Source organism: Varanus komodoensis, unplaced genomic scaffold (assembly GCF_004798865.1).
Source record: "Varanus komodoensis strain SLA01 unplaced genomic scaffold, ASM479886v1 scaffold18_1, whole genome shotgun sequence".
In the NCBI taxonomy this organism is placed as follows: domain Eukaryota; kingdom Metazoa; phylum Chordata; class Lepidosauria; order Squamata; family Varanidae; genus Varanus; species Varanus komodoensis.
Window position 1 is genome coordinate 5004175 of NW_025335548.1, and position 144179 is coordinate 5148353.

Consider the following 144179-nt stretch of genomic DNA (forward strand, 5'->3'; position numbering starts at 1 on the left):
CTGAGAAAAAAACAAACATGACTACAGAAGAACTATGCAACTTTAATGTCAAAATGAAGAATGAAATTGTGAAAGGTTTTGCATACATTGGCTCAGTCATTAATTCAGTGGGACACTGCAACCAAGAAATCAGCATTAGAAGGGCAGTAATGAAGGTACTAGAGAAGATGATCAAGCGTAAGGACATTTCACTGGAGGCCAAGATCATCCACACGACTTTATTCCAGATGTGAAAGCTGGACAGTGAAGGAAGCTGACAGGAAGAAAATAGATGCATTCAAATCACGGGGCTAGGGGAGAGTTTTGTGAATACTGGGACTAACAGAAAGAGAAGCGAGTGGGCTCCAAAACTTGTTCTGGAAGCAAAATGACAAAACTGAGGCTTTTGTGCTTTGGGCACATCATGAGAAGGCAAGATTCACTGGAGAAGACAATAAAGCCAAGGAAAGTTGAAGGCACAAGATAAGGAAAATCATCTATGAGATGGATCAGTTGCATAATGGATGGATCAGTTGCAGATGGATCACACCCCCGCCTTGAGTTCATGAGAGCTGAGCAGGGCTGTTTTAGAGGGCATCCATTCATACAGCTGTCATAAGTCAGAGATGACTTGCCTGTGCATAACAATAACCACAACCTGTTTAGTGGACTGCAACCCGCTCATCAGAGACATGGAATGTTTGTTACGTGCAGTTGGCAGCAATATAGGCACATGACAATAGATGGGTGTGTTGAATTTGCAGCTTCCAATCTGACCTCCATTTAACCCAAATGCAATCTTGTACATACATACCTTGCAAATTTAGGATAACACTTCCTGTATCTCATGAAAAGGAAAGCTTATGTCACGATAAGCATGTTGTCTTCAATGGGCCACAAGGCTCTTTGTTTTGGAAATAAACTTTTCCTATGAAAATAAGGGTGGCCCTATAAATACTTACAAAGGTATTATGATACAAACATTTATGGGCAAGAGTTTATTTGCATATTTCCTTTATGGAGGTAACTTGGTAGCACAGGGACATGGCATCAGGGAGATCAAGAAAGGTATCTTTTGCCACACCTGTTTTTCCTGTTTGCATCCAAAGCCAGCAGACAGTTCACCTTTCACTGTGAAATAATATGGCCTTTCTGCTGACAATAAAAGCACTCAGGTAGCAAAAAAGCACAGTGCTCAGATTATACCAGTGTCAGAGAAGTTACTGCCAGTGCACAAATTTCCCCTCCATTTACTTCCCAGACATAAACTTTGCATAGATTTCCCAGTCCAAAAGAACAGCGGTGGCAGAACAAGACACAGCAGATGAGGCATGAGCATAGGGCATCATTCAGTTAGGCCCATGCAGTCTCCTCTGGGTTCTCAAAGAACTGCCAGGGAACCCCAGTAACCACAGCAGTAAATTCTCCAAAAGATGCTGTGAAAAATGGGGCAGAGAGTTAATATTTCCCTTTTCTGGCCTTCTGGCCTACCTGCAGATTCAGAGGAGTGTTGCTAAGGGAGAGATAATCTTCCTACAAGATTTGAGGCATCTACTTCTCCAACTGCTTCCAAATGTTCAGTGCTTTTCTGTGGTGCAAGGGGGTTCCTTTAACCCCCGCCCCCCGCAATCCTTGTCAGTATTGCAAAAATAGCCAATATGCAAACTTATCTTGTCAGTGTCTTTGTATAATCCCTGCTCTGCACCTGAGCTCCCTTTGATGCGCAGAACACACAAGGAAATTGACCAGGAAAGACTACATATCAGACAGCTGCAAGCTACTCACATGGGGTTGTTGTGTTGTGTGAACAGTTACCAATGAACTTATGAAATGGAAAATCTCCCACAGTAAAAGAAAGCCTTGAGGACTAATTCACCCTACACCACTGCTTAAGTAGACAGTTTGAAGTCCACTGGTTTGGCGAGGTCGTGCATTCTATTCCTGCTTCCCAGGAATGCCATCATGGCATGAGGAAGACCAGCCTGGCCCATCCGTCAGCCAGGGACAAAGCAGCTGCTTGTTTTCCATTCCCTGCCAAAAGAACACTTTGGCTCCATCCATTGGCCAGAGAAGCAAGAGCCTCATTCCAGCAAAAACACCAGCAAGGAAGGGACAGCCTGCCTCACAGTACATTTAAAGAGTTGGTTACTGGCTTGTTCTGGCCTTGGAAAACTAATCTGCCTCCTCTTCCATTTTTCTCAGCTCCCCTTCCCTGCTGCATCTTGACATGTCACTTTGTAAGCCTGGGCCTCTCCCTTTGTATGGATGTGAACTACTTTGGGAGGCAGTGATTGTCTAGAATGTGGGATAAAGCTGCAGTGAATAAATGGGAAGAGCCATATTTGTGTTGCACTGGACATCTCTAAAGTGGGAGCAACGTCAGCTCTTCCTGCACGAGGTTGTTCTGAGACTAGCGGGAGACAGAGATAGCAGCAGTCGTGAGTGTTACAGGCAGCTTGAAAGGAACCGGGTTGGAGGGGGCAGATTCACCATCAGTTCTGTAGTTGCCAAAAGAAAGAGAAAAAACAGCTGGAATGTTCTAATGAGTCAGGATCTGACTCACATCACGAAGCTGTCTACTTTCCACTTTACAGGAGATGCTGGGGTCAAGGAAGGGGGCCGATCCACAAACATGAAATGTCACCACGGGTGGTTCAGGCTTGCGTTGGAGGGAGCTGGATCCAAATGACTTTGTCCTTTGTAAGACATTTATAAATCCTTATCAGAAGATGATAGATTAGGCACATGCATAAATGGCTTTAAAAAGGGATTCTAGACAGAGGGACTGGATCCAGATGTACGCAGGATTATCTGTGCTGAAGGAGGTGGACTTCCCCACCTGCTCCTTCCAGCAGCAGTCTGTCCAACCCCCGAAAATCTTCCCCAAAGAGCTAAATGAGGTGACTCCCCAAAACTGAGCAGAGGACGTTTCCGTGAGCAGAGCCTTTCCTCTTATGGAAGGCAGAACCCCAATTCATGGAGGGTTCATGGTAGGAATTATGACAAAATAGTCATAATAGTATCTCCAATACTATTGTTCAGAGGCTAGAATGTCTCTGATTTCTAGACTCTGGAAGCAACCAGGAGACAGCTGTCTCCATCATGCCTTCCTTGTGCTTTCCCTTGAGGTATCCAGATGGCTGCTTTGGGAAGACTGATTGCTAAATTACTTGGGGTTTCCCGCCATTTTCAACAGACCTTTTGGCACTTTAAAACTAGCCATAATCTATTTGCATGGGACTTCACTGCTTCCAGCCCTGGATCTCTACTCCTTCCCAAAGGAACCAGATGTAAATTTGGCAGCAGATTACAAGCATATACTTACTGTGCTCTTCCTTGGAGCCTCTGCATGCAAAGGTAAAATGAGCAAATAAGAGAAAGCAGTGTATTAACTCCTCCATGCATCGCATAGAAATAATAGACCAGCTAAGGGGGAGAAACAGTCCTCCTTATAAGCCTCTGAAAGGAGTGTAGATGGAGGTTTGCCTTCCAACTTTTTGGGTGTTCTCTTGCATGACTAACAAAGCAAACCCATGCTTGTGCACTCAGAAGCACATCCTGCTATAAGTAATCGTGTTTATTCCCAGGTATGTTTGCACAGGGTTGTCATGTTAGTGGGACAAGGAGATACTTAGTTCTTGTGTATGGGGTAAGTGAAGCTAGGAGGATCTGGTGCAGAGGATAACAGATTCTTCCACTTTCCGTTCTATAGTTCTATAGGCTGATGTTCATGTTGCTCAGCGGCAGTAAAAACACTCAACAGTTGGGTTTGGAAACTCCACAATTCCTGTTGAACTGTGAGGTGTCACTGAACAGTGGATTGTTGATGGGTAAACCCAGCTGCACAAATAACCCATGGTCTTCAACAGAACAACCCATGAAGAGAACCCAGGGTTTGTTGCTGGGTTGTGAACCCTGCATAGTTCATCATGGTTTGTTATCTCAGCTGGCTTCAGGCACAATAGCCCACATTTTAACAACAGCCTGGGGCTCAATAACATCTCACACTCAACCCTGGAGTGTCAGTTATTGTGTTGTCTGAATGTAGTCAATGTCTGTTAGTCCTTTCTAGAGCTCAGGCATTTCCCTAAAGCAACATTCCTGAACCTGAAAACATAAAACAAGGATAACCACAATGACAGTAAGGGAAAAAATCAAAATCTGCATTAATGAAATATTTTTGTTTAGAGCCAACTAAAAGATCAGAAACACTGCAAGCTTTTGAGATCTTTTACAGACAGTTGTCTTCCTTCTCCACATTAATTTGTCTTGGGATGCTTCTCCCCTCTCCTACACTATCCTGCTTTTTATAATATCTTGCCTATCAACGAGATCTTGAAAGTTTGCACATTTTCCATTACCTGCTGCTTGAGAGGTATTACATTAGCAAGATTCTCGGGAATTCCAAAACCTGGTGCCTTCCAGATCATGGAACCTGGAGGTTGCAGTCCAAACTATCAGCTGGAGCATCGGGCTGGAGAAGCTGCCATCAAGAAGGTAACAGAATGACCTAGCAGCTGCAGATGAGCCTAGGAGCTGGCCAGGGAGGGGAGAGAGCTATGGGGTACGGGAAAGTGGTGCTCACATTGCTTATGTGCAAAGCTTCTTGTCCCCCCGCTCCACCATTTCCGCGCGGGGGCAGCCCCAATCGCCCCAAACGAGCGACGGCGTTCATTCAGAAGCGAGACTCGCAGTCCAAAATCCCCATGGACGCACTCCCAGCACAGCTCCCAGCACTGCCTTCCCTCCCGTTTGGTGGGAGGAGCCGGTGGGTACACCGATCTCCTCCTCCTCTTCCTCCTCCTCCAGTCCCAGCTAGCCGATCCCGCATCGCCGCAGCTCTCTCCTCCCACCGAGCCCTCCTCACGACGCCCCCAGGCTAAGAAAAGGCGGGCATGGCGGCGCATGCATCGAGCCTCGGCTAGCCGCCCTTTCCTTTGCAAAGGCGCCGCTTTGTTCAAAGAGGCGCGGGCGGCGCGCCGTGCAAAATGCAGCCGCGCCTGGGCTGCAGCGCCTCCCAGCCGTGTTTGCCCCGCCGGTCATCTCTGGCGCGGCTGTTCGGGCAGCTGCTCGTCCTCGCGTGGGTCCCGGCGGTCACAGGAGAGGCAGGGCTGACTTTATTAGCAGGTAACCGGCTTCAGGCTGCGTGCGATCCTCAACCCAGTTGTCAGGGTGGACAGCCGAAGTTCCGTTGAAGACGGTAGGGCTTCTTTCCGAGGATGCATGCATCCCGAGGGTTCATTTATACTCACACTTTTACCCGCCTTTGCTTCTCCACGTGAAGAACTCGAGGCGGCCTGCATACTCCTGCTCTCATGTTATCTTCAGAACAACTCCGTGAGAAGCAGATTAAAGGAAGGCCTTCGAACAGCGCCGATATAAATCGCAGTATTTACTTCCGGAAGAGAGATGGCCGCCACTGTGGATGACTTTAGTAGAGTATTAGGCAAATTCATGGAAGAGGAGGTGGTCTGGTCCTGTATATGCTACCTATTCATGCTATATAGGCTATATGCTACCGCCAGGATCACAGGCAGTGCCCCTGCGTACACCGGCTGCTGGGCAACAGCTCTTGCACTGGTGGTGCTCTTGCACTCTCTTCTGGGTTTTCCACAGACAGCTGTTGGCCACTGTGTGAACAGCATGTTGCACTCCATGGGCCCCTGCCTCACGTTCTTAGAAGAGTCAGTAACTCGCCCAAAGTCCCCCAGTGAACTGCAAGGCTGAGTGGCGGCTAGAACCAGGACCTTGCACAATAGCTACTACGCTTCATTGCTTCTTGTCTGAAATGCATTCTAGTAGTGCAGAAACCTGATTGCTTCCCAGGAAGGAATGGGTTCAGCAAGATCAATACATCACCCCATGCTTTGGTCTGAAGCATTATTCTCCCTTTCTTCCCTGCATTTTTCTCCAGATCTGTGGAATGGTTTGATCTGGCTATAAGAAACCAGAATTAGGAATATATTAATATTGTATTAAGTCAAGCCATTGAGTCATTTACCCAGTATTGTTGATACCAACTGACAGAGGCTCTCCAAGGTTTCAGGCAGGAAGTTTTGGGACCATCTGTATGCAAAGCAGGTGCTCTGTACTGGGAATTAAGTTAATCTTGTTATGTTATGTTCATAGAATATTGATATGTACACAGTTGCAGTGATTTCCTCATCTGCATTTCAGACCCAGTCTGCACATCAGGTCCTCCAAGATCATTCTCTCAATATAATCAAATTGTCCCGGTGCCCTTTCCTAAATCTGTAAGATGTAAGATGCACATCCTTGACCATATCTCGGTCTCCCCACAAAAGATCTTGATTTAAAACAGCCTTCCCTAATCTAGAAGCCCTCCATTTGTTTTGGACTTCCAACTCCCATCAACCCCAGCCAGCATAAGCAATGATCAGGCATGCTGAAAGTTGTACTCTAAAACATCTGGAGGCTGTGACCAAGAATTGTGGGGTGCTAGAGGTGCCAAGTGAGCGAGCCCCAACGATTGTATTCTTGTGAGCAGTGTTAATTATTTAAAGCTACAGGCCCCAACAAGATTGTGAATATTAGCATTTATTAAGGTAAACATTCAGTTGTGTAATTGTTTGTTTACAGAACCTAGTATTTTGACAGGCAAGTAGAGGAAAAGGCAGGTATGAGCTTGCTTATATTTTTGGGGGGCTGCCAGCCAGAGAATGATGCCAGTACAGCTCATTGTTGTCCCTTGCCCACAGTTTAACTTAGTAAACTAACATGAATATGGTTTGAGGGAAAAAGCCATAGAGGATAAATAGCTAGACAGCAGCAGCCAGCACAAATTTTCCCAATAGCTTCTGCTTAGGGAATTGCATTGCAGACCTGTCAAAAGCTGTCATAGATGAAGGCACAGGGAGCACACCTTTTGTCCGGAATTTGGCTTGGGTTGATTTGAAATTGGAAAGATCAGGGTGACAGCCTAAAATAGACCTCTAGTGCAGTGGGGAAATGACTCAACAACTTGCATACATCTCCAAACCTTGTGATGGATACATCTTTTCTTTTTTTGTCTGTCTAGATAATGATTGCAAGTACTTGAAGGCAACGGATGTCATGCGTAGTTCAGAGTCGAGTTGTTTCTGCTATGTTCCAAATGGAGCAATACACTTAAAAAATATTTGGTCAACTATTCAGGTACAATCACACCGTACATTCATACAAAGGTAATATCGTGACCTCCCCCGCCCCCACAGCTATAATTAACATAATCAAGGTAGAGTACAATCCTATGCATGCTTAGATGGAAAAAAATGGCCTTCAAGTCTCAGCCTGCCCTAGCCAGCCTGGGCATGTGCACCAGGCAATACTGGGAGTTGTAGGTCTTTTTACTGTCTTCAGTGTTTATAGGATTGCACTTGTATCAGTGCAGCAGAGGGCCACTAGGATGGTGACTGGTTTGCAGGATAAGCCATATGAGGAGAGACTGAGGGAGCTGGGTCTTTTCAGCCTTGAGAGGCGGGGACTCAGAGGGGACCTGTTAGCGACTTACAGGTATGTGAGGGGGAGCCACATATAGGTGGGTCATGACCTTTTTTCCCCTGCAGTGGAGGGCAGGATGTGTTCCAGTGGAGCAAATCTTAGGGAACCAAGATTTAGGGGGGATGCCAGGAAGTACTTCCTGACAGTTAGGACCCCGAGGGTATGGAATGGGCTTCCACAGGAGGTGGTTGAAGGCCCAACGGTGAGAGTGTTTAAGGATAGACTGGACATGCACATGGTAGGAATGTCGTGAGCAGAGCCGGCTGGAGCCAGGGGTCAGACTAGATGGCCCAGGAGACCCCTTCTGACTCACTTTGTTTCTATGTTTGTAGAAAATAAATGCATGGGAGGGCCACAACCACATGTCAGTGCTAGAAAATGTCACACTGAGTATTGTATAGGAGGTGTCTCAAGATTGAGATTTGCTGTGATGGGCTTCCATTCAATGACATGCTTCCCTATAAAGGATGGATTGGAACCTCCAGTGGAATTCTGGTGTATGTTTACTCAGAAGTAAGTTCCATGAACAAGGACTAGGGGACATGAGAGAATGTTTCCAGTTTGCATTTTGATATGAATTTAAATTCGTACTTCCTGAATCAGGCTGGGAGTCAAAACATAGTTATCCCTTAGTATTTGTTGTCACATAAATTTTGTGAGGCTGCTGCCTGAGAAAAAGGTGGATACAAAATTGGGGAAGACATATACTGTTGAAAAATACATATAAAAATGCATACATATGCATTTGCTTAGCTGTCAATTGCTCTGATATCACCTCCCATATTGTGAATGAAGATGAGCCAGGATTACTGTTAAAGATTTCTTCTTTTCAGGTGAAAATAAATTGCACCGAAGTGTTTGAGGTGGTGTCTATCACGGAGGAGCTTAATTGTCAAGATTCAGAACATTTGTTTGCCTTTTTGAAGTGCTTGATTAACAATGTTTGGCAAATGGGTGCGTCTAAGGAGATCATCATGACAGTGAACCTGTATGGAAGCAAAACATGCTTCCAAGTCCAACCCCTCAAAAAAGTACTCTACACAGTGAATACGCAACAAAAGAGTAAGAGGGTGTTCGTTTGTTTTTTAATCATTTATAAAGAATGCTTGTGTCATTGAAAGGATGTATTCTAAGTAGTGAGCTGCTACAATAAAACAACTTGGACTTTTCTAGTGTATTTTTGTTTGGCTTTTTTTCAGTGTTGGATCTGAGACTCTTTTTGCTGTTCATTGCTGGTGGCCTTCTCTTTCATTTTGCACGTAACTTGAGTCGGTAAGTGCTGGCTTTATTTTGTGGGTATTTGTTATTGCTTTAATTTGTGGGTCTTGGGGAATCTGAACTGCAGCTCTGCATTATGTATGAAAGTCATGCTTATTTCCACAGGACCTCTGGAAGTAGCATGGCTGGCTGGAGCATGCTAGGAGTTGTAGGCCCCTGTTCTGTCTAAGCATGCATGGGACTGGGTCCTTAGTATTTTTACCCATATTATTGGTCAGAAAGGTTCCCAGTCTTCAGCCAGTGGACACAAGCTGTATGACAATTCCGTCCTCAGACCTACCATCTGAAATATATGTCACACAATATATGTCACACGAGGAAAAAGGGAGAAGGAGGGAGGACAAGGTACCAGTTCTTAAATCCCTGGCTTGTGACATTTTCAAGTGATATGGCCCATAACCCCAGCAGCTCTGTGCACACTGTGTCGCTTTGGCATTCATATCCAAGAGCATCTTTATAGCTGGGGAGAGCTGTGAAGAAAAGATGAGGAGAGGCTGTAGCTCAGTGGTAGAGCACCTGCCTTGCATGCAGAAGGCTCCTGGTTCAATCTCCAGCATCCTCAGGTGGGCCTTGGAAAGGTCCTGCCTGAAATCCTGGTGAGCTGCTGCTGCCAGTCAGTGTTGACAATGCCAGTCTAGAGGGATCCGGATAAGACAGTTCTTCTGTTCCCATGCAGAAGGCAAATAGACTCCTCCTTTGATATTGCCCTAATTAAAATATATACATCTGCATTTAGATGAGGCTGTAGGCATTCTGGTCTTCCTCAGCCAACTGTAGGAAATGATACTAGTTCTTCAGAATAGGAAAACAGACCACGACAAAACTCCAGGAAAAAAAAAAACCTTTCAAGAATGCTGGCTTATGGGATGGCTTGAGTAGGGTTTTCTACAGCAAAGGTTTTGCAAATAGTTGTATATTGCACTGTTGGCTTTTTAGCCATTATGGCAATATATAATTGTCAATAATAAATAATAATGAATGTGTCAATTGGGGTAGCAGATAGTTGATTTGTGTGTGTTTGTATGTAGGTATCAATGACAACAGGCCATTAGAAGTAAAGCAAAAGTTGAAGATTTTGCACATCTGTGTGCTTGAAATCATTTTTCCATATGCAAAAGATTTAACAGAATTTCTCTGCTCTTCCCAAACAGAAGTATTGTATTCTATTATTCTGCTGGAACAGCATTTGGTATTCTTGTCACTCTAGCTTTTCTGCTTTTGATGCTTAAAAGGTTTATTCCCAAGGTAGGTGCCATTGGTAAAGTAATATTAGACATCTGAGTTTGACAATAACTGGGTTTTCAAATGTTAATCGAGCTTTTAGATAGTCTCTGGACTGCAAAAATAAAACAGCAATGCCAAAATCCCTTTTAACTGGTCATATCTGAGTATTGATAACTTGTTTGTTTATATGATCCGTTTTACTATTCTGAGATATGTTCCTCTAGAATAAATGCCTTCATTCTAATCATTATTTGTTGAAGTGTTCAGTGGATGAATCTGAGGCAGGAGCAGAACTGGTATAATTAGGGGCTCAAGACAGACCTCTGTTTTATCTTAAGATAAATGATTCTGCAAGAATAGCTTGGTCACTCTTTTCTGAAAAAATGGGATGAAAACCCAAACTCACAATAAGTGCTTAAGCACCTGAGGTTAATAGTTCTAGAAAGGATTAAAGGGATAAAACCTGGCCAGAAGAAATACTTCTTGCTGATACTAATTACAAAAGGCTTCTGTGGAGAGATTTATCATGCAGCTAGCTATGGTATTTTAGTGCCCATCTGCTCCTATATTTGAGCATGACCCACAATAATAACCTTTCATGTACATACACATTGGCAAAACATCCTGCAATTCCTTGTGGGTATCAGCAACACCAATTGATTGAAGAATGGATTGTACCTTTTCCACCAGTGGGGGCACCATATGAAGGCACCCATGCCCCCCCCCCGTGTGTTTCAAAGAAATACACTGAGGGACTGTCCCAGGCAGCGACTCCCGGTGGTTTCTGCACCAGTGGAACAGGAGTTTCCTGCCTGTCTGAATGTGCATGTAGAGAACCCCTGCTCCATGCCCAGTCAAGTGTCCTCTTCCTTGTACCTATATGTAAGCCCGGGTGGAGAGCTCATTCTCACACTTTTGCACCAGATTATCCTCAGGGAAGAGGGAAAAGATGCACAGTTCTGGTGTCGGCTAGAGCTGGCTTCTTTTATGTTCTTTCATGGCAGGGTGTAGGCACATCTCATGTATTGAAATGTTTGCTCACGCAATTGTGGAAGGCATCCTATTTGTACAGCCTTTAGGAAATGCGAGAAGGCATCCTTGTTGACTTGAAATAGTAGTCATTAAGCCTTCCATCCTAAGCTCTTCCAATTGGATATTGTGTCTTGGGAGATATTTCTGGGCTCCCATTTGCTGAATGAATAAACTCACAAATGCCTGCATTGCTCAACTGCTTCTCTTTTTTCCTCCCCTTGCCCCACCCCACAAGCTAAGCACCTTCTGGATTTTAATGAGTGGATGTTGGTTTTCTACTTTGTATATTTTTTACACTTGGAAAGACGATTTGAAATGGCTCTGGTATAATTCTACACACTACGTACTGGGTAAGATAATGAGTTGAAATATAGCAGACCATTCAGTTGAAAGTGTGCATAAATCTAAAAGGGAATATTACTTTTTTCTGATGTAGGCTATTTTCATTCATAAAATGGAGAGTTTCTAACATAATTTTCTGAGAGAATTAATTAATCTGAGGTTAATTAATCCCCCCCTTTTGGTACTCATGGTAGCATTTGCTCCAAAACGTTCCATTTAGTTTTTAAAATAATGTTCTAAAATATGTTTGCTCTCTAATATAAATGGTGCCACAGAATAATTAAAATGTGAGCATGCCCTTGGAATCTCTCATTCTATAACTTGTGCTAAAAAGAATTTGGCTTTGCAGATAAGTTTGCAAAAAGTGCTGTATTAGCCTTCACACAGCCATGTATTCCCAGAAGGGAGGAAAAATCCAAAAAGGAACTCCCAGTTAGTTAAAGTGTCTGTGCCTGACCTCTTGTAGCTAATTCTTACCACACATCACAAGAGGACAGCTGTTCACAAGGCTCAAAGAAACAAATGTAGTACCGCTTCTGTCTATGCATCTTTACATTGCTTTCTGTTGCTTTTCTTTTTCTAGGATATATTCTGATCCTTGGATCTGTTAGTTTTGCTCTTTGCTACATGTACGGTCCACTGAACAGCGAGACAAGCAGGAACCTCCTGATGTGGACACTACAGCTTCTAGGGTTAATCTTCATTTATTTTGGTATGGCCATCCCACAGGTCGCATATGCAGTAATCGCTGCCATGGTTGGTTCAAAATTCCTGCATTATCCTCTTAAAGTATTCCGTTATACTGTCAGGTTGGTATTTTTTATGCTTAAGGAACTGTATAGTGACTATCTTCCTCGCAACGCTCCAAAATTAGTTAATCCACCAAATTTGTTCATCCTGTCGTGTAGCTTTGCAGGCCCTGACTGCTGCATCCCCATTTTACATGTAGTCTAGTTTGGACAAAGGCATCCAGTCAGAGCTGAGTGTGGTTCAGTCCCAGCCAACAATAGCCAGCCACAGATGAGTGGAGAAGCATCACCATTCAAACTGATCATCTTGTGGGGGAAAACTTGGCGTGGGATGCAGGCTTTGATGACAGCTCCACTTTTCTGAAAGAAATAGTTGCACATGCTGTTCCTAAGAGCAGGTGACTGTGATGCTTGGTGCGAAATAGCTGCTCAATCACATTATCACACAATTTTTAGTACAGCCCTAAAAAGAGAGGGGGGCAGACCCCAAGCTTAGGGATCAGGTTTTTTTTCCTGCAACCCAGAAATCCACAGGCCAGCGTCAGGTGCAAAAAGTGGCTTGGGAGGAGAGAGGTTTATGATAAATGTGAAGGAGCAGTGTGCCTTGGAGCATGTGCCCAGCCCAGGATTGTGTGTTGTTCCCCAGAATCAAACCCATCAGTCCGCTCCTTGTTCCCCACCCCAACCCAGCAATTTTTCCCAAGCAGCCGAAGCCTAATTTAGCAGGGAAAGGCATTCTGCCTGCTGCTATTATGATACAGTTGCAGAGACAGAATATCCTTCCTGACTTTCTGCAGATTTCCCAGAGATCACCAGTAGATTCTGATCTACTTTCTGTCTACCCCTGCCTAAGAAGGGACAGGGATTAGCATGTTTTTCAATTAACTGAGGCCAGACGTGCAATCAGGAAGCCGCATGGCCATTCCCACGATCTAGCTTGGTGGTTCCTTTGCATGCTGAAGGCCTCCGTTTCAAGCTCTGATGCTTCCTAGTTAAAAGGATTGGATGGCAGGTGATAGGGAAGACTTCAGAAACTCTGGAGAGCTACTGCCAGTCAGAGTAAACTGTACTGGGCTGGATAGACCAGCAGGTTGACCTGGTTTCAGGCAGGCCTAACCTTTCCTAGGCCCAATATAAAGAATTGCATGGAAACGTGCATGCAGTTTGTGTTCACTCCAGTGACTTCCTGCAAGCACTGTGACTGCTACTGCATGCAAAGAAACTGCTGAGTGTGATGGTAATGATGCCTCACCTGCTGTAAATAGGTCGATCCCTTCCATATTGCAGGTAGCAACCACTGACGCAGAGTCACGCCTATTGCAAGGCCAGCTGGAAGTGTTAACAGAGGTGAGGTGTGAACTACTGCACCACTGGGCCTCTTGGTGTGTCCAGTCAGCTGGCTGCACAGTACATTTCTTTGTGCAGTCCTTTCTGTGGGGATGCACACAAGTAACGAAGGGTATGCTCAGCAGATTGGTGAGATCTGTGGGCTGCTGTCAGAAGTTGGCCCATGTGGGGAAAGGCACCATGCACTATGATAGTAGCCACTGGGTCTCTCCAGGTTGGCTGTCAAAATCTGGAGGTAGGTTAGAGTCATAGAAACACAGAAACAGAGCGAGGCTGTGGTGACACGAAGCCGCGGCAGCCGCATCCCGCCCTCCCCACGCCCCTCACCCAGCGCTCCAGGAGCCGCCGTGTTCCCCGCCCGAGCACGAGTCCATTTTGTTCTCCAAATACGCTTTGGTGGATGGCTGCCTCTGGTGTGAGCTTCCAATTTCTAATCAGTAGCTCAGAGAGTTGACACCTTCTCACACTTTTGAACAAGAGGAATGAGCCATTTCAGCAAATGTTAAATCCACCCTTGAGCTTATGGTGATTTACTTCCAGGATGGGCAACTTGTGGCCCCCCCAGATGTTGGACTGCAATTCCCATCTTTCACCAGTGGCTATGCTGGGTAGCTCTGATGTGACTTGCAATCCAACATCATGTGGAAGGCCACAAGTTGTCCACCCATAGTTCACTACAATAGCTCCTTCCAGGGAATGAATATACTCCCTGCTGAACATGGGGTGAATCGTACTGACTTGTTATGGATGGGTTTATCAATGGGACATAAAGTTTGTCTGCATGGAACTGTTGCCGTGGATCATACAATTTTAAAAACATCTCTCTTGGGTCTGGAGAAAACATGGGTTCAGTAATGTGTGGGGCTCCCAGTTTGTTCTTGGCTCTTTAATACAGGCTTGCGTCTGGTACATTCTCTAGTCCTTTGGCAGTGATGTTTCCCTTGCTGATCTGCACAGTTACACAAATGTGGATTCTAAAATAAGTCCCAAGTGTGTCTTTCAGTACGCCTTCTCTTTGACAGTGTCCCTGTTAAATCAAAGTACAGCTGGTTTCACAACTTGTAAGAAGGGTTGTTTGTTTTCCACTCTGCCTTTTTAAGAAGGCACATGTCAACCAAGGATGATGTGGGTGGTTCAAAGACAGACACTGTTTTTTTAGAGCATGCTTTTTAAAAAATGAAATGTTAAATGTTTTAATATTATTAATTTGTAAATGATACCTCTTGCAGGACAAAGTATCAATAGCACTTCGGAAGATTTAGAAATTTTGTTGTTTGAAAGGAGTTATTTTCCCCACTCTCATATCCTCTCTATTTTCTTTTCCTTTGCTTGTTCAACCTCCACCCCAGGTTTTATGTTTGGAGGCTTTAGGCAGCATTGGTCAGGATTGATTTGAATGTGAATATAAGCAAGTTTCAGCTCATATTAAAAGCCAATTGGAGCTGCATCTCCTTGGGGTCATTTTTCCATCTTATGCTGCCGTCTTTAGTAAGATGTAGCCATTCTGAAAATATTTCACCAAAATGGCTAATACGTATATCAAGCTTGGAGGGGGAGAGAGAATAACCATGAAGTTGGTAGTAGCACATAAATCTGTATCAGTCATCTTAAAAACATTGATTCCCAGTTTTCCATGGCTAGAACAAATAAAGAACAATCCTATGCATGTCTACTTGGAAATAAGTCCCATTGTATTAGGTATAATTGAGATTGCAGCCAAAATCATGCAAACGAAGCCAATATAAGTAAATTATCATAAACTACATAATTGTGTGACGTTAGCCAGCTTTTCAGAGCATGAGGTTTCCCCCTCAATGCACCCTATTCCAGAGGCAATGCTTTAACTGCCAGTGCTAATATATATATTTATTGGTTTCACACATTTCTGTATATCAGAGTCATGGTACAACTTTCAAAATGCTAATGTTCTTCTTCTTAAGGAAAGGGACTTGCTTATTCAGATCAAAAAAAGCAGAATTTCGTTATCTGACAGAAGATGAGTATCAGGAACAAGGTGAAACAGAGACCATCAAAGCCTTGGAGGAACTTCGTACATTTTGTAGAAGTCCCAATTTCCCCACGTGGATGGCAGTGGTCAGGCTGCGGTCCCCACAAAAGTAGGAACACTTCTTTGCATGTTTTACATGTCAAAACTGTATGTATTTAAATTGGGCTGGCCTAACGTAAAAGGTCAGAGTGCTATTTTGGCCCCTGGGCCAAACCCCCCTGAATTATTTCCACCCAAAACCCACTGGGTTATCCTCCCAGTTCTGATTTTGAAAGCAGCAAGGGAAACAGAAACAAAAAAAAAAGTGTTCATAGTGCTACGGAGTTCTACAAAGGTCAATTTTAGCTTGTTTGTACATCGATCCTTCTAACAGCTGCTCAACAATCAAATTTACCCTTGTTGTGCTTCAGCATTCTAAGAACATCATTTTCCCTAAAGGAAACTTCAGTTACCTCCTGTTGCCACCAAATTCAGCAGAGGCAGTTCCAAGGGACACATGTTCCCATCCTGACTCAGGCACAATTTATGCAAGTTTAGATGGAAAAAGAGCTCCGATTTCCACTGTAGCTGGCCCCTTTTCTGTTGAAACTTGCATACGGTTGTGACCCGAATGTGTTCATGCATACCTTTCTCAAAGAAAATGATAACTCCTGTGTAGAGTAAGTCTACACAGGAGCTGAAAAACATGCCTTCGGTTGAGGCAGAAATAGAAGCCAGCTGCTGTGCCGTGATAGTTTTCAAAACGGTCTTCTGTTCAGGGCAGCATGAAGAGCCAGCATGGCATGCCTGTTACAGAAATGAGCCGTGAGTGCTACTGAATTTTCACCTCCAATAAGAACTCATTTAGTGGCCCTGGGAAAGCGGAGCATTTCTCTACTCCAGCTCCCACATGCCACAGACAATAGTAATGCTTGACCAGTCTGTCAATCGTTTTGAATGTCCAAAAGCTGACGAAATTGTATGGAAATTAATGGAAAAGAGCAAACATAATACAAGAGGGCAAGAATTATCTAGCAGCGCTGGTTGTTCGCACTTGCCTGCCATCTTTGTCATCTTGACATGCATTCTAGACTAAAATAGTCCAAGAGTGATAATGAATTGTTTCCATACCAAGAATACGGCTGACTTAGTGTTTCCTGTGCTCCTTTCCTTTGAACATCCAAAAGCTGACAAAATTGTGTGGAAATTAATACAATACAATTAATACAAAATTGTATGGCGTTTCCTGTGCTCCTTTCCTACTGATGTTGAGATGGTTTTCTGCCTGGTAATTCACTGCCCTGGTTTTTTTCCCTCAGGTTTGCAAACTTTGTGCTAGGATGTCCTCACGTGTCTCCTGAAGAAATGACCAACCATGCCCAAGAGTATGGCATTGGAGGAACCCACCTAGAAGAGCAGCTTTTTAATGCAGAGACTGAGGTGGAACCAGATGAACAAAGTGTTTCCATTCAGGAGGAGGAGAGAAATGACGAGGAAGAGGTTCAAAGGCAGCAAAGACAAAACAGTTTCCACTTTCACAGTACAGAGTTTCTTTGAACCACACTGCCAAGATAAGGTGGGGAAAATTCCCCACAGTTGCAAGTACGGAGATAGGGAACACAGTTGGAATATTCTGCTTTGTGAACTGAAGGGGGCAGCCAAGACTTTCTGAAGACTTAAGTGCTAGGGATGTTGGAGGAACAAGTGAATTTGGATCTAACCTGCACATTCTGCCCAGGCCTGGCTTTTTCTGAGGCATGTGGATCTTGTTTTTAACTATTGAGGGAATTGTGCAAAATCATGCTTGTGCTAATATGCATGACTACTTGCACAACTGGGACTAAGTTTTTGTACAGCAGAGAAGAAAATCATTTTTATCAGTAAGCAGGCAATCCATAAAACAGATTTAAGAGAGCTAACGAAATCCATACACTCCTACTTCATATTGCACTAGAAGTGTCGATTCTTTTAATGATAACAGAGATCTTGAGGGACTGTATGCATTCCCAAAAGGAAATGGATCTAGCCAACTTATCTACAAAGTGAAGGTTTTTAATTCTAAATTGGACACCTGCAGGTAAAGCCTCCAGACTTTACATGGACTTTAAGGTTAAAGCTATTTGCAGTTCATCATTTTAACTAAATCAGTTGCCCTAAAGGATAGGACAAACTAAAGTTATTGCCTTGGTTTTAAGGTACTTTGTGTGGAGTTAGGAGGTTCATGTAGAAGCTCTGTAGGGTTCGGTGATAATCTGCCCTGTATCATATCCTGTCTCTTTCTGAATGAGTATGTAAGCAATGATTTCTACAGCACTGCAGGGTTTGCTATTGAGCACAAAAATCGGCATCTTCATCCCAGGTATTTTTCTCTCAGGTCTCTACTCCTCAAGTCTGAAAAGATAAATTTCCAACTTTATTTACAAGCAATGCCTAGCAACTTCTCAGAAGCAGAGTGGGCCTTCTGTGAACTCCATAGTATCTTTCCTCTTGGTTAGCAATAGGAATATTACTTATGTAAACATAAGCACTTTTGTATACATTTTACAGGTTGCAAAACAGCACCTCCTGACACACACACTTTATTTTTTAAAACAAATCTTGCTTTGCATGGAAACGCCATACATTTTTTGAGAGTAGCCATACAGGCTGCATTCTGTGTTCTAAAGCAGTTCAGGCTGTGTCACTTCAGAGTAATTTTTAACCTTATGCCATTTTTCTAAGAGCATACAGTTTACTGGCTCAGATTCTATCGCACAATCCCAGTGTCACTTTTGTAACATTGCCCTGTTCCGGAGTGGGAAATGAGGCACTGAAAACAGTGCAATCTCTCTGAAACAGAAATGCTTTAATGGTTCTGGTTGCTTCTCATTGGTGCTGAATGATGTTGCCTTCAGTACAATTAAACCACATTAATGGTGGAACCCCATACAGGTTTAATCAGAGTAGCCCCATTAATTTCAGTGGGACTTATTCCTGTGTTAATTAAGCACAGAATTACATTTTGAGTCAGCCCCTCCTCCCTTGCAAACCGTCTTTGGGCTAGTGGACACATACTTCTTACTTTTGAGAAAACGCCATGCATGATGTCACAGACTCACTGTGCTGTGGAGCGACCATCCCAGAAAGGCTGCCATGCTACTGCTGCAACTCCCCACACACTCATGGCAAAGCCTTTGGGCTCATGTGAATCCCAACAGCCTTGTGGTAGAAGGTTGCTGGATGGTTGTAAGCCAGCTGCTTCACTGTATGACTGCCCATAAGTATCAAAATAGGGAATGGGCATAGAGAGAACCTTTGCTGGCACCAAGAAAAGTGTGTGTAGATGCCCACAAGCACCACACTGGGGACCCCACGTTTTAGGGGTTCAGAGCTTGCTTCCTATGAGACATAACCAGGGCTGCACATCCATGAAGGCAAGGAGCCCTGGTACTTTGCCCAGGACCTTAAGCTGGGATGTCCACAGAGTTGGGCCAAAGTATAAGCCGGGAGAGGTATCAGTTTGCACTGCTAAAATGTCAAACATGGCATGATCAACCTTGGGTCCAAATGGACACCAATACAGTGTCAGTTCCAGTCCCAGCTCAAGGTGCTGAGTACCCAAGACTAGGCAAATAATTTAACCACCTAAAGCAGAAAATCCCACTGGTGCCTCTCTCTGGAAATGTTATTTCATACTCATTACAAAATGATTTGTTACCCTTTCATGTTCCCACAGATCAGCTGCTTGAGTCAGCCCCTGCCTCAAACAGCAGTAGAGGGAGAGAATTAGAATTGGGATGGGGGAAACCTGAGCTTCTCACAGAGGTTATTCCATCCAGCTACCTCTGAGCAACAGAAAAATTCATCTTTACAATCAAGCAGTTTAAAACACAATTTATAGGTACGCATATCTCTGCCCCCTTCCTTATTTCTCTAGTATTTTTATTTGATTTATATCCTGCCTTTTTAAGAACTCAGAGGCTTGTATCATTCTCTTCCTCCTCCCCTCAATCTTATCCCCACAACAACCCTGTGAGGCAGGCTGGGCTGAGTGTCTGTGATGGCCCAAAGTCACCCAGTTGGCTCCATGGCCAAGTGGGGACTAGAACTCAGATTACTCGAGTCCCAGTTCCATGCTTTTAACCACTATATCACCCTGGCTCTGTATTATGTGTTGTCTAGTAGATAGTAAGGTAAGGCCAAGGGCAGAGACTGCCAAAAAGTCTCCCTGAAGTTGCCTGACAAAGAGGCAGGGAATAATGGCAAAGGGTAAGATGGGTAAATAACAATAGATGGATAATTCTGTAAATAGAAAGATGGTAAATAACAATAGATGGATAATTCTGTCAGTGAGCACACATGAGCAAAAGGGTTGTTCAACTCTGATGGCCTGGTTCAGATGACACCATATTCAGAGGTATGCCTAGTGTGTCACAGTGTGTTAAATAACCCACAGTGAGCCTGACATGTGTAAACTAGGCCAGAGCACACTGGCATCATTTCTCATGAAAGCTTCTGGGCCACACCTGGAGCTCAGCAACTTTGCTGGGGAACAGCAGTGCGTCGCCACAGGCCGATGCTCTCCTCTGCAGCACCCCCAGATTCAGAAGGTAAACCAAAAAAAGGACTCTGAACCATGGGGTCTAAAGAGTGATGTATATTGGGGCTCAACCCCCACCTTTGCCTTGTGCTCAATCTTTTGGACAGTCTATTCAGTGTTTGTGATTAGCCATGCCTTCCAGGGCAGCCATGTTGTCGTGGCATCCAGGATAATTTTATGAGGTGCTCACAAGTCCAAAATGGCTGCCCAAACCTAGTTGAGCCCATAGGTCCCTGCTGCTCAGCACTCTGATTCTGGTTGTGGGAAGACAAGCTCCTGGGAGGCACAGAGGCCCTGTGCTGCTCCTGCTTGGAGAGGCAGGCATCCAAGCTTGGAAGAGAGGACATGGCCGTGGAGCTGCCCTTGGAGAGCAGCCTTGCAAACAGCAGCTGTGTCTAAGATGGGCTGGCACTGATGAGGTGCTGTGGTCTGCAATGGCAAGCGAAGGCCATTTTATCAGTTTTTCACTTGCTTTAAAAGCAAACAGTCTTAAACCAGTACATAAATGAGCAATGGCAAAGTTCTTTGCATACATATGCAGTGAAGTTTTATTTCTCTCATTACATTTTAACAGTTTCACAACTATGAAAGCCAGTGTTACAGTCCCATTGCCCCTGTATAATAATGGAGCAAGTTCAACAGGCAAGACAGGAGTGTAAACATGACATATATGCTTGATGCCTTACAAGTCAGGTGCTGAACATTAAAAGGTATTATCACAACTTTTGCCATGTGGACACTACAGATTATTAACCTGAAGAGGGTTTGAATATTTCCTTGAATTTTTTTAAATAACCATTTTGAGCCAGCTACCTGCTTGGTTCTTTTATTTCTTACCCTCTCTTCTAGATATAAACATATAATAAATACCTACATTTCTGATTTGTTTTTAAAAGGACACTTAAACAAGTCATGAGAAATTTACAGTACAGTACATTTAAGTTGAAGTGCAAAAAAATAGCTAGTGAGTACTTTCTGCTGTTTGGTCCCAGGTGTCTACAGACTGATCCTGTTATGGTCCCTTAGGGCATATGTAATGAGAATAACCCTCAGGGACACGGGCCCTCTTTCCAGCAGTTTCCCTCTTTTCCGTCTTCACAGCCTGTCTCGGGTGTTCTGTCACATGCACTGCATTCAAAACGAGGCAGACTCCCTCTGCTGCCTCCTGCCCTGACTGCATGGGATGAGTCAGTTGCTTTTTTCCCCAGCAGCCAGTCTGGGCGGCAATGTACCAAAATGGGGCCTAGTCCACCCAGCAGCTTTCCTGATGGACAGAAGTGCTGGAGCGAAACCCAGCCACTTGTCTGCTAGTTTGGTTCCACATCAGCTTCCATTAAAAAGGCCACATGCCCTTTAATAAGAAACAGCTAATGAGAAGACAGTTTTAGACACTCTCTGGCCCTGAGAACTTTACATATGGAGCTTAAGGTGGTCTCTCTCAGCTATAAAGACAGAGGTGTAGGAGAGTTGGGTTCTAATTTTGGAAAAATATGAAAAGACCAAAAATAAAAAAATCCAAATTGCCACTCTTCTGACAAACAACCTAAGTGTAAAGCATGACCCCAGACACAGTGTATCCATGTTTCATTACATGTGACAGCTGTCTCATTCCAGCTGCTTTTACATTGACAAGATTCTTCTTTCCTAACCTAGAGTTATGATTTATATCCATCTGCTTTCTAGCCCCCAGGCACTTTAAATGGAAAGATAGTAACAGCTCCACCCTCTTGTTTTTTTAAACACAATTTTATGCTTTCATGAAATACTGGCCCTGATCCAGAGAGGTTCTTGAGCAGCAGCTGGTCCACACATCTGCCACTGAATAGTCCAAGGGTCCCTTCTCCCCCACCACAAAAGGTCAGCACTCACTGGTTTGGGCTGCATGCATCCCTTTATGGGTGGTGTAGCACCCATCACAAGATCCACAAGGAAGATCTCCATACATCTATTATTTTAGTGGGTGAACCCTAATTGTTGCATTAGGGCAACTGCCCCGCATAAAACCATAGGTGCTCTTGAACTGAACAACTGCAGTTCAGGTCTTGAAGCACAACACCAAGCTAACCCCCACCTGTCCCCCTACACCTTCATAAACGAAAGGCTACAGGCAGCTGAATTTAGTGATAGTCTGATTCTTTCTAAAATGCCCTTATTGATTCCATGCAGCCTGGGCACAGAGGAGTTGACAGCAACTGCATCAGTGAGAAAGTTTCTAGCAGATGTTTAACCTGGAACTCTACTGGCCAAAAGCTATTCAAAGTGTCTAAAAGGTCTTTACAAAAGACAGAATTCTACGCTCTTCCTTCATTCTAACTATTTCACTAATATATTTTCTCAGATATTTCAGTAGTTTATCCAACTTGGGGAGCCAATATGCCCCCTAATAAATTAATACAGATGAAGAAAAATAGTTATGAGCTCTCCCCTCCTCTTCCCTTCCCCCAATAATTAATTAAAATGTTTAACTAGATCACGCAGGAGGAAATGCAACATTTCTCTTCAGAAACTGAAGGAAGCATTTCCTTTTTGTGAAAACAATTTCAAAACCAATTAAGACCACCAAGGTGGGTGTGTTTGTTTACACACACACAGACCCCAACCTTCCTTTCCACGCAGGTTGAAAAAGCGTTCATGTTGAGCTGCTTTGCAAGTTACTGTTAACCCAGCCTTTTCTGCCCAGCCTTCCTGAAGTCTTCAAGTCCTTCTTGTGACAGGCCTGCTGGATGGGTTTCACCACAGACATGGCCCTAAATATTTTAACAGCACGTGCTGCATCAGGTTACTGTTGCCTCAGGTGAAGTGAGCTGCAGCTTCAAGCTTCCATTTCAGCGTTCTATAACCGCAAGAGTAGAATCCAATGCAGCAAGGTGGATGCAGCAAAGTCCTATTCACGCCCTGCCTCAGGAGGCTGAACGCTACTATCTGAAGGAATGGGGTCACCTGGGGTTGGGTGGGTTTCAAGGGTTGATGTAGGTAGCGACGGTTCCCGAGGCTCATCGCTCTTTCTTTGATCCAGAGGGCTGCCTAGTGCAGAGCCAGGGCTACTGTCTGCTTTCTAGGAAAGAGAAAAATGTTGCACGTCAAAAAATTGTATGCTTACCGACTGACTGTCCAGCAAAATGTAGCCATTCCGTCATTGCAGGTAAGCCAGGCAGCTTCCTCATTAATGACAGCAACAAAAATCATATACACAGCACAGCACACAAGCAGAGAAGCCATAAGTGAGCCATCATATGCTGGACAACAAGATGACGAAACTTACCTTCCTTATCTTTTCCTAACTGCTCTTCCCCAAGAAGCATGTAGGAAAAAAGCTTATTGTATTTTAAATATTTTTTAAAATAAATTTACATGTGTAAGGAACAGAATATTCCTATGGTTTGTTAACACAGATCATGCCCCTTTTTAATGGAGCTGCCCCTATTTTCCTTGACATACTTTCTACATAATACTTTGCATCAGTCACACAGAGATGTCAGCAGTTAGCTTTTTCTGGAGAAGAGCTATGAATATTTTAGCAGACTGACTAAGCAGCCGGCCTTTCTTCCTTAATAACCATAAAGAGGGTGCAGCTGGCACACTTAGAACCACCAAGGGAATATTTTTAAAACAATCTTCTCCAGAATATGCAAATACACATTTAAAAAACAAAGTTAACTGTGCTCCTAAAATCCAAACACTAAACAAACCCCACAGACTATGACAACTTCATTGCAGCCTAATTTGGACATACATATGCTATGAATATGACAAGCTGCAAAAGAAAGCAGGTTTGTTTGTGCAGATCTTCTTGTTAAATTAGGCTCTATGGCTGCAAAAAGACCATATCCCTTCCTAGCTTTTGCAGTGGCATCGCCTGCTAAAGCAAAGTATTGGAGGACATTCTAATTCCCAGGAAGAGTTTGAAAGGAATGGATCAGTTGCACTCATGCAAAAGTATTAATATAGTGAGATAATTATCAGTAGCATTATTTTCAAGACTACTGTCCAGTGTTTGCCTAGCTTGTTTCACAGCATACCAATTCCTCTAAGCACATACCAATTCAACCAAACAGCAGTATCAACCAGATGATTCCAAAAAGATGGGTAATTTGGGGTGGGGTGGGGTGGGGTGGGGATTCTAGCTGATAAACAGTGGGTCATGCAAATGTCGCTTAATGTCAAAGTCACATTAAAGAACTACAGTTAGCAGAACGAACACTTCCAAACATATGCTGACCAAGAGCACAACCTCAATTACACACATTCCCCAGGTGTTAACAGCCTCCCACCATCTTACCAAAATATAAACCATCCCTTTTGTTGTTGATGCTGAACCACCATATAAAATCACATGGGAATCTGGCTACTCTTTGTGTCCAAAGAAGGGCTACAAAACTCTCAACAATCCAGTTGGATGAGCTCATTAGTAGGATGCCCCTGATAATATGGGAAAGAGATTGGGGGGGGGGAACAAGCGACACACAGCGTACCCCAAACTATTTTTAAAATACAAGCACATCAACAATTGCAAGTGGTAGGTGGTATCTTACAAAGAGAAGCTTCTTTGAGAAGAAACAATGCCTTGATTAAGATGGAATCTGCTGCGAAAGATGAATGTGTTGCCAAAGAACAAGAGTTCAGATGTACTTGCATGTGCATTTATGCTACTTAACTCACTGGTCAATTAAGCCTCATGATCCGTCGACAACGAGGATATCATCAAGATATCCTAAGCCTAGACTATAGTATAGGGCATCCTTAATTTTTACCTGCTAGGACTTTCTCACTAAATGCAGCCTGAGTTCTGTTAACTGTTACTTTGGTTCTCTTCTGGCTCTGTATCAGGAACGGCTCAGGAAACAAAGAACCCAAGTGGGATTAAAACCTGACACAAGGAGCTGTTGTATACCATCCGGGCAGATCTCAGGACTGCTTCCAGCATGTGCAGCAAGTACGTGCCTGCCACTGTATACATATAGTGGATGCCAAGACCAATCCTGGATACATGTTCAGAGAGCAACATTTTTATGTGGTGATCCACACATAATGTAGGGTGTGTTTCTTCCCACCCTCTGCCTAAAGAATGCAGTTTGTGAATGACTTCCCAAGTCAACAGCAGATGGACAAACCCATTTTGTATTCTTGTAACCCCTTAAAGCATGGTAACTGGGTCTCTCAACAGAGTCGGTAAATATATCCATATATAAACAGCTTAAGCCACACTAATTAGCAAGATGTGCAGTTAATTGCTTGTGTTCAGCATATGGGCCACATGCAGCACTCCATGGCTGGACTCCCACTTGAGATGCAGAACCCTGAGCTCCTCACAACCGCTCTGCTCTCCCATCCTGCCCTGAAGGGTCCCCAAACCATGACCACAGATTGTGAAAGTGTGGCAGGGCTGCAGAGGGGGAAAGAGAATCTTACATTCATGTGCCATTCTGCTGACGGAAACGGCTTTTTAACGAAATAACTTCCTCTGTTAAAATACGTGAACAATTTTATATCAGAACACAATTCAGTACATACTGAACACATCAAACTTGAAGCAAATTCACTAGAATTAATGCATGATGTGGATATTGGAAATCAGTCTAGTTTTGACCTATTCCTCATTAAGCAGCCATCCTTAGTAAGCATGTTCAGCATTATTGGAAAGATGCAGTGAAGGAAGAAGACATGTATGTGAAAGACGACATGTGAGCCATCTAAGAAACGTGGGAAAATGGCTGTGATAGAGCAGACCAAGGACCCATCCACACGAGCATCCTAACACTGGCTATCAGCTATTTCTGGGAAGCCCCAAAACAGCAAGATGGAGATGGTCCTCTCCTGTGGCTTGTCCCCAGCATCTCGTCACCAGAGACAGAATAGCCCCAAGTATGGAAGCTAAATACAGCAGTCAGGGCTAACTCCCTGTGACTGATCTCTTAACCTCCATGAATTTGTCTATCACTTTCAGAAAATCTTCAGAAGTAAAGACCACCATTTTTGTGGTAAACACATTTGGTACACTATGCACTTTAGGACTGTGTAAAGCCGAGCTCTCTCTTGCCAGTCCTTAAGCAACACACTAAGAAATAAATTCCATATATTTACACACTTCTGATTGCAATTGCAATTGGATACGTTCACAACTGTTGTGGGCTGTAGCCTAGAGAGATACTTTTGTGGGTCATGAGCTCATATTCAAGCCCCTCAAGTTCTCTCCAGATCAGATCAAAGTCTGAGTTGGGAAAGAATGTCCTGTGTCCATGCGTCAGATAAGGGTGACCGGCTTGGAAATGATTTGAGCCACCCGTGGTTTTGGGAAATGTGGTTTGCCTTATTTCTGTGACATTCAAATGCAAACCACCAATGGTTGAACCCATCTCCAACAGCGTAACATGTACATACAACTAAACTTGTTCTACCTTTGGTTGTTGCTACTGGTATAACAGCACTTGCACTGAGTGTTCAGATGGAAAAAGGGATGCCAGGTACTAAAATTATGTTCTGGATTTATTGTAGAAATGGAACCCTAAAACTTTCTGTAACAAGTGCTTATCCACTTCTCTCCTAGAAATACCTTTTAGGCACCAAAGACTGTGTTACCTGCAAAGGCTGGTTCTCCAGTGTCTGATTACTTTTGGAGAGGTGAATCATCTCCTTTATTTGATAGAGTGCGTAGGCCAGAGTAACCCATGGAGAAGAACTGACTCCCCAGGCAGGTTTGTTCACATCTTCTTGCTCCTCTTGGTGCTTTGTTTTCTTGGGAGGAAGCCTGGGCTCGGGTCGAGGCATGATGTCTTCTGTCTGTTGCTGGACAAGGTCGATTGTGGCTATGGGCACAGGACTAGAAGGCACGGGAATCCTTTCTGCCAGCATCGTCTTTTCTGAAGTTTGAAACAACAGCGATAGTCATTTTCAGAAAATTTACCGCTGGGGAATTCAGAACGGAGCCATCTATTTTATGCATCCTCTGGTGCAGCGGTTCCAGAGCAGCACTGGATGCTGAGAACAAGCCCAGCCTCCTGGTACAGCATGGTGCTAGCACTTGGGGAGAATCCCTGTCTCACTGCTGCAATTCTGGTAACCCATTGTAGCAATGGTAGGCCTCAGGGAGCAAGAGCGAGACAGAGACAGAAAGCTATTTCTGCTGTCTTCTCTCAACTGATGTCATCCCTTTGTCATGTTTGTTTGTTTATTTAAAATATTTATATGCTGTCCTGTTGCGAAATGTTTATACCCTGCTTTTCCTTCCAAAAGGAAGTCCAAAGTGTCTAACAACATACAAAACAAATGCAGGAATCAAAATTATGCCCAATCCAATTCTCTAAGAAGAGGATAGCAAGAGATGGCAACAAATCAAATCAGAACAAAAACTCATAATACTCCACAAGACAGAAGATAAAAAGATTATGAATCTCAATGGCTCAGAATAATTAATCAGAGAAAGAGCTTTCTGCAGCTCAGTTAATCAGGAACCTAATTGTCTTTTTTAAAGTTTCTTTGAAATATGCATAAAACAAGAAAAAAATAATTATCAATCAACACTTATTTTAAAGGAAGTCTTTGGTTACAACGGCTCCTTGGCATCAAAATCTTGCCTCAGGGCCAGGTGGCCAATGCTTCTTTCCACAATCAGTTTATCTCCAACACAGAAGAAATAGGTTTCCTATCAACAATACCTTATTTCAAGATTATTAAAGAATACCCTGTGTGCTGAAGGAGCAAATTATGCTCTAAGCAAAATAATATACAAGAATGAGCGGAGTCTTTAAAAGCATTAAACTTACTAGTCTGGTGAATGATCACTGAAGCCAAATTAACACAAATGGGCAAGTTAAGAGCTTCTCACGAGCAGTGCAACTAGGAGTGGATCACAGGGCCCCACAGTCTCTCCCTCTTCAAATGAGTAGCCACGGAACGGAAAGCACAGGGCCAGTGACACCCAGGCTGGCATGGACCTTTCAGTGCTGATACTGCTGCTGCAGCATCTTTTCCATCATCTCTTAAAAGCATGGTAATGGTCAAGATACAGCCAGCTGGGCCCATACATAGTTCTCGATACTAATGATGGTGTTTTTGCTTTAAAAAATGGATCCCTTTCCACCACAAACGGGTGCTTTACTCCAATCAGGACAGCAGAGGCCAACTCCCAGTCATGGTGGTACTTAATTTAAGTGAGTTTGAACTGCAGCACTGTACATGTTCGGGGGATTTCTTCTCAAAAATCAGGACTGGCCACAGATTTCTTTCCTCTAACATACCAGGAACATAGAAGCTGTTGGAAAGCATGGGATGGTGACTGGGGGCTGGGAAAGAAGAGAAATGTCAGTTCCATGTTTCAGAACTGAAGTTAACAGAAGTGGCCATCTAAAGTCCCCACCTGGTACGATCATTACGTCCAGAGATTAAAATTACCTAGGAATGTAGGTAGCTGCCTTATACTCAGACCATGGGTCTGTCTAGCCCAGAACTGTTGGCACTGACTTTCCAAGATTCTGGGCAGGAGTTTGGACAGCCCTACCTGGAAAGATCAGGGATTAAATTATGCAGGTACCTCCTGCATACAGAGCAGGTGCTCTGCATCCCTTTCACTGCACCACTGGCAATAAGGCAAGAAGAAAAGAGTTGCCAGGTGAGACTGAATACATGGGAATAATCTATTTATTATTAAATAGATTGAGGTGGGTGGATCCTTGTTTTATTGTGATTTCATGACTGTCTTATATTAATTACCTTTTGATTTGGTGAACTGCCCAGGGAGCCTTTTGACTGATGGGTGGTGCAGAAATGTAATAAATAAATAACTTTACCCTCCTTCTCATCAGGAACTGCCAACCACTGGATTAAAGCGAAGAGCAAGAGAATCACGAGACACGCCATTCCTATCCCCCGGAATGTTGAAGCAGCCCCTGTCAAGAGAAGCAGGAAGGGTGAGCTGCAGTTCCACTGCACAAAGAGTGGCGCACAATGCAATCCCAGGCATGTTTATTCGGAGAAGAAGCTGCACTGCCATCAATGGCATCTGTGCGCAGGAAAGCATGTGCACAAGGTTGCAGCCTGAATGGTCCAAAAATGAGACACAGCCGCGTGGAAATAGCTCTGCCTGCTGATCCAGGTACATGCACCGGCTTTTGATGTAGTCTGGGTGGTTTCCACCCAAGGAGAAGAACTGCAGTGCATGATGACAATTGCCGGAACCACAGGGAGAGGCAGCATTGCAAGCCTGCACTGTGCCACCCAGTTGGTTCAAAAGGCATGGGAATGTTGTAAGCATCCAAACAAATCTGGTTTCCTTGTTCAATAATGTTTTCAAATATAAATACCGAATAGCTAGCATAATCTTGTGGAACATGGTACGTTTATGAGTGGGATTGTAATTGGCTTAATACAGGCGTGACTTTTTAATACTTCTTGATACATCCTTAAGGACAGGTGTAATGCAATTTGCACACTATGTCTATTTTTGCATATAAATGGAATTATAATGAAAAGTTTAAGAGGGGAAAAATACTCCCCATAGAACAATGCGTGCATGAATCACTTTAATGCCAAGTGTTCAGTCCCCCTTGGATTTTATGGCTAGAACAGATTTCCCTTTTCCTTCTGACAAAAATACCCGACATCTTATGTAGACTCAAGAGCAAGAATATAAAATTAGCTTTTTGATCTTTGAATCTACAAACATTCCCTCTGTCTCCAAGAAAATTCATGCTATTGGGGTGAGCAGAAAGGAGATTTCATTTACCCAGACAGTCTAAATACACAGGTGGGTTCAGATGATACAATAACCCACACTGCACAACAAGCACGCAGTGTGTGGTTGACCATCCAGGAGCCCACAATGTGCCTGAGAGACCACCGGGCACATGGTGGATCCTTGCTCACTTCCTCTTCATCCTTTCCCCCTTGAGTCCTCCCACAGGTACTGCTGGAGCACTGAAGCTGCTCCCCCTCCCCAGCACTGCCAGAAGCTGTTTTCAGTGCACTGTGGCTTGACCTTTCCCTTAAAACTGACTTTGCAATCCCCACGTAGCATGGAGAAGGTGCCCTTCCAAGCAGCTACTGCAGGATCCTGAAGGGGCTGTTCATCTTCACCGCTTTAAAATAACAATATAATACTGTGCGCAACACTATGCTGATTTTTAACCCATCCTACTAAATTGGCATGAACAAAAAAAGCGGGCAACCATGGGCAGCCCCTCCAAGGTACTGCAGGAGGTCCTGGGAGGGGCGCCTCTTGGCAGCGGTTTTCATGATCTCCCCTGGATGATTTAAAAATAGCTCTGAAAGGGATGGTGAGCCCACAAAAGCTCACAACAGTGTGAGGAAGGGGCCTTTATCGGCCGCCCTTAAGGGCCACTTGAGCACTTTTGGCAAAGGCAGCTGCCCATTAGCTGCTTGGCAAGAAAGGCAAGTAGCGGCTGAGCTTGACCGATCAACAACCTATCTCTATTGTGACAACCCCAAGGACAGGTTGGAACTCGCCAGGTTGGCTTACGACCCCAGAATCAGCCAACCTGCAAAACCCACTCCAGGTCTGCACAGCATGACAACCCACCATTGAAGCACTAAGGGAAGTGGGGCACCAGCAGGTGCATGGGGCAGGGAAGACAGAGTTGTGGGGTGGGGGCACAGGCTGCCTAATGCTAGGCTTGCAAGGGGCTCGAGCTGAGCCAAGCCCAGCCGAGTGATGCCGTGGTGGCCACGAGGGCAGGTGGGCAGGCCACAGAGAAGGCGCTTCCTCTCCCACCACCCGCCATCACATTCTCCATGAGAGCTGGTGGGAGCCACTTCCCTCCAGCCTCCTCCCAGGGAGACTGAGGAGGGGAAGTGCCTTCCCCTCGTGGTTCACAGCCATTGTTCAGGTGAGCACCGGTTGCGTAACTGCCCCCCTCCCCCTTGGCAGAGGGAGGGCAGTCAGAGCCAACGGGGACAGGCGCCAGCTTCAGCAAGCAGGCTCCTGTTCCTTGCTGGCTGGCTGCCATGTGGGGCTGGCATGGAAGGGGAGCCCGCTTCAGCCAACTGAAGCTTACTCTATCATCCCTCCATGAATCTTTCCCCCCGTGTGCTTTTTGGCTGTGGCAGCAGAGGTGATTTAAAGGAGCCCACCCAGCTAGTCTTAGCATAAGCGTCACAGATCAGGTGCCTCTGCATTACTGCCACTGGTGCAGTCCCTTTGGCTGTGGCTTTGAGAAGGATCCAGGTGCTCAGCCTCACGCCTCCTAAGAGAGCAAAGCGGAGCACCCCTTCCCCAGTCCCGAACCTGAACAGGGCTTGGACAGGTGGCATGAGACCAAAAGCACTTCTGTGCACCCCTACCAATGTCAAAGAAGTTGAGTTGCTCACAAATGATACCTCCCTCCCGGCACTGGCAGGAGGGCAGGCAGAAACCAATGACGGCTTGGGCACTTTGCTGGCTGGCACTGGCTACAGACCCTTAGCCAGAGTGGCAGGCCTGTCTCGCTGCTCTCGCCAAGTGGTTCTATAGCTGTTTGACTTGAGCATGGTTTAGCATATTGGATTAGATGACCCACTAACTGCTCCAGTTAATAAACACCCGCCACACACATGCACACAAAGCATGAGGAATTCAAGTGACAAATGTAGCCCCTTTCCTGGTGGCTTAATGTACTGTACAAACCCAGTCACTTTTGCAAGAGGCTCCAGTTGGTGGATCTTGGGGTTCTAGTAAAAAAAGTAGTTTCTGCAAGTCTGAAGTCTGTCCCACCCTGTAATAAACTACCATCTCACTAATAATTCCTACAGCCACAGGATGTCCCAGGACCAGGCATGGTTTTAAAATAAAATTGAAAACTTTATGCACTACAATTTTAGCAAGGAACATTAAACATACACATGCATAGAAGAAATGTACTTCCTTCATTTTTATGGGATTACAGCGTTCTTGGACTTTGGAGAGCCAGTTTCTTGTCGTTATCTAGTGGATAGGTAATGGATTAGCAATGGACTTGTGGTCTCTCTCAGTATAAGATGTTAAAGGGGGGGTTTTTTAAGGCCTATTTTTTTTAATGGTGTAAAGCTAGATTCACTTACTGGAGGGTTCTGAGCCAGTGAAAAACGCTTTGGACTATGTACCATGATAAAAGTAGTAGAAGTAAGTGTCTAAAGGATGGATGGTTCCAGAGAATGTTACTGACACTTTAGCCTCACTAAAGCATTGTTGTTAGTCATGAAGTCGTGTCCGACCCATTGCGACCCCATGGACAACATTCCTCCAGGCCTCCCTGTCCTCTACCATTCCCCGGAGTCCACTTAAGCTCACACCAACTGCCTCAGTGACTCCATCTAGCCACCTCATCCTCTGCCGTCCCCTTCTTCTTTTGCCATCTATTGTTCCCAGCATTAGGCTCTTCTCCAGAGAGTCCTTCCTTCTTGGGTGGCCATTTTCCTTCTCACTAAAGCGAATGGGACTTAAATGAGTGACAATTCACTTGTATCATTAATTTCAGTGGGACTAGATTTATAATAAAACTGTGCCCATTCACATTGTTCTTAGAATCAAATCACAGAATTTATGCTCACATAAAATACTTAATCATATAGGCTGACACTTCCCAAAGCTGACACAGTATGTAACTTTTACAAATGTACATGCTGCAACAGCCATTCCACATCTAACTACAAATGTGGCTTTCCTAGAGATGATGGGCAAAGGGATGCTAAAAAAGATACAGGCTCTCCTTCTTTGCTCTGTCCAGGATATGTACAAGCGCACAGGTTCTACAACAAAAGTGACAGTAAGACGTGGGTGACAAAACTGAACTGCAGAAAGGCGGGGAGGCATTTAAAGCACACCCTAAAAGGATGGAATGGCATGGAACCTCGGAGGAGGGCTTTCTCTGCGGTGGCACCCCATCTATGGAATGTGCTCCCCAGAGAGGTCTGCCTGGCGCCGTCGTTGTTTGTTTTTCAGCGCCAAGCGAAGACCTTTTTATTCAAACGTCATTTTAATTGCTAATATTATTTCCTTATTTTATTCTTTGGCCAGGGCGACTTATTTTATATTGTAATTCGTTTTATATTTTTAATGTATTATATTTTAATGTTTTGTGAGCTGCCCCGAGGCTTTGGCGAATGGGGCGGCATAGAAATTTTCTGAATAAATAAATGAATAAAACCTGCTAAATTTCTCTTACCAAAGTAATTGACCAGCACTCCACCAATCATTGCTCCACATCCTCTTCCCAGGCCGAGGTGCAGGCCCTGCAGGATTCCTTGAGCTGAAGTTCTTAACTCTGGAGGGACGGCAGCACTTAGATAGGAAATGCAAGCTGCCCATATGGCTGCGTGAGTCACACCTACAGAGAAGGAACACATTATGAGATCCAGAGTCTTGAAGATGTCCTTTCAGGAATGTCATGGCTGACAGAGGAGATGTGTGTCTATGTACGTTTACTGTTTTATCCACATGAGGAATCCGGTACATGGATAAACATTTTATAAGCTCATGTGCTTAATTTATTCCACTATTAAAAAAAAACCCTTTAAATGAAGATATTCATCTTGCTAATCAGCTGGCTTATATTTGTGTAATTTAATCTAAATTGTATTGGAATCCCTCCAAAGGCTCAGTTCAGATGCTTTAACTAAGGTGTGATAATCAGAACATTGTTTCTGTTAAGCATAGCACACCTTACAGCTAACACAGCCACCATTTTCTTGCTACAAGGAATAACCATTTTATCATCATCATCATCACCATCCTTTCTAAAAATTGCTTTGGGAAAATACAGCGTTTTCTAATTTAGAAACAGAAAATCCAAAATTTCTCCAGAAATGTTCAAATTGGGCTAGCCCCTCCATCTTGGTCTGCATATCATGTCCCAAACCTCCAACCAGCTGTTTACATAAACCATAAGCAGCTAGCAAGTAACTAGCATGATTCTCCATGAACCATGGGTTGTTTGGGGTCAGAACAAATAAGCCAAATATTGCAGAAGATCCTTTTCACTGGTGGATAGCTATTAATTTCAGCTGAGCAGTGTTAGCTTCAGTTGTATATGATTTATAGTGCTAAAAAGAAAAACACAGTGATTTCACACAGAAATGCAAAATATCTCCTAGCATTTTTTTATTTTTATTTATTTATTAAAACATTTTAACACAAGTTAGCCATGTAGCAACATTAGGTGAGGGTGCTTATACAGCAACATTAGGTGAGGGTAAATCAGCAGTTAAATTACACAAATATGCACGCTGCACAAACCTGCTGATAAAGCTTTGGCTGATTCATCCACCATTAAACCACAGTCGCTAAGGAGGTCCTCTCCCCTTCCCCCATATACGACTGCAGTCCACACTGCCCACTCCTGCCCTTAGCATTACAGTGGTGTAATTTCACGCAGGTTCCAAGGGGCAGGGAGACCTGAACACAGGAGCTTCCGCACACAAAGAACATACTCCGCCACCGAGCTGCGGCCATCACTCAGCAAGGGCCTAAGTACAGCACTTCAAGTGGTCCCTGCTCAAGGGCACCTGCAAATTGTACAGACGGCTTCATTCGGATTTCATGTGCACTGAATTATGCTGCCTTATCTAATCGCTTCTGACTGAACAGACTGCACCTAGGAATAAAAGGAGGAAATGTTGAAAGGAAACTGCTGGCTCTTAGACAGCGACTGATCTCATTCCATGGGCACAAGTGAGGAAAATCTGCACTGGTTTTAAAAGGAGAGGAACAGCACACCACAGGGACACAAAGAACACCGGGAGCACTTAGACCTTGCAAAGCAAACTTGGGACCAGATGTTTATTTTGGCTTCTGTCAGAACTTACACTTTTAAAGCAAGTCATGAACCTAGAAAATTGTACATAATACATTCAAGTTATAAGTATTACTTATTACCAGACTAATATTCCCAATTGAAGGCTCCGAGTGCTAACTGCTAAGTGCACACATGCAAGACAAAGACAGTAACACCATGAATCGAGGGAGAAACAACGCACTACAAGGTGCACAGGGCTGTTACACTGGATACTATGGGATGGGGAACATGTGACAGGGGCTGCCCTTTTCAGCAGCAGTCTTCCGTTTGCTGAAAAACTTAGTTCTGCCCTCACAGTTTAGCATCAGTCAAGGAAAGACACAACTGAGGGGTGAAGCACATCATGAGTTAATGAATGGTTTTCAATGAGTAAAGCTGCTGAATAAAGCAAGACTTACATATTTGTTTCTGATGTGCCATCATTGCCGACTCTATATGATTAAGGGCACATCTATGCACAGTCTTGTAACTCCCAACATACTTCAGTCAACATGTTAGGCTGAGACTTGGCGGAACTTGTAGGACTATTTTCTGTCTCAGCAAACGAAGATGGCCCCCTTAGAATGTTAACTTGCACATACTTCTGTGCAAGTTTCAGCCTGTCTGCTCTTTAATCTAAAGAGAAAAGGCAGTGTCTTTGTCCATTAATTCCCTCATCTTAACTACTGCTTGTTGTTATGAGTGCATTGATGGTAATTATGGTTAATGCTCACCAAAGTTTGCTCCTAGAAGGCTTTAACATGAAAGTCTGGTTTCAGTTTTTTTTAAAAGTCAGGTCTGGTTAAAGTTCATGCAAAGCTAAGGACTAACAGTTAATAGGAAGGACAGGGAGTATCTGCACATTCTCTTAACTATGGTTACAGGACATGGAATATTACTTCCCTACACTACGCTGCCTCTCTAAGAAGTGCAATTGTACAAAGAGCAAATTAATTTTGCTTGATTTGAAGCTCTGGTTTATTTTCTTACAACTTGTTTCCAGTTTATGGGACTATTCACTTACTCCTTTGAGATGCCACTGACCTCTTTGATTTTTTTTTAAATAGTCAGTCTTACACAGTCCTCCCTTCCACCCACCCCCATAAAGATAAAAAGCCCAAATCACTAACCCCCACCCCTTCTCCAGCTCTGGACATCTCCCTTCCAGAAGTCTCTGTTTACACAGCATACTAAATAAGGGGAACAAGAAGTTTCATCTGAAACTCTTCTGTTTCTAACCTCAAAAATGCCCCTGAAGCATTCATTGATCTCAGACTGTACAAGGCCTGCAATTTGTCACAGCATTTTCCTACAAAGGCTTGCATAACCTTCTAAGCTGAATCTACAGATATGTCAGGTAACTGAACTGTTTTGTGTATTTATATTACACATAACACAACTGTGCTAAAAACTCATCTGCACTGGCTGTCTAATCAAATAACTATCCAGGAAAATACATACATAAATGAATTATAAGTATTATTAAATTTATTTTTGCCAAAGCCAAATAATCAAGCTGCAGTTTCTGAACTGTCTTCAAATGTACAACTGATTAAATACAATATAAATAACAATAACATCACTGTAACATTTCACTTAAATGTAAATCTGAAGTTTAACAAGTTCAACAGTTAAGCAGGGTCATATATGAAGCTTGGCCTGCTAAAAACAGCTGAAAATATCCAACCCGCTCCCCATGCTATTTAGAGCTGTTAAAAGTTTAAGCATTAGAGGGCAGTGTTTGCCTGGCACTGAGCTTAAAGTTGGTGACAGGCAAGCTTCAGTAGGGAGATCACTCCATAATTTGGGGGCTACCAGTGAGAAGGCCCCCTTGTTGCCACCAACCAAGCCTCCCTTGGAGGTGGTATTTGGAGGAAGGCCTCACCAACTGACAGTAGTATCTGAATATTGTATTGTACTGGGATAGGTGCTTCATCAACTATTGTGCCCCCAAATCATTTAGGGCTTTATAGGTTAAAACTAGCACCTTGAATCATCCTTGGAAGCAGTTAGGCAGCCCATGAAAGTGGGCCAGAATTGGAGTTATAAGTGTCTGGTCCTGGTTACTAGATCTGGCTGCCACATTTTATACAAGCTGCAGTTTCCAAACTGTCTTCACGGACAGCGCTGCACAAAGGGCTTTACAGTAGTCTAGCCTAGATGAGGAACTAAGCTATTCCTGCCCAGACAGGAGTGTAGACGAGTCAAGAGAGCTAGGAAAAGGCACTCTATGCAATTTAGGACACCTGAACTTTATGTGACAAAGATGGCCAAAGAAATTGGCAGAGTTCCTCGCCCACTCCTCTGGTTCCACCTTTCTCAGTCCCATTTTTCCCTTTTAAACTTGAGGGCAAATATCAAGAAGGTGACAGCTGGGAGAGGTTTAAACGTCACTTCCTCATGCACACTGGCTCTGTTCCAGATCAGGGCACCACACACTTGTAAGTAAAAAGTAGGGGAGTAGTTGCAAAATGCAAATTTAACACCACACTTGACGACAGTGTAGACTACATTTCTATCAAGCCTTTTTTCCTCATGCAAAGAATCAAAGAGACTTACAGGACCCCTTCCTCTCCATTTTAGTCTCACAACCAACCTGTGAGGTAGGTTAGAATGAGAGCCAGTGATGGGTGCGAAGTCATCCAGCAAGTGTCACAGCCAAGTGGCTATGAATCCATAGCCAAACACTTGCTCTAGTTTGATCCAGCATTCTCCTTTTCTTCTTGACTACTTCAATCTCCTAAACCAGGAAAACTCCAGACATTTTGGACTTCACTATTCAGAATTCCTGACCAGTGGCCATGCTGTCATGGGCTTCTGGGAGCTGATGTCCCAAATGTCTGGAAATCTACCTTCTGTTTACCCATGTCCTAAATTGTATGCACTTCTTTCCACTCCTTGATGACCTTTCCCTTAGTAGCATTCCACCCAACATTATCAATATTGTAAGTGTATCTCATGCACAGCAGTTCAGAATACACATACCCTTCCAAGTAAGCTTAGGCTCCACACTCACCCTTTGCCTTCCACAGGTAGAATTACTCCTGGCCCACTTAAAAGGCATCATTCAATTTGCAATGGCACAGTATGTACAGCTATGTATATTCAGTGCGACTGTGCCCATGAGCAAGGTTTGAGCCTCTTGTGCAAAATCAGGCTAAGACTCTTAGCTCTCATTTGCTAATATAGCAGCATACTTCACGGTTTCACAGTGACAAAGTAAAGTTGGAAAGTGCAATGCCTTTTGGAAACTCAGAACCAAGGGTGATTCAGAGCCCACTGAAACCATTCACAGGCTACACTCCACATTAACCTCCACATTAACAACTTAACAATGCATCTGCTAGCGTTCACGTGACTGGCAAAGCTACTCCTCTGAAAACGGCTGCCCTCTGGTTCATAGCTCTCCTCAAGGATATGGAGAAGCGAGAAACAAAAGGGAGCAAAACAAAGGGGAGATGCCGCAGCAAGAAGTACAAGAGCAATACAGCAGGGCAGTCGAAATAGGCTTTCTATCTCTGATCGCTAAAACCGGGTTTGGTGTGGACTCATAGGCTTGAGTTCACCATTTTCAGTAAACAAAGACTACAGCATTTCCTTCAGTAAGATGTTTAAAAACCTGCATTAGCCATAATCAATGCTAAATGGCATTACCTTTTCTCTTCCACATAAACCACGTTAACAGAAATTGGGGGAGAGAGTAGATGAAAAGCAATTTATGCTACGTGTGTGAAAAATGCCCCAAGATCTTAAAAACACAGATATCCTCTCCTCATTCAGTTCAGTCCATCACTCCATTTTCTATTTGCAAGTGAACATTTCCTATTCACAGTAATTCCTCCTTCTCAATTCTCAAGGCTTCTGTTGATACTTTTTCATCCTTAATTAATCAGCATTAATCAGGAGGCTGCAGGCACACCTCAACATGGCTTACCGATAAGGCATGCCTGGATTTCAGAGTCATTTTTTCCTGTAGCGTATTTGGTACTTGACCTTCGTTTTAAAACACTGACAATTAAGGAACAGTGAAGAAAACCAGTTATTCCTGAAAGTTTAGCTACCTGTTTATGTTTTTAGACCCAGTGTTAACAGGCATTTGGGAAAGTAAGGAATCAACAGGTTTAAGAGATTAAAGCTTTACAGACAGAAGTATCCTGCTGTTTGCTAACAGCCAAGCTGTATTTGCGGTAGGCACAAACCTCTCCGTCCCTTTATTTGGTTATGGGGCGTTATTTCATCCATCTGTTGTTTGCTTAGAATCTCAGGTCAAATGCAGAAACTGCCTCTAGTCATACAAGTTTTTCTCCAACAGCCATAATATAATTGCATGAAAAGAAAGGGATCCCTTGTTTTGTTTTAAACCAGGAGACACAATGGCTTGATTAGAGCAGGCAATAGTAATAATGGCTACCAAAGCAGAAGCACTTTGTCTTCCTACCTTGAAGTACTTCCATGGGCAAAACTGTCCAAGCATTTTCCAGATAGGAGATGTAAATATAACGAGCTGTATTGCAGGCAAGGCCAATATACAGGACTCTGTAGGAAGAAAAGAAGAAAGGTATTTAGTTACTTTAATGTCTAGCATGCTCTGCCCACAGTAATAAACTAACTTTACTATGCTAGCTGTTCTACTTGCCGTTTTATTTAGGATGGGATTTTCAGTAGCACTCAATGAGCACGAGTTTTGATTTAAAGCTTTTCCACTAAGACAATGAACAGAGAAACTTGATACTACCCATGTAAGGTAGCTGTTAACTGGGTATTTCATTGCTTCATATAGAGCCAATCCTTTCAGTGTTGGATACATGTTTGGGCTGGATGGTAGATTCTTCTGGTTTTAACAAAACTGAAAATTCCGTGATAGTGCAATTTTCTGATAAACAGCTTTCAGTGTCTCCCAAACAGTCCCAGATGTTATCTACAAAATGTCATCTAATCACACCCTCCTTCAATACCCCACATGTCAAGTGGGTACAAAAGCTCTTGTTATATTTGTTAAGAATTTTGGACACAGTTGTTGGTATTCCCAGAAGCCAGCCTAGCTTCTGTCCAAATATTCAGAGGATGACTCCTCACGGTAGCACAATATTCTTTTCTAGTATCGTCTGTCTGTCTGTCCTTCTCAAATGGATCCTACTGTGGAACCCACACGTTGAGAACATTAACAGTTGCTGTTGGTGATAAAGCACCAGTCCTCAAGAACATATTACACCTCTTCTTCATCAGTTGCACTCATTGCCTGTTCCAGTCCAGGCTGAATTCAAGGTTTGGAGTATGACATATAAAGCCCTAAATGGCTTGGGGTCACATTGTTTTAGGGAGCTCCTTACTTCATATAGTCTATTCCTGCCTGTCATTTAAGCTCATCTATACAGGCCCTCCTATGGGTTCCTCCTGCTAAGGAGGTGAGGGGAAGGTTGTGAGGAGGAGGGCTTTTTCTGTGGTGGCACCCCAAGCGTGGAATGCATTACTATCAGAGATCTGTCAGGTGCCTACTCTACTGCATTTTAGGTGCCTGACTAAAACTTTTCTTTTCTGGTGCACCTACAGCACCACTTAGATTATTTTTGCATCCGTTTGCACCAGTTTTAATTTACCAATTTAAGTTTTATTTTGTTGATTATTTACATGTTATTTTATCTTTTGTATTTTAATTGTATTATTTTATTTATATTACCTATTGGTGATTTACTGTAATGGCTGCCCGAGAGCATGATGGTAATTTAATAAATACATAAATATGATGGAAAAATGCAAAGTGATGGAGAGATATCTATTATCCTCCAGCTGCAGAACATATACAGGCCAATCCATAAGTAATTATTACATCACTTTCAAACAGCTAAAATTACAACATATACCAGTTTCACATGAAAAACTATGTTACAAATGCTTAATTTGTAAGAAACTTAATAGAAGGGTCTCTCTCTCAGGTGTGGTACCACCTAAGCATAGTAAGTCAAATGCAGCTCATTTGCAGCCCCCTGTGGATCCTGCTGTTTACCCAGCACTGTTGAATTTGCTATGGCTACCAAGATGTTACAGGGAAACAACACACAGGGAACTTACATTGATCTGAAAGCAGAATTCTGTGTTTGATATTTCAGATTGCTACCTTCAAGAGGAAGTTAAAGATATAAAGATATATCTCTTCCCACAGGCCTTCCCAGATTAGTTCTCATATCAGTTTTATTTAATATGTTGCTTCTAGTTAAATTTTAAACATTGTTGGTTTTAATTCCTTGTAAAGAGTCCAGAGTCTATGGTGATGGGGCAGGATATAAAAATGAAAATAAATAAAAGAATGCATAACAATAAAATCTGCATAATAATGCTCGGCCTATTGACTCTTATATAACTATAAATTGGTTCATAGATCAGCATAAAAACTCTTTCCCCTCTATATGCTAGAGGCTTTAGCTCTTCAAAAGAGATGGCCTCTAGTTAAACTCCTTGTGTGCTTTTGATCAGAGTATAAAAGTACCCACAGATTTATTCTTATGCTATGTTTGCCACATCATTTCATAGGCACCTTTTGGTTTACAGAAAGAAAACAGTAAAGGGCAGGAGACTCAAATTCTGTGACATATTGATGACCCTGATTTTGACAATGTCCTAAAAGAACAAGATTGTAGGTCTACTTATGTGTACATCCCAAAACAGAATATGAACCTGTAGTATGCCAGTCACCTCAGTATGTAGAATGACACATCAGAATACCAAGACTGATGCTGTTACAATTCTTTTGTAGTGGTGAAGCCATCATGGATAACTGGCTAACCTTGCAGGGTTTCTCTTCTTTTTTTCCTCACAATTTCTAGAATATGCAGAAGTCAGAAAAATACAAGCTACCTAAAGCAAATCAGGGCCATGTTAAAGGAAATGGACAGGTTACAATGACCCCATGCTGATCATGGGCCTCTGATGATGACATCCTGCAGAAGGTCAAAGACTTCACCTGCTGTTTCTTGCAACTCAATTGCAGGTGGTGCTTTGTGAAAAAGAAAAAGCCGGTCCTGTTTTTCAACTTTCAGACAGGTCTAGTGCTAAAAGTTTCAAATGTTATCTGCACAGTCAGAAACACCGGGGGCGGGGGGGGGAGGGACTAAGAATTTTTAAGAAAAAAGACTGGCAACCAGTTTGTGTATCAGTTATTTAGTCACTGTAGAGATGATATTCATAGAATCATAGTAGAGCTGGAAAGGGCCATCAGGTTCAATGCCCTGCTGTGGCAGGACACCAAGTCACACCATCCCACTCAGATGGCTGTCCAGTTTCTTTCTTTCGTTATTGTTGTTGCTTCTACAGCACCCCACAGCCAAAGGCCTCTGAACAAAAGTGGCATGAAGAATGAAGTGACATTATTTGGAGGCTGAGACATGGAATTGTAAGACAAGGAAGAAGTCTCAGCAAATAACGGAGCAAGGTGATATTGCCTGTGCGGTCTGCGTTTGTTTTCGGCAAACGAGAGGCCCTCTAGTTGTAGCTGCTAACACAGGCAAGCATATTGGTAGAAACAGCCATGACATGTCACTGCAAGCACATAACTTTGTGAACCCAGAGTTCACAACCTTGTATGTGTTTTAAATTTTGCACAGCAACTTTTTTATCAATGTTTTAAAATGTGGTTATTTCAGATTGTATTTTAATGGATCATTGTAAACTGCCCAGAGAGCTTCTGCTATTAGGCAGTATGGAAGTTTAATGAATAAAGAAACTACCTAACAGCAAACCATGGCTTCTTTTCCAGGATTATTTGTGCTTAAATTTTAAATAGTCTGCATCCTTTGGACATTCTACTACAATTCTATTAACTTTCCTTTTCAAGAAACTAGAAAAGCAAAGAACCCAACAGAGATACGTAGATCGCCATTCTCTGTCTGCCCTTTAGGAACAGGTCCAGCCCTGCCATTATATGAAAGGAAGGTGCCTGCCTCAGACAGGTGAATTTGGATGTCATGCATGGGCAAAACGGTTGTTAGCAACTTCATTTATTATTGCATTTGTACTGTCAGGGAAGGAGACAGGCACATGTGAAATGTTTTGCTTTGGGTGCCAAGATAATCTGACTGGCCTTCTGTGCTGTGCCTCTTGGCTTGCCGTCAGAGGGGGGAGTGCAATCTTCGCTGCTCTGGCTGAAGCATGAAGCTGGGCTGGCCAACTTCCCTAGGGAAGGTGGCATACATCAGATTAGACCACCGATTCACCTACATCAGTACTAACTGGCAGAGATTTGCCACGGCTTTAGACAGGAGTATCCCCTGGCCCCACCAGGACATGCCTGGGATTGAACCTCAAATGCAAACCAGGTGGCTCTGCATCATTTCTGAACTTCTTTCCCAAAGCAGCATGGGGCAAGCTGCAACTCCACCATTTGGCTGGGATCTGTCAGGAGTGACCACACAGTCATGGAGAGGCTACGTGTCTTCCCTTCCTTTATTTGGAGGGCTGTCACAGAAGCGTATCTGAAGGGAACCTCTGTTTGAAGGGCCATGCAGCTGAAGTCTGATTTAAAGATAAAGAACCATCAAAAGGGAGAACCTTGAAGGATGCATGAAATTTCCAATCAAGAGTTAGATTCTGGACAGCAAATTCATGATTCACTAGGCAAAGTCTTCACTGTGGCATAAGGTACAGGTGCATAAAACTGCAAACAAACTATGGTAGCATAAAATGCATTGTAGAAATTAATACCAAGTTTTTTCTATTTAAATTTTACTAATTATTTCTAAATTGGCATCTACACATATACATTAGTATATCCAAATGTTACACAAGTCTGTGTCCTCATTCATCTTTTCTTTGGCAAAGTATAAACAGCCTCTCTAAATTACTTCCTGGTGGCTTACCTCCATCAATCACCTCCTCAGCTGTTAAACACACCCAGACCATAAGATTATTGTGTATTATGCAGCTGCTAACTTAAACAATCAGAATAGTTAGTAAGACTCTGAGGAAGCCCAGGCATAAATCCAGTTGTGGTAATAAGGTAATACTGTCAGGGTCCAGTTCTATGAAGATGGGAAGCCCAGAATGCTTCCCCAATGCAGAGCAGGAGCAGCACTCAACCAATCCCTCTCTACATTTTTGTTAGACGGCCACTTCAAAAGAGGAAGGGGAAGGTGGGAGCCGCTTCAGAATACCTCCCTGCCTCTCAAAATGCCCTGTTTAACCCTCTCCAAGGTTGCTTTCAGAGAGCAGTTGGCATGATACTCTCTATGCGGGGTAAGGAAGCAGGATCAGCGCTCTGCTTCCCAACTCCGAGGCCAGAAAACTCAATCTGAACTACCCTAAGACTTCTCAAACAACATCTAAGGCTTATAGGCCCATTCCCTAAAAAATGACAGGGTGGTAAGATGAACCAGGGGGTAGCAATAATGCTACCAATATTGCTCTTAGATATTTTTAAAGCTTGTTATTTGAGTTGGATATCTGGAAAAAGCATATTTTTAGATCTTATAACACTTTCTTACCATTAGACACTTTTAACAGTATGCACTGCAATTGCTTTAGTAGTCTTATATATAAAGAATACTAACTGTAAAATTAACTGTACAACCCACACGTGCTTTATAAATCATAAAACCATAAAAACAATAACATGTTATGGTTTTATTTTTATAAACTACCCAGGGGGCTTCAGTTCTGGACAGTAACAAAATGTGATAAATAAATTATTTGGTGCATGTGATAATATCACACAAATGTACTTTGCCACTTTCACAAAATGTGCATGCAGCAAAATTCACATATGGCAATACCAGACATGATAATCTATATAGATATTGCAGTTTCACTTCTACACATTAATTTTTCCCGGGCAGGGGACTTCTATTTTAATCTGTCCTTAACTGTATTCCTTTCTTGGTAGCCAAACAGTGTGTATAAAATAACTGAAGGAAGAAAGCCTAAGTTCATAAGCATCTTTCGCATGGCATTGGGAAAATTTGAGCTGTTCAGAGGACATTTACCCCATTTTATACCAAAGATTTTTTTAAAAAAGGTTAATGAACCTCAAAAGACGGATGACTTTTTGACAGTTGCATTCTTTCAAATACAGGTATGCATTCAAGAGGTATTTGTAAGAAATTCAGCACCTTCTCTTAGAAGGTGTTCTTATTTCTTTGACAGCTCACGACAGAGAGACGTTGAGTGGACGAGAGATGCTGAGTGGACGTGGCATCACTCAGTGTTGTAGCATTGTGCCAGGCAAATACTTTCCCCATGACAGCTATTAAAAGAGCATCTTCCATGGTCAATCACTGGCAACCCAGTTTGATTCTAGGAGCTGTTAGTATCCAAGCACTGAAAGAGTAAATTGTGCCAGCAAGTGCTCACATGCTGCAGCATACTCCTAAACAGGCCTACTCAGGAGTAAGTCCCACTGACTTCAATTGGACTTACTCTCAGGTGAGCAGATACAAAGGTGCAGCCTTAGGCACTCCTGCTCATCTACTTCAAGCCTCTCTCTCAAGGAGTAGTCACTGTCCGCAACAGCTTACCCCAGTTTGGTGCCCTTTAGATGTTTTGAACTTCAGCTTCCATCTGTTGCAGCCAGTACAGCCAATCATCAGGAATCCTGGGAGTTGTCACCCAAAATATCTGGAGGCCATTTGGCTGGGAAAGGCTGGTATGTGTCTTCCATGTAGTCCAGGTCAAAGCATTTGTAAATAGGGCTCATTTTCCCTATTTATGCCAGCTAACAGCTATCCCCAAATAATTTTCTGTTCATTTATCTTTTCCTGAACTGGCTTCAAAGTGACGCATTTACATAGAAAGTGATCATAGACAGCTATATATTTTCATAGTGACAGGTGCCAAACCTTATGGGGACTGGAGGTAGAAACCATCAACAGTTCAAAATGTTTATTTGAAAATGTAAGAAAGACAATGAATAGTGCAGGCCTCCTTAAATATTATAATTTGAAAAATACCTAATTTGTAATACTTAATAACCTCAATGTGTATATATTCCACATGTCCAAAGTTCCTGAGCTGCATTTTCTAATCGTACTCCTTATAGCACCAGCATCACCCCCAACCCTCCATATTTTTCATAGGATCTTGAGGCTTAAACAGAGCAGCATAACAAATGAGTTCATGAAAAAAGAGAGATTCAGACCATGGATTTCCTAATTCATAGTAGAGTTGGAAAGGCCTATAAGTCCATTGAGTCCAATCCACTTCTTACTTCAGGATTTGGCCCAGCACAATTTGAGGCCTAACCATTTTCTGTATGCTATTTGTTCAGTGTACTATTCTGTTCAGAGTTCATGTTATTTGTTTACACTAATATGTGTTTCTTGGTGGGGACTGACTACAGGTATTCAAACACTGTTACACACCATGCGCTTACCTGATATGGCCAATCAGCTCAATCAACTTGTGGCTGAAGAAATACGCTGTCAGCTCAGACACGTGACTCAGGACGGAACAGACTCCAAAAAGCGTGGTGGTGCCATTCAGATCCTCCAGGTGCCAATAAAGGAAGGTGAACACAAAGCCATATCCAAATCCCATGAACCAGGCTACGAACAGTACAGAGCCATACTGGATGCTGCACAGCAACTTTATCAAGTCCCAAAAATGAAAGGACTGCAGCTGGCTCGTGCTGCTATGGGTCTCATTGGAGGAGTCTGTGGTGGAGCTTCGATCCACCTGAGAGATATCTGCATCTTTGTTCTGGTTGTCCTCCTGCTTATAGTGATTGTAATGGAATCGGAACTGGGTTGCCACAATCAAAGACAGGGTCATCAGCACCCCAAAGACTATGAAAACAATCCTGTAGTTCTTGTACTCTGGAGCTTTGCAGCCTTGGCCTTCAATGAGCACATCGATACGGGTAGAGTCGATGCCAATTCCCACGGACAGCATGGCCACTCCCCAGCCCAGGGATCCCCACATTCGCTGCAGGCCGTATCGGTCCCGGTGCTTGCCAAGGTACTGCAGAGTCACAGTGTCCACAATAGTCACTGACGAGGCACTGAAAAATTCCCCGATAATAACAACCAAAAGGATGAGCAGGAAAATGGCTTCTACCTCTTGATGATCATAGACAAGAGTGACCTGATCAGAGAGTGCCACCTTTGTGGTGACGGCAGGCAATGCTGTTGCATTTCCGGATAGTTTCAGGGTAACAATATTTGGGAAGGCAGGAACTGTGCCCGCTTCTTCTGTCAAAGCAGGCTTCTCTTCTCCATTCGGAGTCGGCAGAGAGAACATGGTTTCAGAATGCACAGGCAGCACCGAGCTCCAAGTTGGCAAGCTGTCAGTGGGCAGGTCTCTTTTCCCTCGGCCCTCTGGTAAAGTGGTTCTGACTGAAGGCAGTGCAGAAGACATGGAAATATTTTGTGGAGTTGCTGTTGAAAGGTGGCTGGCATTGGTAGGATGTGCTGGCACTGGGAACTTTGGTACACATCTTAAGGTAGCTGGTTTAACAAACCCGATTCCCAAATTAAACAACACCCAACACAAAAGTGAGAAGAGGAGGACAACTTTTCCCTTCTTAAAGCGATCTGCGACCACTCCCCAGAAAGGAGCACTGCAGAACTCAATGAAGTACCTAATTCCCACCAGGAGCCCACTTTGACTAGGGGTCATGCCCAGCTGTTTATAATACACGGGCAACAGTGGGTAGAGGGAACCATAAGCAGCATAAAAAAAGAAATAAAAGACTTTTGAGACCAGAAGATCATTGTTCACTTTGACACAGTGCCTTTCGAGCCAGTCTAGCTCCTCATCTGGAATGGTAGTGGTAGTCTCTGTGGAAGGTGTGTCACTTCGGGCCTGAAGGTCTTGTTCCTTGGAAATTCCATTGAAGGGATCGGCAAGCACATATTTCCTCTTTTGCTCCTCTTCATCATCAGTTAAAATGGCTACTTTATCATCGGTTGCCATGACTCACTGCGTGCATGAGATGCACATCCAGCTCTCCAGTCTTTAATTCATGCAACCTGTAAAGATATACAAGAGCCACCACAGTTAAAGCTTCAGAGTAAAATATACAGTACATTTCAACTACCACAGAAGAAAAATTTTATCCTATTGCATAAAGGCAGAGCGCAGATCTTAAGCAGTCCTTTAGCACTGAACTCTCATTTACTATTCCATTAACAGACTGAACAGCAATGAAGAATAGCTTTATTACCAACAATGTCCCTCTACTACAGTGATTTCAACACCTGAGCCATATGCAAATACAGAATTAGTTATCCTTTATATGTGATTGGCAACAAATAATCTTTCCTTGAATTTTTATTGCAGTAATTATGCTCACAGGTTATTAATGAGTATAGTTACCCGAGGTATATCTACCAGAAATTGTCATCAAAGATGAAAGATGATTTCTTAGTCAGGAGAAATATTATAGACAAACCTCAAAGAGGCTCATGTGCATACACAATGCACTTCTCTTGTTTTGAATGCCTTGAGTGCTCCAAAGCCATGCTTCAGGCTCTCCCAATATTCAGTAGGAGCCTTTATGAGGTACAAAGGGCTGCATTTGGAAAGAGTGAGCTGAAAAGCCCTAGAGCAGGTCTGTTGGGTTCTGACATATATCTACACCAAAGAATCAGACCCAGTTCACACCACCAGGGACAATAACCACTAGCTGAGAATAGGAAAAAGTCACATGAAGAAGTCTCAGATTGGGCCATGATTTTTCACTGATATTTAACACTACAGATTCTGGTATTAGGAGAAATATGGTGTTTGGAAAGCCAATAAGAACAGGACAGAGAATTTTCACTGTGAGGAGGGCCAATCTAAAGCAGAAATTTATTGCAAGTGAAGCAGCAGTGATGACTGGAGGGTCCTTGCCTCAGGAAAAGGGTAAGGGGATGAGCCAGAAGATACGCATATTTCAGAAATGTTTTCAACAGTTAAAAGTTAGGGATGATTCAGGAATTTGATCTTTGCAAAATCCTATACAAAGTGACTTAATCTACAGTTCTCGAATGAACACACAGATCTGAACTTCACTATAGGATTCTGCAGTTTTCTGAATATTCAAGGCTGTTTAAATATGTCAAAACACCATTTAAGTAATACTTTGGGAAGAAAAGGCACATTGAAGTATGACTAGCATACATGTTTAAGTAGCTATTTGAGTGTTTTTTGAAATCATAGATTAATGCAGAAACAAAACAGAATTATGGGTAAAACCCACAAAAGAAAGTCTCACCCACATCAGAAAGCATTAGTCTTCTCAGCAGTTTTTCAGTGATTTCTTATGAAGGTTTTCAGAAATGTTCAAATACACAAACTGGCTACTTTTCCTCTCACAGGCATATTTACTTTTAAACGGGCACAGATTCACCCACTGAGTTAATAACTTGACACTTCACATCTAGAAGCTATTTAATGAGGTCTGAAAATGACACATGTATTTTTTTTATTCAAGCTGCAGTGCAGCATATAGATTTCTTTCACATTCTGAAGGAAACTACTAATGGAAACATTTAGCCTTGTAGAAGGGCTGCATTAAGCAGAATTCTGAGCAGCACTTTAGAATGATCATGGTTTTTCTGCCCCTTGAAATCCTGTGGAGCTTATAGTGGTGAGTTGTAACAGCTGGCAAACTTATGCTGGGCATGCTTAGCTTTATTCTGAAGCCAGAATGTTCTTTTGAAGTCCACTGTTTCTGTCAGCATCTGACAGTGAGGAAGGGATAGCATGATAAGGATGGGATAATATTTGAAGCTGAAGGAATCACTCTCACTAATTGACCAATCACTGATGAAAAAGGCAGGACAAACTATGCTGGAATCCTTTGCAGGATTACACAGCATTAAGCTATTCTGAGTCTATAGAGATGCATCTATTTGTACAAATCTGCTCAGTAGATGGCTTGTGTTTTGTTTTGTTAACGCACTATAATTATAAATGCCCTTTTTAAAAAGCAGGGAAATTCAGTGACTGAAAAACTTACAAGCTGAAGGCTAATTTATGTTGGCTCAAGCTCCACAAAGCAAGCAAATTGGAAGCTTAAGCTGACACCTTAACAAACACGTCCCATAATCAGTAATCAGACGTCACAAACAGAGCTTCATATAAGCAAGAAACAAGCACCAGTCAATCCCCAGGAGAATTCCTCTTGCAAAACAGTAAAGCTCAGATGCTTCATACGGCAATAGAAAACCAGGAAAACATGCAGCATCTTTTCTGGTCCCCAGCACTCCATCCTCCCCAAATAGATTTGGGCCTGAAAGGGCAAGAATAATTGTGGGTGCAGGGAAGGGACTTTGTAAGCAAAGAGTTTGTGACATTACACAACCTACTGCTGAACATCAGCCTTAGCTTCCAATTTCTAACCTCTGCAGAGTTTGAGTCTCAGCTCTGATCTTAAACTGGCAAGTTTTTTGATCACCATTTTTTAAAATTGTTGACATTTGCTTACCACCTTATATTATAACAAAGTTCTCTAGGCAACATATAGTAAACAAAGATAAAGCAATATAAACAAAAAATAAAACATATAACCATAAAACCAAATGCAACATTAAAAAGACCTGTTATTAAACATAACATTAAACACGCAGATTTAAAAATGCAGAAGCCCAGACAATATAAATTGTTTCATATAGTAACATAAAATAGAAGTTTCTAAAAGGTTTTTTGCACTGGGGATAGGCAACCTCTGGCCTACCAGAAGTTTTGGTCTACCACTCCCATCAGCCCCAGCCAACTTGATCAAAGATGACAGACGACGAGAGTTGTTGCCCTCCAGATACTGTGGTCTACAAGCTGCCTGCCCCAGTATTTTTGACAGTTGCTGTTTCTTACAATACCTTGCTGAACCACTGGAAATTGCTGATTGGCCCATTTACCAGAAGGACAACCCTACAAGCTACAATATCTGTTAGGAAGACCAAAAATAAATCCCCCAACTATTCTTCTTAGTTATTCATGGCTCCTGGAAATCCCACTGTTTCTATTTTTCTACATTCATACTGATGACAGCGTGGTTTTCTAGTGGTGCTGTGATACTCCACATGCTTCAGAAGAAGATTATGATTTCTAAGAAGCTTTTTTGTTAAGAGATAAAACTAGGCTCAAAATAATGATGGATGCTGCTGTTAAAGAAGAAAATGGCACTTAGCTAAAAAGCATCCAATGGCTTGTGTAGAGTCTCCATATTGTTCCGCTAAACCCATTCAAGTTTAGTGAAAGAGCCCTTGCTGCTGAACCATGTAAATAGCTGCCGAGTAAGCACAGAACTTGAAACCAAAGCAACTACTTATCTAAAGTGTATACAGTAAAAAACATGAGCCCTGAAATAGATTCATTGTAAGTGCCCTGAGGTATATATTCAGTTAGATGTATGTTATAATGGTGCAGTGTTATCCAGGCTCTCCGCTCTAACAGTTCTGGTGCTTGATTCCTCCACAGGAAAATAATCCTGTTTGCATCAAACCCTATTTATGCAGAAGGCCCGGTTCCTCCTGAAAGCTTTCTGCATGGGGAAGAGGTGGGGTGGGAACGGCACTTCTGCCATTCTTCTGAATGTGCACGTATGTATACATTCACATTTCTTCTGAATGTGCATGTATGCATAGAATCTAGCATTCTACCCTAGTGCTGCTTCTGGCATTTCCAGGGGAGGTGTTTATCATGACTAATTATAATTTCAAATACTTATTGGCTACCTTCCAGGAAAGAGGCCCTCCAAAGGCAGCATATGATATCACTATATGTAAAATCTACGATATTGAAAATAATAAAAGCACTATGCAGCAGTGAGAACAAAATAAAAACAGCAAACAACAAAACCAGTAACAACAGTAATCAGATCAGGAAAAGGCCAAAGCAAGCTATTATGTTTTCAAGGCCTTCCTAAAAGCCTGCAATAACAAAGAATGGTGACTCCCCTAATGGCAACTTCTCGCAGAGGCACGGAGCCAGAGTATTCACGGGGGTCCAGATGATGTCAACTCCATGTGCAACCCTGCCGTATTTAGCCACTGATTCTTCCATCTTTTACTTTAACATGGAAAATGTGTTAAGGAGAAGAAAATGGAACAGCTGCACATTGGTTTCTGGTTACCAGTATTAGGAGTCTATTTCAAAAAATATACCTAAGGGAATACTTCCCACTGGAATATTTAATTCCACTTATCACATTTAAGGTCCATTTTAGAAGTAAACTAGCATACAGGAAGAATAATATTAGGACTGAAAGGCAGTACATGAGCAGAGAGAGAGAGAGAGCGGTTGCAGATACTGATTGTTCTTAATTATGCAAAATATTGTGCCTATGAATGGCACTACCATTTATATCAGGGTGGAACAGCTTATGCCCCCCCCCCCAAGATATTTTAGCTTACAAATCCCATCATCCCTCGCCACTGGCTATATTGACTAAGGATGATGAAAATTATAAACCAAAGCACCTGAAGGATTAGGGAATGGGGTGGGATGAAAAGGGATGGCTATTCCTATTAATTAAAGTTATGGAAATATTTAAACTTTTTATTTTCTATGCAATCCGATGGTGTCTTTCCTTGCATTTAAACACAAAACACCAATTTTGCGGTTACTTTCATCACTGACCCTGGCTATTTTTCTCTGCTTTGTCCTTTGGTTCTAGAACAGTAATAGCTTTATCTAGCCCAGTCATCCTGAAATTTACAGCATATTAAAGCCCTGCTGTATAAGAACTATGCCCCTCAGAATAATGCGCACCTAAAAAGCAGAGACCTCACCCTGCCTATAAAAGTGTGTATAGTCAAGGCTATGGTTTTCCCAGTTGCAGTGTATGAGCTGGACCATAAGGAAGGCTGAGTCCTGAAGAATTGAGGCCTTTGAATTGTGGTGCTGGAGGAGACTCCTGCGAGTCCCTTGGACTGCAAGGCGATCAAACCGGTCAGTCCTGGAGGAGATCAACCCTGACTGCTCTTTAGCAGGCCAGATACTGAAGATGAAACTCAACTACTTTGGCCACCTAATGAGAAGGAAGGACTCCCTGGAGAAGAGCCTAATGCTGGGAACAATAGATGGCAAAAGAAGAAGGGGATGGCAGAGGTTGAGGTGGCTAGATGGAGTCATTGAAGCAGTCGATGTGAGTTTAAGTGAAATCCGGGGGATGGTGGAGGACAGGAAGGCCTGGAGGAATGTTGTCCATGGGGTTGCGATGGGTCGGACACAACTTCACAACTAACAACAACATCAAATCCATCCCCCATATATTATCTATTTCAAGGCAAAAAGATATGTGCAAACAGGTTCCCACGAAGAAGAGTGTTCTGGAAAGCAAAACCTGACAGTGGATGAGTCCAGACTACTTCATTAATCAAGTGATAGTATAGATTGGGAAGAAGTACGCATCTACTTTCAGAAAACTTAGACTGGAGATAATACAAGATTTGAAAGGCTGATGCCACTATTTTTAATTCCGCGCAAAATAACTTTTAAGAGGTCAGATCTCTTAAAAACTGATCTGAAAGATAATCTCATAATGAAGGTTAAACATATCAAGTGCAGAAAGGGTGATAACTTCATCAACATTATGTAAGTACTTTTGTGAGGGGCTTAAAGACCGGTCCAAGCAAAAATTGTGATTGTGTACCACTGCACAATTAGAGTGCTTAAAGCACCTTTGGTGCAAAGCATTGCTCAATCCCTGTGCTTCAGCCAGAAGAGAGTGCGATCAGCCATCTAACTGCATTTTGCTGACTAATAAAAACAGCCACATTCACTTTTTTTTTGTTTTTTTTACAAAGAAAGGAGGGCAAGGAATGTCATCTTCAAAAAGCCAATTCCATGCTAAAATGTTCAAAGCAAATCCAAAGCTACATATCAAAGTAACAATAATAAACACAGCTGTAAGAAGATTCCAACCTGCTCACCAGCCTTCCTGCTCATTCCTAGCTGTTTAGTCTTTCTGAGTCTCATAAGTGATCTCCTTTGCTTCATAACCTGTCACAGCCTTCCCCAGTCTGACGCCCTACAAATGTTTTAGACTACTACTCCCAGGTTCCTGATCACTAACTGATCACTGATCACTAGCTAGGGCTGACAGAAGTCCAAAATATCTAGAGGACTCAAGTCAGGAGCAGCACTCCTACAATTAATAGATTTCTCTCATCAAGGCCATTCACTTGAATTTACATCTGGAGGGGCAGAAGAACCCAAAAGCAGCACTTAAAAGGGTATGCACATGTACATGCTCCTGATATTTCTGGGTGCCACTATGGGCCACAGAGCAATCCAGGCATATTAGCGGCAACTTGGTTCTAGCACACAAGAATGCTGCAGTCTTGGATCAGACTGGCACTACCCCAGCAATTCTGCCCCTCATGCTTTTTGCGGCTCCTGCTCACACAGAACCTGAGGAAGCCTCATATACAGGCACCCTCATTCACACAATCAGTGCTGCTGGCCAGCACACCAGCTGGCACTGAAGCAAGCATGACCTAAACCGAACGAAATTGGTGCCTCTTGCTACTATCAACTCAGTGCTGCTATTCACTTAATAAGATGTGATAAAGTGAAAAGGCAGCATGCAGTATTTTTAATTGTGCTTTTCAGGAAGCAAATGGGACCATCATCACCAGATAGCTGGGCAGGGTCATGAGAAGAGGAGACTATCAGTGGCTACTAACCTTGCTGGCTATGTGCTCCCTCCCTCACCAGAGGTGGTGTGCCTGCAGGCATCACTTGCGGGGGAGCTTGGACAAGCGAAGACCTTGCACCCATCCTGCTTGGAGATCCTGTGGGCAGCTGGTTTGACACCACGTGCACGGAGTGCTGGCCTAGATGGACCTTTGCTCTGATCTGGCATGGATTTTCTTCTGTTCTTAGCCCTGATACTTCTGACAGCAGAATCGTGCCCTATTCATCACCTGTCTAGCTACTACTGATTTCAGAAAGTGCCTTAAAGAATATGAGAAACAATCCTAGGTGTGTTTACTTGGGAAAAAACTACTGCAACTTGTTTCCTAATATGTATGCTTCAGTGTACAGTCATACTCATTGGAAAGAATCACATGCAGGGACCCACAGTGATCTAGTCTCACAAAAGTCACTGGGATCACACTGGTGCAAACAAGTTCTACGTATAAAGTACTGAATAGTGCAATCCTATGCTTATCTGTGTAGAAGTAAACCCCACAGGGTTCAGGGAGGACAGAATTGCAGCCTGCAAGACTAGTTTATTGGCTTTTGCTTTTATCCTCTGACAAAATAAATTCCCAGTTTGAATGACTGTATCAATGGCTTGCATTACAAAAGCCCAGCTATTAATTACCACAGTAATGCAATACACTCTAGCAGCATGTATTAATCCGCATTTTAAGTGCTTCGTGAAAGCCTACCTTAGCTTTGACTTCTTCAAGCTACCACTGTCTGAAATTAATGATTTGCCAATCCACTACTGTGACACCTATGCAATCCTTCCTCTATTATTACCTCACAGCACAGGACCTCGCTCCACTTGCCTCTGATCAGGGGACCTGAGGCTTGCCGGTGGGCTGACAACTTGCTGCCATGGCAGAGTTATACATTGGACAAACTAGGAGTGGTGACCTAGACTACCTCGACAAGGCTTTCATGATGCCACTGCCTTGCCGGTTCACAGAATTTTTACAAGGGGTCCGGACAGCAATAACCCTTTCCTGTTTCCTCAGATCTACTGCTTCCCTAATCTTTTTCCATAACACCGAAACTCTGTTTAAGAAAGAAAGGCAGGACAGCTGCAAAATGCCTTCTGGTCAGTACTAGGTGTTCTCCACTGGAAGCACCCCAGACAGTCCTTTACCCTCAGAATAATGGTATATTTGCAATCTCACAAGCAGGGGAAATCCTCGACCACCAGCTCCAAGGACAGTGAGAGGTCTCCTGTAAAAGCGTGCCACCAATGATGCATGTTAAATATTTGCATACCCCATTCTGAAAATGTATGAGTTTCAGAAAGTCTGAGAAAAGAATTTTGAGTTTTCCGTATGGAGGAAATTGGGGCTACTCAACCACTGAGTATTTGGCAATTTCTTCAAGGCCTGAGGCTTTGGACCACCCCAGATGAACCATTAGAAAAGTGCAAAGCCCCAGATGAACCATTGACCTGATTTGGTATTACGCAGCTGTCTCTCTTCTTCGTTTGGGTTTACCATGCTATATTTATTTATCATATTGCTATCCTGCCTTTTCTCCTTCTGAGGAACTTAAGGCAACTTACATAGTTTTCCATCTCTTCTCAATCTTATCCTCAAAACAACAACCCTGTCAGGTAGGATAGCCAAAAGACCCAGTGGCCCAAAGTCAGCCAGTGAGCTCCACAGCTGAGCTACAACCAAGCTGCCTTCTTGGTTATCCAGATCCACCATCTCAATTAGTGTGAGGCTTGACTGATGAATCAGCTGATTAAGATGGGATTATTTATTTATTATCATTTATATCCCTCTTTTTCCTGCAAGCAACTCAAGGCAGCTTACATAATCCTCCTCACTTTTTCCACCCTGTCTTCAAAACAACCCTGTGAGGCAGGTTAGTAAGATTTATGAATTTACTGCTTTAAGTTTGCATATGTCAAAGAATACTTCTGAAAGGAAAGCAGTATGTTTGCCTTGTTTTTACATACATGCATATATTTAAGTAAGCAAAACTACAACAACAGGAGGGAAGGAGGGAGAACGCACCAAATCCAGAAATATTTTTTTAAAAAACTAGTTCCTAAAGATGCTAACAGCCCATGTAAGCACCTTCTTCAAGGGCATTGCTACATATCCAAATTCTTTTTAAAAAAACAAAACAAAAAAAAACCTAGAACAGCATGCAGGAATGGCGATTGTCCTTCTTATATCATCAGAAATGTTGCCATCTTAGAAGATGCACCTTCTCCAGAGTAAAGAGACAGTTAAGGAAGACCCCTCTTTGAAAACATCCCTGCCATCTGTCATTTTATTAACAGTAATTAACGTTTTAAAACCATCATGGTTAGTAAATTTCAGGGTAATTAAGAGCACAATCCTATGCACATTTCAACAGGAAAAGTCCTACCGCTGCCACTATTCCCCTAGACAGCTTTAAATAAGATGCCCCTATTTGTAAAAAAGGGGTGTATGGATGAGAGAAGGGTATTTCATTTCGGGGGGGGGGGGGAACACCTCAGACAGAAAGACTTGAGAACAGCAGGAGGGGAAGCCTACCTGGGGAAAAGCCAACCCGTCCTGCACTTTCATTTCAGCAAGTGCCCATAGACAGCAGGGGGTCAGCACAGATGTGCTCCAAAAGATCCAGAGCTCCCAGTGAAATGTTGGGGCTCCAGGCACAGTAGGCCACCCCCTAACACCACCCCTGAATTAACTCAATTAATGGTTTGGAGTCCTACTAAGATTTTCCTTTTTAAAGCAACCTCACAAACTCTCCCAAAATAAGCTCTCTGTTTTGTCCTAAATATAAAATAAGAGCTTGTGATTGGCATAAAACAATTCCATAGATCGGTAGCCAAAAAGGCAGACTTCCTCTGGTGACCAATGAGACATCTGCAACACAGGGATGGTCATAGCTGACTACGTTTCAGCTGGAGAAGACGGCAGCAGCTTTGCCTCTGGCCGCACTGGTGTGAACTGCTGGGGGCTGGCGTCTCGCCCTTAACCATCCACTCTCAGTTTAAGGAAGTGCCAGAAGCAAGATCAAGATAAGAGCTCCTTCCTCCACATTAGGACTTATCTGCTCATTACAACACCATCATGTGTTTCCTCCAGCACGATTTGATGGAATAGCAGGTACATATGGCCAAAGCTGTAAGGGCAGAGTTAGGATAATGTTCCGTCAGGCTCGGAACAACAACTTAAAGACTTTTGCTTCCCACTGAAAGGCTGGCACTGTACAGAGTTTCTGAATGAGGTAAACCAGAAACAGAAGCATCTGAATGTTATATCCCAAAGGACGCCTTGTCAGTCCTTGGCAAACAGACCACAAGACCAGAGTGGAGAGGAGGAGAAGCTCCTTTATTTTACCTGCGCAGGCACCAACACTTTAGTAAAGTGCGGTGCCTATGTATGGTATTACAAGCCTTTTTATAGCATTTCTTTATCTCTGGAAAAGTACTAACGTATGTCTTCGGCACGTCTCTTGCCACAGTTTCTGCTGACCACCCCTAATCGTCGCTGGAATCCAGGTCTTGCAGGCCTCTTAGACATGTTATCTTCCCTGCCTGACCTTGCGCTCGTGCTTCTTGTGCATAGCCATCGCCACCTTGTTCCTGTTTTATTTTGTTTCGCATGGTCATGCTTATGTGACTCTGAGAGGGTCGGGGTATGCCCTGCACCTTTCAGATAAAGTAGTTAGCAAGTAGGTGTGCCGTGCGCAAGGGTGGGCTAGGTTCAATAAGCAATAAGCGGGTATTCTGTGCTGCTAGCTAGCCCAGTTCACTGAAGAGCGTATTGAAGGCGGTTGGGAAAATCTGGATAAATCCTGTCTGAAAAACATTACTTCTGTGTGTTTTTTGCATTGTGGGATCAAATCCTGTACTTCTCAAACCAAGCTAAGTCACTGTTTCAAATGGCCTTCCTCCCCCGCTCCTTTCTCTCACCTCTAGCTGTAAGCTACAGTAGACAGGCCATTCAGTCCAAATATACATTGTAAATAATCGTTGTTGGAAGTATCTTCCTAGCCCAGAGGGCTCCACGTGCCCTGGTCAATTCAGAATGTTTAGAGTCTAGATAAGAATCTTGAGTTCATGCATAGTTTCTCAGTAGCTTGAATTTACATGTCTAAGCAGACCTGGAGATGGGTTCAAGCTACTGAACTAAAGTGTCAATACAGGCAATTAGAAATATTGTAATCTCATTGTTACTGTATGATTGACTAACATTCCTTTACCTGTTCTGTATGTGATGACCTCAGAATCTTATTGTAATCTTTGCATTCTGTCATCAATTTCCCTGTTCCTGGGAGGGTATAAAAACCCCGTATTTGTAATGAAGCTTGGCTACAGAGTTCACCTCTGCCTGCCCAGTAATGCATGCATTATCATGAGAGTCTACCGCAGGAAACCTTGGGTTAATACAATAAAGCCTAGATGGTCTGGACGTTTGATCTTTCCCACGAACCCGAGTTTTATTCCCTCTTCTCAAATTGAGATTCCGGGATTCTGACAAGGCTAAGAGTAGAAAACACACAGGTGAGATCAACACCCAAGGGTGCAATTCTTTGACTACTGGACTAATTCTAGATGCTCAGAGAAGAATCTGGAGTCCGGCGTTGCAGCACCTTTCTTCTACCCTTAAGGATGATATGGAAAGAACCAGTGAGTGCAAACTTGGAGGAAGCACTGGGTAAGTAATCCCACGGGAGTGAGGAGGGGAGGAGTGAGGATACCACATATCCTGGTAGCACCTCACCCTGTCTTTGTCACGTGAAGGGGAAAAAGACACAGATGGCCAAAACTGGGTACACAGGACAGAAAACGAATGGAGATAACCTTTTCTTCCATGCTTCTCCTGCTCTCGCTAAGACACCCATCACCCTCTGGGTTCTGAATGTAAGTGCCTTGTTGACAGGTTGCATCTAGACAATGTTCGACTTCCCAACATGGCTTCCTTCCTGTGAGCTCACAAGCATGGGGTAAAGCTAACAGCTGTTCCAGGGTGTTGTTTTGGTCAGAGTGCTGGAGCAGGGACCAAGGAGCTCAGAGTTCTAGCCCCGACTTGCACATGGCGCTCACTTGGTGACTTTGGGCCAGTCACGGACTTTCAGCCCAACCTACCTCACAGGGTTGTTGTAAGAATAAAATGGAACTATGTCAGCCCCCCATGGGAAAAAAGAGGGAAGGATGAGTTATTAACGCAATGTCATCATCCTCCTTCTTGTATTCAGCTTCATCTTTACACAGAGGTCTCAGTTGGCCAACGTTAGTGATTACATCATCCTTACAGTCATATCGCACCTTTCCTTCATGATGGAATTCATGTAAGTTTACATGGGAAGCTGCAAGCTGATGAGACCTGTTTTGTCATTTTCCTAGAACGATGAAATCCACTAACTGAAGCCTGTTGCAAAAGATGCACACTATGAATTCCATTTCCCTCCCTCCAGCAATTCAATATCCTTTCGGAGATGAAGTGGCTGGAACTGTACACTGTATCGCAACAGCAGCACAGATGTATAGACAGATATGAATGCAATGTATAAACATACTCAAATACTGGCATGCTGACAAATCTTTTAATATAGCCAGGAAGCACTAGTCTACAAAAAGCAAGAAACAGATGCGAGAACTTTTTAGGACAGTGCAAATGGGAAGGAGTACATACAAATACAAAGAAAAAAGCTGAGAATCTGGGACAAAAAGGCCAGTTGAAAGATTCATTTCCATTGCTCTAGAATGTCTTCTGAAGTTATCTAAGCGGGATTTCTCAGGACAAAATGTTCAGCACAAAAGTACCAAGGGAGACTTGGTGGGAGGAGACAAGAAGAATGGACATTTCAAGTCAGAGGAAATTGCAGCACTGCAATACTAGGGCAAAGCCAATGCCTACTGCGGTGGTGGCGTTATGTTCCACCAAGCCATTGTGGACTTCTGGCAACCCTAGGAATGAAAGCCCTTCAAATGCCCTGCCCATGACAGCCCTGCTCAGCTCTTGTAAATTCAAGGCTGCAGCTTCCTGTATGGAATCAATGCATCTTATATTTGGTGGTCTTTCCCTTCTTCTGTGTTCAGCTTTCCCCAGTCTTCTCCAGTGACACTTGCCTTCTCATGCTGTGCCTGATGTACAGCAGCTTCAGTTTTGTCATTTTTGCTTTTCATTTTGGCTTGATTTGATCTAGGACCAAGGTATTTGAGCTCTGTGGCTAGAATTAACCTCAGCTGGGACAAGATCTGTTAAGGATGGGAAACCTATCTCCCTCCAGATGTTGGCTGACTCCAATTCCCAACAGCTTCAACCAGCATGGCCAATGATCAAGGATGATGGGTGTCAAAGTCCAATAGCTCTGGAAGCCCACGGTTCCCCACCTCTCCTTACTCAGGTGGAAGCAAAGCGAAAAGGGGAGAACCTTGGAGGCTCTTTAGAAGAGAAATCTCGTAAATGCTGTGGCAGCTCCCATGTGAGCCAATAAGCGCTGTAAACCACATCCTTCCTGGTGGACCTTGCGTATACTGTAATGCTTAACCAACCTGCCACATTTGTTAAGCTCCTTACTTCTTCCTCTGTATTTGCCTTTTAAATATGCCAGTTCTCTTGATTTCAAGTTCTCAGCTCACTCAGTATTGACATATCATCATAAAGTCCTTTCTCAAAATTATACAAAAATCTTGTTGCAATCAATTTATAACTGTTTTCTTCCATGAAGGGGCCAAGAATTCAGTGAACCACACACACTTGAGAAATAGGAGCCTTTGTTTCAAGCTTTGCCAGAAACTCCAACAAAAGAACTGACAATTTAACTAAATTACTTCTGGTCCAGTTCAGAAAGAATGCTAAACCACAATTCAGCAACATGAGAAAAGTGGATCATGCATGTAGAAAGTCCAAGGTTCAATCTATAGGTAGGGCAGGAAAAACATATAATAGAATCATAGAATAGCAGGGGCCATGAAGGCCGCCTTGTCAGGTCCAATACCCTGCTGGTGCAGGACACCAAGATTATTGGGGAAAGGGCTGAGAAGGCCATTGAGTTCAACCCCATTCAGCTGCAGGCCCACACCTCGCCAGCTTACTAAAGGCGACCTGACATTCTATCTTGATATAAAACTAAACAGGCTTGTGCAGGCCTGAAACCCTAGAAAGCTGCACCAGCCAGGGCCGAGTATAAGTAGGCTAGATGGACTGATGATCTAAGATAGCTTCCTCTGTTCCTAAGCCTAGGCAGGCTTGCCATTTCCCTTTTTCTCTCCTTTCTCAGCATGGCTGCAAGGTGTTCAGCAGTTTATGCCTCCATTTTAGAATAAACATGACTTCCTATGTTGTTCAGACCAAATAAACTGTTTTTAATCTTGACTATGGTTAAAACGGTATTCCAGCTGAGCTATTCAAAATCTTAAAAGACGATGCAGTAAAAGTGTTACAATCAATATGCTAGCAAACTTGGAAAACTCGACAGTGGCCACAGGATTGGAAAAGGTCAGTTTACATTCCGATCCCAAAGAAGGGCAATGCCAAAGAATGTTCAAACTACCGCACCATTGCACTCATTTCACATGCTAGCAAAGTTATGCCCAAAACCCTACAAGCTAGGCTCCAGCAGTATGTGGACCGAGAACTACCAGAAGTACAGGCAGGATTTCGAAGAGGGAGAGGAACTACAGATCAAATTGCCAACATACGGTGGATCATGGAGAAAGCTAGGGAGTTCCAGGAAAACATCTACATACTTCTGCTTCATCAACTATGCTAAAGCCTTTGAGTGTGTGGATCATGACAAATTGTGACAAGTTCTTAAAGATATGGGAGTACCAGTCCAACTTATTTGTCTCTTGAGAAACCTATATGCGGGTCAAGAAGCAACAGTGAGAACTGGACATGGAACCACTGATTGGTTCAAAATTGAGAAAGGAGCTTGGCAAGGCTGTATACTGTCGCTCTGCCTATTTAACTTATATGCAGAGCACATCATGGGAAAGGTGGGGCTGGATGAATCACCAGTTGGAATTAAGATTGCTGGGAGAAATAGCAACAACCTCAGCTATGCAGATGATATCACTCTAATGGCAGAAAATGAAAAGGAACTAAAGAGCCTCTTGATGCAGGTGAAGGAGGAGAGCGCAAAAGTTGGCTTGAAACTCAACATTAAGAAAACTAAGATCATGGCATCCGGTCCTCTCACTTCCTGGCAAATAGATGGGGAAGAAATGGAGGTAGTGACAGATTCTATTTTCCTGGGCTCCAAGATCACCGCAGACGGGGACTGCAACCAAGAAATTAAAAGATGCTTGCACCTAGGGAGGAAAGCTATGGCAAATCTAGACAGTATAATAAAAAGCAGAGACATCACCCTGCCTATAAAAGTGTGTATAGTCAAGGCTATGGTTTCCCCAGTTGCAATGTATGGCTGTGAAAGCTGGACCATAAGGAAGGCTTAGGGCCAAAGAACTGAGGCCTCTGAATTGTAGTGCTGGAGGAGACTCCTGCGAGTCCCTTGGACTGCAAGGCGATCAAACCGGTCAGTCCTAGAGGAGATCAACCCTGACTGCTCTTTAGAAGGCCAGATCCTGAAGATGAAACTCAAATACTTTGGCCACCTAATGAGAAGGAAGGACTCCCTGGAGAAGAGCCTAATGCTGGGAACAATAGATGGCAAAAGAAGAAGGGGACGGCAGAGGATGAGGTGGCTGGATGGAGTCAGTGAAGCAGTTGGTGCGAACTTAAGTGGACTCCGGGGGATGGTGGAAGACAGGAAGGCCTGGAGGAATGTTGTCCATGGGGTTGCAATGGGTCAGACATGACTTCACGACTAAAAACAACAACAACAAATGGTTAAAACAAGCCAATTCCAATTCACAGTTTAAGAAGCTGGCTTGTGTTTCAACATGCCATAGTTTGGATTAACCATGGTTTACTGTTTAGAAGCATTATTAAAATGTGGTTAATCTATAATGGGAGTGGAAGCTCCCTATTTCCACAGTGTGGCCATGCCAGCATAAGTCCATAACCTCAAGGCCCACTGCATTTCATCCCTTAAACACTACCAAGGTTTAAGGGTTGTTTAGTTATTTGATTTACCCTATTTGATCTATACCCTGCCTTTCTACCAAAAATGACAATCAAGGATGCTTGTATTATGTGTGAACTCTCTGAGGAATATCAAGACAGCAGATTTTCCAGATACTTTTTAAATATTGCAACCCTCCACTAGAAGTTCTAGATAAACTTCTGGGAAAATCAAGTGTTACTCCCCCCCACCCCCCCACACAAGTGAGACCAGGGAATCAGGTGCACTGTAAGTTCCTTGCAACTTTGTGGACTGGCATGAACCCTTCCCTGGCCAGAACAAAGTATATTCGGATGAAGGCACCAGCAAGTGCTAGAAGAGTGCTCCCAAAGAGAACTCCTAAATTGGACCCATCTGAGCAAACAGTCCTTCTGTACCTTATATGGTAGCTGCAAGAATACTCTTAATTTAAAGTTGTACTTTGGTTATGTGCATTTTCTTTTTCCGTTTTTCTGTAAGATTGTGGTATTTGGTTAGCAGCCTTCGATGGCTGGTGGCTGTTCCAACCACACCTGCCTGGCTGGAGGCTGAAGGAAATGATTTTTCAGTTTTAATTAAATTACATTTTTGCAGCAGTCTGGCAAGCAGCAGCCTAAAGAAGCTGAAAGGGCTCCGCGCACATGCACTGTATGCAGCCCATGACAAGTTCAGTCCTTGGCATCTCCAGCTAGGGCAGGCGACATCCTCTGGAGGGCCACTGGCAGAGAAAAAGGGCCGCAGTCTGATTTGGCATCACAAAGCAGCTTTGTGTCCCTGCGTGGATTTGCTTTTGTGCTGAGCACTTACACTGTTTTAAACACCCATGTTTTCTCTCTGGATGCCTGCTTGCTCTCCACCCATGCTCAAAATGCACATATGTAATTAATCAGATCATTACAAGAAGAGTCAGGCTCAAGCCTTTTTTGTTCTTAAAGAAACAAACCTTGTAGAAATACTGTTCAGTGAAGTAGGAAGTGAAGTACGGATGAAATGAAGGTGAAGTTTTGCAAGAGGATTCGGTCTTCCCAGAAGCCGGCTTATGCTAACTATACTGAAACAAGCATTACTTTTAAAATTCATTAAAGGAGCCCATCTTCAGCCTCCTATTCTACTTTCTAATTCATTCAGGATAGACTCTAATTTATTGTCTTACAGCAGGCATGGGGGAACCATTTGAGGTTTTAAGCCAAATAGGCTGACCAGTTTGAATGTTCTGTCTGCACCTGTCACAGACTCGCAGCCCAACCCACCTTACAGGGTTGTTGTAAGGATAAGATTGAGAGAGGGAATTATGAAAGCTGCCCTGAATTCTTCGGAAGGAAAAAAAGTGGGCATAAATAATGAATAAAAACGAATGCAGAGGCACGTGTACCTATAGCACTTCATGCATCTTAGACTGCAATCCTTTAGCTCAGCTGACAGGCAGCCTCACTGAAATCCGGCGATCTATTTCCACGTAGCCATGTGCAGGATTGCACTCTTACCCTTTTTCAAAAAGCATAAAGGGTGCTGGTGGAGACAGCACCGAGAAAAAAGGCACGGCGTTTCCTTTGCCAAGGGCAAGAGCATGCAAAGGCGCGAGCGTGCACGCGATTGGCTGCATCGAGTCCGTGCGGGCGCTCAGTCGCTTTTGCTTTGCAACGTTTCTCTTTCGACCGGCAATTACACTTGCGGAAGTCCCCGCCTGCGTGATGCCGGCTCCTTCGCACATCACGAAAACAAGCAAGATAGATTAATAACGTGATCCGACTAGACTTTAGACACCAAAAGAGGAAAGCCACGCCACTTCCCACTCCACGTTTATCTTATTCTGAATTCCTTTTGAAGATTTACTAAGCGTGCTGAAGGATGCTTAAACGAATTGCAAAGCGATCAAAGCAAGAGAGTGCCAGGCTTCAGGTAACCAAGATTCGTACAAGAGTTTTAGCCATAATGACGATGATCCTCAAGGGCTGCCAGCCTGTCGTACCTGGGAGTAGGTGCCACAGAATTCAGTGCGATTAAGTGCCAAGTAAACGTAAAGAAAACCAAGCCGTGTGAACCACTGGACGAGACTTATTCTACCCGCTCCCCCAGGTGTACGCATTTATTTAGCCACTCTGCCTTGCTCGCCACCTGAATGCTTAAACAAGGTTTCAAAGCGGGCGATCTGCACCTCCTACCTCCCCGATGCATTCCCGTGAGGACATGAACGGAAAAGCCTAAGCCCCTTTGAGTTGAGGAGCCCTTCGGGCCGTCACTCAGACGCAGGCCTCCCGCTGCCCCTCCTGGAGTTTGCTGCTTTTTAGTCCCGAAGGCGAGCCCCCCCTCCGCCCCCCAAGCTAGCCCATTCCTCTCCCTCGCACACAGCACTCAGCGGACGCCCACCGCGGACGCCTCCGCTTTCGGGCGCCGTGGCCCTGGCGTTTCCCCGCGACTGCGCTGGATGCCTTCGCCGCCGCCCGAGCGCTGTCAACCCCTGGGAATAACCGCGAGCAGCAGCTCCACCTTCCCGGTCCTCCCCGAGCCTTTGTTCTCCGCAGGGTGGGGGGGAGGGGGGAGTCCGGGTTTCCTCTCCGGAGACGGGCGGCGGCGACAGCCGGGAGAGCCTTACCTCGGTTCCGAGGGGGGGCGTCGCTAACGCCGGGAGGTGACAGCGGCCGCTCCTCCAAGGGCGCCGCTATGGCAGGTGGCGGCCCAGTCGGCCGCGCTGCGGGGGCTGCTGCTGGGCGGCGGACAGGCGTCGCGCACCATCTCCCGCCGGCCAACCGCGTCTGGCCGACTCGGCGCTCACCAGCGCGCGCGCACACACACACACACACAACACACACGCACGCACCCCTGCAGGGCCCGCCTTCTCGGGATGCAACCCGGAGGAAGTTTCCTCCGCCGGTAGAGTGCAGCTAACCCTCCCGGGACAGGTCTGGTCGGCTCGACGCTTCTGAGGCAAGCAGGACCCGGCAGCCGCCAGGTGCAGCCCGGCGGCGCTCCGCCTCCCCGGATCCGCCGGCGCCGCGCCTCTCTCTTGACACCCCAGCCAGCGGCTCCTGCCGTTTGCTTCCCTTCTCCCAGCTCGCCTTGCAGGAGCTGAGCCTTTGCTCTCGGAGCCGGAGCGCTGTGACCGGCTCGCGAGGACGAGGCGCGGCGGCGCCGGAGCCCGCCTGGAGGAAGGAAGCACGCGTGCCCGGGAGCGCGTGCAGACCGCCTCTGCCCGTCGCCACTACTCCAGTATTTCTTCGAGCAGGAGTTACGGTGCCCTTCGATCCTATTCCCAGGAAGAATAGAACAATTAAGCTGCAACCCTGTGTATCTGGCGTTAAGCATCACGGAACACATCAGGGCTTACCTCTGAGTAGGAGCGCGTTGTTAAAATGTGAATACAAAGAAAACGTAGGGCTGGATCGCATATTAGATCTATGTCGAGGAGACTCACTGAAGTTAGTGGAATTAATCTTGGATTAAAATTGGATGCAACTGGACGCAATCCATGGATTGAACTCATAAAACCAGAACTGGCACAATGCATTCCCTTGCTTTAGGCCATGGGTGGTGCTGAGTTCCTAAAAGATCCGAGGTTTAAGCTCTCTGGACAAAAACAAGCACAAATTCACATATGCTGATTTATACACGCGCATGTACATGTGTGTCTCTCGTGTGTGTGTGTGTGTGTGTGTGTGTGTGTGTGTGTGTGTTTAAAAGACCATGTCTTCCAAGGAACCCACCTTTTGTAAAAAGATGTATGGACAGGAGGGGACAGTAGTTGATGGGGGGCGGGGGAGAACCCTCAGGCAGAAAAATTCAAGGGTGGAGCAGGAGGCAGTGAAGCCCATAAGGGCCCAGAGCCAGATAATACAGATAGAGCAGAGATTCTCAGGGTCCCCATACCCTTATTTCAGCAAGTGGGCATGGACAGCTGATTACTCTCCTGGGCCTTTCCCTTACACTTCCTCTACCTGAGGCAAAGGATAAAGAGCCGTGATTGACAGAAGGGCATCAAGAGAGAGGGCCTTCCTTTCCAGAGGGCCTCTTCCTGCTCAGTTATGGGATGCCCTCTCCTGTGCGGTCCGCCAGACTATGATCTAGTCATTCCTGCCATACCAGGTTGAGGTTGTCCTTTACACCCAGGCAGCTGGCAGCATATGGCAATGTTTTAACAGGTCGTGGGATTTTTACTGTTGATTCTTTTTAATTGTTTTGGTATGCAAATAGTGCTTATATTATAAATAAATAAATATTATGCTTTAGATTGTATATTTAAGGTTTGAACCTTTCTAAACCACCCAGAAAGTTTTGACTACTGAGCCGCATAGCGATGCAGTAACATTCAAAGTAAAAAGAAAATACAGACATGATCTAGACTGAATGTTTTCTCAACACTGGCAGGGGACAGTATTTTCTATTGAACCTCAGGGCAGGGATACTGCGGGAGATGCTGAACCTGCTCTGCGGCATTCCCAGCTCTGCCTTCCAGCAGAAAGGGAAGGCTGAGGAGTTCAGGAGGAGTTCAGGAGGGGCTGGCCACTGCTGCTCCCGCCAGATTTGTTGCCTGAAGCAGTTACCTCCATCCACCTAATGGTGCATCCAGTTTTCTAAATACTGCAAAAGCACATTGGAGCCATGGGCAAGTCTCTAAAATCTGCAGGGAAACAGAAAAAGTTATTTGCCAGGCTCCAAAGGGACAATAAAGTAGGCAGGTTGAGTGTCTCTAGGAAGAGCATTCCAAAATCAGCATGCAACTTTTCTATACATTTATTTGTATTTATAGGCCACCTATAATTGCCGAGGCCTTCCTATATCACATGCTACACCAGTATTAAGTGCTTTACAGTCTCTATCCTGTTTATTCTCATTACAGCCCTTATTCAATTAACTTGAATTGCTTCTCACATCTGAGCATTTATTCTGTGGATGACACAAGCGAGTATATCTATGCAGACAGGTTGTTTTCCATTTGCTCCCACACATCTAGAGGCCTTTCATAGACGCGCTTATGGATGGTACTGTCCAATGCAGGGTTGGGGGGAAAGAGCACTAGGGAAGGGCCAGGAAGAGGCTGGGATGCTAGCACCACTTCCAAGAGAGTTTTCCAAAAGTAGTATTTTCAGGGATGTTGCATGTTCTTCTACACACTGCACCTTAGCTCTTTTTATTGACCTTTAGTCAAGAAAAGTCATAATGACCTGACTAGGCCCAGTGGTGGAAACTGGGCAGGGACCATAAGATATTTCATCCCAGGGACTATAGGATATTTCTGAGTACCCACTACAAGGCCACATATACTGTGATAATCTCCAGAAGGGAAATCCAAAGGGGGATTGTTATCTTCCACTGGAAGCTGCAGAATCCATCAGCGTCTGGAGGGGGACAGGTTCTTTATACCTGGGATAAAAGTTCACTGCACAGTAACTCGGTTGATCCTTAAGGTTGCCACAAGTGTTCCTGACTTTTTGCTACTACAGGCTAGGATGATTGCAGTTCCCCACAAATTTGTTTCTTGAAAAATCAGGGTTTCTCCATTTATATAAGAAGGGAAAGGAAGAGTAGCGGGATGCCCTTACCCAAATAAACAATGGGAGTGCCCCAGCTTCCAAGGATGTGTGGCTGCTTTCTCTCTGCTTAGAGCTTGCAAGGTGCTGCTGGGATGCTACAAAAAGCAGAAAGCAGACTTTGCCCTCCCAAGGAGCAAAAGGAAGTGACTTCACGATCTTGATTGCATCAAACAACACAAGAGTGTGCAGAAGGTAAATCTCTGGGTGATTTGCAGTCTCTGTAAGGACTTCTATCTCCTAATGGATTGAAGATAGCAGCCACAAAAGTGACAGTCACCCACACTTTCAATTAAATTACTCAAATGAAGAAAGCTTGGGGTGGACAGCTTGGGGTGGCTTTTCAGGCAGAAGGACAGGGAGTCTGTTCCGATACTCAAAAATGAGACAAATTCCTAATATAATTCTACATGATATTATTTTTTTTTAAACCCCAGATACTGGTGGGTTCCAAGGAAAAAAATACCACAAGTAAATCCTGCAAGCCTGAAATCTAGCCAGCCCTGCACTAAAACACAGCTGGGAGTTGTGATGCTATTCTAGAGCCAAGTGGGGCCAATGATACAATGAGGGGTTTTTCTCCACTAGAGACTTTAACAATTTATTTCTTTTCACCCCTTGTTTCCAGAAATATGCTTTGTGCAAAGAGATCCTTTGCATTTTCCACTCCTATTGAGTTTAATGCTCCTAACGTTTCACACCTTTTGAGTTTAATGCTCCTAATGTTGCAGCCTTCGCTGTTAGAGTTGGGGGAGGTGTAGTGCGTGGGTTTAAGGTGTGGAGAAGGGAGGAAGTGCCATGGTTTCATTTCCAATCAGCCCAGACTCAGTTTAGCCGGTGCCCATTCACAGACTGAGTTCCCCCATTCAGGGACGGAAATGACACTGTTGTGGTTTCTTTACTCTGCCTTACCTGTGCCTCTTTCTTTAATTACCCATGTTGCTGTGTCATCAAAACCCAGCGAGATGAGTTGTAGGGGTGGCAACCTGTGGGTTGTTTTAGGGTGTGGGGGCATTTTGGAAATCACTTCTGCTGCTCGCTGTCTCTTAAACTATTTGCTAACAGGCTTGAATGAGTAAATTCATACTTTGGAATAATTCCAGTCATTAAACACAGCCATTACAAGAACAGACTATGAAACACCCCCCCGCCCCGATCCGTTAAGGAATATGGCCTAATATGCTTTGAATGGAACAGAAGAAAATCAGAACAAAAGGAGGAAAGTCCTGTTTGCTCCTCTAGCCTTGCCCAAACCATGTGCAGAACTAGGAGGTTTGTGGAACTCAGATCTGTGGGGCAGGCCCCTAGCAGCTTCCTCTTTTGCCAAGGTATGTCATGGTATTTGGGGGAACTCCAGGAGGCAGTGGGGGACAGGAGGACCTGCTATGCTGTGGTCCATGGGGTCACAGAGGGTCAGGCATGACTTTGCGACTGAACACACACATCATGGGATAAAAGCCTTTGAGTTAGCTTGGAAAGAAAACATCACATGGACACTGAAGAAGGCACTAAACAGGAGATGGCAAAGACAAGCTTGATATGAATCATATTGTCTCTGGCAAAAGGTGAGATATTTTTGATCAGCTTTACAATCCCAGGAGATGATCTGAAGGCATCTGAGACAACTTTGCTCAAGCTAAGCAGGTATTTCAGTGTTTACTCCCTGGATGGGAGACTGCCTAGTATATATGTCAGAAAGGAGTATATGCTAGCTTTCTCTTGGACAAGCTTCTTCTCAATGTACAGGGAATAGCTTTCAGAGCCAGTGTGATGGTTGGAGTGGTGGACTGGGGAGATGTGGGTTCTAGTCCCACCTCAGACAGGTTTTTGTGAGGATAAGAATGGAGCTATGTAAGCCCCTGTGGGCTCTTCACAAGAGGAAAAAAGGTGCAGTAGAAATGCGGTGTGGTGGTGATGATTGATGCTGCTGCGAAAAAGGGCTGCCACTCAGTTACAGAATACGTTCTTGTGTGTGTAAAGATTGCAGATTCAGTCCTTGGTGTCTCCAGGTGCTGGAGCACCTGTTGTCAGTTGTGCTCCCCACATCCCTAAAAACCCTTTCCCATGGTGCCTGCCCCATGCCAATTTTACACACTTTCAGGACTGGAAAAGCCGTAGTGAGGGAGGTAGGAAGTGAATGTGAGATTGGGATGATGAGTTTCGATAAGAGACATAGCTCATGGTAAAGGGTTGGCTCCTCTCACTGTCCTGATGCAAATTGTCCTCCATTGCCCAGTTCATAGTTGGTATATTGGATTGTAGCCAGTATTAGTCCTACTTAGTTTAGAGCTGTTGAAATGAAGTTACATTAGACTAACATTGGATATAGACCATTAAATAAACACTGTAGTGGTCTAAAACCAATAAGAATTTGTTGCGTAGCCATTTCCTCAGAATTCAGGCTGTTCAAGGAGTCATTTTGAAAGCTCCATCTTATTGATTGGGTTGTCCAGGAATGTCCCACATGATCATTGTGGGAGTGTTTAGGTTGCCGCCAAGTTTGAATTATGACATCAAAGAATGAGTCAGCTACTGTGGGATAGCCAAAAGCCTGGGAGGAAAGTGTGTATGAAATCAGAACTTGCCACCACTTCAATTAAAAACCCAATTCTCATCATATAAGGCTGTAATTGTTTAATGGATTGCCTTCAGGATGATTAGCAGTCCATTTTAGCAGCAATTTCAAAAAGGCACTGAAGTCACTAAATAGTTTCCTTACGTAAGAAGCATAGAACCAGTTCATATATTTCATTTTACCAGCCAGAACAATCCGGTTTTAACTGCGGTACTAAAATAAAGACTTCTGTGTGCATGTAAGGAAACATGTTAATAGTCTATGGTTCAATTGACCTCAAAGTAATTTTACTCCAGCAAGAATGCTTCTGTATGTGCCATAACTCAACTTGTTGGGATGGCACATGCTGAATGGAAACATGCTCCATCCATACTTCTTAAAACTTTCCTTGTTTCAGGCATTACTTTCTCTCCATGCAAGGGCCATTTCCTATTGGGGGGGGGGCAGGTTCTTGCAGAGTCTCTTCTAGTGGTCCCCCTCCTACACCAGCTTTACTGGGGCAATTTACAGGTGCCAGGTTCATTGCAGCTATGATGGGCAAGTGTCTAGGTCTGAGATGCTGTTTTAATTTTCCATAATTTCCCAAAACAATGTTATGTCAAGGCTACACAATGCTTGTGATGTTCAGAGAAGAAGCTAGGCAACAGGGCCCCACGCCCTGCTTGCATGTTAAACTTAAACCTGCAAACAGGGATGTTCATAGCAACATAGAGTTTGATGGGTACCTTGGAGATCATCTAGTTCAGACAAGAGTAACTTGTGGCCCTCAAGGATTTGGGGGCTACAATTCCCCTCATCACTAACCAGCTTAGCCAGTGGTGAAGGATGCTGGGAGCTGTAGGCCAGATCAGCTGGAGGGCTGCCCCTCAACGTGTGGGAAGTTTAATGCAGGATGTAGCTACAGATCCCCTGACAAATGGCTATTCAGATTGAATACCTCTTGAGAAGGAGAACCTACCACATCCTGGGGCAGCCTATTCCTCTGCTGAATACCTCTCACTGATGGGAAGTTTCTCCTAATGTTTACCCAAAATCTGCTTCCTGCCACCGTAAGTCTGCTCCACCCTCTGCACAGCCGTCTTGACAGACGGCAAGCGAGGGCGTTGGAATGGCTGAGGAAGGCAGGGCGACTGATGGGTGTGGAGTGTGTCTGTTCAAAGGGTGGTTTGAAGAGCCTGTTCTGGGACAGTGCCAGCACTAACTCTTGCCCCACTGCAATGGCTGCCACTTCCCTTCTCCCCTGCTGCATCTGTCTTCCCCTTCTGCCCAATTCCTTGCATCTGCCTCCTTTCTGCACTGCTCACTGAGGAAACAGCAGAGAGGCAGCCAGGTCCAAGTGCCTGGCTCTGAGGGGTCCTTCCATGGAGTCAGGCACTGGGGGAAGAGGACTATCAGGTCTTGCAGAGCAGCATAGTGCCCCCTGCTGGCTTGTTAGAGCAGGCCACCTGGTTCACCTTACAGGCCTGCCATCAGGCCTATAGGTGTTTGCAGGATTAGAAGCACTGCAGTCATGAAAACCAGCTTTAGAAAAGCCATTTCAACCTTTTAGATGGGGGAAATTGGCATAAAAGTGGGGAAGCCACTGTGATTGGAGAAGACTAGAACTATCATAAGGGAGTGTGAGCATCTGAGGGACCCCAAAGGACCAGAGTTGGACCTCAGGTTCTGTGTTCCAACAAAGATAAAAGTCTATTGATTAGGATAGCTGTTGAAAAGGGGAGTCGTGTTAGGTTAGCATTCTGATTCTTTCTCACTTGCTCTGGTTGTCAGGTTCTATAGATAAATATAATTACTTATTGACATTCCCAAATTCGTTTGCCCTGAGTCGATTTGAGGATAACTTATCTTACTTCATGTGCTAGCCTTGAATTACACAATCATAAACATAATGAGGGAGTGCCCTGCTGCTCTTTGTACCTTGAAATAGAAAAAGAAATAGAACAGGAAATATAGAAAGCTTGCTTTAGATTCGTTCATTGATTCTTTTGCCTTACCTGTTGACCTTCAGGGGCTGGGAACAGATGGGATGCCACACTCATGCCCCTAAGATTACTTGGAACATGGAGCAGATCTTCATCCTGTCTAACTGGGTGACATTTTGGAGTACCCATAAACAGCAGCAAATGGTCAATCAATTGTGTTTTTATCCCTGTGGCTAGGGAATGGGGATATGGCTTGGATTTCCTGCCATGGACACCAAACTTCTAGGGACAGCTTTGCTTAGACCATCAGCTCAAGTACACAAATCCATCCTTTTAGCCAGATTATTCAAATATATATTCAGACTCCAGGGGCTCTGAAAACTTCCTTTTCATTTCATTTATTTCAATATCACCCAATAACTGAAGCTTCCTGGGTGGTTGAAGAAAATTAAAACCTTAAACATACGTAATAAAAACACATAATAAAAAACAACACAGGGGTACCCACACGTCTAAAAACAATTTTAAACAATCAGCAAGCAGTTTAAGAACTGATTAAAAATGCATTGTATGTTGCCAAATGCCTGAGAGAAGAAATATATTACTGTCCCAACGGTTGTGGGTTGAAAGTAGTTTTAAATTGTGGAAGAAGCAAATATTTGTTTTGTCCAGTTCAGATCTGATAATAAGGCAGTAAACCAACCAGGCGTGGAGAGAGAAGGAAAACCTACACCAATCGGTAGGAGCACAGACAATGGCAAAGTTGTATACTCTGTGTGTGTGTGGTGGGTGGAAAGGAACTGTGGGAATAAGCAAGGTGGTGGTGAAGAATCATGTGGCAACCGCACGGGATGGAGTCCAGAAGAGGCTGTGTGTACTCTACCATCCGGAGGATGAGTTAAATGCTCTAAGTAAGCACGAGGACAAGAACGATGGGTGGGTGGGTGGAATGGGTCAGGGAGTGAAGAAACCGCATGGACACCACTGGAGGGGCCTGCTGGGACCATACCGTGGGCCTGTGCCTTACACCACTGCTTCACTAAACTGGGCTTTGCACCAGTCCAGCAGAACTGCTCTTACGTTCTTATGCTGCCTGTGCAGTGTGTGAGCTACCGGACGGAATTCAGTCCACTTGACAGGGCTACCTGCTAGGGGCACATTTGTCAACAAAACGTACATTACAAGAAGAAGAGGACAAAAGAGGACACAGGTTTGCACCAAAGAAGACTGCATGTTTCATATGTGCAGGTACACATTTAGAAATAATTACTTTAATAGAAATCCAGTGCTTATTATCCCTACATTAGGAAAGTTGGTGAACAGGTAAGCTATGTGCCTGCTACCTCTGCTGGCCAGGTGCTAACTGCGGACAAGCAGTTTCAAGTCCCCTCTTCCCAGTATTAGATCCCAGGGTTCTTTATTTCCAAACCAGGGTTAGACTGGACAGCCTTCCAGACAGGAGATGCCTTCATTAGAGGGCTGACAGCTGGATGATGGGGGAGAATTTTGGCTATCAGGTAGTATAGAAATTAGAGATTGAAATAGGACACCTTGGCCATATTGTTTGTTTTAAAAGCATGTGATTCGGTCCACTGATACTATAACCTCTACAATTGGAATGGGTTTAAACTTGTAGAACTGGTTTTTTTCAACATTTTCTCTGTCCTCTCATACGTTGCTGATGAGTAGCAGGTTGCACAGTTCCCATTTATGGGTTGGCTTTATTTCAGAAATCAAAATTGTGATCCAGATATCACTTTTTTTTAATGTGTCACCCAGTTGTGCCACAGCACCTCTGTGTGGAATTTCTCTTATCTTAAATTGAAATTGCTGCTTTGAGCCAATTCAGTAAGGGTTGGTTTTTGGGGGGTTTTTTTGCATGTTGCATTAACTGAAAATAATTACATGGGTGAGCCTTGAGCAATCAATATATTTCGCCTGTCCAGTGGAGATGTTTATAGTTCATTCCTCCATCACAGACAACTGTCTTAAGAACTGGCAGTTTTCTGTTCTCAGCTTTTCTGTCTCTCTGTCATCTAATGTGCTTAGCAGAAGTTGCATCACAGCATATTTTGGCAGAATGACTTAAAGACTTGGTAATTAACATCTAATTTTTAAATTTTAATAGGGTTGCCATCTTTTTCCTGACAAGGCTCCTGTGCCTTTAAAAGCTCCAGGAATTCAGCCATTGCACATTCCCTCACCCCTCATGTTGTGATGGGAAATGATTTATTAGTCCAATTTATTCTACTCAGAATTTGGGCAATGCTATCTGGTTAAGTAGCTTAACTTAAAATTAGTGTGGTGGATGGAACTCTGAAAAGGAGAAAAATGTATACATTATGAGCACCTACCGTTAACTTACCAGTGTAAGAGAATACATGCTCCCCTTTCAAATGTTTTCAGTAAAGGCATTTTACAAGGGAGAAGATGTGACATAGTCAACTCTGCAAGAAATACTAGTCAAACAGGGTCTGCCACTTGGGGGTGCTCCTGGATCCACCACTATCACAAGAGACTTAAGAGGATTCGGTGGCCAGAAGTACCTTCTTTCTGCAAAAATACCAACTACACCCTTACTTGGATAGCCAGAGCCTGGCCACAGTAACTCATGCACTGGTAACATCCAGGTTAGATTACTGTAACACACTCTGCATGGGGCTGCTTCTTAAGATGGTCCAGAGCCTTCAATTGGTTCAAAAGAGAGCCACACGATTAGTATCTGATGCGAGTTCATGGGCCATATGACACCAATTCTGTATAAACTGCATGGGTTACCCATTCAACCCTGAGCCCAGTTTAACATATAAAGCCCTTAATGGCTTAGGACCTGGCTATCTGAAGGACTGCCTTATCCTGTATATACCTACCTGCCCATTAAGATCTGGGCAAGAAGCCCTTCTGAAAGAGCCATCTCTCAAGGAGATGAGAGGGACGGCGAATAGAAGAAGGGCCTTCTCAGTAGTTGTCCCCCCCGCCCCCAAATGGAACAGACACCCCAGAGAAATTTGCCTGGTGCCATCTCTGCTTTCATTTCAGCACCAGGCTAAAACATTTGTCTTCTCCACCTATTTTAACAATTTTAAAGATGATTTAATTAAGGGGTGTAATAGATTATTAATAGTTATCCTCTCACCTGGGCATGATTTATAATAATTGTTAAATTATTATTATTATTGTTATTTATATTTTCATCAATTGATTTTAGTGATTTTATCAATTTTAGTATTTTGCAATTTTAAAATTGCTGTAGTTTGGTCTCTTGAGTGCTATAACCCACCTAGAGAGCCCTTTAGTCTACTTGGCGGCATAGAAACATAATAAATAAATGGAAAATTTGCTTAAGTAGCTTTATATTTTAAGCAAATATACAGAGAATGATAAAGAAAAGAAAAAAATATTTCTAGAGAATGACATGGATAGAGGAATAGAGGAACCTGAAGGACAACTTTGCCATTATCTTTGGAAAACTAATTTTCCAGAATTGCTTCAATATAAAATACTATCAAAACAGTGTTTCATCTCATCAGGATTTAAAAACAGGTGGAAGCTGGAAGGTCGTTAAAGTGCTCCTCAGACAAAAAGTTCACAGCACTAGGATGCTGTTCATGCTGTCATCTCCTTTCTCCAGCATTTCCTGGTTAATCTTAGATATGATCAGGGGCAGACTCCTATTTCCAGAATACAAAACAACTTCAGAACTGCCTAGCTGAGAATGCTATGGACTGAATGTGAGAGGGAGCCCTTCTTGATCGCCAACATCTTTTTGTCCTTTCGGTGGAGAGATCTCATGGGGATTCATGGCTGCTGAATTACAACCAGAGATTGCCTCTTGTTCCTTTGTTCCTGCAAAGGCACATTTCCCCAGAAATGGTAGAGAAACATGACTAGGCATCATTTCAGCGCATAACTGAATATCCACAGGAATAATGAATGGTATAGGAGTCACTGTATAAAGCAGAGCTCAATTTTAGCATGAAATTGAAGAAATATTCGAGGAACTGTTTTCAGGGATAGACAACCTGATTTCTGCAGATATTTTGGACCACAGCTCCCATAAGCCCCAGCCAGAGTGGCCAATGGTGAGGAAAGGGTAGACCAAGAGATCTGGAGGGCAGCAAGTTGCCTGTTCCAAAGCACTTCACTAATAGAAGAAATGTGGGTTTCATTTGTCAAAGACATTGCTGGGACACACTAAACAAATTATTGTAGATTATTGCGATGCACTGTAGGGCAATTGTGTAGCAGTAGTTCACTTTGACCTTGGAATTTCAGGCTCCTTTTTGCTGCATCCATTCCTGTATTGCCGGCAGCTACAGCCCATCAGTAGAGCTGGAACAGGAGCTGGAATGGAGGGTGCTGAAGACAAGGACGATGCAAAGAAGTGGTAGCTTGTAAAATTCCCACAAGGCTTGTACAGAGGTGGACCCTTTTGCTGCTCCCATGGGTTAGAAAAGACTGGGGATGTGCCAGAAGTGTTTTCCTCACATGAGAATTCCCCCTTCCCTTTGATGGGTTGCTTTAACCATAGTCCTGCATTTTGTTTGCAGCAGCACTAAATATAGCTAATATAGCTAAATTGAGCAGTAATGTAGCTAATTATACATAAAAGGATGGTTTGCCATTCTGCTTCATATCACGTTTTCAAATCATGGATTGGGGCAACCTTGGTTAGCCCTGACCATACTTCAAACCAATGTTGGACATACTGTTGAATTTTAAAAAGGCTGGTTCTTATAATGGGGAAGAAGATGGGAGTTTACATTTTCACTGGGCCTTGCAATTCATCTTGATAGAAGATTCACTTGATAGAAAAATATGTTGCCTAGAAAGCTTCAGAAGATCAGTTTTGAAATAATTGGATGAAATCAGAGAACTCTATAAGAAGATTTTTAATAGTTCTACAGCTCATTAGTAAAATTCATGGCTTCCTCTTCCAAAGTGTTTCTTCTCCAAATCTGGTGGTTAATTATGTGTGAAGAAAAGCAACCTATGTTTAGTTTTGCAAATACCTTTTAAAAAAATCCTGACCCTAAGGCAAGAAAAGGCATGAAGCCATTCTGCTGAAGCTAGAGCTCAGAATATCAAACATCTCACAAAGCAGTTGAGAAATGCTCTGCATCCACAATTGCTTGGATGTCTATGGCTCTTAACATAATTTCCAATCTTCCCTGGCAGCTGTATATGGCTGTAGCAGTGATTTAGAAAGAGTCAGATAGAAATTAACTCTGGAAGCGGGTCACTATTAATGCAGCAGTTACATTAAAATATTAATGCCAGCACATCATACATAGGAATCAAATTCTGCAATTTTAATTTGGCTCAAGTGAATGTGTCCATAATAAATGCATACAAATACTTCTTCAGACAAAATCCAAGAAGGTCACCTCTCATGGTTTTACCAAATGTAATGGCACCTGAAAGTCCCACGTTGAAAGATGGTGGAATTTGGTTACCAGACATGAACTGGCATTGCTGTATAACCAGAGATAGCTTGATTCAGCAGAGTTATTGTTTTCACTTGCCACAAAACTCTTTTGCTACATTTAAAACAATGTAATTATTACAGGGTGTCCCAAAAAATTTGACATTATTTGAAATGTGAATATCTGAGTAACTACATGTCCTAGACAAATGAAATTAAATAGGCTTCGTGTTGAACAATAAAAGATTTATTTATCACAATTCGAACAAGAGATTCAAAGGGATGTAGATTTTATAACCAATTTCACAAAGCTTCACAAATGTTCAATATGCACACCGCCTGTGACACGACACACATCAAGTGGGTGGTCCACCTGCCAAACATGCCATATCATGTCTTGCGTAACATTGCTTAACTAACGTTAGTCAGTTTTTACACATTTTGTTAAAATTTGATATCATTTGAGTGAGAATTGACTATGTTATTATTTGGGACACCCTGTATCTGGATACTATGCCATTACATTCTATGCCAAATATTTGCCCCAGAAGTCTTCCCAGGACTCTGGCTCCTACCTGCATTCTTGGTAGCACTTTTTTCAGGAGAAATAACCTTATATTTATATCAGGCTAAATATAAAAATCCAGTCTCACAGAATCCTGAACAAATCTGTCACAATGTATAAGTTATTGTTCTATTTACTTGTAAATCTAAAGGCAGTCTGGTCAGTATCAAATATTTCTCTGCTTCTCAGCCACAATAAAGATGGCAGTCCTGCTCTAAGCAGTGGATGGTATATTCTTACCAACTTCTACCTTTAGGGAATGTTTTAATACTACACCTTACCTAAAAAGGAGATAGAAACTTTCCTACAGAAGTCTACACAAATGACCGGCCTTTGTGCTTTTGTTTCTGTCTCTGAAACAGCACTAAAAAGAGCAGATTACAATGTGGTCAACAATACTAAAAGCCTGCTTCATTACTGGCTTTAAACTAGCACTTGCACTGGAGGGACAAAGGGCAAATCTATGTAACAAAAATGCAGATCAGTTGCACAATACATTGATGCTAGAAATTCCCATACAGACAGGAGTTATTCTAAACACGGGAACTTGTAGTAGAAGAACAGTCAGGTTCCCCAGATGAAACCTAAACCAGCTGCCCTTTCTTCTGTACCTTTAATAACAGCTTGACATGCAGAAAGGTGAAGGATGCAGCTTTTCTTGGCATGGAAATATAAATATGAATCATAGGAATAGGGCCAATGTAAAGGTTGGCATGGAAACGAATGGTTAAAAACAACCGTTAAAGGAAGAATGGTTGATTTCCATTTGTAAGCACTTGTTCCCAACCCGGCAATCTTTATATTAAGAGCATCCTTTATGTTAAGATTTCTGTGAATAGAGTTATCAGCGTGTATTGCCCTGAGGCAATTCCTGGCTTTTGTTGACAAAAGAGTGCTGATAGCTATAATATTCAAAAGATGTATCTCCATGGGAGCTACAATCTTCCAAGAGAGTTTGGTGCTGGACAAAATAGCTGCCTTCTCTCACCAGCAATATGATAGCAGGCTTCTTTCATGAGAACCTTTTATCACACCAGGCCTCTATTTGTGTCATGGAAGTTTAGAGGGAGGGTGTCTAGCCAGCATCTTCCACCTGCAACCCTCCCATGTTTTCCCACCATTGATTCCTTTGTCTTAATTGCAGAAAATTGGTTAAGGAGAAAAGACTTCTTTTTCTGGAAGCACCCAGAGTGAAAGAGAGATAGATCCAACTGCACTGTGGAATTGGTGACTGGATTCACACAACACAGTAATCCAGACTTAAGTGTGAATATGGACTGACTGTGGGTTGTCACTGAAATGGGGGAGTTTTCATGTTGTCTGAACCTAGCTGAGGTAAACTATAGTGAACCATTCAGTTAACAATCCAACAACAAATCATGGATTTTCTTCATGGGTTGTTTGTGGTTACCAAGCTATGGCTTGTTAGGATAGCTGGATTCAGACAACAGGATAACCCATGTTTGTACAACAGATGTCCAACTCATTCTCAGCTTTTGAGTGTGAGTTATTGTGTTCTCTGAATCCAGTCAGTAAGCAAGCAATAATTTGGGGTGCCGGCTGTCCCTTAATGAGTGAATAGTGGACTTCAGGCTGTGCTCAACCTCTTTATTTGTAAATAAATGCAAAAGTTAAAAAATGTTAGTGACTTCCTGCAAAAGGAAAATGAACCTGCAAAAGCCCTGAATCCCTTGCTGCTCAGAGTAGTGGGGAGAGTGTAACAACATGGTTTATAGGGTAGGGACTTTTAGCTTACCTGAAGGTCTTAAGGAGGTCCAACTACATATTAAACACGTTCTTTTTTGTAAGTATGCTTAATTCTGTCTTTTTAATTTTGAAGGTAAAGCAGTAGGTACAACCCTTATCTAGCAAAGGAGCTTTCCAAAAATCTTGCACCCCCAGCTACTGGCCCTCACAGTTGTTGTCGGTGGCCATTTGACCCGTAATGAAAATGAATATTGTTCCACTTATTAATGTGCTGCAGCCAGGCCCATACGGTTGAGAAAGCTGTTGAAGGGGCAGATCTGTTTACATCTAGGTACCTCCTACCATGTGAGATTTGATGGAGGAAAGTAGGACCACATAAGGTTTGCTGCCTCCTCTCCAGGCAGAGGCCCTACGCAGAGCTGCCCTGGTGAAATGGGTTCGAAGGACACGTTCCCGATCCAGTGAGAGCAGCAGCCACATCCATATTCTTGCACCAAGAAATGTCAATTCTTACTGAATTTGGCACCACATAAACCCGCTTTGGTTTCACCTCAATTAGGCAGCAGCACTGGGAGCATTAGTTGTTTTTACCTTCAGTATGATAACGCAGGACACACATTTGCTTGGAGACCCAAACAGTGCGTTCACCCACTGGCAATGGCAACTCTGAAATCAGTGCATTCCGTATAGTCTGCCCGTAGCAGGAGAAGCGTAAGCCCTCCCTCCTCCTGCTACTGGCTTTCTACCTCAAAGGCCGTGGCCTGATTTGTATGGAATGTGGCAGGGGCATGAATGGCTCTGCCATGAGGCAGAAACGCTCAACAGCCATCCCCATCAGAGCCACCTGATGATGCAAAATGCTGTGCTGCTGAATTTCAAAGCACTGTGTTGCTATCACAGGCACGTTCCACTTCGAAGAGGCATTAGGGACTCTGATCACACAAGATCACTGTGCTCTCATTCTGTTGGGATCCCAACGTTAGGTATAAGCTGATGGGATCTGAGCCAGCAGTGACTGAGACTCTGATCACACAAGATTACTGTGCTCTCATTCTGTTGGGATCCCAACGTTAGGTATAAGCTGATGGGATCTGAGCCAGCAGTGACTGAGACTCTGATCACACAAGATCACTGTGCTCTCATTCTGTTGGGATCCCAATGTTGGGTATAAGCTGATGGGATCTGAGCCAGCAGTGACTGAGCCCCAAAAGATCTTGGGGCTGTGGTACACAGTCCAATTAAAGCACTGGCCCAGTGTGCAGATGCTGTGAAAAGGCAGACTCTGTGGTAGGTATGATGAGGGAAGGAGCTGAAAATAAGTCTGTCAGTATCATACTGACCTTATGCAAATCTATGGTGTGGGTGCACTTAGAATATCATGGACAGTTGTGGTCACTGCACCTCAAACGAGTATTGCAGAGTTGGAAAAAGTGCTGAAGGCCACTAAAATGACCATGGAGCTGGAGAACTTCTCTGTGAGGGAAAGATTACATCCGGGATGGTTTAGCTTAGGAAAAAAGGTGAATATGGGGAGATATGATAGAGGAGTACAGAATGATGCATGTTGTGGAGGAAGTGGAGAGGGAGACTTTTTCTCCTGCCCCCATAATACTAGCATCAAGGGTCATCCCATGAAACTGATTGGTAGGAATATTGGGACAGATAAAAGCAAGGACTTCTTCTTAGAGAACATAGTTAAACTATGGATTTTACTTCTACAAAATGTAGTGATGGCCACCAATTTAGATAACTAAAGCCATCTAAAGGATTGGACAAATTCATGAAGAACAGGCCTATTAAAGGCTAGTAGTCCTGATGGCTAAATGCCACCTCAACTTATCAGAGGCAGTATGCTCATTCACACCAGTTGCTGGGGAACATGGGTGACAGGATGCTGTCATACAGGCAGTTGGTTGGCCACTGTGTGAATGGAATGCTAGAAGTTTGGTCTGATCCAGCACAGCTCTTCTAATTAATTTTTTATTATTATTATAACCTACAACGATATGGTGTGCCTAGTTTGTGTTGGTTCTACCATTATAAAGTAGTCAACTCAAGAAGCTGAATTTTGGTACCCTGAAATGGCAGCACAGTGGTGTTGTTGTTGTTAGTCACGAAGTCGTGTCCAACCCATTGCGACCCCATGGACAACATTCCTCCAGGCCTCCCTGTCCTCCACCATCCCCCGGAGTCCACTTAAGCTCACACCAATTGCTTCAATGACTCCATCTAACCACCTCATTCTCAGCCATCTCCTTCTTCTTTTGCCATCTATTGTTCCCAGCATTAGGCTCTTCTCCAGGGAATCCTTCCTTCTCATTAGGTGGCCAAAGTATTTGAGTTTCATCTTCAGTATGTGGCCTTCTAAAGAGCAGTCAAGATTGATCTCCTCTAGGACTGACCGGTTTGATCGCCTTGTGGTCCAAGGGACTTGCAGGAGTCTCCTCCAGTACCACAATTCAAAGGCCTCAATCCTTCGGTGCTCAGCCTTCCTTATGGTCCAGCTTTCACAGCCATACATTGCAACTGGGAAAACCATAGCCTTGACTATACGCACTTTTGTTGGCAGGGTGATGTCTCTGCTTTTTAGTATGCTGTCTAGATTTGCCATAGCTTTCCTCCCCAGGAGCTAGCGTCATTTAATTTCTTAGCTGCAGTCCCGTCTGCGGTGATCTTGGAGCCCAGGAAAATAAAATCTGTCACTACCTCCATTTCTTCCCCATCTATTTGCCAGGAAGTGAGAGGACCGGATGCCATGATCTTAGTTTTCTTAATGTTGAGTTTCAAGCCAACTTTTGCGCTCTCCTCCTTCACCTGCATCAAGAGGCTCTTTAGTTCCTCTTCACTTCAGCTTTTTTTTTTTTAAACTGTTACTGCATTTTTACTGCCAAGGATAAGGAGAGGTGTTGGCAACCTAATAACTTGGTTGGTTTGGGGTATTCTTATCTTGATGAAGTGCACAGGTGTGGGGTATCTCCTGCAGGCAGCAAAATATCTTGGGCCAGCCTTGCTCTAGAGGTGTTCCATCCAAGGGACTGCCCACATCTTCCCTTGCTTAGCTTCAGCCCTCCCTCCAGTGCTCCTAGGCCACTCCTTGGCAGCGTCTTTAAACAGGCACTACAGGCAAGATGTCCAAGAGCAGCAACTTGTGGCCCTCCAGCTTTTAGGCCTGTAACTCCCATCAGTCTGAGACAACATAATCAATGGTAGAGGATGATGGGAGATGCAGGCCAAAATACCTGGAGTGCGACAAGTTGCTCACCACATGATATTCATTCACTCCTGCTTTCTGTAGAACAAGAGCTGCAGTTATGCAAAAGTTCAGCATCCGGGTGCTGTTAAGTTTTTGTATGCTGTACGTTTGAACATCATTCACTGATATTAATTCTTCTTGAAAGATGAAGGTCACCTCTGAAGAGGCCATGGGTTTATTGATTCATTGTTTGCATAATACCATATAATTCCTGCCACAAATAAAGGGCCTTCAGAAGTATTTTTAGACAACAAAATGATATTTACCAGCAACACAAAGGTTACTTGACTATCAAAGACTGTGTTAATTAAACCTGCAAAGGTATAAAAGGCTATTGCTGAACAAATAAATGGCTGACTTCAAACCATTTTTGTCAAAGAGGCTGGTGACTGCCTATGTTGCTTTTCATTCAGAGCTTGCGAGAACATTTCTGCCAGGAAAAGAAGCAAATTGCGGCATAAACCAATTTGCTTTGATAGCAAGTTGGAAGGTCATTTTCACAAATTCAGTTGTGGCAGTCACATTCACTCTGGAATGGACATAATATAGGTAAGTTTAGTTTGCATAATCATATTTTTTTCTAAATGGTTATGGGTTGGAAAAGCTGACAATACCTAAGGCCACAATAACATAACTGAATAATGGGTGCTCTGCATTTCAGAATGCAGACTGGATTTTTCCTCAGTAAAACATTTATTCATCCATTCGAGAGCACAATCCAATGCCAAAAAAGAGCTGCATTTAACTCTTCACTAATCTGTGTGTCCGTGGGAGGGGGAGGGACTTGATCCCAAAACACCCCAGTCTTTGATCTTGTTTCTTGCATGTTATTATAATCTGCTTAATTTGTAAGGAAAGGTGTTACAGTTCAGTTATGTGTGGAAACAACCCCAACTTTTGATCTAGTTTAAGGAATTCCTTTCCTCCTGATGTGTACGGATTCTCTGCTTTTCTGCATCAACCTGTCCCAACTTGGTGCATTCCAGATGTGTTAGATTATACTCTCCTCAACTCAGCTGGCACGGCCAACCACCATGCAGACTGAGAATGCTAGAACTTGGAAGTCTAACACAGGTAGAGGGCACCCCATGCAGGGATGTTGCTCTCCGTGATCCACGCAGGGAAATGCCCCTTAAACCTTTTCAGGGTTGATACCAATTATTCTTTCTTTATATTCTCAATGTTTAAGGCCTGTCACTGAATAGTGGGGCTGCAGCCCTGTACATCCCGTCTGTAATGCAAATTCATACCAGATCTTAATGCCAATATATATTTTTAAAATTCTCTGTGACATTATAGCACAACTGAAATCTATTCAAGATCTGCAGGCCCTTCCCTGCTGTTGGAGGAGGAGTAGGAAGGGAGCATTTTTAAATATGGGAGAAGTGCAGCTATACTGTGATATCGCAAGACAAACCTCTTTTAGTGGAGATAAGCTGGCATCAGAGACCTGTCTATAGAACTGGTCTGCTGGCATAGAATTTGCTCAGACAGGCCCGGACTGAGCTTGCAATACAGAGCACCCCCCAAAGGCAATGCTTCCATGTTGCTCAGAACTAAAGTAATTTCCGAGCAAGCGGCATAACAAATTACTCCTGTATATATGAATGCAGAATTTATATAGCAGGTTTCGATCTGGGCATGTACATTGATCTGCTGTTCTTTGTTTTTTAATGAGTGTTCTCCAAGCACATGTCAATCTCAGTCAACTCATTTTGAAAATGATGCAGAACAGAATATTCCCTGCTGAAATATGAAATGATGTAACCCTTTCCATTTGTGACTTTCCAAAATAAAACAAAATTACAGTAAACTCAATCCTCTGCTTCTGTTTCTTAATTTCTCTCAGTGAGGCAAGCTTTTCAAAGCACTTGCCTGTGGTACTTATTTCTGAGTAGGCATGGTATTGTCCATTGGGTTTTATCTCATCCATATTTATAGTTCAGACACTGGATATCCAAATGTCATGCATGTTACACAGCAATGAACAGATCTCTTTATGGTCCTCAGTAACACACTCCTTTAAAACCTGAGGCCTCAAGCTCATGCACACTTACCTGGAAGTAAGTCCCATGTGAATGTAGCAAACATACTTCTGCACAAGCTGCATATTTACTTAGAAGTGGCTGACTGAGCCTAAGATCTTACTGTAAGGCAGGGAATGTGCAGCTCTCCAGATGTTGTCAGACTAGAACCCCCCCTCGCCCCGTCAACGGGGAGGGATGATTGGCAGCACAGTCCAAACACATCTGGAGGGCCACATGTTCGCTATCTGAGCTGTAAGCAAAGTTTTGCCCCCCCACCCCTTTTCCTTTATGCTATTTATTCTGTGCAGCTCCTCCCACATCCCGTTTGACACCTGTGCACCAGTTCATGCAATCCAAACAGCCTCTGCCCCAGCAGGGTGCGGCACAATGCGGGAGAGGCTGTGAATCCTCAGTGCTGCCCGCAGTTTGTGCTGTCATGTCTATCGACTCAGGCAGCAGTTGTATAAGAGGGTGCAGCAGCCCTTCCCTGTCTCATAATGTATGTCCTGCTGTTGGATTATTTAATGCTCAGCCTGGACTCACGCAGCACGACAAGCTGTGGCAGACTGCTGAGTATCGGCTGCCTGCTTGCACTTCAGCCCGCCATGATTTAGGAAGTCGTGACCACAGAGTGTTGAACGAGGTGAATGGTACTGACCCCATACGGTGGCTGGAGGAATTACGATGCACCTATGCTCATTTTGCACTTCCTTCTCTCTGAGCAGTGGGCAAGTTAGGGCAGCCGTTGCAGGAAAAGCAGCTTTTAGAACTAGAAGGCAAATGGCGTTGTGCTGGTCATCTGTTTGCGATGTAATAGTCTGAGCGGGCTCTGTGGGAGAGCAGGGGAAGCATCTGGGCTAATGGTGCTGAAGCTAGAACAGTATCAGCCTGATATCCTGCAAAGCCAGTGGTGAGCTCAGCATGTGGCAGTCCATGGACAGAATCCAGCCAAAAGAAGGCTGTCAACTGGCCTTTGGAGGGGCTGCAGAATTTATTGGCTGTAGTTTTGTCTTTGTAAATTAAAACACAATTGCAGCAACTACTAAATAACTCTCTGGGAGGTTTCATAGTGACTCTGCTCATAAAGAGATGGGAATTAGGGGGAAATACTGTGGTTGTCAGGCAGCTAGCCAAGCGCCCCAGCATGACCATGTAATACATTGCCCCCAAATAGAAACCATACTGGGGGAAAAGGAGAAATAAAGAAACAGATCTGCATACAATATCCATATCCTCATTTATATGGGTAGATGCACACTTGGAGACGATTACTGTAATTAAAATAGAAATTCATCTCACTGCAGTGAGGAGGACTGCGATGCTCGTTAGGGATGACCGGAGTTGTAGCCCAACATATCTGAAGGATACAGGGTTAGAGAAGGCTGTTCTAGAATAACACAGCCACGGTGGAAATTATAATGGAGAATTAACAGCTGGGTTGACCTCTACTGAGCAAACCAGAGTGAGCCAGACATAGGAGCTGCATTTCTAAGAGGAGAGCAAGGTTGCCACCTAGGGTCCTTTGTAGGCATTTATGCACAACTGAGGAACTGCTCCAAGTTTTCATCTACAAGAAATAGCATTTACCTATGTCTTCTGTATTGCCTCCTGAAGATGCTACGGGGGGGGGGGTACTTAATTTAATTAATTACATGTATTTATAGGCTGCCTATAACTGCTGAGGCCTTCCTAGGCGGCTAGGTACTCATCTGGTGCCCTGGGTGCAGAAAGAAAAGCTTGGAATCAGATACTAAAGCTAAAAACAGAAATATAGAGGACCTCTATATTTACAGAGGGAGGGATGGATGGAAAGCAATATGTTGTTGCTTTGCAGTAACTTTTCTGCTGCTAATTTTAGAAGCAGAAAAGTTACTGCAAAGCAACATCATATTGCTTTCCATCCATCCGCTGGCCCTGCAGGTCAGGTCATTAAGACTTCACCGGCAGACTCTCTGGGTATTGTTCAGTGGGGTGCTGCATGATTCAGTTTTTTCCTTATGGATGAAACCACTGGGTTGGATTGTCTTTTATCAGTTGCCCCTAATGTGGCACACTCCAGATGTGTTTCACTGTACCTCTCTGCATATCCCAAGCTTGCAGGCACCTAACAAGCATGGCTTTGTATGAGCACCTTAGGCTGCTGGACTTAGTTCAACAGCATGGGTGGCCTCTTGTTATCATCTGAACTTGGCAAAGGAGGCTTGTTGGGTGATTAACAAACTAGCTCATAGCCCTGCAACAGACTATGGGTTCTGGGTGCTGGATCCAGAGATGGCCACTAATTATAGACCAGTGGCCAACATCCTGTTTCTGGGCAAGGTGTTGGAGCGGGTGGTGGCGGGACAACTCCAAGCTCTCTTGGATGAAACTGAGTATCTGGACCCATTTCAGTCTGGCTTCAGACCCGGGTACGGTACTGAATCTGCCTTGGTCGCCCTGTACGATGACCTGTGCAGGGAGAGAGACAGGGGGAGTGCGTCCCTGTTAGTTCTCCTGGACCTCTCAGCGGCTTTCGATACCATCGACCATGGTATCCTTCTGGATAGGCTAGCGGGATTGGGGGTTGGAGGCACTGCTTTGCAGTGGTTCCACTCCTATCTCAATGACCGATTCCAGAAGGTGGTGCTGGGGGACTATGGCTCTGCACCATGGCAGCTATGCCATGGAGTACCGCAGGGGTCCATTTTGTCCCCTTTGCTGTTTAACATCTACATGAAACTGCTGGGAGAGGTCATCAGGAGGTGTGGGCTGCGGAATCATCAGTACGCTGATGATACCCAGCTCTACCTCTCATTTTCCACCAGTCCAGGTGAGGCAGTGGCTGTGCTGAACCGGTGCCTGGCCGAGGTAACGGGCTGGATGAGGGCCAATAAACTGAAGCTCATTCCAGACAAGACGGAGGTCCTGTTGGTTGGCGGATCGGGCATCGGAGAGGGTGAATTGAACCTAGTCTTGAATGGGGTTGCACTCCCTCTTAGGGACAAGGTCCGCAGCTTGGGAGTGCTCCTCGACCCAGAGCTTTCATTGGAAGCTCAGGTGACAGCAGTGGCGAGGAGCGCCTTCCTTCAGCTTTGGCTGATTAATCAGCTGCGCCCCTACCTGGAGTACGACTGCCTGGCGACAGTGACACACACGTTGGTGACTTCCCGCCTTGACTTCTGTAACGCACTCTACGTGGGGCTACCCTTGAAGACGGTCCAGATACTTCAATTGGTTCAAAACAGAGCTGCCAGGCTGCTGACGAGGACTGGGCGTTATGTTCACATGACTCCAGTCCTCCGTCAGCTTCACTGGCTTCCCATTGAAGTCCGGGCCCAATTCATGGTGTTGGTGATGACCTATATAGCCCTAAACGGCTTGGGTCCTGGCTACCTGAAGGAGCGCTTACGTCCATATACGCCCACCCGCCCCCTGAGATCTGTGGGAGAGGCCCTTCTCTGGGAACCCTCCGTGAAGGAAATTAGGAGGGTAGGTACTCGGTGGAGGGCTTTCTCTGCTGTGGCACCCAATCTATGGAATACGCTCCCCAGAAAGGTCCGCCTGGCATCGTCGTTATTTGTTTTTCGGCGCCAGGAGAAGACCTTTTTATTCAAACGTCATTTTAATTGCTAATATTATTTGCTTATTTTATTCTTTGGCCAGGGCGACTTATTTTATATTGTTAATTCGTTTTATATTTTTAGTGTATTATATTTTAATTGATGTTTTGTGAGCCACCCTGAGGCTTTGGCGAATGGAGCAGCATAGAAATTTTCTAAATAAGTAAATAAACACAGGAAGATATGCCTGGCAAAGGTAATTACACAGATCAGCTAACATGCAAGCAGTGGACAGGTTCTAAAGACAGGAGAAGCTGGACTCTGCAAAGATAATTATGCAAACCAGCCAGCTGTTAATCACCCTAGCATGGTGCAAAACAAGCAACCATGCTGTAAGCCCCGGTGAATATAGTGGAATTTACTTTAGAGTAAACATGCATGATTATGCTGTCAGTTTCAAGACTTATCTTTAGCAATTTTCTCACTCATGTTTGTTAAGTAAAACTTTGCCTAGAGATCTTTCTCCATTTATTCTTCCTCTTGTCCAATGCACATTTTGTAAAGTTTAGCTATTATTTCTATCAGTAAATTTGTCATTTTTAAAAGGAAATGTGCAAAACTGTAAATAATTTCCCCCAAACAAGGCACACATATAGGAGGTTCTTCATTTCTCATGCAATATACAATAACTATAAATAGGTTGATGTTCTTAAATATCTTAAAATCCTGTTCATATGTATTCTACCACATATGTCAGCAGCAATATTTATTAATAATGTCCAATTGTCTTGATGTTTTAAAATTACTATATGGTAAAGGGAAAACTGGGGGCTCCCAGATGTGGTTTGAATAAAACTCCCATCTTACCAAATCTTTGGCCATGCTGGTTGGGGCTGATGGGAATCAAATCCAAGAATCCCAGGAGGGCTGCAGGTTTCCTTCCCCTCCTGAACTAGGTCATTTTAGGGGGCTATCATCTATTATAAAGAAGTTTTTTTCTGCTTCCATTGCCTCCTCACAATGCCGTCCGGCGGAGCTTTTTCGAGTGGTACAAGGCCTGGTTCGCCCGGGTCCTAAGGAAGATCTGATGCCACCCTCAAAGGCCCGCTGTGACGACTTTGCCAGGCATTTCAGGGAGAAAATCGCTCAGATTCGTCACGAGCTGGACTCCACCAATGAATCAGAGGTCTCTGGGGAGACGCAAATGCTACCGTCTGGTCCAAAATTATTGGAGGAATTTCAATTATTGCGGCCCGATGATGTGGGCAAGGTGCTTGGACGAGTACGTCCCACCACTTGCCTATTGGATCCTTGCCCGTCTTGGTTAATAAATAACTCCAAGCAAGGGATTGGGACCTGGATCTTGGAAGTGGTTAACGCTTCTCTGAGGGAGGGTCGAGTGCCTGCCCCTTTAAAGGAGGCGGTAATACGACCGGTCCTGAAGAAAGCGTCACTGGATCCAGAGATGGCCACTAACTATAGACCTGTGGCCAACATCCCGTTTCTGGGCAAGGTGTTGGAGTGAGTGGTGGCGGGACAACTCCAAGCACTCTTGGATGAAACTGATTATCTGGATCCTTTTCAGTCCGGCTTCAGACCCGGGTACGGTACTGAATCTGCCTTGGTCACCCTGTACAATGACCTGTGCAGGGAGAAGAACAGGGGGAGTGCGTCCCTGTTAGTTCTTCTGGACCTCTCGGCGGCTTTCGATACCATCGACCATGGTATCCTTCTGGATAGGCTAGCGGGATTGGGGGTCGGAGGCACTGCTTTGCAGTGGTTCCGCTCCTATCTCAACGGTCGATTCCAGAAGGTAGTGCTGGGGGACCATGTCTCTGCGCCATGGCAGTTATGCCATAGAGTACCACAGGGCTCCATTCTATCCCCTCTGCTATTTAACATCTATATGAAACCACTGGGAGAGGTCATCAGGAGGTGTGGGCAGAATCATCAATACGCTGATGATACCCAGCTCTACCTCTCGTTTTCCACTAATCCAGGTGAGGCAGTGGCTGTGCTGAACCGGTGCTTGGCCGAGGTAATGGAATGGATGAGGGCCAATAAACTGAAACTCAACCCAGACAAGACGGAGGTCCTGTTGGTTAGCAGATCGGGCTTCGTAGAGGGTGGATTTGACCTGGTCCTGAATGGTGCAACACTCCCTCTTAGGGATAAGGTCTGCAGCTTAGGAGTACTCCTCGACCCGGAGCTTTCTTTGGAAGCTCAGGTGACAGCAGTGGCGAGGAGCGCCTTCCTTCAGCTTCGGCTGATTAATCAGCTGCGCCCCTACCTGGAGTACGACTGCCTGGCGACGGTGACACGCGCTGGTGACTTCCCGCCTAGACTTCTGTAACACGCTTTACGTGGGGCTTCCCCTGAAGACGGTCTGAACACTTCAACTGGTGCAAAATAGAGCTGCCAGGTTGCTGACGGGGACGGGGTGTTATGCTCACATGACTCCAGTCCTCCGTCAGCTTCACTGGCTTCCCATTGAAGCCCGGGCCCAATTCAAGCTGTTGGTTATGACCTATAAAGCCCTAAACGGCTTGGGTCCTGGCTACCTGAACGAGCGCTTACGTCCGTATATGCCCGACCGCCCCTTGAGATCTGCGGGAGAGTCCCTTCTCCGGGAACCCTCCATGAAAGAAATTAGGAGAGTAAGTACTCGGAGGAGGGCTTTCTCTGCAGTGGCACCCAACCTATGGAATTCACTCCCCAAAGAGGTCTGCCTGGCACCGTCGTTACTGGTTTCTCGGCGCCAGATAAAGACCTTTTTATTTAAACATCATTTTAATTGTTAAAATATATGATCTGGCCAGGGCAACTTCTTCTTCCTTCTCTTTTCTTCTCCTATATTCTTTATTTACTTATTTTATACGGTTAATTTTAATTTGATATTATTGTATCTCAGTGTATTTTTTGTATTTTTGTATTTAAGTGGTAATTTATTATGTTCTATTGTATTTGAATGTATCTTATTGTGTTGTAAGCCGCCCCGAGGCTTCGGCAAGGGCGGCATAGAAATGTTATAATAATAATAATAATAATAATAATATAATAAAAACCATTTTAAGCACTTAATAAATGTAATGATAATGACAACATCAATAAGTATGTTGCAATGCCTGTCTAATTCATAATACTTTTCTCTCTCCTAACCTCCCTCTGCACTGTTACCTCTGCATTGACTGTTTTATTAAAGTCGTTCTGCTCTTAAAAGCAGCTAAAATAATTTCAAATTAATATATTCAAAACAATAAAGCAGGCATTTAACAGGTGTGTCATTGCAGGGTCCAAGAGTGAAACTGCTGTGCTAGGTCATGATTAAAAATATAGCTTGGGTCCAAGGTTGCTAGGAGAAGTGGCAGCCAGACTGCTGCTTGGTACAGAAAAGGTCTGCGGCACAGGCCCACAGAGCAAAGCCAGGGAACAAATTTGCATGTGACCGTTCAATATGCTCTCACGTTTCCGACTGTAGGAGCACGTCTTCTAAGGATTGCAGCATTTGTGAAAGGGATGTTTAGATAGGGGAGAGGAGGATATTGGATTGCGGGGTGGGGGACCCTCTGCATTTAAATTCAAGAGCGGCGCAGCAGGAAGTAAAGCACATGTGGGCTCATCCATGGGTTCAGGTGCGACAGCGATGTTAAGGGGCCCCGTACCTTTATTGCAGCAAGCACCATGGACAGCGGGGCTGGGGGGTGGGGAGAAGGTTCCCCATATACTTGGGGCTCCAGCTCTTGCGGACCTTTTCCGAGGCACTCCGTCGCTCCATCTTGAGGCCAAGCTTTGTGCTGCATTTCATCAAGAGGCACCGAGTTAAGTCTGCACACGCCTTCTGTTTGCCCATAGTCGGACAGCGGGGCGGCATGCAGGAAGGAGGCTGCAGTTGCCACAGTCGCCACTCAGCGGCGTCAAGGATCATACGGATCGGCAGTCTTGGAAAAGAAGTCAGGTCAGGTCCTCCATCCAGATGGAAAATCGAAGAGATGCGTGGTTTCGCCCCTTTTTCGTGGCGACATGTTCCTCCGGGAAAAAATACAGCAGGTCTTTCCAACCTGTTGCCCTCTTCACCGGTTTTGGACTTCAGCTCCCATGAGCTCCACCCAGGATGGCCAATGGACAGGGATGCTGGGAACTGCAGTGCAAAATGTTTGATCAAGCAAACAAGAGCTGCGAAAGGTGCGAGCTCCAGCTCTTCCTTAACGTAGGACTCAGGTCGTGGGACTGAAACGTCCCACAGACCATTGAGCGACGGATTTAAGCGGGCAAGGGAAGGCAAACGGCGGTCAATTTTTACTGCAAGCGGAGGGGTAATTTGTAGGGAGGTTTAACTGGAAGGTTAGACTAACAGCGGAATACACTCAACCACAGCACTGGACATATCTTTCTCAGACAACATGCGTGGCTATTGTACGAATCTCGACCTGACCCCCAACCTGTAATATTAAGAATGGCCTAGAGTGTAGGGCTATCTCAAGTCACTCTTCTAACCACAGACCTCTAACCCATCTGCAGCTTATATTGGCATAGCTAGTTATTTACTTTCACAATACATAGATCAAAGGTTAACAATACGGTTTCTCCACCCACATACTAAGTACGTATAGGGATTCAGGCCATGAACTTTGCGGCTAACGCTAATTTCTTGAGAGATACAGTGCTTCCCGGCAAAATTATTAATTTTTCAATTTGTTCCTATGAGCAGTTCTCACTTGAACACCGGTCAGTTTAAAAACATGGCTTCTCCAATAAGAACGCGAATACTCCTGGACACAGTCAGATGCATTCCTCTAAATTGCTTATCTCTGTGTTTCTCTCCTCCTCCCCTCTAGGCAACGGACTCTGTGGTCTTCGCTTCAAAGTTTGGCGGCTACGTGCGCTCTGTGTTGCGACGCGGATCGGTGATGTCATCAGTCCGCGCCTCGCTGGGTGGCCCGGCAGCCCGGGCGTCAGCTGTGGGCGTGAGCGTGACGGCGGCGCGATGGGGCTGCTCGTGGCTCCGGGGCTGAGGCAGCGGCTTCCGAGGTAGCTCCCGGCGAGGAGGGCGACGGGGACAGGGCTCTGCCCACCGACGTCATCGCGGGTGGGGATCGAGAGTGACGTAGCTGGCGCAGGCCCTCTCCGTGGGGCTGGCCGGGTTGCCCCTCTTCGCTCCGCTTCCCTCCCCTCAGCTCGGAACAGCTGCTTCCTGGAGAAGCCCCGTTGAGCGCGGGGGGACTTTTTTTGGAGAAGCATGCCTGGGACTGGGCTATTTCAGCGTACATTCCTTATGGCAGGTGGAGGCAACACGGTCCCCTGCAGATGTTCGTAACTACAAGTCCCATCAGCGCAGGCAGGATGGGCAATAGTCACGGCTGATGGGAGTTGTTGTCTGGTGCATCTGCAGGCCACTGGGTTGCCTTACTGCTACTCTAGTGTAATACTTTCATTAGACAAGCTCAAAGCTCATAGCTGTTGTGCTATGTAGACATTGGATATTTTTAATAGTCCATTTAGCCGCTTTGATTTTTGTGCAACTATTTTGTTGTTTTGCCATGCTGGGTGAGATTATATTTAGAAAGGGTGGGTCGATGGTGCCAGCTGCCTGTCATATATGGATTACTGTGAACCCCTTTTCTGTTGACATGCACTTCCAACAGTGAAAAGCTCATCTCTTACTCCTTCATAATCATGACTGTAAGTGCCAAAAAGTGGTTAATGCTGCAATCCTTTGCACGCTTACCTGGGAATGTCCAGTTGAAGACTGTTTAGGATTGCAGTGCATATAATATTAACAGTTTATTACTTCCTAATTGACAAGAGGCCTGAATGTCAAGTACAGCACCTGAATTTTGAGATTCAGAGTTAAGTAGGTTTAAGGTGCACTTCATGTGTGGTTAGGCAGCTTCCAGCATGTTCCAGCCAGTATTGATTGCACTCAGAACATAAAGATTACTTCATGATTTATGCACCACTCTCAACAAACATTAGTGGCGTGTGCGCATGGATAGGTACTTATTCTTCCTGTAGGGACAGTCTTCCCCAAGCTGTGCTTTCTAGATAATTTAGACTTCATGTTAGCCACACTGGCATGGTCAGGAAACCTAGGAGTTGTAGTCCAGAACTTCTGGAGAGGACCAGTCTGGGCAAGGTTGCTGTAGTGTTTGCCCAGTGCTGCTTTCATGTCACAATGTAATTTACATAAAGTCATATGAAGGTGACCCATATCATGTTAAAAGTAGTTTGTTGTCTGCCTTTTAAGGTAGGTGAGGTTCAGGAAGTAGGCAGTCTTCTCAGCAAAGCAGCTAATAAGCACATGCAGTTGTGTTAAAGTGCACACAAAATAGGAGGGGGGATGTGCCCTTGTGTTCTAGAGAAGCTGAACATTTTGTGGAAACTCAGATAAAGTGTATTTCTCCTAAGATTTGCAGGTAACCTGTATTTGCCTGATTCTCTATAAAGTATGTGCCCTGAAAAACTGCTCTTCCAGCAGCAGTACTTCCTAAACATGGACTGGCTCCTCAGTTAGCTTTATGTAATTCTTTTAGACTGTTATAACATTGGCCATTTTGACCTTGAGTGTGGCAAGCTAATTTCAATTGGACTCATTTTTGTAACATCTTGAAGCATTTCTCTGAATTGAACATCAGACGTTTTAGATCCCACTTGCAACCATGTTACCTGCTTACAAGGGAGGTGTTTACTTTGTCTTTGTGATGTATAGTTAATGACATGGATCTAAAGTTACCTTTGGCTGCACTTGACCTGTAGCTATGCATGCACAAGTGTTTACCAGCATTCTCTTGGCACTGTGGCCCCATAAGCTATGTTTTGTGTCTACTGGGAAGCTCCAAAATCCTTCAGAGTGTTTTTGGGATAGATGGGTAGAGGAGCTGCTGCAAAGGGGAAAAGCATACACATACCTCAACCAGTGATTTTGAAAATATAGTTACTTACATGCCAATCTTCTCCAAACTGGTGTCCTCCAGTTGTTTGAGATGATAACTCCCATCAGATCCAGCCAACAGGACCAATAGTTAACGGGGATGAGAGATGTTGTTGAAAACATTGGGAAGTTACCATGTTGGAGAAACCTACTGTATGCTGTTAATGACATCTGCAACTGACATAAATCTGTAATAAAACAAAATGCATAAGAATGAATTTTGTGTATTGAGAACTAGGAAATTTGGAAGTGTCTAGAAACTTGTTTGGCAAAAGTTTATATACAACTTGCTTAAAGCAGTTACATTAGCTTTGTCAGTGAAGTGCTTGACCTTGGTTTTCTTATTTTAGGCTGAAGTCATTCAACAGATTACAGAACATAGTACAACACTTAGTAAGTATATGGGGGTTGGCACGTTCTCCTTTATGTTGAATAGACTAATGTGTGTTTGAAATTAATATAAAGGCGAGGATACTAAGGACTTCATAACTTGTTTTGCAAGTCAGGGTGGATTATGTCCTCACTATCAGCTTTTCATGCCAGAAGCCAAACCGCCTTCGAAGGTGAGAGGAGGTTCAAAAGCAAGCTGAGATAGGATGGCCTATTGTTCAAAGGGAGTGGAAGAGGCAGATTTCTGTGGCTGTGCCTGAACTTCTAGGTGTGCCTAAAGTAACTTGTTAAATCTCAACCCATATTGAGAGGAATGGCTGGCTTGCAGGTTGGTCAAAGACCCTTCAGTCTGCAGAGCAGGATTGCAGAGCATAGGGTAGACAGGTAGAATGTGGGCTCTGGGGTATTTCTAACTTGTGAACTTCTCTTAGAATGCTGACTTTCTTTAAGCTAATTCTTTAAGCTAAATAAATAACGTTCTGTAGTATGCTCTAGTATATTTATAAATGAGTGAGGTGGTGTGCTAGATAGGATGAGAAATTGGAGAATACCCAAGGAAAGGAAGAATAAGGCATTAAGCCAAAAGGATCATGGGTGATGCTGGGTTTGGGGAGATATTTGAAGGGGAGGAGAGGTGGCATTGGTAGGTGGGACTTCTAAGCTGGCGGCACTCAGTACAGACATTGCCATAGGCCGAGTTAGGATCTCCAGTCTCTCTTGCACTGTTTGAGACTTCCAGACTCTTCTGCCTCAAAGTACTTTAGGAGGGCACAAGCCTATACTTGATTTGACAGAAAAAGCATCCTGGGAGTGATAGGGCCTTTTCTGTTCTAAAGTGTGGGATTGTGCCCTGAGTTGTTCGTAAAAGTACACAGCTTTTACCAAATAACGGTGACTCTAGAGAATTGCATAGTGTAGTCATGACCCAAACTGAGTTGATTTCACTTGTTGTATCCAGAGTATGTCAACGGCCATGGATACTTCAGCTGACGTTCTGTTGGAAAAAAGAGGCTGTGCTGGTGTTATAACCATGAACAGGCCAAAAGCACTGAATGCGTTAAATGTTACCATGGTTCAGCAGATGTATCTACAGCTAAAGGTAGGTGGCTTTATTTTAAATGAATCACTATTCCAAGGATGCAATAAGAGAATTGGCAGAGGATATAGGAATGTAGGCTTGTGGTGTGGAGTGATGGCAACACTTCTAGCAAAGAATATATGAGTGAAGACAAATGTGTGAAGTGGACCTTTTGGGAAGCTTTAGTTCTGTCTCAAAAAGGAATGGGTTGATTCTCATGATTAACCAGAAGTAAGATTCAAAACAACACAGGAGGATGAGTGTGTAAAAGCTGCAGCAATCATAAATGGATAGAGTTCTGTATTTTGTTTTCCTGCTAATATTTTGGATGTTATAACTATTTTTGTTAATATTTATTTATTTATTTATTAAAACATTTCTATGCCGCCCCTTGCCAAGGCCTCGGGGCGGCTTACAACATCAAATACAAAATACATTAAAACAATAACAATTAAAATATATACAGTAAAATAAAATAAGCCGCCCTGGCCAAATAAAATTCAATAATATTAACATTTAAAATGCTGCTTAAATAAAAAGGTCTTCGCCTGTCACCGAAAAACAAATAATGACGGCGCCAGGCGGACCTCTCTGGGGAGCGCATTCCATAACTTAGGCGCCACCGCTGAGAAAGCCCTCCTCCGAGTAGCCACCCTCCTAATTTCCTTCACTGAGGGCTCCCGGAGGAGGGCCTCTCCTGCTGATCTCAAGGGGCGGCTGGGCATATATGGACATAAGCGCTCCTTCAGGTAACCAGGACCCAAGCCGTTTAGGGTTTTATAGGTCATCACCAACACCTTGAATTGGGCCCGGACTTCAGTGGGAAGCCAGTGAAGCTGACGGAGAACTGGAGTCATGTGAGCATAACGTCCAGTTCCCGTCAGCAGCCTGGCAGCTCTATTTTGAACCAATTGAAGTATCCGGACCGTCTTCAAGGGCAGCCCCACGTAGAGCACGTTACAGAAGTCAAGACGGGAAGTCACCAGTGCATGAGTCACTGTTGCAAGGCAGTCGTACTCCAGGTAGGGGCGCAGCTGATGGATCAGCCGAAGCTGGAGGAAAGCGCTCCTCGCCGCTGCTGTTACCTGAGCTTCGAGTGAAAGCTCCGGGTCGAGGAGCACTCCCAAGCTGCGGACCTTGTCCCTGGGAGGGAGTGCAACCCTGTTCAGGGCAAGGTTCAATTCACCTTCTCCGAAGCCCGAACCGCCAACCAACAGGACTTCCGTCTTGTCTGGATTGAGCTTCAGTTTATTGGCCCTCATCCAGCCCATTACCTCGGCCAGGCACCGGTTCAGTACAGCCACTGCCTCACCTGGATTGGTGGAAAACGAGAGGTAGAGCTTGATTGAAATATTTGAGTCCCTTTTAGTTTTCATTTACCCACTAAATTATATTCTCTCTCCATCTACTCCATTAGTCATCTCCATTTTGTTATTATTTCTATCATTCTTTGAGTTAAAAGATACATATTGGACTTTGTAATGAATATTAGTCTTAATTATATTCTGGTCAGTGTTTTCCCTTTTTCATTGTATTACTGAATGATCAATGATGGCTTTTAGCTAAAAATGAAAATTCAAATCATGAAAAGCATTGTGTTATACTATGGCAACTATACTGGGCTTTGTTTGTGGAGGGCAGGATTTCATGATGAGTGAGCTTTTTTGCCGTTTTCCTTGAGATTGGCCAAGTTGCTGTCACAACAGCCATATAATGTCTTGGGTGGCTAGTTCCACCAGAGGCAGCAGGTGAAGGCAAGATGTGGCAACATTCGCTTTCATTAGGATTCCTAAGCAATCTTGGGATTTTATTACTGTTCCTGGTTTCTCAGTTATTCAGACTTAGCTCTTAGGTGGAGCTACAGTGCTTGTGACTTTTGGGTTTCACTCAATTTCCAGTGGAGCGCAGAGATAATACTACTTCATATCTGGCTGTTCCTCAGCAAGCATTGCTAGATCTCTTGGGAGAGCTGGAGGAATTAGCAAGACTGCTAGAGCTATTGGGACTCTTCCTCTCTTCCCTTAAGTGCTTCTTATGCCCTGGGAGATAGGATCAGAGGTTTCTGTTCTTCTCCATGACTGTGTTGTTCAAGAAAAGATGCTTTATGAAGCAGAAAGCTTTGGGCTAGCGGGACTAGAGTTGGAGCTAGACTGTGGCCTCAGATGTGGGTTGCTACCATCCTGCTATAAAGTGCTTATAGAAGCAGCAAGTGAGAGAAGACTGGTGAACTCTTCTTCGACCTGTTGAAATCTATCCTATACGCAGTTATTAAAAGTAGAGGAGCCCTGTCTGCTTTTGCATCTGTCCTGCTATCAGTGCCCAACTGGGGGAAGAACTGTTGGGATTGGGGAAGATAAAGAGCCATACTGGGTCAGACCAAAAGTCCATCCAATGCCTCGTGCTTTTCACATGACATCCAACCAGCTCAGTGTGAGGAGCCCACAAGGAGGACCTGGGTGGAATCACATGCTCCCACTCAGCGAGTGTCAGGCAGCAGCTGATACTGGAGATAATGTGTAGCCATCAGGACCAGTAGCCACTGCAAAGCTTATCCTCTGTGAATTTGTCTGAGTCCCTTTAAAAACCATCCAAGGTGGTGGTCATTACAACTCCTCTGCGTAGCAGATTCCACAGTGTAACCATGTGTGGTATGAAGCAATATTTACTTTTCTCTCCTGAATTCTGTTTCACGTTTTCTCCACAGCCTGCATATGTCTGTACACCTCTATCGTGTCTCCTCCTTTCTTCTTTTTTTAAGCTAAACCAGATGTTGTAACATGGGGGAGTTGGTCCAACCCCTGGATAATTTTACTTGCCCTCTTCTGCACTTTTCCCAACTCTGCAGTATCTTTTTTGAAGCATGGTAACCAGACCAGCACATAGTATTCCAAGTATGGTCACATCACAAATTTGTAAAAAGCTCATATGATAATATGATATTGGCAGGGTTTTTTTTTTTCCTTTTCCTTTTAAATTATACCCAGCATGGAATTTGCCATCTTGTCAGCATACATATGGTTGCAACACTTTCCTTGACACTTGTCAGTTTACACTTGCTAACAGCGAATCGCAGTTGCCTTTTTTATGCCTGTTCCCTCCAAGTTGAGGCAGGTTTTTCTGGAGCTTTTTTCCATTCTTTTTTGTTTAAGCCGCCTTACACATTACCTTGTTGTCACCAGCAACCTATGTCATTTCAGTGCTTGTTCCAAACTCCTAATCAATTGTGAACAAGTGAAAAAGCACCAGTTCCAAAGCAGATCTTTGTGGGACCCCACTGCTCACTTTTCTGTATTGTGAGCATTGATCATTTATTCTGTTTGCTTTATGTTGCTGGTGTAAAAGTATTAGGCATAGGAATTGTTCATTGCCCTCTCCCACCTGCTGCTTCTGTGCCCCTTTTGTTTCCTGATTTGTCTTTGAAAACACAGGGATGCAGCCATCTTGTCTAGTTTTGCCTCTAATCACTTACTAGAATGTGTGAATATCCGAAAGACGTACAGAATTGCTGACTGTGTTTCTCCCACCATTTCAATTATGCTACACCTTTATGTGAGGAATTCTCATAATAAGTAATGCATCAGCAAAGTGTCTTATTAAAACATTGAGAAATTCGTGCACAACTTTATTTGCCTACAGTTATTTAAAATTCGATCTGTCTTTCTAGCATTTTACCTGTTAACAGCTATGTCAGGCTGTGGAATGCCAAGAAGCAAATGTATTTCTAGTCTGTACAGGCTGCGCTGATGAGCTTATGACTTGCCTAAACACCCTTCAGGAGCAAAGCAAAAATAAATAAATAAAAATAGATGTTCCTTGTTGTGTTTCCTGAAGTAGAATATATACACCTACGAACTTGCAAGTCCATCTCATGCAGGTATGATGACAGATTTATCTCTGTGGAAGTTCTGCCTATAATAAGCCAGTTAGTCTGTAAGGCTGCAGTCGGATACCCACTTTCTGAGGAGTAAGCCCCATTGACCTTGGTTGGATTTGTGTCTGAGGTTACATCTGTCATATTGCAGTTACAGTGCTCTAAGTTTGTATTCTTCCTAGGTGATCCAGCTGGGCTCTTCATTTTCTAACGTGTTTGGGTACTTTGAAAGAGAAGCAGCAGCATATTTTACTGATCTTATGGCATAACCTTTTTCCTTGTTATTTTCAGAAATGGGAACAGGATCCCAACACTTCTCTAATAATAATAAAGGGAGCTGGAGACAAAGCTTTCTGTGCAGGTGGTGATATCAGAGGTGAGAATCTGAGCTTGCTCACAAAGTTAACAGTTCAAAAATTTATTTTTGGTGTTTGAGGGAAAGCAGTACCATGCTTCATCCAACTATAGCTTTTGAGCCAATGCAACCCTGGGGCCTGCACACCTTGTAATTTGGAGGATACCCTGCAGAAGAGCTGAAATGGACTTTCCCTTCTGCCTCGTCCTAATTTGGGGGGGGGGTCCCCCCTCTTCCGACCCATGCATCACAGCTTATCCATTCAGCAGCTCTTGTGAGAGGTTTTTCAAGAGGGGTTGCTGGGGAAACGCCAAGAACAAGAAAAGTCGTGTTCATGCCCTTGCATGGGACCTTGTTTGGACCCAGTCTCTTGCATTTTACTTGTCAGATTTTTGCATTTAGTTTCTGCTTTTCCTTCTGTGCTGATGATCACCCTTCCCTGTATAACCTTGAGAATACCAGGGAGGCGAATTGGGTGAGATAGTCTGACTGGCCCAGGGTCACTCCATGAGCTTCACGGCTGATCTGAACTGGGTCTCCCCAGCTGAACACTCTGCACTTCCTGGGGCCCTGGGCACATTAGGCAATTTGAGAAACTGTTCTTCAAATAGCTGCTATGGAAGGTGTGACAAAACATAAATAACCTGCCAAAAAAGGCAGTGTACGGGCAACTTCTTGGAACCTGTGGTTTTCATCATAGGCAGAAATCTATTTCACAGCAATCCCAGGTGAATGTGGGGGAATTGTGCATTGGCAGACTCCAAGAAATATGTCCAGGGATACACTAGTGCCCACAGGTGTCATGTTGCTTACCCCTGCTAACCACCACAGTGGCATCCCTTCGTTCTCTTGTTCCTAAGTAAATTCAATTAGTTCCACTAAATTGTTTGTTTGTTTGTTTGTTTAAAACATTTCTATGCCACCCCATTCACCGAAGCCTCGGGGCGGCTCACAACATAAAATTAAAATATAATACATTTTATAGTATTATAGTATTACAAGTAATACTATACTTATAGTTGTAAGTAAACATGATCCTCTGTGCAGTGTTTATTATTATTATTATTATTATTATTATTATTATTATTATTATTATTATTATAACATTTCTATGCCGCCCCTTGCCGAAACCCCGGGGCGGCTTACAACATGATAAAATACATTGACTGTTGCAGTGTATATACTGTAATGTTTCTCATGAAAGCTTATTGCAGAGTAAGCTTTTTGTTTAGCTAATCTTCTGTTAGCTAATCTGACCTTTATTTTGTGTTCTAGTTATCATGGAAGCAGGAAAAAGGGGAGACAGATTGGTTCATGATTTCTTCCGAGAAGAGTACATCTTGGACAATGCCATTGGTGTGTATACTCCTCCGAGGGTTGTTGTCGTGAGGATAAGAGTGAGAGGAGGAAGGGAGTTATGGAAGCCTCCTTGAGAGAAAAAAGGCAGGATATAAATATAATAAATACATAAATGCCAACGCAGTTAAGTGCAGTACATAGAAGTCCTCCTTAAAAAGCGTGTGTGAAAGCCTGGATTTTCATCCAAGCTGTTAAGATGCCGAGGGCGAGCTGGGCCATTCCAGCAGCTTTGCCTGGGGGCCACCTTCACAAAGGCAGTACTTCCAGCAGCAGTACTGAGGAGGCGAGAGAAGGCAGAGGGCTGTTCCCTGCATTCCCCTCGTCTTTCCTCCCCAGCCCTTCTCCATGCATTGTGGCTTTTTAGATTGCAAGCCCGTGGGCAGGGATGCGTCTATCAGTTACCCACTCCAAGAGCCTTTCTGGCTGAGGAAGATAAAAATACTTTAAATAAATCAACAGCAACTCACTGTATTAAATCCTGGTAAGAGTTGGACATCTCTTTGAAAAAAAGAGAAGCTGAAGACTCTCTCTTAAAGCCATAGCTTCAGCTCAGCACTCAGGGCTCCCTCTGAGAATTTCAGATATTCATGAAATATGCCACTTCTCATGCATTCCACATCCAGACATGAAACCTGCTGCAATTGGAAGGGAATGGGGAGTCATTACTATATGAGTCTAAGGAGCTATCCTATGCATTATAAGACAGAAACACCTCCTTGGCTGTGGTATGCTGGGAGCTGTAAACTTTGTTCTGCCTAAGCTTGTGTGGGGCTGCCCCTTTTGTTTTATTTCAGGAAGCCCTGGCAGAGCAGAAAAAAGGCAAAATGTCTAGAAAAAGAGCTTTCTCATTTGTGTTAGTTCACACATTGTGCTATAGGGTGCACTCTGAGGATGTCTTAAGGGTGCAGCCAAAGCATAAAGCTGTGGATGCTACAAACATCTGTTTGCGAACAAGTGTATCAGACACGTTAGGGAATGATGATTGGCTGCTGTCCCTGTCAGGTGTGTACTGATTGGCTGCCTTGAGATCTGTGACATGGCGTTTTGTAGTTACGCTGCATAGCAACATAAAAAGGAGAGCTAAATCAGAACAGGTGGAAGAAGTATTACAACCAATAAGTAAACACTGCTTGATTTCGCAGTTGGGTTTCCTTTCTTAAATTATTTTAATCTCACTGGTTTGCACCGCACTGATACTGCTTTATGATGATCAATGAAGCCAGAACCAGTCTTGTGCAAATGGCCATGCTGGCTGGGCATGATGGGACTTACAGTCCAACACATCTGCTGCTCACCAGGCTGTCAAAGGCTGATCAGGCATGTTACGGTTCCCTGCATTCAGAATGCCTTTCACAGGGGAGCTTTTCTGGCACCTGTTTTCATGTTCTTTTGGCACCTGATGATAGCTTTTATTTACCAAGGGCCACCAGTATGGGATTTAAGCAAGTTTTCATCTGACTTTAGTGGCACTGCTAGTTATTGCTCTGATCCGGTATTACTGTTGTGCTGTGTCTTTCTTGATCCTACTTTGTTTTGAACAATTGAAGAAAGTTTATTAAAACAAAGGATGACATAGCATTAAAAATACAGAAAATACTCAGTTTTGCGGTGCCTCAACAACTGGAAGACTTATTTTGGTATACGGTATGTTCTGGTCAGTCTCGAAGGTGCTGGAATTCCTATGCTTGTCTTTGCTGTGGCCAACTAGCATGGCCATTTGCTCAGGAACTCGAAATTATTATCATTTGGTCATGCCTTTGGACATTTAAGTCACATCATAAGGATTTCAATGATCTTTCCTTACAGAAGTGTGCACTGTGTTACGCTAAACATAGATATGTGTTGTATTGTTTGTGACAGGTACCTGCCAGAAACCGTTCGTGGCACTTATTCATGGTATTACCATGGGAGGCGTAAGTAGAGAAATTTTCTAAGATTAACTGCTTGGCTTAGGTTGTGTTTTGAATCCACTTTAACACTGTGAATGAAATTGTAGCATTTTCAAAGGGATGGATTTCAAATAAATGGATACTTCTAGCACTTGTGAAATGTTCACCAATGTTCTGTCTTCTGGAGGATGTTTTTGAGCTGATAATGTCCACAGCATTTTACACCCATGAGTTGAAGTGAGGGTACTGTTTGGCTGAGATGAGCCTCTGCCACACAGGGTAAAGGGGCAGAGGGAAGTTTTTGGGTAAAGAAGAATTAGATGCTTGGCCAGGGTTAGAGAAACTAAGGCCAACCACCTAGAGCATGGGTCCGCAAACTATGGCCTGTGGGCTGGATCCGGCCAGCCTCAGAGCTTTTGGACTCACTCGGAGAAAACAATCTCTGAGCGAGTCCAAAAGCTCTGGGCCAGCGCAGGTGTACTCAAGTGGGGAGATGGCCGTGATCGCGGGTGCACTTGTGCAGGGAAGACGGGCACCCCACCTCATCTTGGGCTTCTGCTGCAGCCCAAGTGAGCAGAGTAAACATTTTTAAAATTTTAATTAATTTTAATTAATTTTTAAATTAAATTAAATTTTAATTTTTAAATTAAATTTATTTTTAATTTTTAATGTGCAGTGTGCATAGGAATTCATATTTTTTCACACTATAGTCCGGCCCCACAACAGTCTGAGGGACAGTGAACTGGCCCCCTTTTTAAAAAATTTGAGGACCCCTGACCTAGAGAAAGGGTGGACAATGTACAGCCTGCAGGATCTATTGCATTTTCCACTGTCTCCTAGTGCCCTTCCAAAGTAAAAAAAGAGGGAGCCATTTTGGCTAATGGGGTGGTATATAAATCTAATAAACACACAAAATCTCTCCTCTAAAGGCATCCATGGTCATTATTGAGTTCCCAAACTGCCACATTTGGCTTGTTACAAGCTATATTAGGCCGCTTTCTCAGTCCATAGCCACTACAGGGTACGAAAAATGCCAGATTTAGATTGGAAACCAGCTAAATTTAGCCTCTGAAGTGCTAAGGAGCAGTTTACCATCAAATTTTGACAGCAAATGGGTGATTTCAGGGTTTGAAGGCACCCCAACTTATGCTGGAGTCTGGGCTGCAAAAACAGCCCCTGGACCTCTGGGAGTCGCTCACCGCTGCACTAAAGGAAGAAGGGCTGCAGCAGACAGTGTACTGAAAAGCCAAAACCTGAGCAAAATGTGGGTAGGAAAATTGTAGAAGCAGGGAAGCCCTAAAGCATCCTTGAAGGCCAAAGGCCAGGAGGTAGCCAGTAGCCAGGTTTAAACATGGCAGGTCTCAAGTACCTTTAGAAAGGAACGGAAGTGCTTCCACATACTACTTGTCCCTTTGCTGCAATGCTTGGGATGAAATACCCATACCCAGTAATATTCTGTTTCCCTAGCAAGATAGAAATCAGGAGACCCGTGCAGGAAAACCACCTGTCTTAAGATCTATTTCCACCTGCCACCCTAGTATTATTATTACAATCTCCCCTCTTCAGCGCAAGCAGTCTGTGCTCCCACAGTGAAGAAACTGTTGTATTTCCTTTCCAGTATGGCTTACCACTTGATCTGTGTTGTGAGAAAGAAAGAGCCGGAACAAGAGAAACTAAAGGATGTGCTTTCATCCTGCCGTGATTGAGGAAGGCATGCCAATCATCTCACTGATACTTCAGTTTCTGAAATTGTCTTCAAATTGGGGCTGGCTTTTGGGTCAGCGATAGTTGTTCCATTGGAGGCTTCTCTGAATTTGGGTGCAAAAGCCCCAAGAAAGCAGTGACTCTGGAGGGAGTGAGATGAATTGATGAATTTCACTGACTGACTGGAGGCAACCAGCAAATCCAATATGGAGAATGGGAGGCTAGGCAGAATTAAGACCTGGGTTGCTTTGGCCACAGGTTCTCTGTATGGGTCATGGAAGCATAACATCAAGCTTGTGGCATCAATTGCCTCTTCCTCATGGCTGCTTCTGTGGCAGCCACTCTGTCCTTTGAGAGACAGAAGTGTTGCTTTGGTGAGACACTTTTTTCTCTTCTCTTTCTGGCCTCTTGTAGTATTTCAGAATCACTGTACATCTTTTGTTGGGTAGGGGAATGATCCATTGTTAGTACCAGTTGGAAAGATTTTGACACACACAGTGTATGATTTTGGGCTGCTATGCCCATATGTGTTTATTACTCAATGCTTGCACATCCTTTGGTGACTTTCATGTGTGAATGCACCTTTATAAACAAACTGTACTGAGAGCACTTTTTTATCCTCTCTCACACAAGGCTTGTGAGCCATCAAGTGTGAAATACTCAGATAAAGTCTGATCTGGTCCTTGTTTTGGGGGATGTTTGTCTGCTAAAAGAATACGTTTCATAACTTTTGGACAAGGCAAAATAATTGAGCATGCCTGTACAAGTTATGCAGTATATTTATTTCAGAACTGTAAGCCTGCAGCTCATAGCTTCTGTAACATGAATGTCTTTCCCAAACACATCTGTGCAGATGTTCCTTGACCTGAAATTAGGATGGGCCTTTAAATATAGATGTTTGCAGTAGGTGATGTACAGCTAATGTATAAAGTACATCATGGAATATTAGATGATTGAACCTTCTTTTTTCCTTGTTTATCAGTCCTGTGGATGTTTCCTTGCTTAACCATCTGTCTTCAAATGACTTGTGCCAGAATGGAAATGAGGCAGAAAGAGGCAAACATCTGTCAAGATAAAATGCTGTGAGGTAGGCCAGGGTGGAAAGCAGACCATTTCCCCTGAATTCAGTCAGGTGGAGCTTCATGAACCTTGTACTTATTTCTTAGGCTATCATTTTAGAATAATTCACATAAGTGGAGTAAACTGAAGTGGTGGAATATGATCTTTAATGGGAACCCAGTGAATGTTTACAAAGTTGTTTATATCTCGTTTGTGACTGGACTTCTGCAGAGTCATTAGCAATATTGCTTATGCTATTATTTTGTAAGCAAAGAGCAGGCTGTTTAGGCAACCGAGAGTGGTTTGTTGGTCTTCAAGACCTGTTCTTCAAAACATGTCTGTGCTGCTATTCAGACATGAAAATGGTTCCACCCCGCCAAATGATATCACTGAGGGCTATATTAAATGTTAATCTCTCTTTATCTTCCAGTAGTTTGTAAATCCACTTAAAAAAGCAGAATGAAGCTCAACATAAACAGCAGATGAGTCCTGTCAGAGATATAAAACAGCATAAATATATTAACAGTATGCATAGTATTTTTAGTGCTATGCAGTACATGCTGCCTTAAAGAGGAACATTCAAAAGATTCTGCTGATTGAATCAGAGTGTAACAGGGTTGTGGTTTCTACATTTGTGGCCAGCCTCCCCTGGAAAGAATGTGTGGTCTTAAAAGCCAGCAACTGCACTTGCATCTCCGAGGACAATGAAGGAGGGAGAGGGTTCTGGTCTAAAAGGTCCTGAGGCTATTTCAGTATCCAGCATGGACAGCCATTTTGCACTTCCCCCTCTCTTTTTTTGGATAGAGAGAACTTATGGATGATATGTCATCCCACAAAAGAGAGAGAGAGACAGAGAGAGAAGAGGTCATGGGAGTAAATCTCACTTCAGTGAGACTGGTCTCCAAGCAAATATGATTGAGATTTTCAGGGAGGTAGCCACAGGTCTTCTGCAGCAAAAGTACAAAGAGTTCTTGGTAGGACATGATTCAAGAGCCAAGTCAGCATCATCACATGCATGTGATATTTTATTCAATTGGGAGATGTCTATAAACATGAGAGTGAAAGTAGGTGCAGGGGTGAACTTTTAACCAGGTTCAGATGGTAAGAAAATGCAAAAACTAGGCTTTGACAATGCACGGAAACTTAAATCTGTGCAAGAAAAGCACAGGACAGCTCGCTACAGCAGTCATTTCCCATCACACAGTCATTTCCCAGCTAAAATCACTGGAACATGTCACCTGTGGAGGTTTCTGTGCAGGTTGCCTTTATTGACTATGTGCCTTGTACCTGTTGTTGCATCTGATATTTCAGTGTGTGCAAGGCCAGCTTCAAGATCAGGACTTGGTTTTGACAGGAAGCCTGTGCTTGCATAACAAGCACCAGGACAAGTGAGTGGCGAGGTAAGACCTCTCTTGCTGGGTATTCTGATCACACGGTGGTCAACCAGATGCCTTTGTGGGAAGCCCACAAGCAGGACGTGGTCGCATTAACACCCGCTTGCTCGTGTTCTTAGCAACCAGAACTGAAAAGCAAGTCCTGGTTAGCCATCATGGCTAGTAGCCATTGCTAACCTTATCCTTGATTTTATAAGCAGCTTACAAAAACCCTTTCAGAGAAATTACATTTAAAAAGTAGTTTCAGGGACAGAAATGATGCTGCTTTCATGTGCCAGGATTGCTTACACAGAATACCCTTCCCTTCCCTTGCATTTCCCCCAGCCGATATCCTTTGGCATTACTGTTTGGCCACCATTTTCACTGAGGAAGGGGATGAGTATGAGCTGCTGGAATTGATACAGCCCTTGATGGAGTCCAGTCTTCCTTTGCTCATGGCTGGCACTTGCTAGGTGATAGATCCATTCTTGTTCTGCTGAATAAGGCAGGAATATAGTCAGTACATCTTCCATTGCTGTTCTGTTCCTTGTATCTCCAGTTTCCTTTAGGCCAGGTTTGTATTCACCTGGGCTGGGCAACTTGTAAGACTCCAGATGTTTTGGCCTACAACCCACCTCTGCCCTTAGCCAACATAGCCATTGACAAGGCTTAATAGGAGTTGTGGGCCAAAACATCCAGGTGGCACATAGTTTCACCCCTGCTGTGATGGCTGCCAGTGCCTCTCCAGGGTTTGATCCTGGAAACTTCTTTGCCTCTACCTGAAAACTTGAGCAGCAACATTGCAGTTCACTTTGTACTGAGATAAAACAACTTGAATTAACATAGGTATGAATCTTTTTATCTCAAGGTCTTCAATATGGGCATAAGAATTTGTTTTAGGGTCAGACTATTTTGTCCATCCAACTCGGTATTGTCCACGTTGACTGGCAGCCAGTGCTTCAAGGTTTCTGGCAGATGCTTTTCCAATCAATTGCAGGGCTGGTGGCAGAAAATAGCTTATGGGGAGGATGTTGTTGGACCCCATGGCATTTGAGTTATGGGGTCCCTTAGGCCGCCTCCTTTTATCCCATGCTGTTTAATATCTACAGCAGGATGGGCTACAAGTAAGAAGTGTGTGACACACCCCCCCCCTTGGTTTTTGAGCCCCTCGATTTTGCAAGGAAACAATGTGTGCAAGGAGCACATGCCTCATTTGCAAGTAGAATGGTGCTTCCAGAAACCTCTTTGAGGCCAGTTTGGCATCAGTTTCAGTAGTGTGTGCAGCCCCTGCTTAGTTCCAGCACAGCAGGTCAAACTCCTGATGCTCAGAAATTGCCCTCCCTTGATCTCCATGAAGCTGCTTTATGCAGTTATTTTGGCTGTGATGGTGCTGTCTCTGTCAGGTGAGACTGTGAAGGTGCTGAATGAATGCCTGGTTGCAGTATTGGGACCTGTGAACAGCCCATAAGCTGAACCTGAATCCTGACAAGTCCAAAGGCACTGTGGTTAGAAGGTTCTTGGACCTGGAGAATTGGTCCTCTTATTGTTTCAGATGGCATTAGCCCAGCTTGGAAGTACTCTTTGTCTCAGCTGGGTCACTAGAGACATGTGGCATTGGTGGGATAGAGGGCTTCTCATCCCCTTTGCCTGGTGTGCTAGCTGCTGCTGCTATTGTGCAGGGAATGGTCTGGCTGTAGTGGTCCATACTTTGGTAACCCCCTAGTTTGATTGTTCTAGGACAGGGGTCCTCATACTTTTTAAATAGGGGGCCAGTTGAAAGGCAGTGGCTACACGCGCGAGCTGGGGGGGGGGCGCACGGGCCGGTGAGGTGTCGTCGGGTACACATGGGATGGCGTTGGGCACGTGTGGTGGCGGGTCACTCTCTCGGAGAGATCTCAGTGAGTTCAAAGCCATGTCGCAGCTAGCAAGCCACCGCCTCCAGCCCCGTGCTGCAAGGCAGTGGTGAGTGCGCGTGCGTGGGGGAGGCAGGTGGTGGCGGCAGCTTGCTTCCTCGGGGATGGTTTTGAACTCGCTGGGAGATCTCCCAGCAAGTTCAAACCCATCTCTGAGCGAGCAAGCCACCACCTTCCACATGGGCGACGGCGCAGGCTGGATGAATGGGCATGGTGGGCCGGATCCGTCCCGCGGGCCGTTGTTTGAGGACACATGTTCTAGGACTTTGTAAGTAAGTCCGCTCTTGAAGACAGCCTGGATGCTTCAGCTGGTGCAGAATCTAGGCACTGATACTTGATTGGTATGGCCAGATGTATAACTGTTATGCCAGTCACAAAAGAACTGTGTTGACTACCTGTCTGCTTCCAGGCTTTGTTCAAGGCACAGGTTCTTTCTTTTAAAGCTCTAAATTATCTGCTAGCCAAATACCTGAGGAGTTCCTCTTCTCAGTATCAACCTGCACATGCCTTAGGATCTTCTGCAAGTACCCTGCAGGTAGCTCCTTTATCAGAGTCTGCTGCTTAACAAGGAAGGAGAGGCCCACCTCAGCAGTGGTGCTCAGCTCGTGGAATGCATGCCGCAAAGATGCCCACCTGGGTCCATTTTGCATGTGTGAGGCTGAAATGTTTTCATTGATTCAGGCATTTGAAACTCTTCTGAATTTGAGCGGTTAAGGATTTTATCTGTTTTGTTGTTAATGTTATCATCAGCATAATTTATTACACAACATCCTGAAGTCCCAATGGGATGAAGACCTCTATAGAAATATGTTCAGTACATAAATGAAAGAACTTTGCAATGGAATCTGGGGCTTTGTGCCCCTGACGTGTATCTATTGTCACTGAGCTGTAGCCCTCATAGTTGCTTATCATTGGCTAGATTCAAGCAGCACTATGACACATTCATCTCTTGAGTCATTGAACCATGGGTTGTTGTTGAAATGTGGGTTAATGTGGGTTATTGTATCATCTGAACCCAAGTGTGCAAAGGAGTCATGGTGACCAACCCATAGTTCACAAACCATGGGCTTTCTTCATGGGTTGTTTGAAATTAATAAACCATAATTGGTTAGTACAGCTGGGTTCAAACACCGTATCTCACATTTTGACAGCAGCCCATGGTTTTCTGGAAATGCATGCTCAATGCACACTTAAAACGTGAGTGTGAGTTATTGCGCTGTTTGAACCCAGTCGTAGTGTCAGTGTAGTAGACTAAAATGATCTGTCTGGGCAATCTACTTTTACAGGTTTCTATTTGTGACAGCTGTAGGCTATTGATTGCTAGTGTGGTTAAACTTATAGCTGGTATTAAAAATCCTTTGCTTTAGCCATAATTTTTTTCTCTCCTGTTTCTTTCCTCTCTTCTTCTCTGCAATTGGCATGGGAAAGATTCTGCTCCCTCAGCCATCTTTTCCCTATCTTCAGAATGTGAATAAATGGATTGTGGTAATAGAAAAAATAGAAAAATGATTGCGATGGTTCTGGAGAGCAGCTTTAAAGCACTTTGCAGATGGAAAGTACCTGATAAATATTACAATAAGGACCACTATGACTCCATTCAGAGCAGGGTGACATCTAGTTAGCAAATTCTCCTTGATGTGTTTGTACTAAGTGAATTCAATTCACACTTGCCTGTATCTACTGCTGTGAGGTAAATGTAGTAAGCATTTCTTTTGAAAATGGTGTAGAAATAAATGTAGCTTAGCATCTTTTGATGAGCAATTAGCTTGAATGTTCCTGCCACTATTACCAATCAATAGTGAGAAGTTGTAATGCTAACAATTCAGTTGTCATTCCTACATTTCAGTAAACAGCCACAGTAACAAGTTCGAAATTTTCACAGTCATTAGTTGTTGTTTCTGGCCCTCTGTAGTCTTGGTGATGCACCTGGCCTACATGCAGTTAATACTGGCAGAAGTGAGGATTTAGTGGTCAACATGGAACCTAGATTTTAGCCCTTTGGAATTTTCCTGTGGGCTTTCAAAAGAGGTTGCTGTTTATTGTACCACATCCTGTGCAATTTGGATGTCTTGAGTAACACTGGGACATGTTCCTGTTCCTAGCACCCTGTTGTTAGCCTTAGGAAGCTGCTTTATCCTGGGTCAGAGCATTGGTTCATCTAGCACAGAGTGCTCTCCACTGATTGGCAGTGGCTCTCTAGGGCCTGGAAACTGGGATCTTCTGTTTCCAAGCAGGTCCTCTACCATCATCTACATTTTCAGTGAAATGTGCCTAGGGCAGTCTGATGGCATGTTAAATTATATCCATGCGGTAGAGGTTATGCATTTCATTTTAGCCGATAAAATTTGAAAAGTGTGTGAGATTCAGCCAATGGTGGTGGGGTGTGGAATTTATAATGGGTGGAAAAGGAGCCCTTGGTACTCAGCGACATACCCCTTCTGTTTATTATCTCTTTTAGTACAAGGATGGACAACTCGTGGCCCTCTAGATGTTTGGCCTACTGCTCTCATCGGTCCCAGTCAGCATACTAAATATTGGGGCTCATGGGAGTTGTAGGCAAAAACATCTGGAGGGCCACAGGTTTCCACCCCTGCTTTAACAGGTGCTGTGTGTAGCCCTGGTTTGCTTGCCAGTTAAAATATAAAGTATCCAATAGGTGGGGTTGTAGAGCTTTTTTTATCTTTGGAAGCCGAGTTCTTTCAGTGGCATTCAGCTTGCTCATTTGAATACCATTAGGCTTGTGTAATGACTTCAGAACAACTCGCTCAGTTTATAGAGGAGGAAGAAGGAGGGGGGTTAATTCGCAATGGACTTTAACTTGAAAAGGAGTAGTGTAGATTACAGTGACCTGCTCGTGAGTTAAAGCATACATGGCATGTAATGGTGTTGGCACTGGACACAGGTTGTTTTTTGACTGAAGCACTGTAATGCAGGCACATCTGGAGCTTCTACACACATGATCTTCGACACAGTGAACCTGAATAGGGATGATTTTCTAATCAGGGAAAGCATTTCCCTTTTGCAGAGCCATTTTGCTTCTAATCCAATCTTGTAGTAGCTTGTTGTAATAGGAAACTGTTGGCATGAGCCATCTGCATTGCTCCCCACACCTGGTTAGTTCTGAGAAAACCGTATGGCCACTTAATACTGTTAGGAAATGGCTCTTATGTTAGAGTTGCTGACTTTTTTTTGGTAGCATGCAAGCCAGGCTCATGATACAAGGGGTGTCTGTTAAAGCAGATTCACAGAAGGCTTTTTTTGGCATGTAATAGCACAGCAAACTGTTTTTACACAATGTATGTGTAATGTAGGTGTGGACATTTACATGCCTATTTAAATAAAAACTGGGTAGACTTTTAAATACATTTTTTTGAGATCACACAAATCCAATTTTATGCTTTTTCCCTCCCCCCCCCCCCCGTCCCTTTTTTAATGGAAGGGAAAATAACATATGAAGTTACAAATGTCTTGGTACCTCAAAAGTGGCAGGAAAGCAAGTGTTAAGATCATCAGTACCCTTGCAGTCCAAACTTTGAAGGAGCCGTCCGTGGTGCTGAAAGCCTGCCTCAGCCCAGGTTCACAACCATGGACATCTCCTTGAAAGTTTGGACTACCAGCCAGAGTGGGTACCCTGCCCTGCTGACATTGGAGTGCTCCAGTCCATCCCCCCCACCTCTGGTTACCTCTGTTATGTTCAATAGAGTGCAGTTCAGTTTGTTAGTCCACATCTACTGGGCTAAATAGAATATGCAAAGTAGCATTTTCAAAAATGGAAGAACATAAGCTGAACGTGTGCTAGAAATCCAGGAGCTTCTTTATTTGTGGACCAGTGGATGTTCTATTATGGCCTGTAAAAATAGCAAATACTTGATTAGCTGTGAGTGGGTCAATGGTTGTTAGGCCTTCCCAAATGATTGTGCAGAGCATGCCCTGTCTCATTTTTGCATAAGTGTGAAAGTCTGTGCATTTCTTCTGGAAAACAATGGCACCATCTTCTATGCACATGCAGAGAAGAACTTGATAGCCTTGCTTGGAAGGAACAGACATTGCAGGGAAATGGTATGATGGCTCGTTCCCTTTTCAGAAATCTTGCAAAATCCATATACTGCAGGAAAGAGGGGAGCCTGTGCTGCTAGAAACAATGAAAAAATTAAACGAGAGGTTCCAAGGATGATGAGGGAAACAATAACCTCGATCATATGTGTCACTTTCCCCTTTAAAGCTGGAGGCATCTCTCTGTGCTGGAACTGAAAGCCATAAAAGGAAAAGGAATGTTAACGATGTGGTAGGATACTGCTTTTCACGTGGCAGGCGGTGTTTAGTCTGTGCCTGTGGCACTTGCACAGCCAATGTTCTGGGCAACAATTGCAATAGAAGCAACAAGGGTAATGCTGATTTCTTAGGTTCAAAATGCTGCTGGAAAAATGCAATATCCCCTTTACAGGAGGGGAGATGGCTGGGCCTTGCACTGCAGATATGAGAGCCAGTGTGGCGCAGTGGTTAAGAGTGCGGGGCTGGGGCTCAGGCAGTCTGGGTTCTAGTCCCTGCTCAGCCATGGTGCCAACTGGGTGACTTTGGGCCACTCACAGACTCTCAGCTCAACCTAGCTCATGGGGATAAGATTGAGAGCAGGAGGAAAATGCTGTAAACCCCTTTGAGTTCTCTGTAAGACAAAAGGTAGGCTATAACTCTAATAAATTAATGCAGGCATCACATTTATGTTCCCCAAAAGACATCAGTCATGACCATCCAAAGGAATCATACCAATTCTTTAAAAACAAAAATCACTCTAGCTTTACTCTAGTCCTGCCAAATGCTACCATTTTATTATTTCATGTATCACCAAGGCTGACCTGAAGTATTGACTATCCACCATCTTTGAGACTCTCAGCCCAACCTACCTCATGGGGTGTTGTGCGGATAAGATTAAGAGCAGGAAGAGGAGAATGGTGTGAGCTGTTTTGTGTTCTTTGTAAGAAAAAAGTGGTATATAAATCATATATACATTCATGCATACATCCAAATAAGTAGTGCTACATTGCTATCCTGTTCTTAAGAGAAGGCGAGGGACTACTTCTGCAGTGGTAGTAAGAAGTACCACTGCAGTACTTCCAGGCATCTCCTTGGAGTGGGAAATGTGGGTGTCCTTTTGCTGATCCCAGGAAGAGAGGTGGAAGCTTGGTCTTTAAACCCCGTGAGATCATCCTGATGTATTTAGGGGCTGGGATGCAAGGCTTGAGGGAGGGGCAGAAGCTTGCAGTTTTTGTATTGGTTTGTTCATAGTAAACACTATAGTAAAATGAGTAAATTATTACGGGTGCAGTCCTTTGCCCCCATCTCCTCTGCATATAAGCTTCTGAACTGGGAAGCGTATGTGCATTGTACCCATAGAATGAGATTGCTGCTGCACCTTGCACCATGTATCTTATCTTTTGGGCTGTCTAAATAACACAGCAGAGAGGAAGGAGGCAGGGGTGCTGATAGGAACTGGCACCAGCTCTCTGCCCCTGCCTTCCCTCTTCCTTACTCCCTCCCCAGCAGGCCCGTTTTGGCCTCTGAGACAACATTGTGCTCTAAGAGGGGTGCTCAATACAGTTCTTTCCACACTGGCTCTGGCAGTGGTGGGGAGGTTGACCTTGGAGGTCCAGCACCAAGGTCACAGGCTGGAGCTAGAGCCCCCCAAAATCTTATGGGCCCTGCCAGACAATGTTGGAAGGTCATAGGATTGTACTTTTAGACCCCACCCCCCCCAAATGGCTTGTGCACATCTATATTAAAGTGGCTGTTTTTCCACAGTTAATGAAGTCTTTTCTCAAAGGTTGTTACTGTATTGGTCCATGGGGGTGGAAGGAAATCAAATAAGCAGATTTTTAATTGATTTACAAAGCTGAATGCAACACAGTCTGCTTATTGTAAGTTGTAGCTGCCAAGAAGATTGCAAAGAAGTGAAAAACCATGCCCTGTCTGTAGCTTTTTGATTTCTAGCAAGTTTGCATTGGGAGACAATAGGAGCTGTCAGACTTTTATTTAAAATGTTTACCCTTCTTTGCCCTAATAAAAAATACAAGTTCATTCCTGAAAGGTTTAATCGTGGGAAGTACTTATTAGCCAAATCATTGAGATGTTTTGGAGGAAAAATGTCTTCACTGGGGATGCTTCTCTCTGCAAAGCAAGAAAGAATCAAACCAGAGTTCAGATTATCGCATTTTGGCTCAATAAACCAAGATGCAAACAGGCCTTTTGCTTGCCTGTGCAGCTCTGTTGCAAAAGCTGACAAAGCAGCCCGGTAGTTTCATGTTAACAGTGGCTTTCCAACTGGAAAACTATGGTTAACAGCCCCCCAACAAGCCAGGGTACTAAAATAACTTCAAACCATGGATTAACATCCTGGATGTTTCTATAGTTGCTAACCATAATTTTGCGGCTTGGATAAAAGAAGAAATGGTATTAATAGACAATTACTTTGTATGCCTGGTTGGATGAAGAGAGATTATTTTTGTGTACTTTTAAAAAAATGGATGCCTCAGAAGAGTAGAATTTTGGAGTATTTTAAAGATGTAGTTAAAATTGCCATGTTGCACTTCGGTGTTTATCTGATATACTACATCTTTTTGTTTTGCATGTTGCTTTACGTGACTGCTGATTTGGAAAATCCTTTTGTTAAAGGAGCTTCATTACACTCTGGTATTGATTGTGGCTTTCTTGTACGAGTAGTCCATGAACTGAATTTTAAAGAGTGGCAGCCTTCTGCAGTAGTATTTTTGTGTGCTTGCTACAATGTCTGTAGCTTTCTTAAAGCCCTCACCAGCAGGGCCCCCTGAGCTGATTTTAAGGTTTTCGGAAATCCAGGTAGGACCAGGTGGTTTCTGAGATACTTGGGAGCTAGATGATTGAGAGCTCCATTGGTCAAGTCTGGCATATTTTTGGGTCCAGAAACATACTTTAATGTGATACTTTGCCATTCAGGTTTCTGTGTGGGTGGCCCATTGGCTAGAACAGAGGTACTGCTCCCAGCACTAGTATTAGCTCAGTTATTAGATTTATCTTATATAAAGATATAAACAAAAGCATCCAATACTGCCTGTGCATCAGCAGGTCCCGCCACTGTTGCAACAGGAAGCTGGTGCTTCCTAAAGCAACCAGAAAGGAGCCAAGATGCTTGTTCCAGAATGGGACCGATCAGATCCTGTCTCAGCAGCAGCCAGTCTTTCTAGCACAACACAAACAGCAGGGGCACAGTGGCATGGTTGGACACTGCCCCCTGTAACAGAAAAATATATATCGTTATATCCCAAAAGCGGGCCTTCTCAGGACCTAACTTAGGGCAGTGGTATGGATCCTCCCAGATTTGTTCCAAAGTGACTGGTCCATCAGCTACTTTCTGGGTTGTAGGTTCCCAAGACTTTGCACACTGATAGGAATATTGAGGTCCACCATGAATCATAAAATATATAAAATAGATTAAGTATGCAAAATAGTAACCTGTCATGCTGATGATTCCATGTTGCTGTAAGCAGTAAATACATCACAAAATATTGATGAGCTCATTCTAGGAAAACATGTTCCTGGTTGCTCTGAGGCTCCATTTCCTCTCATTCCAGCACGTCTTAGGGTGTTTTCAAGGGAAAATGTCATGATTTTGTCTGTGGTGTTATTCTTTTAAAACAAAACACTTTTTGAAGGAGGAACAATATACTCTGAATAAGGGGAGAAGATAAATTTCAAATTCTTGTCATTCTGAGGACAACTATTGCAAATAAATGAACAAAAATGTATCTTTCCAAGTTTAAACAAGAATCTTTTTAATGTGTTAGGGTATACAGAAAAATAGTGTTGGACATTGCCATATAAATAAGTAACTCTCTGCCCCCTAGGACTTATGTGTAAGAACCTATGCATATGGGGAAGTTTTTCTGTCCATTTGAGTTGACTTTTGGTGCTCAAGGTTTGCAAAGTGTGTGAGAGAGTATGTTGCAGTGAATGCGGAACTTCTAGATTTTAGGGGTCTAAAACTTACCAAACCATTTTAACAAGGTCATTTCTATGCCTTGAGTAAAGAAGCAAATTCTATCCTTATTTCCTCTGTTCATTGGTAAAGGACAAAATTTGCTATTACACAGGTATAATTGGGTGAAATCAGCTTCTTGAAGGGAACTTTTTGAACTTTTTGGGAACTTTTTGAAAGGTAGGTTTTGCAAGCCTCTGATGACATTACATTCTATAAAGCTCCAATGTTGTTATAAACTCTTTCATATACAAGCAGATGTCAGCATTTGTCAGGAAGAAGTAGGGTATTTCTAGAATGGTCAGATGGCAACTTCACTTCATGGTAACTAAATAAATAAATAACATTGAAAACTGATGGGTGACAGCAACATTCAGTTTCTTATTAGCTCTGTCTTTGTCTTTTTGTATTTCTTGAAATGAAATTGATGAATGTTAAAAATGACTTGTTTTGATAGTGATACACATGCCATGGTGAAGGTCCTTTGTAGGTAAATGATGGAAACAATCATGAAATTTGGTCCCTTGCCAGAGATATGGCATTAAGGTTGGAAGGTAAATGTCAGGATACATTCTTAGACTCTCAACATTTAACTATAATGTCAATATTTCGTGACATGTACCATGACATGAAATACCTACTACAATTATATATGCCTTAGAGGTGGGAATAGTTTGAAATGTTGTAAGTTCAATTATGCTAGCAAATGTCCCTCAACACAGTGGGATTCTCCCTTTCTTCTCCTCTCTTGTAGGACTTTGCACTGCTCTAGAAGGTTTCCCAGTCCGCTAGAGCAGATTTTGAGGGCATGTCAGGGGCGGGAGAATTGCCCCATTCCCAGTTTTGCTGATGGATGTAACACCACTGCATCCTACCCCAAGTGTATGATTTTTTTTCTGGCTGTACAATTCTAATACTGTTCAGTTTGCTGCTGTTAAGATTTTGTGGGATTCCGTAAGCTTCAGGCAGTATACTGTTTGTGCACAGGAGGTTTTTAGAGACCTGATTCGAGTTGAAACTTCTCTTCAAAGATAAAGCAGTGCTCCATGAAACATAAGGGCCTGGTGCTTACGGCTATACATGGGGATATTAGGATCCCAGCGCACAGGGAAGGGTGGTGTTTCATAGATGGAGGAACAGATATACTTTGACATTTTATGCATGCTGCTTCATTCCTACAGCATTGTAGTCTAGCATGTTTGGAAGGCAACAAGTCGGGAAAAACTGTTCTGTCGACTCTGGCCATTTGGAAAAAGCGTGTTTCTCTATATCTCAGTCTTCACACTGCGTGTTCCTAGCATTTGCTAATGATTTTGCTCTTCCATCACTTTGAACACTTGGTTCTATGCTAAATATAACCTTTAGCCACTTCAATCTGCCTAGTGCCAGAATAATGGAACGTGCTGTATAAATTTAGAAACACGTCGTGTGTGGGTGTTATCGTCAGTTAATGTAATAATTGAAAGAATGCACTTTAAAGATAAGGAAGCCTACCCAGCAATACATGCCTGAATATTTAGTTGCTTCGAACAAATGGTTGATGACACAGACTAGCTAACAAGAAAGGTAACAACCAAAAATCACCCATGTTAATTATTAGGATGCTGTCATTCTGCATTTCATTATCAGATAATGTCACAATATAATTTGCACTACTAGCAGTGACAATAGCAAACCTTTATGAATCTTACAAAAGCTGCTGATTCCCCCATGCAAAAGTAAGTTGTATGGTTCCTTTCAGGCATACCAGATACCTTCCAGGAGGCAAAGCTGGCAGAAACTACCTTCTTGGCAGCCCCAGGAGGATTTTCTTGTATGCATACAGCTGTGTTTGAATGTAATGTTCCAACAATAGTTTAATGTAATATGGATGAATCTTGTGCTAAATCCTTTTTATTTTCCCAGTGTTTCAAGGTTTAGATTTTGATTTTAATTGGGGTTTTATTGTATACAATGGATGCTGTCCTCTACTTTGTTTTATTGTAAGACAATCCCAAGATGGGATCCCTATTTGGCAGTGGACGGTACACAAAAGTTTTAAATAAAGAAATACTTGGGCACTCCCTCTTTTCTTTTGGAACAGCTACAAGGGGGAGATCAGTAGCATGTGCTCCCATGTTCAAGGAGCCATGATTTGTTCTGCCATAACTTGGATAAACTGTGATTTGTGTTATCTATAGTTTCTTGAAATAAACCAACTGATGCTTTATGATCTTGCTTAACTTCAATAAGAATAGTTACAACTAACCACAGTTTGTGGTTCAGACATAACAAACATATTTTGTTGAAAAAAGAAAGAGGTGCTTCTGATCCCATGGTTGTGTGAGAAACCAAAGGGGAATGCATCAGAGGCTTGTGTGTATAACACTAAATTATCATTTAGCCTTGTGTGTAAACTGGGCCCATGAGTGTGGCAAGTGGCAACTGTATAGAATTGGAAGGCCTTTGGGTAGAAAAGAAAGTTTTTCCACCCTATGGGCAAGGGCTGACTTAGGTGTTATAATGCTTAGTCTAGTTTAGCTTAGTCTACATTTCCTTGCCATATCACTGGGTTTTGCTTGTGGACACCACATATGTCAGTATTCAGTTGCGCTAAATGAAGAAAGGGAGAATTGGACACATGGCTGCCTTTTTTAGTTTTAAGCAACATGTTCACTGTAATGCCCATATTGGCTCTAACTGGAGGGAATTCAACAAAAAAAGGGTTGATAACAGCCATATGAAAGCAATGAGAACTTAACTAATAAAATTTAGCTATGCAAATATGAACATACTTCAGGAGAAAAATATTCATCCTACTTTTATTATCCTTCCAAGATACTTGTCACAAATGGTATATCCTTTCAGGCACAGATACATTGGAAACACTTTGGGGCAATAATCTTTGATTTCACACACACACACACACACACACACACACACACCCTCTTTTATCCCAGCTAAAATCCCAAATTTGTTTAGTTATAAAACATGGTATAATTTTCTTTTTTGATTTTTAAAATATTTATTTATGAGAACCAAAACAACAGCATCAGTCAAACTTCTAGAGAAGATGGAGAGAGAGAGAGAGCAGTGCAGGCATTGCACAGAACAGTTGCAAATTTGATCCCAGCCTGTTCCACTGATGGAAGCCTTCTCTTGGCACAGGGAAACTACTTGGATGCTACCCAAAGTGCTTCACACTTTTCTGTCTTTCTTGAGGTGATATTCCTAATGGAGCATTGCAGAGATGCCTTGCTAAATATCAGTTACATATTTCTTATGCGCTTAGTAATCCAGTCTCATTACTGTGTTGACTAAGCTTCAGTCCTAAAGCTATTTTCATTAGACTAATTCCCATTGAAATTAGTGGATCTTATTTCTGAGTTGAAACATATAGGATCACTCTGTTCTTCAGTTTGCATAGAAATATGGGACTTAGGGCTACTAAACCACTTTTTCCCTTCTTTGCATGAAATAGCACATAATTGTACTGATCAGTCCTTCCCAATAAAGAAATGTCTGTGTTGCCACACTCTTTTCTGTCATTATGCCTGTTTTGAAGAAAAAGGATGATTTTTCAGTAGAATGTTCATTTTCATTCATACCAAAGTAATTTTAATTGGTTTAATTTGTCCCATTTTGTTTTTTATTTTCCTCTCAAATGGCCAGTTTATATAGATCTTTATTACTTTTCTTTTTAAAATCCCAGATAAAATTGTGCTTTATTCTCCATCTCTAAGGGGTAATAGTTCAATATTACTTCGGGGGTAGGATGATTAAATATTGTTAAATCTGTTAAATTTATGTCCAGCTACTGTAGATAACTCCTCTATCAGTCACAGTGCCTAGATAATATTTGCTCTGAAACCACTAAGTATTTATTAGTTTTTTATCCCTCCTCCTCCTCCTCCTCCTCCTCCTCCTCAAGAACTCAAGGTGGCTTACATCATTCTTCTCCCCCTGCTTTCCATCTTATCCCCACAACAACAACCCTGTGAAGTAGATTGGGCTGAGAGTCTGTGACTGGCCCAAAGTCACCCAAGTAGCTCCATGGCTGAGTAGGGACTAAAACCCAGGTGACCTGAGTCCCAGTCCCTCTCTCTTAACCACTATACCACACTGGTTCATTATGACCCACATAAATATTTATTGTGGCTCCTGAGTCATTAATTCATTTTGTATTTTCTTACAGTTTTAGTGAGGTCATATATGTATACATATATTAAATAGAAAAGTGATATTCCTCATCTAGTTTTCTGAGATAATCCAAAAAAGTTCTACATGTTCATTAATCATGTCTGACTTTTGTGTGATCATAAATTAACTTAATCTACTTGACAAGTTCTTTTTCCCAAACCAAATTAACACAAACTTGCCATGGAATATAGCCATTCCATGTTGTCATATGCCTTTTCAGCATTCATAATGTTTTTGTTTCTTATTCAAGTCTTTGTAATATTTTCAATTTTTATTAAACATTATTTTCTGATCTTTATGAATCCTCATTGCTTCTCCTGCATAATGGTGGACGTAGCTTATCATTTTTTAATTTTTATTTTTAAGCCCAGAAGAGAAAACAATAGCTTATGAACACAATTGAAGTATTTATGCATTGGAGGATACCAAGAGAGAGTCTCTTTCTGCTTAGGGAAACACTATAATTTTAGCATCATTTCATGAATGTGACTCTCTCTTGCTAGTAATTATTTAATTCATCCTTTGGTTTGGAGATCCACAATTGCTTATTGCTGTTGGGCAGAAAGCAGTTGGTTCTCCCCAACAAAAGGATGGCTTCATCAGTGGAATTAGCTGGTCTTGTTCCAGTGATTCCCTCACCTCCTTACATCTGAATTTGTGCATTCAAAATCTGCTCTGGAAGGTGGGGGCATCCATACAGCCCCCACTCAACTCAGCAGGGCTTTCTGATCCTTGCAGGAGCTCTTTTCAGGGGCTCTGGGGGCTGAAAATGAGGGGAAATGGTCAGAAAATAAGGCCTGTTATAACAGCAGGCCTGTTACAGGGGTGGACATCTGCATCTCACTTGCACTACTTAAAGTACAGTAATATTGTGGTTAGCTTCCCTGGCACCCACTCAAACTTTTTTTTTGGCAGAGACAAAGACTTTTTGCTTTTTCTTAGCTTTTTCTTGATTTTTGCTGATTAAACATTTTTGTTGATCTATGTTTCTAAAACTCTTTATGCTGCTTTCATACAGACATTGTTTTTTAGATTATCTCAATACACTGAGTTTTTAATACTGTCCTGTGAGCTAATGTATGGTATGTGAAAGGAGAGGTATAAATTTAAATAAATGAATAATGTCAAACCAAGGCTTGCTGTTCATTTGTTATATGACTGAGCTTCATATGTGTCTGTGTCCTTCTCCTGTCTCCTCTTTAAGTTACCCAGGGAGCAATCCCATAGCTAGCTGGGGAATACTGGGCATTTTGAGACTTTTTCTGTCTAAGCCTACATAGGATCACATCCAGTAACTTCTTGCTAGGCAGCAAGCCATTATTTGCAGTTACCTTCAGTCTGGCAGTATATGGCACTTGCTAGCTTCGAATAGTCATTTGCAGTCTGGTTTGGAGTGCAAATTCAAAACACTTTTGAGATAACAGTATTGTATGAACTCAGTCATTTGCTGTACACTGTAAATCTTGTATTGTGGATAATAGGAGCAATCCATGACGTTGAAATCCCATTTTAAACAATTGGTTTACCAAAGATAGTTAATAAAAGCTATCTCACTGGTATCTGTATTGCATTTTTCAACTAGATAGACATGTTCTTACATGTACATTGCTAATCAACAAAGGACTTGCTACATTATGCATGCTTCTAAACAGTCATTCATAATATACCACAATTGTAGAAAATGTTCTAATTTTACAAATTGGTTTATTTCTCCTTAGTAGTTGAAAGAGGAATGAAGATGGAGCTAACATTTCCTTTCCTCCAAATCTATAAAATACTTGGAAATCCCTATTTCGAAGATCTATAATCAACCCAAAATCCTTGTTATCCAGAAACTAGATATTTTGCTGCTGAACTCACTCCTTAGACATTTGTGCCATGAATGCAACTATATGAATGTCCAACTCTGTTTTCCAGACCTTTTGTTTTGAGATCTCAATAGCATTCTTAACCGAAAATGCACTGGTTGTTTTGAGGCTACTAATCTCCTATTTCATCACAGAGTTTGTATGAGATTGACCTGTATGCTGTTTAGTACTAATGACTGAGAATATTGAAAGCCGCATTGAATCAAGACTGAAAAGGATTGAATCTTTGCTGATGTTGCAGTAAATTTCCCATCTGGCGTATTGGCTTGACTGCTAAGCCTCTGAACATTATCCTAGAGACAAATGGTGCAGTTAGTTTTGTAGCTAATCTCTGGCTCTCACAGTAACTGTAATAGTGAAAACATAGAAACAGACAAAACACACACACACACACACACACACACACGGTAACACAATGATCTGTGGAGCATTCACAGTCGCTTTTGATCAAATAAATACTATTGAATACAGCTAGATGTTGAGAAATTCTGTGGAAAGCCTATGCAAATCCAGAAAAGTTGCAAGCATGCTAAAAGACTGCTACAGTTGCAGAGAAAGGGGAACCAGGAACAAGGAAATGCATGCTCCAAGAGGATAGTAAAACAAGCAAACAAACATAGGAGCCTGGTAAAAAAGGGAGAGAGGGAGGGGTCTATGTCCACTCTGCTGCCTGTAGTGTTTCTGTACTGATTGTGGAGGAAGAGATTCCTTCCCCTGCATATAAATCCCAATCGCTCAGGAGGGACAGAGCATCCTTTCCCTCATCCACCTACCTGTCAGCCAGTTTATTTGCCTTCTAGCCCATTCACTTGCCTGCATGGAATTCCAGGTCACCAAAAACTCTCAGGCAAATAGTTAAGTACAAGACTGGAATTACAGCTTTAGCAAAATGAAAACCATTTGAACAGGTCTAGAATTGTAATAATTGCACATCTGGAATCTACTGAATATTTACTCTTTCCTTTGAAAAATATAGTATTTATTTAAAGTTGAGAAAAGAATGCTCTTGGACTATATGCAAAATCAATATTACTGTCCCAATGTGTTAATGTTGCTTTGGAGGAGGGTGAAGGCACTCGCAGTGAGATAGAAATCACCTGCTTGAATGATACACATGGGTAAAAACTGTTGGACTTCCTCATCCCTGTCTGTTGGAGATTGTGGGAATTGGAGTCCAGCCCATCTGGATAACAGCAAGGCCATGATTGAGTTGTGGTATGCAAGCTCACTGTGAAAACTTTGAAATATAAGAAAGCACCATTTAAGTTAAAATATTACTGTCGGACCCGCTGGTTGTTTTCTGGAACATGCAAACTCTGACTCATGTGAAGACACACAGTTTTGTAAGGAAGTGTATGCACATCATGTTCCTGCAGTTTTTGAAAGCTTGTGTGGTATAGTGTGAGATGTCCTGGAAAAGGCAGGCGGGGGTGCGGGTTCAACCCTCTTGGCTGTGAAGCTTGGAGGCTGTGTGTGTGTGTTCACAGAAAGCTCACAGGATTGCTAGGGTATTGTACATGTATGTATGTGTTTACAGAAAACAATGTATGCTGTCTGGACATTTTGAAGGAAATGGAATAAAACACAATCGTGTTCCAGTGTGTGTGTGTAAGTTCCCTTGGCAGTCCCGAAGTTTAATGGGACTCTTTTTGGAGGAAATATTTAAAGCCTCTTTATACTGAAGGAGATCATTGGTCTGTGCAGCAGCTTGGCCAATAAGGCTCAACAGTGGCTCTTCCCTCCTCTGGCTGCCTTGATATTTCAAAGAAAGAGCTTTATTCCATTTGTATCCTATTCTGCTCTGCTCCGAGGGAGCTGATGAGGTCCCCATGTGCTTAGCCTTGGCAGTGCTGTGCAACACCAGGATCTCCCAACATGTGCACCCAGCCTTTACGTGAGACTCTTTTGAGCAGCTGGATGAGGGAACGAACCTTGGACTTGATAGCAAAGCAGGCGTTGCTGGAACTCCGCTCCTCAAATGGGAAAAGCGATTGCAGAGGTTAGGACATGAAGCACTAACTGTAGCTCCCTGGCTGTTTTGCTACCCTGGGCTAGCCTAAACCCATAAATCTGTCGTTTCTTGGCATGTTACCATTTAAGCCTGAATCATTGAGTCCTGAGTGTCACCCTTGATATTTACAAAAGTTTCTGCAAATGACTGTTCCATTCAGACTGTGAAGGATTACTGGGAATGATCTGAGAATGATCTGAGATTTTTCTCATGTCTTGCTATTGCTGTTTCTCACACTACATATTTCACACTTGATATCAGTAAAAGACATGCTGGTTGGCATCTTTCACAGGTAGAAATCCAGCACAAATACCTCCCCCTTTTTTGCATGAATGCTGAATAGAGTCTGACTTGAAAGATGCTTGAATCTAATGGAAATGTAGGCTAAATATAATCAAACCTAAACTTCTGAACCCATCAAATACATTTTATTGTGTAACAATATATTCATATACTGCTTTATGTTGCCAAAAAATAGTGTTTGCTTAATTTAAAAAGGTAATAGAGTCCCAGGCAGTCATTGCCAAGGGTTCATGTATTCTAATTTTCATACATCTCCAATAATATAGTTGTTTCAGGGTTCCTAATGTCACAGAAGAACTCCTTTTTTTCTCCCTTCTTAATTAGCAGTGTATTTAAATTCCATCAAAGATTTTATTAGAATTTTGCATTTAGTGGTTCATTCTTTGTACTTGGTTTTTTAAATAAATAGGTTTTTTAAAAGCAGTAGTTACTCATTGTTAGCTGAATTGCCCCCACTGAACAAGAAGACACAGTTTTTTGGTTCTTTTACAACATGTAGACTGAGGAGGCTCTTGATAGTTTGCTTAAGAATCCATTTATTTTGCAGCCTTGCAATGAGGGAAGCCATCTCTTGAAATAATCTGGTTTCCCCACAGAGATGCTCTGCTAGGGAACAGCCTAAGTGAATTAATTAGCCTTTGATTGTGTTCTGAAGGTCAGTAATGACTTGTCTCTGGCAGCTAGCTGGAGGTGATGCCAAGGGATCATATGCCCCTCCAGATGCTCAGTACTTGAGATTGTTCCTCAAGAGCACCTCAGGATGATGGCAGATTCAACGGTATGTTGAGCGGGGGGACCCCACCTACTCTGCCAGGACCAACCATCCGAGAGAGCATCAGTCTAGGTGCCAAATAACAATTCTGGCTCTTATTTGGAGGAAGCTGGTCTAAGCAGGTGCATCTTTCCAGATTGGGCACTTTTATTTCCTGTGCTGAGAGATGATTCTGAGTCCAAGGTACCAAGGTTCTCTTCCAGTGTAGGTGATAACCTTCATAAAGCAAAACAAGTGCTGCAACCCATGTATATAAAATATCAATTGGCTTATTTATATGAGTTCTGCTTGAAAAAAAGTTGCTTTTGATAAATTTCCATAAGATAACAGTATTTCCAAAGTATTTCCGAAGTAAGAAGCAGAGAATCATAGAATAGCAGGGTTGGGAGGGGCCAAAAAGGCCATTGGGTCTGACCCCCTACTGGTACAGGTCTCCAATATACACCATCCCACTCAATGAAGTATAACCTCTTGCTTTTAGTAGATGTGCACACACTATAACCTGTTAGAAGAGGCATCTCATCTGTGGTTTTTATAAGCACTTAAAAATTAAATCTACTGCCTGATTTAATTGGTGGCAAATTTTACTCTGTTTGTTAAAGGCTTTTCTGTTGATTAACCCATAAATCAGGGTAATCTTGCAGCACTAATAAATATGGCTACAGCCCATTAGATCTGGGGAGTGGAGAAGGAGCATATGTTGACTCGGATGCTGGCGGTCTTGGGTGTGGGGAGCAGATGACTCACATGCAAAGGGAGGACTTGGGCCAGGTAGGCCTGAGCTTAATTTAGAAAGATCAAGAAGGATAAGCAGCTCCTATCTTTAATCCTTGGTTAAATATTGACATAGCTATGCTGAACTGTAAGGGAGGAGCCTCACTGTCCTCTCTAACTTAAGATTTCCACAGGCGCTCAGGGGCGTGGGGATGCCAAGGTTAAAGCCTCTGTTAGTAACTTCTCACGACTTCTCAGGAAAAGATTCTTTGGGTAGTTTGGCCTTTCATGTGTATTTGAAGGAGGTGTCATTAAAAATCAAGAGGAAATGATGAGAGCTTCCTCTGGCAGAGAGAAAACTACACTGACTAGAAAAGCCTGTCCCAGGTGGCCGGACATAAAAGGTGGAAAATCACTGATAGGAATCATCATGTGATTTTTAAGTTGCCAAGGAGAACGAGGGGGTGGAAACACTGCACTGTGAAGGTGCAGAGAATTGTTCCATTGGCACCAGTCAGTATAAATGAGGCAAGATGGAGGGGAGGGAGTTAGATACTTGCCTCACAGCTCAGTTCTTAAGCGCATCCAGCAGTTCTCACCTTGCACTGCATGTGTGCATGTGTGAGCCTGGCTCATGAGTGCGTCCCACAGGCTGGCAACTTGTAGGCCTACACATCCGGAGGACCACAACTCCTAAGAGCCCTGGCCTTTATAGCCAAAGGCAAGGGATGATGGGAGTTGTGGGCCAGAGCATTAAGAAGACTCTTTACGTTTTCTGCTCCTGCTTTAAATCCGTAAGATTAGTAATCTGCTCTTCTGTGTTTTCCCTGGGTGATTCCAACATTCGTCACAAGAAGCATGCATTCTAAGCATCCCCCCACCCCCCACTAGCAGACTCAATGCAGCTCTCTCTGCTGCTATACCTAAATGTATTCTTTTATTATCCTTAGGACTGAACTAGCTGTTCAGGAAACAGGGTAGGGAACCCCAGGCCAACACCAAACAGTTGAAAAAGCAGCAAGGGGGAGGGTATGCTTTTGAGGGGGGGAGCAGTGACTGGATTAGCTTGACCCTTCCCTGCCTGCCAGGTCTTCTCTGCACTGCTTCCCCACTTGGAGTTTGCAGATTCATTAATGTTGATCTGTTTTGATGGTCAGCATTAAGTTCCTCCACTCTGGTTTTGCCCCCCCCCCCCCACACACACAACTCCCAAATCATACCCATTGCTTACTGCTTTTCATCTGTTTTGCAGGAACCTGGGTCTGCTTTCCAGTTCTGGGTCTGTCCCTGTATCCTGCAGAATGTTTTATTTTTAATCAATGTGTATCTTACCTCTTTCCATCATTCTTTAGGTCATACTTGGCAATATGAGCATTGAGTAGCAATGCATTTCAAAGCAGGCCTGTGCCTGGACTTGGGAAACTCAAGTACAAATTATTGTTAGATTATTGTTATTCTTTTTAAAATGTTCACAGCAATAACTCCAGCTTCCCAAGAAAGTGCTGTCTCATTTTCAAGTGTTTGTGCTTGTTTTGTGGGTATTCCAAGCTGCTGATGTGAAAATGTGCAGTTCTGGTTGGCCTGTGCTAATACTGTCTGCGTGTTTAATCTGGCTTCTTTGGATTGTGGCCCAGACTTACTAATTGACCATAAGCTGCATGGGAGGAGGGACTCAACTCAGCCAGTGCTTCCAGGAGCTGGCTGAGTACTTTCCATGGAGAGAGTGGTTCAGGAAAAATGGCTTGGTGTACTACCAGTGATGTTATGCGAGGGGCTTTGGGACAGAGGCCTATGCCCAGGCATCACCCAGTCTTCTGGGCTTGGCCTGGGGGCCAGTCCAGCCCTTAGGTCAGAAGAGGTTGCCATGTCAGACTGGGCCTGGGTTCCAACTTTCCAGTCAGCCACGAAGCTGACTGGGTAAAATGGGGTGAGTTAATCTCCCTCAGCTCCATAGGTCAGAAAATTGGCATGAGAATAAAAAGACTGGGAGAAAACAATGCATGTCACTGAGCTCCTTGGAGCAAGGCAGCGATATCAATTGCTCGATCACACATCCACTTGCATGCACATTGTAAACTGAACTTCTCCCATTCCTTTCCTTTTTTTTTTTTTTTTTTGGTGGTAGGGTGTTGGCGTGTCTGTTCATGGCCATTTCAGAGTTGCTACAGAGAAGACTCTTTTTGCTATGCCTGAGACAGCAATAGGTAAAGCACTGAAACTACATTTTCTATTGCATTATGGTAAGATTTTTCATAGAGAAGCAGTGTGGTATAGTGGCTAGAGCAGAGATGGGGGCCTCAAGCTCATGAGCCAGATCCAACTCACAAAAGTTCCCCATCCAGACCATGGAGGTTTCTGAAGTCTATCACTTGAAGGCTGGGGGAAGAAGAATCCCTACTGTTCTTTTCTGAGCAGAAAACAACAGAAATTTCCCATAGCAATGCAACTCAGTGCTTCAATTTGTAGGGGGCGTGGAGCATTATGTACTTGGCCAGTCCTGCATCCTCCCCAGCAGGAGGAAGGTGAGGGCAGGCAACAGCACTCTGTCCGAGGCCCTTGGCTGGAGGACACCCAGCTGGTGCTTTCAGCAGGGGCAAGATGACGCCCAGGGGATGGCTCTGCCCCAGTGTTCCCCAGCCAAGCAAGCTCGATAGGGAGCGATCCTCTCCCTGCCTCAGCAGAGTTCCCTGCCAGTCAGCTCGGTGTTGGCCTTGGCTGTGGAGCTTGAGTTCAGCCATGAGTGACCTTGGCACAGTGGGGCATGTTGAGGATAACCTACCAGAAAGGGCAGTTGTGAGGGAAGATGGAACAGAGTGCGAATAACCGCATGTTGACTTAGGGCCTAACTTCTTGTGAGGAGACTGTAGTTGTGGAAGGGAAAGAATCAGTTCTTACTGACTACCCTACAGCCTACTGTGACAGAGCAGCACTGGAGACCATGATGTGGGGGATACTAGGAGAAGGTAGAAATCAGCAACAGTTACCTCCCTTTCTCCCCACCATTTCTGCCAGCCGGAGGTTCAGCTAGATTGATGTCCCTTTTATGGAATCTGTTCCCTATAAATGGAAGGGAAACGTAGGATTCATGTCAATATATTTGGAAGAAGAGTAGGCAGAGTGATGAAACACTACAGGGCAGTACCTGTGAAAGGTTCAGGTATGCAAAGACTTTAAAAATATAGAGCTTTTGCCTCAAAGCCTCCTTTGCAAGTGTCCACTTCCAGGATCTGTGCCTGTGTTGCAGTGCTTGCCTCAAGCACTGAAGAAACAGCTGTAGGGATTGGAAGAGCGAGGTCCCACTGCCTTCTGTCAGGGTTCTCTACAGGCCTCGTGATTTGCTTGCTGAAGGCCAAGCTGGACAAGATGCTGTTTGTGTGTCTCACCTTGCCAGGGTGCTTAGAATCCATGTGGTGGATGGCCAAGTCTGATCCAGTTGGGGACCCTGCACCAGTGGGCATGTGGGGTATGCTTGTGTGCTTTAACCCTCTGATTACTGCTGTGCCCTCTCAGAGGCCTTATTCCTGCTCTTGTATTGTAAGAAAAGAGTTCTATGACACACATGCAAGTCTTTCTTCCAATGCAGATAGGAAGAAAAACTTTAGACCAACGGCCTGATATAGGTCAGGCATGCAGCAGGGAGCAAAAAGGGTTAGATTCCCTTTACCTCTTATGCCAGGGCCCCAGTATACTACTTAGCTGGTTGTGACCTATTGATTTTCCTAGGTTTACACTTAAGTATGACTAAGTCTGGCTCTAACCCATTGTGTATGGCATTGAATTTGGCCCTGAGACACTCATGTACAAATCAAAAGCTATTTAAAAGTTGAAAATGATGGTCTGCAACATTTCCTCATGGTTTTGTTATCAGAGAACTTCCTCCAATAAAGGCTCCACATACCTGCACTAGATAAGCATTACTTTCAACCCTAATATTGTGGAAGGGACAAAGTACAGCTTATAAAAGGTCATAATAGTAGATGAACATTGGGGAACATTAGGAATATTTCATTTCATCTGCAACAAGCATCATTTCTGCTCCTTCTATGAATATGTGTACATTTATAATGATGCACGTAAGCTGTTCATGCTAAGGGTATAAACAAAATCAAATATTGCTTTTTGCATAATAACTGTGGCCATTAAAATCAAGTATAATGTCAGATTGTGCAAGAAGTATTTTTTCAGTGTTGCTAAGTCAGATGAGAAAAGCAAGCAGAGGTTTTAATTTCAGGTAAAAAGGGATACCCAGAAGATTTAGAGCAAAAAGACAGAGGACAGAAAGTTTTGATTAAAGGAATTACTGCCTTGCTTTCTTTTTTTCCTCTTTTGATTATAGGACTCTTTCCTGATGTGGGCGGAGGCTTCTTCCTGCCCAGGCTTCCAGGGAAGCTGGGATATTTTCTTGCCCTGACAGGATATAGGTTGAAAGGAAGAGATGTATACAAAGCAGGAATTGCCACTCACTTCATAGAAGCAGAGAAGGTAAATCTGCCAGAGCAAGTAACTGGCCTAGCTTTATACTCCAGTGATCATGGGGCCTTGTTTGGGGTTGTTGGGGATGGGTTTTCGCAGGTTCCATTTGCACTTTCTGATAAAGAGAAAAACTCTTGGGTTTGAGTGTTATGGCAGAAGGAGAAAGTGTCTGCCTCCCTCCTTTCCCCGCACCATGCTTTATTTTAAACAGCTCTAACATGTCTGCCCATACTCACCTTTTTTCTAAGCTGAACAGTCCTGGTTGTCATGGTTGCTCCTCACAGGGGAGCTGCTCCAGCCCCCTGATCATTTTTGTTGCCTTTTTCTGTACTCCAGTTACCACATGGTCAGAATTTCACATCCCACTTCAGGTGGAAGAAAGCTGTCTTCCTCTGACCTAATTTGTTTAACATTTCTGTTTGTTCCCCCATCCACTGCCCTTCTATCACTTAGCCTGCTGTACAGCTCCAGAGAACTTGAAAATTTGCACCATCTTTTGTGGAGTTTTGGTTGATCCTAATAAAACTAGTGCCTAACTGTGGGCTTCATGAGACATGAAATTGTAGCCTCACCCTGGGAAGTAATGCTGCTGGCAGTTGGTTTTACAGCTCTTTGGCCATTCTTCTTTGCAGGTGGCTGTCCTAGAAAAAGATTTGACGGAATTGAAGTCACCAACAAAGGAAAATGTCGCAGATATCCTGGACTACTATCATAAGCAGGTACATGCATAAGCTGACCGTGAGAGCAGACTTTATAATGGAGGACCTTTTATAGAGCAAGCTGAGTCTCTGTAAATAAAGCCTTGTCCACACTGCCAGTGTTGGCTTTGTGGATTGTAAGCTAGGCCAACCAGTCCTTCTTGCAGTGAGAATGAACATGCACAGATACATAATGTGAGTTTCTTGTCTATGAATATATTATAAAATATTTAGGATACAATAATATTCAGGCTTTAATTTTTTTTAAACAAAATCCATATATAACATTCATTTCTGATAGATTTATTGATTAGTAGGAATATGATGAAGCAGATTTAATCCTGAATTAATATTGATTGGAAAAGTCTATATCAGCAAAGACCAACAGAGCACATAATATTTTGGTATCATAAGGCTGTTCAAATAATTATTTCTATCAATACAACAAGCTTTGCAGTACTTAAAGTTTTACCTGGGTTTTGTGAGCAAGTACATCAGAATTGCAATGTTTTGGATTAAAAATTTGTGATGATTTTCTGCTTGATTTCAGCAGTAATATTAAATGCCACCCTGGTGTGCCTTTCAAAGCAAATCAGTCAAGTATTGGCACCAAATATTATTTACTATTTTGCTTTTTGGTGTTGCTTTCCATGTGGGACACTTAATGAGATTTGTGGCTTTTCTGTCATCAGTGGAAAAATACATATGGCTCAGTCTGATATACACTTACCTGGGAGAAAATCTCACTGAAGCCACTGGGGCTGCTCCTGAGGAGATGTGTCTAGGGTCGTGCTGTAAGATGCTGCCTTATGCTAAACATATGCAGTCTTTTGCATTTTGCACAATACTGCTTCAAGTGGACAAGAACGCTGGTTAATTCTTAGCTTGGTCTTGTTGGAAACTTTACTTGCTGGCAGAAATTGGAATCCATAAATGCTGTGTGTGTCTGTTTCACGCTTTGTCGGGAATAGCCACAGCTTTCTGTAGGTTTTCTGATGAGCTGTCAGCACAAATAATTGATAGAATGGATTTACGACCATGGCAGTAAATTTTCCAGCAAAGGAGGGGGAGAAGGCCCAGGGATGTTCAAGCTGACAGTAAATGGAATGGAAGCTGTGCCTGGGGAGCCACCAGAATACACACGCCACCCATTAGTTCCTGATTTGCAGCTTGATGCTGTTGTAATGGAAACATGTTTGTGGCTTAACCTCATAGCAGAGCCAGAAGGTTCAAGGCATTTGTCATTAGCCACAGTTCAAACGCTTCACATCATGCAAAGCCTCTCTGGAGGCAGGGAAAAGTCGATGCAGGCACCTGACATTCCTTTCCATTGAAACACACATAAATATAGTTGCTGTTCCACTAGGGTTTCCTAGAAGCAGATGGGACAGTTCATTTGCAGGGTAGCGGGATGCAAAGGAGGACCAGCAGCTGGCCCTTTTTGTAGTGAGAAGAGGGCATTTTCGCATGTGCAGCTTTTATCCCAAACAGGTGCAGCCCTTCTGTTGTTTGGAGCTCTTTTAGCCACTGTGAGCCATGCTGCCCTTGCCAAAATTCCTCCTCCTACAGAAGCTTTAAAGGGCAGACACCACAGCACACACATGTATCTTGTTCTGCTTTTCATAGCGCTCCTGGAGGTCTCCCATCCCAGGGACTGATCCAGCCCCACACTCACTCAGCGCGAGCAATGCTGCAGTCTCGTGCGCTCACTGACCCTGTACCGAACTGAGCTTTGCCACTTTGGACGTCTGGCTGTCCTATTCGAAAGGCCGTGTCTTCCAGTAGACAGGCTTTGTGTCTTCCTCCAGATGTAGGTATAATGTGTGGGAGGGTTTTTTAGAAGCATGAAGAACTCTGCTCAGAGTTCATCCGTTTTAAAACTGGAGTCCACGGGTGGATTCAGCAGCATGGCATCTGCCACTAAAGTAGTTTATTTGGCTCTCCCCTCTGGAGGGTTGGGGAACTCTCTGAAGCACATTCAGGAGGTGCATGGCGGGGGTTCCATTGTACCAAAGGAAGTTCAAGCATTGATTGCAGGCTTAGTCTCAAAGAGAGAGACGGGGTTGTCCAAGTTCCCTGCAGCAGGGGCAAGGGCAAACCCTTCCCTTGCATTCGCCTCAGTCCAAGCCACGGGGCTCTCAGACCTTAGGGGACATACTGGAGGTTTAGGGGATAGGGGTTCAGCTTCACCCATCCAATTCACAAGCCGCATGCATGAAATAATAATCCAGTAGAAGACTCTGGATTGAGTACAAGGCTTTCTTAGAAGAAATCAATTTAAAGAATAGGTAAACATTCAGTTTATTTACATAGGGAAAGGGAGAATGGGGTAAAAAGGCATACAAGAATTAGAGCTACCTTTGGACACAATACTTAAGATGTGCCCTATATGTTAGTTACCTAAGAATAGGTAGGGCCCAAAACAGGATCCAAAGACTCACAAGCCCAAAAGCAAGTTGACCAATGTAGATGAAGATAAAGGATTCATTCCATGCCCCTCTGTTTCTGTGCAAGCCCCTGGGAAGGCCAGACAGATCTTTGCAGGCACAAACAGGCCAGCTGGCACAGTGTTCCCAAGCCCTATAGGGTGGGTGAAAGTGTCCAATGAAGACTATTCAGTTCAATTAACTGAGGCTAATTCTGCCAACAAAAACCAAACTCACCTTGTGATAATAAACATACAAGTCGTTACATCTTTCTGTGCTGTGCCACCTGGCCAAATGGCTGAAGCACAGAGGAGGAGGAGGAGGAGAGGGAGGAATTCTTGACATCTTGAATTATTTTAGAAAACCAGCTAGGGTAATGAGCCATGTGAGTGGGTGGGCACTACTGATGATGCAACACTTATGCAGTCCAGGATATCAGAAATGTGGCTGGGGGACCCATGCAGAATTGCAATTGAAGTATAATACAGTGGTACCTTGGCTCATGAACTTAATCCGTTCCACAACTCTGGTTGTGACCCAAATTGGTTGTGACTCAAGCCAAATTTCCCCATAAGATTCAATGTAAATAAGGTTAATCCATTCTGGCCCCTCCGAATGTGGTTGTGAGCCAGTTTTTGGTCACGAGCCAAGTCAAATTTCCCCATAAGGTTCAATGTAAATAAGGTTAATGCATTCTGTGACTACTTTTTTTATCAGAAAAATTTGAAACAAAGTGACAACAAAGTACAGTACAGTACAGTGGAGAACACTAACCTAGGTGAGGGGGAGGTTATTGTTTGGAGGGAGAGTCCCCCTCCATAAGGACATTGGGGAGATCTCTTTCAGGGGTTTCCTCTCCTCTTTGTCTCTTAGCTGCAGGGTCAATTTTGGTGAAAAATCTGTCTGCAGTCACTTGTTTTTTCTGGCGCTGCATAACCCTCCGGAAATGAGAGTCCTCGTTATCGTTCATCAGATTCAACACTCTGTTCATTACAGTTATGTTGGGGTGGTGCTTCTCAAAGAAATCCTGGCACTCATTCCATTTTCTCATAATGGATTGTATCACATCACTGCTAACCTCCTCCCTGTCTTCCTCAGTGGAATCCTCCTCAGCAAGTGCCTTCTGCTGCTCACTCTGGAGTTCAGCAAGTTCTTCTGTCGTCAGCTCCTCTATGTCTTCCCTGCACGAATGCTACTGAGATCGTGGCCATCTCCCCGCTTGGGGTGGGGGGGTGGAGAGATGGCTGTGATCGTGCTGGTTGGGGGTGGGGAGATGGCCGAGATTGCGCCCGTTTTTCATGCAGGAGCACGCCTGTGATCACATGTCTTCCTGCAGGAACGCAACTGCGATCGCGGCCATCTCCCTACTTGGGGGCGTGGGGAGATGGCCGCGATCTTGGTTGCCACCCAGTTTTTGTTCGTGACCCAATTTGGTTGTGAACCAGGGCGTTTGTGAGCTGAGGCACCACTGTATATTGAAGCAACAACAGAAGTAAAAAGACTTCGAATAGGTGCAATAGTGTTAAAAAAAATAACTTGAGGATTGAGTTGAGAATAATAATTTAATTTTTGTTTTTTAAAATACAAAAATGAAGTAACTGCTTTTTGATTATATTTAATAGTTATGGTATGGAAATGAAATTTATTTTTTATTTTTTATTTTATAAAAGTGCAAACTTGATCAAGAGAAAGAGTTCGTACTTGGTGAACACATGGACAAGATTAACAGGTACTTGTCAGTTCTGTATGCTTCGTAACCAGAAATTGACTGTGGGAAAGTTCAGTAAACCTTCTATTGTGATACTTTAAGGTGCCTTCAAAAATTATTCACCTGATAGTCCTGCTTTGCTTCAGAAGTATCTAAATCACTGTGGCTTCACTCTGGAGCCAGATTCCTTCTGGTGACAACCAACCCATTTCTTCTAAATACGGGCCCAAAAGAGATGGATTAGTTGCTATCAGAAGAGATTTGGCTACCAGGGCTGTTCTTCAGAAAGCAAAACGGTTGCGTATGCTGATCCTTGCCCTCGGTTACTACCATATCCTCTGATGTGGAGGCAAGTTGGGGAGGGGGGGGGGCTAAGGTGAGAGGCTGTGGGCAAAGGAGATAAGTTGGTCCCCCACCCCCCGACAGGCACTCTACACCGCATATGCCCCTCAACACACACTTTGTGTATGATTGAGGCAGCTCTTCCTAGCCCCTTTGACTGAGGTCTACATTCAAAGACTTTAATTTTATCGTTGTATCTTTTTCACTAAATGCTCTACAATAGGCAAAACTTGGGAGCAGAATCTTGGAGAGAATTGCTTAAATTGCACTGGTTTGCTAAAAAAAAAAAAATGGGCAAATTACTGGAGCTTGCAGTGCTTAGTAGATAGAAATTGCCATCTGCCATAGTAGCTGCCATTGTTTCCTTAAATAATAATTGATGTGTATAAAACCTTGAATGCCTTTGAGGGTTAAAATGATAAATATCTGATAATCACTTTGGTCTCATGCAGTGATACTCCAGTAATCAGTAGTAAAACTTTATCTGCCAACAAATGCTATTTCCTATATAAGTGGAGAATTTTGCAATATGATTGAGATATGGTGGTTCCTTTGGCAGAGATAGTGGCACAGACTTTTAAGGACTGTGGTTGAACACTTGTGAAACTCTTACAACTTGGAAAATCTCTCAAGGAATTTTCAAAAGCTTTTGCCTGATGTATTAAACTCGGTACAGTGCACATGTACGCTGCATCCTTAGAGCATGTGTCCCAATACATCCTTGTCTTTCAGTATAATAAAGTTGTATGTAAGCTGGGTTGCCAAAACTTAGGGCCATAAACATTTTTAAAGTCACCTTTCTCAAACATGGCTCCTTTTGACTGATGTATAGACATTTCCTGTTTTTAGTCTGTTTGCAGCAGATAGCATGGAAGAAATCGTTCAAAAATTGAGCAAGGATGGCTCTCCTTTTGCACTTGATCAACTAAAGGTAATTTGTACTGGATGTTTTTGATATTTTAGGGAAGCACATCAGGGGCCATTTTGAGGCCTGCCATACTAATATGAAGCGAGCAAGTGTCATCGGGCAAATTACTGTATCCCCAGCTATTTCCTCCTTTATAAGAAAATGAGAATAATGGCAGCTTACCCAGCAACTGTATAGGAAAGTGCAGGGAGCACTCGTTTTCGGCAGATCCAACAGGAACTCAAAACGTTTCTTCTTTCATTAGACCCTGGATAACTGCAACTATCCTGCAGGGGCATCTGGGTTATTCCAACTTCATAGAAACCGTACAACCAGCGCTGCATACCCAAGCCTTAAATTTGCATTTCTCCTACAGCCCCACCACCCCTTGCCGGAGGCTCCCCCATCTCTCTGAAGCAGATTCTAGCATAGGCTTAGAAAGCTGCAGAAGGATGTGGTGGCCGGGGGGGGGGGGATCCTTTTAAGAAATGCCTTTTCCCTGTATTCTACTAATGGAAATCACAGCAGGGTCACATGTTCTGTGAATGGGAGGGCAGCAATGGGTATAACTCCTGACTTTTTAATATTTCAGCTCTAAGGGCTTTTTAAAAAACCTGCTGTGAGAGTTGCAATAGTTAAGATCACAGTGGTTAATTTTTATATTTTATCAGCTTCAACCAGTAGACGCTGTACATAAAATCATACAGGAAGTGCACATTTAGCTGAAAATGTGTTGAACAATTGATGTTTGTCAGAGATTTAATTGAATGAACATGTTCATTGCAATCTGGATCCTGAATCAAGGACTTTTGAATGTAGCTGAAGAGCTAAAAATCTGAAAATAAACACAAGTGAGATCCGTTTAGAGGCCCCATGGACTTGTGCATCCTCAACTGAAAGAACAGCGGTGCATTTTCTTAAAGCTCTACCACATTTCAATAAATGTCTTTTTATTGACCATATGTATTCAAATATGCTGCTTTATAAGTACCTGCAACACTGGATGTTTATTTAACATCAAGAGACATGTGTGATCCCCTGAGGTGTGGAAATGTTTTGTCTGAAATCAGTAGTTTAATTAGAGGCAAAAGCACTTTGGGGTAAGACTTGATGCTGCTAACTATGAATTCTCATAGCTGTCAGAACTAACTTTGTTTGCAGCTCATTTAGCTGTGCTTATGTAAAGCACAGCTAAATGGTATTTTTGATGGGTGAAATGACTGAAGATTGAGCCTCATTTCCACCCCATCCTATATCAATGTGTGCATTGTTCCACATTTCTCCAAGAAAAGCCAGTTGCATATTGACCAGGCAAAAGCGAGAACATGCTTATTGCTGACCATTAATACAATCTGGTTAAGGAGACTTGCCCACACATCACTGACTGACTGATCAGGACTTGTGGATGTGTACAGAAATGTGCACCCATGTATAGATGGAACCTATTTGTATTTATATAGTTATTTATTTATTTTAAATAGGTTAGTTTTATGCTCAGTTGTGGAATAGTTAATTTATTTTATTTAGGATTTGAAATAATGTTGTAAGCCATCCAGAGACGGCAGTGATGGACAGCCTACAAATTTTCTAAATAAATAAATAAAATTTCCTATGTTGCAACTGGTCACATGTAAGATACTTTTTAAAATAATGATTGGTGTTGGGAGGGTATAATTAATTTAAAAACTAGACATAGTTGAACATCCTTGAAATTATTCTAAAATAAGAGCTCTCATTTTATGTTGAACATTCGTGGGAAGAACTTATATGCAAAATCTGTTAAGTATTTGGAATGAAGAGGCTTCAGACTGGGCTTTTGAACCCTTTTGCATTTTGACAGCAGCATGGCTGCCAGGGTTTTTGTGCTGCTCGCAAAAATACCCATTCCTAGAATTGGTGAGACTGAAAAAAGTAAAAAAAGGTGATTTGGCCAAGAATTGAAATACAGTGCAGAAGTGCGATCTAAGCCTGCAAAGCCAAATTATGTAGGTGCCACTACAAAACACAGCAAATCTCCCATTTCACAGAAGGCCAACTAGTGATATTTAGAGAAATACAAAACTCACAGGCAAAATAGCATACTTAAAAAAGGCAAAGCGTATGGCACTCCCACTCCGCCTTGTCTCATAGGACAGTCCCTCCTAAGCCAGCTTTCTTTTTTTCTTTTTCTGGGCCTGCTGGCCTGAAGCCAATGACCACATTGATTTTCTAAGAAAGAATGGTGCATCTGTTTTGCAGCATGCCAAACGCACAATTAAAGTAATCCTTTGATTAAAGCATCTTTAAAAATAAAAATCAGAAGTGGCAGGAGAGGTGACTGCAGCACATTGGTGTCCAGGAGCAGCATGTTAGAAACTCTAGGCTTAAAGTGTCAAACATTCACATGGTTTTACTGAGTGAACAATAAGCATACATTTTCAGCATCTGAGCTAGCTTTAAACATACAGTTGTTGAGGACTTGGTTGTTTATCTTTCTAGCTGTACAGAATGTCACAAAATTAACCATTTGGACCTGTGACTAAGTCTGGATCCAAACCATTTTGTTTTGAATTATTTTTTTAAAATAATGAATAATTAAAACCTTATATTGGGCAATTCCATTAAAACACCTAATATAATTGCCAGTAAAAATCCTCTCACTCAAAAAATAATGGGCAACCACAAAGTAATGGGCAACCACAAAGTAACTCATCAAGGGTCTTACTCAGACTTTCCAAAGGCCCTGTGAATTTAAAATACAAACCTAAAGAACTTGTGGAACAGTTGGAAGAAGAGCAAGGATGAGGCTGTCTGGAAGCATATAGCCTTGCTCTGTCCCATTTTCTACAAAATGTCACCTTTGGTTGGGTACAGGCAATTATTTGTTCAGTAGTGGACATGTTTTAAACCTCCTGTGGGTTTTAGTCCAACCTGGTGCTCTGTCCTAATACTTGGCTTTTACTGTTGTACCCCACCATAGGTTTGAGCAAACCTTCCAGCAACATGGTTGGATTCCCTTGTGTAGTTTTAAGTGGCTATGCAGTGAACTTATAAGCAGACAGATAAACTGGAACGAGGCTTCCCAGTATGCAGGCCTTTTCATTTATAGCTCCTCGGCTGCTCTTAATATTAATTGTCAGCTCTGAGTTGAATTCAGGTGTCTGCCTCCCCACACTCCCAAAAAAAGCAATTGTAAACATTTTGGATTGGATTATTTTACAAGGCTGAGTTTTTGACCTCGGGCATAGACACATGTTTCTGGATGGAAACCAGCAAGTGTCATTAGTGAAAAAGGTTTGCAAGGATTTGCTAACTTGCGGATTTTCATGTTTGCCCTAAATTACATTTCCTCACTGTGACATTTACTTGTCCCTGAGTGATCGCTTCATGTTAGTGCTCTGTTATTAACTGTCACTTTGCACAAGGAATTCTTCCTGGCCTTCATCTTTAAATTAATACAATGCTGTAAACAGGAGAAATGGATGACATCAAGCTGGTGTCTCCAGGCTCCCTTAATCTAGGGCAACTTCAGTTTCAGTCATCCCCTTAATGCACAGCCGTTCATCTGTCCTTAATCCTGATGCCTCTTTCCTTGATGAGAAGGGAGGTGGGAAATGCAGTTTCCTGAAGCACTAAGCTTTATGATCAGATGCTTCTTGTCTGCCTGGAGAACTGATAACATAGAGAATTTTCTGAGGGAGTTGCTTGGTTTGTGTTGAGCTTTTGCCTACCTCTAGAATGTTGCATTTTGCCAGAATTCAAACCAGCTGGCAGTAACTGGGAAGTATCTCCAAGCAGGGCTGCAGCGAGCAAGCTCATTTCACTTGAAAGACCCATTTCCTTGCTAGCATCTCATTTTTTCCTTCTACTTGACCAATTTCTCCTCCATCCTTGCTCAGTTTACTGTTTCTGATTGTCATAATGTACTTACCATTAGAAAAGATCAGTGATTC

General features: G+C 43.4%; 3 protein-coding genes across 5 annotated transcripts in view; 2 read left to right on the plus strand and 1 right to left on the minus strand.

Moving 5' to 3' along the window:
• Positions 1-4967: 4967 nt before the first annotated feature.
• Positions 4968-19321, plus strand: NEMP2 (nuclear envelope integral membrane protein 2). Its single transcript, XM_044427070.1, has 9 exons — positions 4968-5106; positions 7019-7134; positions 8313-8541; positions 8679-8751; positions 9909-10002; positions 11249-11363; positions 11939-12164; positions 15392-15568; positions 16758-19321. Exons 1-9 carry the CDS (start codon positions 4968-4970, stop codon positions 16993-16995), a joined length of 1407 nt encoding a protein of 468 aa, XP_044283005.1. The 3' UTR covers positions 16996-19321.
• Positions 19322-20548: 1227 nt separating this feature from the next.
• Positions 20549-66026, minus strand: MFSD6 (major facilitator superfamily domain containing 6). Of its 2 annotated transcripts, XM_044427136.1 has the most exons (7): positions 65978-66026; positions 46112-47708; positions 39194-39291; positions 33148-33309; positions 28801-28899; positions 26594-26874; positions 20549-23072 (listed from the first exon to the last, which is right to left on the minus strand). In XM_044427136.1, the coding sequence occupies exons 2-7, from the start codon at positions 47650-47652 to the stop codon at positions 22902-22904; spliced, it is 2352 nt and encodes a 783-aa protein (XP_044283071.1). In that variant the 5' UTR covers positions 47653-47708; positions 65978-66026; the 3' UTR covers positions 20549-22901. The 2 variants fall into 2 exon arrangements, with proteins under 2 accessions (XP_044283071.1, XP_044283072.1); XM_044427137.1 differs by lacking the exon at positions 65978-66026 and having other exon boundaries at positions 46112-47715.
• A 28771-nt stretch (positions 66027-94797) lies between these two features.
• The window catches only part of HIBCH (3-hydroxyisobutyryl-CoA hydrolase), a 59326-nt gene continuing 9944 nt past the window's right edge, over positions 94798-144179 (plus strand). Inside the window, exons 1-11 of one of the 2 annotated variants that reach the window (XM_044427037.1) lie at positions 94798-94950; positions 97201-97243; positions 98199-98339; positions 102481-102565; positions 103820-103900; positions 105764-105816; positions 131819-131897; positions 134030-134175; positions 134799-134885; positions 138961-139019; positions 140190-140271. In XM_044427037.1, coding sequence (XP_044282972.1) covers positions 94907-94950; positions 97201-97243; positions 98199-98339; positions 102481-102565; positions 103820-103900; positions 105764-105816; positions 131819-131897; positions 134030-134175; positions 134799-134885; positions 138961-139019; positions 140190-140271 — 900 coding nt within the window. In that variant the 5' untranslated portion in view covers positions 94798-94906. Of the gene's footprint in view, positions 94951-95072; positions 95602-97200; positions 97244-98198; positions 98340-102480; positions 102566-103819; positions 103901-105763; positions 105817-131818; positions 131898-134029; positions 134176-134798; positions 134886-138960; positions 139020-140189; positions 140272-144179 lie in introns of those variants that run through there. The other variant, XM_044427038.1, reaches the window with a different exon arrangement.

What these genes read in the sequence shown, in the direction of transcription:
- NEMP2 (XM_044427070.1), top strand. Translation starts at nt 4,968, where the DNA reads ATGCAGCCGCGCCTGGGCTGCAGCGCCTCCCAGCCGTGTTTGCCCCGC. An exon ending in AGGGCTGACTTTATTAGCAG is followed by an intron (nt 5,107 to 7,018) that starts GTAACCGGCTTC and finishes TTGTCTGTCTAG; the next exon opens with ATAATGATTGCAAGTACTTG. An exon ending in AGTGAATACGCAACAAAAGA is followed by an intron (nt 8,542 to 8,678) that starts GTAAGAGGGTGT and finishes GCTTTTTTTCAG; the next exon opens with TGTTGGATCTGAGACTCTTT.
- MFSD6 (XM_044427136.1), bottom strand. Translation starts at nt 47,652, where the DNA reads ATGGCAACCGATGATAAAGTAGCCATTTTAACTGATGATGAAGAGGAG. An exon ending in GAGCTGATTGGCCATATCAG is followed by an intron (nt 39,292 to 46,111) that starts GTAAGCGCATGG and finishes TTCTTCCTACAG; the next exon opens with AGTCCTGTATATTGGCCTTG. An exon ending in AGTTCCTGATGAGAAGGAGG is followed by an intron (nt 26,875 to 28,800) that starts GTAAAGTTATTT and finishes TTCAAACTTCAG; the next exon opens with AAAAGACGATGCTGGCAGAA.